Raw genomic sequence first — 121,896 nt, forward strand, 5'->3', positions numbered from 1 at the left:
GAATATCGAAGATGATGAGCGGATAGCTTCAAGGAAGCCGCTAGAGATGCTTTCATTACGAGATTGGTTGGTAGCTATGCAAGCAGAGATGGAATCTCTTGATAAAAATCACACATGGGACCTAGTTTTATTACCAAAGGGCAAAAGGACTATCGGCAGTAAATGGGTGTTCAGAAAGAAAGAGGTCCTTCCCCGAGTCGGAGCGTACGGGGTACAAGGCAAGAGTGGTAGCAAATGGTTTTCCACGAAGGAAGGAGTTGACTACAATGAGGTATTTTCCCGGTGGTCAAACATAACGTCCATTAGTGTGTGTTATTAAGTTTAGTTGCTCACTTCAACTTGGAGTTAGAGCAACTTGATGTAAAACCGCTTTCTTGCATGGGGACTTGGAAGAAGAGATCTATATGAGACAACCCGCGGGTTTGTCGTTCTTGAAAAAGATTATGTATGCAAATTGAATCGGTCAACGTATGCGGGTTAAAGCAATCGCCCGGGCAATGGTACAAAGCTTTGACACATTCATTATGCAACATGAGTACACCCGGCGTAAGTATGACCGGCCGTGTGTCTATTTTAGAAGGCTTAGTGGTAATGACTTCATCTATCTCCCCGCTTTATGTGGATGACATGCTTATTGCTTCCAAAAGCATGGTGGAGATAGACAAGTTGAAATCTCAACTTAGCTCGAAGTTTGAGATGAAAGACTTAGGTGGAGCCAAGAAGATCTTTGGGCATGGAGATTGACCGAGATAGGAAGAAGCGGCGGATAGTTGTATCTCGGAAGAAATACATTCCGAAAAGTAATTTCTCGATTTGGTATGGAGAATGCAAAGTCGGTTTCTACACCTTTAGTTGGGCATTTTAGGCTTTCGGCTAAGTTCTCTCCTAGTTCGATTGGAGGAACAAAAGCATATGGCAAATGTTCCTTATGCAAGTGCCGGTGGGCGGTTTGATGTATGCTATGGTGTGCACACGCCCGGACATTTCCGCAGGCGATTAGTGTTGTCGCTTAGGTATATGGCAAATCACGGAAGCGATTGGGAGGCGATGAAATGGGTACTAAGGTACTTGAAGGGTACCTTGGATGTGGATTAGCTTATGGTGGAGGCACTTGTTATGTCGGTGGGTTTGTGGATTACGATTATGCGGTGATCTAGATAGACGGCGATCGACTCACGGTTATGTGTTTATGATGCATGGTGCACCGGTTAGTTGGAGGTCTATGCTACAGCTGATTGCTCTATCTACTTCTTGGGCGAGTATATGGCGATGGCGAGGCGCGAAAAGAGGCACTATGGCTTCGAGGTCTTCTAGATGATTTGGGTATTGAAAGCGAGAACCGTGTTGCTTTGTATTGTGATAGTCGAGTGCTATTCATTTGACGAAGAACCAAGTTCATCATGCTCCGGACCAAGCATATTGATGTCCGTTATCACTTTATACGGGATGTCGTTGAGGATGGTGATGTAGCACTTGAGAAAGTAGACACCCATGACAATCCTGGCGATATCTTGTGAAAAGTTGTCACGGAGTTAAGTTCCAACACTTGTTTGGACTTGCTCCAAATCTACATGTTTGAAAGAGCCCTCGTGGGGGCATAGCCCTTCGAGGCCCGATTTCGCGAAGTCTTCCTTCTTTGAGGTGTTCCCTCTTTTGGATGTGATCTTCTTTGGATGTGTTCGGCTTGGTTTTATGTGTTAAAACCTCACCAAGGTGGAGAATGTAGAGAAAAAAATGGATTTTTTACGCTTTTCATGTTGAGAGCGCTTCCGAGTGAGAGCGACCACCAGCTCGAAGAAGCGCCAGCGCCAGTCATTTTTTTTTGTGGGCTTCGCTACAGTAACCGCGATTTTGGTTTTTTGGTATAAAAACAAAATCAATTTTTTGGAAATCCTAACTTTTCCAAAACCAAGAAAGAGAGAGATTATAAGAGAGCAATTCTTTGTGAGTTGAGTATTCATTCTTTGTGAGTGAATTGAGAGACTTGTAATCTGTTACTCCGGACATCTAGTAAAGCTTGGAACTTGCAGTGTGGAAGTAGGCAAATTGTCGAACCACGATATATCTCGTATTGTGGTTTGTTCTTCTTTTATATTAATTGTTTTAATTTATATACTTGTTATTTGATATTGAGAAGTGTTGGGATATTGCTTGGAGGGTGTTGAAGTCTTGTCTATTGAGAAGGATCGATCCTTGTGTTGGATTGATCCGTTTGTTCATAATTAACGTTGTTTCCGCAAATCATATATTTACAAATGAAACAAAAAGGAACGTCCATCATGCTTAAATTTTTATGTATAGATTGAGTGCAAAGGCCCATCATGCTTAAATTAAACAAAAGGGAACGCTGCGGTAAATTTTTATGTGAGAAGGCTCCATAAACCTTGGCTTGGCGATGTCTGTGAAGCATAGATGACTCTCCTTGCAATTGGAATGATTCGACCACCACCTCGTTGCACCAAGACAACATGGAGCAACAACAAAGACACACTTCAAAGCAAATACCCTTATGTTCTCATGAGAGTTATTTGTTTTGAGGTGTGTGGTGTTATGCATGCTTGATACTGATTAACAGAGGTGGAAGTCGAGATCAAGACCATCCTCCAACGGGCAGGCTTCCATATACAAACGGTTGTGCTTATTTGGGGACTTCTTTGTGGTGATCAGATCAAGACCATCCTCCAACGGACAGGCTTCCATATACAAACGGTTGTGCTTATTTGGAGACTTGCTCATCACAGTACGGACAGACTTCTCAAGCAGTCTCACAAAAGGAAACTACAGGGTCAGATTTAATGATTTCGGCCCCACCAATGAAATCGTCAACCAAGTCTTTCAAACAAATCTCAAGATGAAGCTCTCCTGCACCAGCTATAATGTGCTCCCTGGACTCTTCAATTGTACACACAGCCATAGGGTCTGACTTGCATCTAATCTGCTTGTGAGCCAAATAGACGTGGCAAGTAATTTAATTTTGGCTTTTATAAAATAATAAAACATGGGTTTATACTTTATATAGCCTTTTATATGGTGCTCCTAATTTGTAATGGAAGTGGATGGACTCGGTGTTCAGTTAGAAACTGCCTCGATAAATACACTAGCTTCTATACCTTCTTGAGACTTTTGAATCACGCATGCATATATAGTTCCATATACTACACTTCTCATTTTAATGATTAGGAAAGCTCTAATTAAAACTACTTCCTAGTAAGGAAAATAACTTGCTTTGTTGCCTGACCACCGTACAACATTATTCTTTAGCTTCAAAGGACCTTCATCACGACATCTAGTTGAGCCGTTGAGGTGCATATTTTTTTTGTTTTTGGTTTACTTCATGCATTTTTCTCTGTACTTCATGTCAGAGGGCATTAACTAAAAAAGGCAAGAAGGAACGCGTCCGCAAGTTGGGGAATGTGAAAGAAAATGATAGACTCTCATCTTCCAGATCGAACACATGCACACTACCTTTGTCCTTCAAAATAGTGAAATATAAGCAATTTCCTTTCCATTCTGCATAACTGCATTGGTTGCAGACAAAGAAGACAGTGCCAGATCCTGATAAAAAGAACACCCTATCGCCTATAGATTCCACTTTCAACCAAAGTTCGCTCGAAAGATCCATCATAAAAATCTCAGCATGGCTGATTGCCTTGCCAAAGTTCAAACCTAAGATGTACATACGCACGAGATAAATTTGCCCACACGACTCCACCAAGTAACTATAAAAGGTAAATACTTCGTTATTAACCTCAGGCTTCTCAAAGTTTAGCAACCTTACGTACATATTGCCGCAAGTTTTCCTATCAATAATTGCAACATTACATTGCAAGGTAAGTGAATATATGCGTCCATCTGTATGCCCAATGACTTTATTAATGCATTCATCATTGTTTTTGTACTCGTATTTAGTCCATTCTTCATCTCCTAACATATCAGAGGGTGACCTTGATGTCAGATTGGAAGGAGATTTCTTCAAAACACTGTATTTAAGAGAGGGCAAACTTCTTGGCCGGGGCTTTTTTCTCAGGGTGTAGTATAACTACAACCCAAAATTCTAAATCTAAACAGAGCAAGGAGAGGTACAAAACAACATCAATACAGCAACCTATCTCATAGGTATTATCACCTAAACAGTAACATGCTTGTCCAAAGATAAAAACCCAGACAAGAGCACTAAATAATTAACAGAAAACAAAACCCTAGTGTAAGAGATCACACCAGACCAAACAGCATCATAAATTAAATCGCTGGAAAACCACCTCATTGGTAGAGTTACAGTAGCAACTGATCAATGAGTTCAATAACCTCACATATAAACTACATTACCACGAGATTCTTAAAATGAGAGTTAAGAGCAATATGAAGTAAAACCAAAATCAACAAAAACAAGAACAAAGATTATTCTTAGAACGTACTTCATCGTACACCAAGAAAATATGTCGGCACAAACTAAACTAAACAAGCTAAGCAGAACCGAAAGTTTATTAACTGAATGCAGTAACTAGTACAATCCACTTCGACACAAAGGTCCAATGCTCCAAAAATGCTGACGATCAACCATTGAGTTTTGAAATAATCCAAACAGGAGGTGAAAAGGGAGAATCAGAGGTAGTGTTGGTGGAAAAAGTTCGAACTTTTTTGTCTTCCAAATTAAAAACTACACTGTCAAAAGAAATTTCAGTGTCGAGATTTCCTCCATAATACTGCATACGATGGTCTTCAACAAAATAGATGCAATTCCTCTTGAATATTGTATCGACAGCCAATACAGAAACCGAAGTATTAATACCCAAGAACAAAGCATGTTGTCCTAAACTTTTCACGGGACGCCATTTATTATTAGCAAAATCAAGTTTCAAAACAGCAAATGAAGTAGTGCATAACTTTTTTATTCCTCCTACCTCTTTTGGAGATTCACGTTGAATAACTTGTAGCAACTCCCCTGAGCATTCTACCAAGTAGCGAGTTACACCTCTAAAAACACATCCATGAAGAATTAATGAATAGGACACATTCACTTCACTTGCCTTTGGAGGATCACTCTTGATATCAAAAATGTAAAACTTCCTATTAGCACAAATTCCATACAATTGCTGCTTAAAGTATATAACGTCCATAACAAAGGGGATGTTTTGTATTGTTGTCCATGTTTTGTCTCCTGGTCTAGCAATTGCTATCTTCTTGGAAAGAGATACCGCAATGCAATCTTCAGATGGATTCTTAGGATAGGTTAAAACCACTTTACTTACCATAAGATCGCGAAGTTGAGTTCGAGTTTTTGTTGGATCCTCAAACGGCCAGGTATCGATTGTGGAGTGCGGTGGGAGATCCATATGAACTTTGGAGAATAGATTGAAAATATGCGTATCAAGTTCCATATCAACTGTAACAATCCAATTACCTGCGGCTCCAACGCACCTATGCTGATGGATCTCGGGTAAATCAAGCTCGTATACTTTCGTCTTATCCAATTCTTCTCCACCTCTGGTAAGACCAAGAAAAGAACGACGAGATGTTGATGAAGTGTTTTCTTGGGGTAGCATGAGCAGAGGAAGCTGTGGCATTGGATAGTTGTAAGAAACGCATCTCCATGACTTGCAAACCACTTTAAACTGGGTTAAACCTTGTTTGTGTTGGATTAGGAAAATCAGAAAGCAATTAGAGTACTTAACCAATTACTACATCAAAACGGGCCGGGTACAGTCAGACTTTCCTATGGTATGGGATCGTGCCAGGGCCGGCCCAGAACTTTGAGGGGCCAAGGCGAGTCTTTATCTTTATCTCTATATATATATTATAGCTCTCCCCTCATCAATTGAGGGAGAGTTTTGAGAGTGTCCACGTGGGCAAAACTAATTACGATAAAATAGGGAGAGACTTTTTTTTTGTTCCCGAATCTAACCCCAAACTCTAAAATACATAATTCTCCGACAATATGGGTGGTTGGGCTATAGCGGTGCATGGTAGCGCAGGGGTCGACCCAAATCTCCCAACACACCGCCAAGAAGAAGCCAAAAAAATCATGCTTCTCAATCCAAGTTCCACAACCCCAAAACTTTTGCCTTTTAATTCTTTGATTGCTGGCTACTCGAGGTTGCATGGAGCAAAAGAAATTGATATTGAGAAATCAAACCATACTGATTAGTTACCCATACTGATTTATCTCTCGGCCTTTTATTCCTTGAACTTTGGCTGATGTGAGGTAAGAAGGGTACTACTTTAGTCATGCATCAAGAATTTGCTACATGGACTTCTAATTTGCTCATTTCCTACTATTTTACTGGTTGCAGGAAAAGTGGGGATCAAACCAAAGCAATCTCAGATTGGCATGGATAAAGAAGCAAGTAAACCTAATACCAGTACTCCTCAAGCCCTTCTTAGTAAGTACTCATACTCTCTTCTATTATTTTTTTGTCAAAGATTGTGTTAGAATTATATTTTGAGTTTAGGAAATCTTCAAATCGAGTTTTCTTGCTAACCGCTAGATATATGCTAATTTATTCTACATAGTGGTTACCGAATTTTTGAGCAAATGGGAGCGAGATATTCAATAACAATGCCTTAAGACTTCGTGCTAATTAAGTCAAGATTTGATGAGTCTATGATGAAGTTCACAGCTAATGATGAGAGAAGAAAACACAAAGAAAACGAAAAGAGTGGAGACATAGAGATGCAAAAATCAGATTCGTTGTTGAGTTGGGTCTAAGTTTTGGTAATTGAAATTGATTGTGGAGAGATGGGTGGAGAAGATGGAGAAATGGGTCGGGTTGGACCCCTTTTCAGATTTGGTTAAAATGGGATTTGTTGGATCTTTGTTGGGCCTCTTTGCCATGTGTTGTAGGAGTCTATTCGAAAAGAAATTGTGGGTGCCTTAGTCGGGTGATGCCGATTTGAGATTTGAGATGCCGAAGTGGAGAAGTAGGAGTGTCATCATGCTTCTTGCTTATCTGAATTTGGTACCGGTTGGATATATGGGTCTATCACGTAAGACATTCTAACTGTTTCAAGATGCATTCGTCCCCTGGCGTGTTGGGATTTAGATTAGTTGTTTTCATTTGGAAAGACTATCGGAAGAGGAGCTTCTTTGGATTGAAGGAGATGCTTAAAGTAATGAACTCGATAATGATGGTACAATCACATTGTTGAAACTTGAAAAAAAGAGATGGCATCAAGAAGAGAGAGAGTCGAACTTAGAGATGTGAATAAGCAAAGAGAATATGAAGAGTCGGGGAAGAGGGAATATGACGACAAAGGAACAACACCATGATGAACATCAAAGTTCGTGGTGGTACTCTTGGGATTTTATCACCGGGAATATTTTGAAGAATGTTAAAGAAGTTGTTATCTTGGAAGAGGACTTGAAGACGATGATGAGAGGAATCATGATTGAGAAGGTGGTGATTATGGGATTATAATCGGTAGTAAAAACTGAAGAAGGAAAAGAGAAGGTGGGCGGCGAGTATGAGAACTCTATCGGCTGAGAAAGCACGAGAAGCCCGAAAAGAAAGAGCGGAACATAAAGTGGATGAATGAGGCAAAGGATATCGCGGCTCAGAAGGCTGAAGAGGCAAAGCAGAAGGTTGCTGAATATAAGGACTATGTTGCACAAAAGGCGAAAAAGGCCAAAGACACTTCTGCACAGAAAGCTGGAGAGACAACAGAGACAGTTAAGAATAAGGCCAGTGAGTACACCGACTCTGCTGCCCAAAAGGCGAAAGAAGCAAAGGACACAACTGCACAAAAGGCAGGGGATGAGTACAAAGACTACACTGCTGAGAAAGCGAAAGAAACAAAGCACATCACTGCTGAGAAAGCAAGCGAGACGAAAGATACTACTACATGAACACGAAAAATGTGGGTACTAGAAACAGAGTTAATGATAAGTTTGTTGGAAATTTTGGTTGGTGCACAAATAAAAAAGCCAATAAATCCGAACCGTTGCTTAGGTTGACCGGGGTCGAAGAAAATGATAAGTTTAAGAAGAGGGAAAATCCTACTATGGGGACTAAGAGTATAGTGGATGTAGCAAAGGTGAAATATGGACTGAAATACGTCTATGTGTGGCATGCAATTATCGGTTACTGGGGTGGGATACAACCAGGTTTGGAGGAATATGAGTCATCAATGAAATTTCCAACGGTGTCAAAGGGAGTGCTGATGAATGAACCAAATTGGAAGATGGATCCAATCGGCAAGCACGAGGGATTGGGCTTGGTGAGTCTAAAGAAGGTTTACAAATTTTACAATCCGGTTACATGAGTACTTGGCTTCACCGGTGTGGATGGAGTTAAAGTGGATATGCAAAGGTGTTTTTAGAAACTCACGGGTGAAAATTTAGGTGGGAGGGTTCAAATTAACTAGACAAGATCACCAAGCTCTTGATGCATCCGTTTGCTAAGAATTTTCCTGATAATGGTATCATTGCTTGCAAGAGCCATAATATTGATTCAGTCTACTACTCAAAACAGACGGCAATTGTGAGGACATTAGATGACTTTTATCCACGTGATCCTGTATCACACATCCATCCAGTGGCAGAGTGTCATGCTTCAGCAAGGGCGATCAGCGGTGGGAATGTTTATGTCAATGATGCACCTGGGAAGCATAACTTTGAGATACCACCTGCTAACATACACCATTTTTTTTTTCTTAGTGAGAGTTATTTAACAGGTTGCTTTAAGTTTTTAACATTCCTTAAACAATGGAGAATTTTCTTTGAGGTGAATTTATATGTAGGGATGAGATAGTGGTTGGATTTGAGTTAACGTGATTTTCGAATTTGACTAGAACTCATGAGATTTTATCACTTTGGAGAGGTTTAAAAAAAACAAAAGAAAATTAGACTACTCATAAATGACACTAGATGTGGTTTCTTAAAAGGGACAAGTCTTAAGAAGAGACTCGCTCCTAAACTAGCCATCATCGTGATTTATCTCCATGTAAATCCCCCGGTATATCTGCTATCGGCATACCAACATATACACATACTAATTAGGTCCGTTTCTATTTTTTTGTGTTTCAATTACTTATTTAGTCGCGGCAAAACTTTGTCGGTGGCAAGGGGCCATTGTTGGGAGGATCTTCCCGAGTATCTTGTCATTGGATGCAATAACCTTATAGGACACCATGCAAAGTTGGTTGGAGCTAGGTGCCAAGATTTGAAGTACAAGGTAAAATCTTCTTGAATCTAGATGTTATCATATGATTTTATAAACTTCTTCCTTTTCTCCTTAGATATAGCTTGGGTTTATACAAGGGAGGCTTAGCGATGATGTTGTCGAAAGGTGGCTTTTCTTGGAACAAAATAACAACTTCGTATGTTTATGATTTGTTTGCTTTGGGGTTTTAGGCAGGAGATGAGTGTTTCCTCAATATTGGTGACAACAATGATATCGGGGAGTTTACATCTATCCATCGATCGTCAAATTCAAGTGATATAACGGTATGGAGGTAGCTCGAAAAATTATGTTATTCAACACCGTAGCGCGTCATTCTCTGTTGTGTTTGTGTGCTGATGTACTTCTCTTTTTCTACATGATCCACTTCAACTTAGGTTATCGGTGACAACAATCTTCTCATGGGGTCCCGCCACATTGCCCATGACTGCAAAGTAGGTCATAACAACATATTTGCTAACAAGATTCTTTTTCTTTGGACATGTTGTCGCCAAGTAACTTTATTGCCCTGTTTTCAGATCCTACTCAATGATGGTGTTAGTTTATCAAGAAGATATGGAACATGAACAAGTACACCGGGGTCATTGGCGTTTACAAGCGCCAAGGCGCAAGATGGAGCAATGTAGAAAGAAGAATATGTTCCATGAAACCCAAACCGAGGCCCTACGAGTCTTTGTGAGGGGCAAAGACGTTCACCTCATTTCTGAAGCTGCAACTGAACCTGATTGGAAAGGGGGGGCTGGAACGATTGGATTTTGTAATGTTAAGGTTTTGGTGTTTAATGGGACCAGGGGTTCTCTAGATTGTTACATTGCATCGGAATTTCAGTGGAGGAAATTGTCGGGTGGTTGGAGTAAAGGGAAAGAAAGGGAGTTTGGAAAAATAAGATGAGAGCTAATGTAACATGAGCAATGGGGGATCTGAGCAACTACTAATATTCTTCTCATAAAGTTTCAAATTTGGTTCTTGATTAAAAACTGATGGCGTGGAAGTATTCTTGGTTAAATCTTTGTCAATATCATAAACCCTTGAAAATTGATCACTATTGTTTTGCTCCTCTGCCATTGAATCAAGAAACGATCAAGATTTTGAAGTGTGAGTAACATCCACATAATCAATTTAGTTTGAAAGGAACTGCGTGGGAAAAAGAGGTACCAATTCAAATTTGAATTGATACAGTACCCGCTTAAAACATAAGTTATAATTTGTTGGGCCAGGCCCAACAGTAATAGTATACTTATAGGTTTCTAAACCCGATAGCTTCTACCTAATTGAAAAAAAAAAAAATCTAATTTAAAATAAGGTGATTTAGTTTTAGGTCGTCCCAATAATATGGGTATTTGCATTGGACCCAAAGTTTTACGTTTCTTAGCTTTAGGTAACCCTATCGTTAGTTAACTATTCATTTACCAAGTTTGACCATCTATTGTGGTGTGTATGGTGTTATGCCCTTTCAAAATGCAACAACAACCCCTCACACGTTTTGCACGTGCCCACACTATAAAACTCAAAATCCAAATTTCAAAATACCCGACGTGTCATAATCCATGAAACTGATAGAGTGGAGGTTGCAAAAAAGGAGAAGTCCACTGTTCCAAAATATCAAAATTTAACAGATATACAAAACTAAAAACCTACGAAAATTGAACTTCCAATCACTTAGTAAAACATAATCTATTAACCTAAAAAAAACAATTTAACTACACATATCGAAAAACCAGGTAGCCTATTTTATTCCTCTTCTCTATTATTTACAATTATTTATTGACTTCATTTTATTATGTATATTGCAGATAATGACGTATGAAAATTACAGCTTATGTAAAAAAAAAAAATGCTAAACAACACAGAATTAGAGAGCGGACGATTCAAAAGCACTGTGACATTAAAGTTACCAAAAGACTTATTCTTTAACAGTGAAGACGTCATAGTTAAAGAAATTGATGGAAGCCCAACATATTCTGTTACAAAAGCAGAGGATTCAGCAGCTTTTCACACAATACAGTTTATAAAGGATGAACGTGATATAGAAATTGAAGACTTCAATTTCAAAGAACTTATGAAGAAAAGAATAGAAGTTGAAGAGAAACAGAATCAACTCGACATCCTCAAAAATATTATGCTAGATTGTTTGGTTGATGATAAACACAACAAAGATAAAATATATTATCTCGAAGAAAAAATTAAATGAATGAAGGGAATGGAGAGTTCCATAATAAAGAAAAGAAAACCATGAGGATTAGTACTTTAATACCAAAACTTTATTATGTTGGTCACATAGTATTTTTTTAATGGCCGAGATTTAACGCTTCTTATTTATGAAAGTTTGTCACTATAGAGTCGGGTTAATTTTTAGTTTAAATTTATAATATAAGCACGCCACTTTTACAATTCTACTACTTCAAGTTATATTGTGTTCGATATCGAAAAAATATAAGTCATTTTTGTCACCTTTGGAGTAGGTATTCAGATTATCATAGCATTGTTTCGTTTTGTATTGACATTCTAAAAGAAGTGAGTAATTGTAAATAAGTGGATGCCCTGAACATTCAACAATATAAAAACTGGAAAGTGTCTTCCAAATATTAATGAGATAGTGGCACAATCGATTATGAAAATGGTGAAATCTAATGTTATCCCTCAACAATCTCTCTCCTCATAATCAGAAATGCACCACACATCACAGTGTGGAAATCCTCACACACTTTGAGGTTCTTTACAATCCTAACGGGGATTCAAGTAGTCGTAATAAATAGTCCAAATGATGTGCAGAAAAGATCATCCAATGCTTCCTTCATCTCTTTTTGACTTTGGGTGCGTAATGTTACAAGCAAATAACTCATGTATAATCCAATCCTCTGCTTCCATCAAGCTGCAGCCAGGGTTCTTTCTGACTCCTTTTTCTCTAATCAGGATTTCAATGGATCCGATTAACACTAAAGAGTGCTCCACACATGCCTCAATAGGTATCATCGCTACAAGGTTTAAGGCTTCTTCCAAGTGTCCAGCACAACCAAGAAGATCTACCAGTACTACGTCAAAAAAAACACCAATAAAATTAATATCTAGATTTTGGGCATATTTAGATTTTGGGAATATTTAGATTTTGGGCACTGCCTAGCCACATGACTCATTCGGAAGTCACTACCCATGTGGTCAGGCTCACAACAATTCCAGCACAATGACTTGGTAGAACACTCAGCTGCAATGTGACTAAAAATTGAATTAATATAAATACATTGAATTAATCTCAAAGAATAATTAACAATAAATCGAAAAATTGGATGAAAATGCGTTGAACTAACCTCAAAGAATAATTAATCAGAAATTGGATGCAAATGCATTGAATTAACCTCAAAAAGAATAATTAATGGAAAATCGAAAATTGTATGCAAATGCATTGAATTAAGCTAAAAAAAAATTAATTAACAAGAAATCGAAAACCATGTAAATTCATTTGATATAACCTTAAAGTATAATATTTGGATATGTAGTCGGAATGCCTCGACAAGTATAGTTTTGCATTTAAAATATTGTGTGTCATATTTATTTTCGTATGATTGGGAATGCTTTGCTATTCCAATACCTTGAATTTGATCTTCGCCTCATCGGGCATTCTCACAAAACTCCAATCAAAATTTTATTGTTGAACAACAAAATAAAGTAGAAGGGTTTTATTATTAAATATGGTTTATTTATTTATTTATTTATTTATTATTTTATTAAGAGTGAGTTTTTCATGTTACAAGAAATTTGGATGAGTGATCAATATAATATTCGATCATATCTCATAGTTATATATAGTTGCAAATAATTTTCATAACAACTTAATATAAAAGCACATATATATAGACAAGCGTTTGAGCTGATAGACAACTACGAGTATATAATTTGTCTTTTCGCTATCACTAAGTTATTGAAAATAAAATAGATTTTAGTATGATCTCTGATTTATCATAAGTAAAAGTTAATAGATAAATATAATATTAATATCTTTTTTTTACTCATACATTAAAGCAAAAATAAAAATATATGTTTTTTTCAAATCATAAGAAAAAAAACATTTTCATATAACGGCACCCGTTCGTAGGACGGGTTCAAAAACTAGTATATATATAATAGCAGTCCCTTTTTGTGGCCTATGAGGGTGTCCACGTACGCAAATTTTAAGTACCCTGTTTACTCACGAGAAATCAGGATGGATTAAGAAAAAAAAAACGGAGAAAAAACTGGTGAACACATTAAAAAGTCAGCAAAACCCACCGAATCTTTGTTTCGGCTCATTTTCCGGATGAAATCCAAATGAACAGAAAAATAGGATTTTAATATGAAAAATACAACTCTCTCTCCCCTCAATTGAGGAAACTAATTACTATAAATCAGCATACTAAAGCCCTTCGTCTTCTCCGAACCCTTATGTTTGGCTTTGTCCGAAATATCTCTGCCAATCCTTAAAAATGAACCCTACCCTCTTCACTCTTCAATTCACTGAGCCAACTCCAATTACCCACCCCTATTATTCAAAGGAAAAAAAAAAAAAAATCCAACATGCTCTAGCAATCCCTTCGTCAGGTATGAAAAACAGTTATGGTTTTCTGAGTTACATCCTCCGCTAATAAAAAAAATTCGATTGGGCAGTCGAGGAAGAAGACGAGGTTGCCGAACCAATTAAGGCAGTAAACTTGATTTTTCACACTTGAGTGAGTGAATGGGAGATGTATGAAACCAGACACGGAGCTAATGCCAATACTGGCTTTCCATACCGGAAGTACAAACACCACAAGGCCAAAGATTACCAAACCCATTATCCAAGTGAGATTTTCGAACAAATATCAACGTTAATGATTTGTCTAAGTTTCTGAGTCCAATTGGATCACCAACAAAGCGAGTGTTGATTATTGAAAAAGTATTTTGCATAAAATATTATTTCGGATTCTAACCCTTTTGTGCACTGCACAACAATGGAAGTTGGCGCTCAATTTGGAAAATTGAGTTCAAGGATGATTTGTGGCATAGGAGGTCTTGGTACAACCTGAATATACAATCTCCCTTACCCTCTTCATGGCACAGGACCTTTTACTGAAATCATTCAATAGTGTTACTATAAAAGAGTCACCAGCTGAATCAGCAGCTTCTTCAAGAGCCAAGGCGACAGAAGCTGTCAAGGCTCCTATAGAAAGATGGTTTTCAGAAGATCTAACACTGAGCAAAACTAACCTTCAGTGATGCAGACTTATCTCTTCAGAATCCACATCTGAATCCCCGTAGAAGCAGAGGAATCTGGATCTATCCGATTGCTTCATATGAATCATACAAAGCAGCTGAGGCATCCGAAACGGGAGAATAGGATAGTACACTCCTTTTTCCAGGAAGGAAGAACGAGGCCTTTTCAGCCTGACTCGATGAAGAGGGGATTTATATAGTGTCTCAAAAGTAAAAGCTCAGGTAGCTTTCCGACAGCCAGCCATTTGTTAATTAACAGGTAAGGGCTTTCAATCGTATATCAAAGTGAGAATAGTGGTGCAGCCTGCATCCGATGACTGCAATGTTTAAGTGATCCTTGAACCGTGCCTGTGACATTTGATAGGCAAGATGTGAGAAACAAAATTGATTTATAGTTTACTATTTTTGCATTCATTCATATTGCAGGTTTCTCTATCCCATATACCTGCTCATTTGTGTGGCTGCTGCAGCTGTCATTGAGTCTTTTCCTGATTTCTCTCGGGATAAGTATGCTCCAAATTTGACATCCTGACTATGACGGTGAGGTTTTCCTAGATTTTTAAGATATTTCTTTTGAACCCAATATATAGTTGCTTATTGTTTCACTCTTTGTGGAAACAGGCTGCTAAGGTCGTCAGACATGTTGTTCTTGGTCTCATACTAGCTGCCTCCCATTGCCGGACTTTCTCATTGATCCATGATTACTCTGCACCTTTGGAGGCTTACAAGCATTTAGAGCACCATGAAGATGTTGGAGTTGGTTAGTACCCTGTTAGCTATGAAAGTTAAAGCTTTTGCTACCAGATAAAATTTGGAAGTACCAATATTAACTGTTTCCGACCAAATATATGTTTTGCAGCTTCCATGGTATGTGTTGGAAGTGTGTGGCATCGCTTTCCATCAGCTTTTTTCGTTCCGGAGTATGTGGGTGAAGTTCGATGGCTAGATGATGGGTTCAGGGGCTCCTTCCTTTGCCTTTCAATGCTACCTTGGGTGGGTCTGTTGCAGCACCACCTTATTTTAACAATAAGAACATAGCTTCTGATGAGCAATATGTAAACGCTTATCTCAACCAATTCAATTTCTTATAGTATTGTGCTCAAGGTAACATATCATCTATCCTTATTAAACTTTATTCACAGCTTAGGGAGCAAATTTTAAGGTTCTAATCATTTGGATTTATTCAATAAGGTAAATTATTCTATTATTCTATTATTGGTTTCCTTATTTTTTGAATTATGTTTGTTATAAACTCTTTTGAAGCAAATCTGTTATTTTGCTATTGTATTGTGAATTATAATCTAGATTTTGATCTTGGGGTATCTTTGAATTTTTTAGATTTTGACATTTGATTTGATCAAAGGAAGGACTTGCTTGCATTATGCTGTTTAGGGTTTCCATCATAGAAGAGTAAGTGAGTTGTATTGCATAATTTGGTATGTCTAGACTGTTGTGTCATTCTAATAGTCACAATATCGTGCAATTTGCTATTCCTTAAATAATTAACTACGTACTCTGCTTGGTACTTCTAACATTTTTTTTATGTTAAAGTTGGAATACACATTATACAATAATTACATCTTAATAGAGAGCAATATCATCCTGTCACTAAAATAAAGAGTTCAGTCCATCTAATTCACACTCTGTGTACAAATGAATGAACAATCTTTCTCTTCTATTGATTTTTTTTTGTTTTCATCTAAGGCTTCATATTCTTCAAGTTAAAGTTCGAATTATTCATTCAATTTACTTTGGCGTCTACCGCTACTTATTTCAAATTTTGTCTTCTTTGATACCCATTTTTTGAAGTATGCTTTCAAAAGGTCTTGGGATGTAAACGTTGAACTACATACACCGGATTTGTTGATAAAGTTCAAGTTGATTAGTATGTATGTATACCAATAGTGTTAATAACAAAGGAACACTCATCGATTCTAGAAGTGGCGTTTCTTTATGGCCAATAGGACACGGAAAAATTTGCATGAATCCTTTTAACTTAGAATTTCACCAATTTTACCAAATGCAATTAGAAATACTTCTACAAATATTTTTTGATCAATCAAGAAAATTAAGTAAAACCCATCTTCATCAAGAAATAGCGGTCGATCTTGAAGGTTTGAAGAGAAGTTTGAATGTGCATTATGTCACCAAGAGGATCATTTTTTTTGTCTTTCAATTAATTATGTTATATTTATTTGATATTGTTGTAATCACTTGAATTAAAATTTGGAACAAGTAGAGTCTGTAATGCTCTGTCTCATAATATCCTACTTTGATCAAAGTCTTGCTACCAAGAATGGCACTAAACGGTGTGGTTATTTACTATGCAAGTTATTGTAAAGGTTTGAAACCTTCCAACAATCAATATGGATGGTCACCACACTTTTAAGAATGGGATACTGAATTCAAATGCTTTGAATAAACCGTGGGTTTGCCTTATAATACAATTTTTTTTGCATCTCTTTTAGTTTTGCTTAATGTGTGAGAATGCTCTCAGGAGAGCATGACCTTACGTCATCCCATGATGGATTTGTAAAATGTGAGTAATGACTATATTTACAGGCTTTTGTGAATTTTATGCTCAAATTTTTTTTTGAGCCACTTGAGGATAGTTTTTAGCGTTTGGTATTTGGTTTCATCAATGGGCTATATTGAAAGACAATCTAAGTAAATGGAATCTTTACCTTGCAAAAGGTTAGAAGGTACTTTCCCTATGACTATATTTGACTCTCACGGTTTATATATCTGTATTTTGTTGCATTGAATTAAAATCTTAAAATGCATTTATCTATGACCCGAATTATTTAAAATGCTATTTTTCATTACTTGAAACTAATTATATGCACTGATGTCGGAAATCATGTGGAATGATTGTTTTTATTTGTTATTTGGTGGGTCATGGTTTATACTACACCGCGTCGTGAAAATCGGAATGTTTCCTATATATTTTCTTAACCAAAAATGAGGCCCCTATTTGTAAACCCTTTGTTGTCTCCATTAAAGCCTTAATCGCTCTCACTCTCCGGTAATCAATTTATCAGCTAATCTATTGAAAAGCTAAAGATTCATTTACATTTGCTTATGAGGTCAAAGATTTTTTGACTGGAAACTTTGGGATTTTTATTAAACCATATCAAACTCTGCTTTGAAATGTGAAAGTTTACTGAACCAACCAAAATATATAGGAAAATAAAAGACCTTTACACACCTAGATTCTTTTTCTTTTTTTCCTTTCCCTTGACTTTTTTCCAAGTCATCTCCAAAATGCCTCAAAGTAGATTCTGAAGACACGTAAACTTCATGATTTAGGTTTTCATATATAAAATAAAAAATTGTACTTTTCATATATATGTAGTAGATTAAGTTGACATATTCTCTAATTTTCTTTTTGTTGCTTCTGCAGTTATTAGTAGACACACAACTATTCTCTGCTCTATCAGACTCCCGTCTATCCTTCTATGAGCACGAGTAGTTCTAACTTAAACACACCTTATTTATATTGTCTTGGAAAGTTTTAAGGTAAACCTGATTGGTTTTGACTAGAATAACCGAATAAGCTATTTCAAGGTCAGTGTCAGTCGGGTCGTCTAAGATGAGTCAACAAATAATGGGAGGCTGATCATTGACACCGTTGGGATTGAGGAATACGTGTTGTCTCTATACAGTATCAGTAGCAACTATCTCATGAACTACAATTCTGAGGCTGTTGATCGAACAGGGGACGATGTGCATCTGCAGAAGTCCCAAATGGTTTTTGTATCATAAGTAATACAAATGATTAGGCTCCCAACCCTCTGCCTCCTTTATTTTTAGCCTTCATAATTTATATAAATGTACCAAGTTTGTAGCCCCTCCTCTTTTTGGCAGTTGATTACAAGTCTTTTGTTATAAGAAACTATATCTTTTAATTCAGTTATCATACATCATCAAATAAGGACTAATTTATTGCCTTGGAAAAGCACACAAGGCTTATTCAGGATGTGTATTTTGTGCATTGCATACAGATGATCATAATGCTAAATTTATAGACTTCCAACATTTTTGTTTGTTGCAAATGTAACTGCATACCCAGTCCAGGTGTTACATGCCAGTAGATTTGTTCTCAGTTCCCTTGAAAATAAAGTGATCATTTGGTGATGCCAACTTGGTTTCTCCAAATAAATGATGACATCCGTATGGATTTCTGACTTTCGGTACAGCGACACCAGACCAAGGCCTTACCAGCTAGGCACTGGATGTGTGTGGCTCGAGTTACTGGGATCTTAATGTAAATTTGATCAGTAGTTGCTATACAGCAAGAAACCATTATTGAAGGCTTGATCATAATTTATTCATAGTTTAGCCCAGTATCATTCTCATAACTGATTGAAGCAATACTACGTATAACTAGATTGATAACTAGAGCTATTTCGACTTAAAGTTACGTCAGCATCTCTTTCTCCTACCTTATATATTGTCAATTCAATTGTTCTACAATGCTTGATTGGATATTGATAAGGGAATACTAGCCTATTAAACAGAAGACATTAATGTGTACACTAATTAGAAACCTAAAAACTAACCCAAACTAACAGACCAGCAAATTTGAAAGTTGAAGCCAAAATTTGACATCAAGCACAAATATTGGTTTAAGGTGAAAATATTAGTAATTGAAAGAAAACAGTTAGTCACTAATTGGTGTACACTACGAAGTTACAACTTCAAATACGAAGAAAAAACATCCGAATTTATAGGGGAAGCATTCAGTGAAGGTCAACCATACCATCGCGAAATAAACATGTAGAAGATGATATCAACCAAAACTATAAATCATATATAGAAGCAACCATTCATATAATTTCAGACAACCGAAGGTAGCCAGTACATATCTACACAACTGTCATATTTTAATGAAATAACTTAAATTACTACAATTTACTTTATGCTCAGTGCAAGTGATATATATAGTTAAATAGGGAAAAACATATGACTAGGCTATCACATTCCATCTCTCTATTTAGCACTATTTTCCATGAACACAGGGTCAGGTCAGCATTTGAACACCTTGCAGACCATCAACCACAGTATAACAATGACGATAAGGACCAAGACAAAGAACCCATCTTACGCCGAAGTTGCCTGCCCTGCCTCTGGAAGCTATTAGCCTGGAGACCAAGACAGAGAACCCAAAATAATTAAACACATCATATCACCCATGTAAAACTCTCCAATCCTAAGAAATTCTAGGTATGGACAACCAAAAACATAATAGGGTATGACTCACAATTTCAGGAAATAGTTTATTCGGTTAAAAGTATGTCAACTGCTTCAACAATAGAAATAGCTGTGCACTTGGTTGATGGTGAAAACAACAACGGGCATGCAGTGCGAAAGGCTCAGCTTCACATTTGGGAGCGAGCTTGAGTACATGAACAAGGCCAAGACAAAGAACTTCGGTTATACTTAGTGAACAATGCAACATGGAGTCGGTCAATATACTATCTGATCCAGTTCCTCCCACTCATGCAAAGCACATCCTGCCTTTTGACGATGATATTGTTGAAGCCATTGAGATAGTATTGGAGAATTCAAATGAACCTAAATACCTCCCCTTCAGTGTTAACAAACTTAATTACCCGGCTTTTATGCAAAGAAGTCCTTGCATGAATTGTGTCCCTTTGGCAAACTTCGGGGTATTCTTGGAATTATATCTCCTATCTACATCAGTTTTTGGTAGTTCCTGCAGTGGAGGGAATATATCCAGATATCTTAATGCAGCCTCTCCTTTACTATCGCTCAACACCGACACACACGCGACAAATTGGTAAACCACCGTCCTTATCGTCTTTGCTTGATAAGGCTGCTACACTTTTCGATCTTGATGGTTGAGAGCAAACCATCATTAGTAGTAAGTCCATCATCCTCATGTCGTACCTCAACTTCCTTAAGGCTCATATCATCGATTAGATGTGAGTGATATAAAATCTCGAACTTGATTTTCTATAACACTGCTAACATATTTAGTGCTTTCTATGACCGCGAAACAATGTCCCCTCTTGAAAATCGGTAGTAACTTTTAATTAGAGCAATAAAAAATGCTTAAAAGTTAAAACCCCAAATGCATATGATTGAACTTGAAACAAAATAAGATTACCCCGCTTCATGTACAACTCTTTATATCCTATATTATACTATGTTTTCAAGTCAACCAAATCATCGGTTTAAAGGCGATGTCGAGATATCACCTTTTTACGACATGTAATCTCTAAATTTAGCATAATCAAGAGTATATGAACAATTAAATGAAAGAATAAGAAGTAAATGGAAATAACTTACCTTTGAGTTGGTTGGAGAAAATGTTTGAGATAGGTTTCGGTGATCAATGTACTACTCTCTCGATTTACGTCTAAATAACAGGTCTGAAATTGTACACACACAATATGGACTAGAAACTTGGATCAACAAAATAGTGTTACAAAGTCTTTAAATTAACAGATAAAATAAGATCTTGCAACAGCTATTAATTAAATCATTATTTCCTTCTACACAAGGGCATGAAGGAGAGTTAAGGTCTTCTACTACTCTATACTGACTATTGACCATAACCTCCGGAAGAGTGGAAAAGTGGAAGTGTTGCACTATGATTGGATATCAATAAGGGAATACTACCCTATTAAACATAAGACATTAATGTGTACACTAATTAGAAACCTAAAAACCCAAACTAACATACGAGCAAATTTTAAAGTTGAAGCCAGAAAAATGATTAATGCAACAACTTTTTAGTTATTACCTACCATATCTAGGAAAGCTAAGACCTAATAAACTAAGATACTTCTAAGGTAGCTTTACCAATAAAGGAGACTTAGTCGACCACATTCGGTGTAGGTGGTGGCCTAAAATAGGAACTTTTGCCCACGTTCAACGGCTTCACTATTGGAGGTGTCTTAGATACTAGAGGCAGTGTTGCACTATGATTACTCTAGGGATCCCTTAAACTAACATAGTCCAGTCCAAGATTTTAGATTATTCCAGAAGACAACACAACATATGAAGTATGTAACTTGGTCCTGGGCATCTCTAGAAATTATGAATAGGTAGACTAGCCATCTCTTTTTATAACTATCTATATTGGTTATGTAATAAGCCTAAACATACACAACATATGTTGTAGGTTGATAAGGTTAGCGAACTAAGAAGCAAGGATGAAAATTTCATAAATGAATGTCATATGCAATAGGATGAGTATTGTCAGAAGATTGGGTATACTGGAGGATACACCTAAAGTTTGCCCACGTTCGACGGCTTCACTATTTGAAGTGATGTAAAAATACTAGAGGTAGTGGACACAACTTCAATAAAGGATGTTTTGGCACATATATTGTGGCTTCACCATGGGAGGCTTCATGGGCACATGGGGTGGTGTCACTATAGCGTACTTCAATACATGCATGAGGCAACATGACGATGACGATGGGTTGCTTTGGCACATAGAGTTCATGTTAGAATGAAGTGAAAGAGCAACATAAAAAATAAAAACATGATCATATATTAATTAAACGGTAAACAAAGCAAAAAATATATGTGATAAAACAAAATTACCTATCAACAACTTCTTCTTCATCTTTTTTTAGTCTTCACATTCCGACCACTACAACTTCCTTCGTCATAAAATTTTTCAATGCTTTTTGTTTTAAAATGATGAAGTTCTTCCTTCCTAATAACTTCAACCAAAAAATTCACACACTACAGAAAACTGATTCAATCAAAATTCTTATCATAATAATTTTGTATGTTCTCCACTCGAACTTTTTTGGAAAACAACATTATAGCATGAAAGCCAACACAATCACTTTAAGAAAAAAAAAATTAGTAACATTATAACTAAAATTATTCAAATTATAAAATTAGATTAAAAAAAAAATACATACTCATTCAATTGGCTTCTCATACTTAGAACCAACTTTTGAGTTTCACTATTTATATATCGAGACCACGTTTTAATCAAACACATAAATCCTTTATCTGTTATCAAAAACATACTTATTTGCCAGCCAGATATCTTTTGGACAATTAAAAAACATCATAAATTTACAAGCACAATCCCTACAAAACAAAAAAATTGAGACAAATACATTACTAAAAAATAAAAAAAATCAACTTACTCTTCCATTGAGAAAAATATTCCAAGAATACCTATAAAACAATAAAAAAAAAATACATAAAATCAACTTACTCTTCGTTCTATACACATGCATTTATATTAATCAAGCATAACTAGAAAGATAAACTTATTGCCATAACCAATTATACTACTCTATTAAAAATGGAATGATAATTACGTGTATGACTTTCTGTAGTAAAAGTTTAAGCAATTATGATAATTATGTTGTAAAAGTTTAGACTGATTATGAATACTATATTTTAAGCAATTATAGTTCAATACATGCGTAATCCAGGTTAACCCATGGCCAAAAGGACATACATTTGGAATCATGAAGCCAAGTATACGTCTATATGTCTGCTGCTAGAATTAGAAATGAATTTCAGATAACATGCATGCTTAATAAAGAAGAATATCAGTAAGCCCATGTGAGACTAAATGCTTGATATATACACCATAACAATAAGTTAATTAAATTTGCATTTTTAGCTATTTTGGCGCGGTATATCCAAAACAGCGTAGTTTGGTGTCAAATTTTTGATGTCCAAATGAAGTTGTTTGGTAAAAAATTTAGTGTTTTTCAAATCTTACCATTAAAGATGCTCTTAGGCAGGTGTTAAGAATACCATTATGAGATGGAAGAGTTTAAAATTTTAAATAATTGAATCTGAGGTTGAGGGTCCTAAACATAAACAAAAGTACTTCATGGGTTAGTATGATGTTAGAAAAGATTGTTTCCATTGCGACCATAATTTTGTAGTAATTCCCACACAATATAAGGGGAATTGATATTCTTAACAAAGAATAAAGAATATACATATTTTGGAGCTTAATAGGTTACAAGGGGCAATTTAACGCTCCCGACCACATAAGTGGAACTTTTAACATTGATTCGGTTGATTACCATTTAAAATTATATTCGTATGATTGGGAATGCCTAGCTATTCAACTAGGTGCAATATGATCTTCATCTAATTTGGCATTCTCAAAAAAACTTCAATCAAATGCCTATTATTAAAAAAACAAAAAAAAGTTGAAGGGATTTTTTTTTATGGTGAGTGGGGTTTTCACATTGCAAGATCAATATAATATTTATATCTCATAATTCTATATAGTTGCAAATATTTTCTAAAATAATATATAATATATAACGGCACCCGTTCATAGGACGGGTCCGAAAACTAGTATATATATAATAGCAGTCTCTTTTGGAGTGCTGTGAGGGTGTCCACGTAGGCAAATTTTAAGTACCCTCTTTACTCACGAAAAAAACGGAGAAAAAACTGGCGAACAACTTATAAAAAGTGTCCCACTTAAAAGCGTATTAGCAAAAGTCACGAGAACTAAAAAAGAGAAAAAAAGAGTCCCAAAAAACTTGCCAAGAGGATAACTTGAAAGTTGAATGGGAGTGAAGTTCCACGACTCTCGCCCGAACTGATCTCTCTCTCCCACTCTCTCTTCTCTACCACCAAACCTAAATCGCCACACCGACTACCTCTTTCCCATCATTACCAACAACCTTAAAACTATCATTAACTTCATTCCACACTTATATTCCATCCCTAAAATCTTCACTCATTCAATAACAACGTCATCAACCATTTTTCAAACATAAAACCATCTTCTACCCTTTTACATAATATAATTATATGGGTTAAGTGGCGCGTTTTTTTATTGTTATTGTTGGTATAACCGTCTAAGTACTCAAATAACTTGCTGTATTTAACAAAAGGTTTTGTTATTTTTGCAGGAGCTCACACATTTGGACGAGCACAATGTCGAACGTTCAGCAATCGCTTATTCAATTTCAATGGAACAGGAAATCCTGATCAAACATTAGCCTCGTCATACCTAGCTATTCTTCGCCAAATATGTCCTCAAAATGGAAGTGGAAGCACTCTGGTTAATCTAGACCTTACCACGCCAACCAATTTTGACAACTACTATTTCAGCAACCTTCAAAATAATGGAGGCGTCCTCCAATCAGATCAAGAGTTGTTTTCAACCATTGGAGCTGCCACCATTGCCATTGTTAATAACTTTGCCAATGATGGGGCCGCATTTTTTCGGAGCTTTGCACGGTCTATGATTAATATGGGCAACATTAGCCCATTGACAGGAAGCAGTGGAGAAATTAGATTGGACTGTAGGAAAGTTAATTAAAGTTAAATTTGTTATATGGATCAAAGTAATTATTATGCCGCGTTAGAATGTGTAGTTGTATTAGTACTTCGTCCGTTCATTGCTGAGCAATTTACACCGGCAGTTTTAATTTGCATACACCTCTGTGCATTTTCTAAGTTGCGCTTTATAACTATTATTTTTATACAAAGGTATAATTTATTAAGTATCCAATAGAGGGAAAAATACAAAAATAAAGAAAAAGACAAAACGAGCTACAAATTGCACAGCTATTCCTCTTTTTTTTCTGGATGATATCTTCTAAATTTTTTATTAGATTATAATAATTAATCAATTAATTATTTTATTTCATACAAAAGCCTCTGAGTGGTTGTACAAAGTTACACTCGCGTTGGCAAAGAAAATATAAACATAGAGAAGTAGAGAACATTCCATCTGCCAAAATAAAATAAAACTGGAGTGTAGTACTTTATTTCTTTATTTGAATGTCATCACTAGCTGCCTCCTCTTTTACATCATCACATTTTCATATCAAGAGGAGGCACAAAATGCACAATATTTTCATCCAAATTTCTACCTAGTTTCTTAAAATAGGACTATAATATTATTGAGAAAAAAAAAAACAAGTCTTTTACACAAAGGTCGTGGGCCAATGTTTGAGTGGACTGGACTACATATAATTTGACTGGACTGGACAACATTTACATGTGGCCTAATAGGTATAAGATTATACTTGGGGGCCCAAAGTTTGACCAACAAGCTGGGAGTTGGTTAGAGCTGGCACTGGGCCGTGCGAACCTGAATATCGCCATAAGAGTTAACTCCGGCAGGCCATGGCCTAGACGGCTAGACATCTCGTGTGATGACTTGTAGAAACTAGGATGAGTGAGACTGGCCCAAAGTGGATCCCGATAGAAGGATTTGTACGTTCCCATACCATGAAAATTGTTTCTCTGACCTATGAAGAAACTTTCTTTCCTTGGTAACACACTAGAACGTTGAGTGCATTTTTCACTGGGCTTAGTTTATGTTTATGCGCATTTTCTAATTCACAATAGATAGTGTAATCATAACAATCCCATTTCAAGGGCCCCCCATTTCAATATAGATAACATGCACAGATATCAAGTACCTCAGTGTAACTTTATAATTGTTTTCAATACCTTCATACTAAATCAAAACAAAAAATAACACAAAAAATACATAACAAACAAATTTCACACCTAATACCTAGACGGGGAGGGATACACCCACTCCCATTTCGCCCACCTCCAGCCCAGTCCCAATCTCATCCACTCAACTCGCGAGATGATCTCAATATCTTATGGCCGAAATTAAAACAAAATAAAAGAAAAAACAAAAAAACCCTTCGTCTGTCTCTAGCAACCCAGCAAAAACGAAGAACAAACAAACATAACCACTCCAAATACAAACATAACCACTCCAAATCGAAATAACTTAGAAATATTTATTCTTTCCTTCATTTCTTCTTTCTACTCCAAAACATTGTTACAATTAATACAATGATACAGTGAATATGATCCAATACAATGAATTTGTGACAACAAGAAATCTAGCAACTACTAATCTACTGAATGGATAAAAAAAAAATGCATGGATAGCAATGGTTAAGTGATGTAGTTGAAATAACTAAATTTTGGATATACTGTTTCAAGTAAGGGATGGAAATGCAATGGAATTCACAATTCTCTCAGACAATAATAATAGTCGATAGCGCGTCTTTTTATTTTTTTATTTTCTTGTTTTTCCATATTGGTAATTGGTACTGAGCTATGGAGAGAGAGAGTTTGCAATCTCATGAGACATGATGATCAGTCTCTGGCTATATGCTCGTCCACTAAAATCCAAAGATTTTGAATAACCTTTTTAGGGTCTCAATATCTATTGAGAACCCTCTAAACCTGTCACTAGATATAACATCCCTATTTTTATTCTCCTTTTTAATTAAATATATATAAAGTTAAATAATAATAATAATAATAATAATAATAATAAAAGAGGATAAAGATAAAAGAAGAGAGCGAAAATGTGGGGAGAGAGAGAGAGAAGGGGTTTGGTTACAATCGAACCCTCTTTTGCTCCCTCTTTCCTATTCTTGGGGTTTTTCAAAAAAAGAAGATGAAAGGAAAAAGAAAAAGAGGAGACGGGCAAAAATAAAAAATAAAAAATAGCTTACTGCTTGAGAGTGCTTGAGAAAGAAAGATTAAAGAAGAGTCGGAGGAGAAGACAATATCTTAATGCTAATTTTCGAAGTTAAGCGGTTTCAAGTTTGTTATGTAAACAAACGTTTTAAACTTTTCGATTAATTCTGGTGAGTAGTCTAGCTAAACCTTATTTTCTCTCCAAATTTATTGAATGATTATCATAGGAATTATCTTAAATATGTATTTGTTTTATTTATTGGAACATTAGGAACAAAACATATTAATTTGATAAATGTCATATACGTTATATGGTGATATTGTGTGACTCATTCGAAGGTTTTTATCAAGGCGAATAAATTATTATTTCTGTTACCTTGAGTCCATTGTACTGTTTTTGGGTATAGATTATATATTGTCTGACATAAATGGACTTTACATGAGTGCAAAATATGTGTCTGACAAATCGACTTTACATGGGTGCGTTTGTGCAACATTTTATATATTTTATCAAAACAGTTATTAAAATCCAAGTATAAGTTTCGAAAATGTATAAAATATGATACGGCTCGATCTATACACTTTTGGTATATATGAGTTTACCTGGGTGTGTGTGTTGTGTGGACATTGGTGGTCTTCATGACAATCATAGCTATTTGAAGTGTTTAATATATATAGCGAGCTTAATTTGCTTTTCAAAGTAAAAGATCGGTTATAGCTCAGTATGATTTAATTTAATTTGAAGTGTCTTATATAAATGAGAAATCTTGTTTTTTGTGTTACTGACCTTTTGCATAACTTTGGTTGCTTTGAAATGATTTATATGTATGAGAAGTATGGGTGGGTTTTGCTAAGGAAAGGCTAATTTGATTATAGCTACTGGGCCAAGGCTCGCTAGTGATATGTGTATTTATGGAAATATAATTATGGAAGTGGTAAACAGTTAGTTAGTGATTGAATTGAAGTATATGTCAGAGTTTGGTTTATTTTCATTAAGGTTTGGTTATAGCTATTGGTGATATGCATGACCATTGTTTATGTTCAAGCCTAGTTTTTCCCTGACTTTGAGCTAATCTTGTGCGTTGCTCGAGTTTTATTTTGGACCTTATTAAAACATGAAAAACCATGTTCCTAGGTTGAGTATAATTTTTAGAACAAGAAGTCTTTCTTCATTTTTATCGTGAGTGTGAAAAGTTATGACGTCGATAAGTTACACCGTCAGAAATCTGTCTTCTGAAAATCAGGATCTGTGTCTGTTTTGGAATCGAGTTTTCACATAGTTAGGGTCAGATTCAGATTCTTGACAAAACATGAAAAAATGAGTTTTCTGAGTCTTCTTTCCAACCCAATTGGCTTTGTTGCATTCAGAGGTCTATGGAGACATCTATGATGTCTGGAACTTTGGTTGACAGAAAACAGTGCGTCAGAAATCAGTTTCTACGTACTGTGTTCAAGTCCAGTTTTAATTTAGTTAGAGTTTGAACTAGATTTTTATGAAAACATGAAAAAGCAAGATTTGGAAGTCTGCTTTCTATTCCAATTGGCCTCATCGCATTCTGAGGCCTGTGAAATTAATTATGGTGTATGGAAGTTTGACTGGCAGAAAACAGTGCTTCAGAAATCAGTTTCTGCGCACTGTGTTCGAATCTAGTTTTTGTACATTTAGAATAAGATTGAGTATTTTTGTAAAACATAAGAAAGTAAGTTTTGTGTGTCTGATTTTCAACACAAAAAGCCTCGATGCGTTTGGATATCTGTGGAAAGAGTTGTGTCATTCGGAAGATAGTCCATCAGAAATCTAATTTGCTAAAAATTAGGATTTTTACCGTTTTCTACCTAAGTTTTCTTCTAGATGGGCTGAGATTGGGACTTCGAGTTCTACATGAAAAAATATATCTACATACCCTAGTTTCTAAATAATTAAGTTACATGTCATTTGGATGAATGTAGGAAAAATTATAGCATTGACTATGTGGCTAATAAGAACTACGAAGACTTGATTCCAATCTTGAAAGATTTGGATACGTAGGCAGCTTTGAGCAAAAGTGCAACCACTATATTATATATTAGTTATTGTGATAACTATATATGTACAATGTTAGTACTTAATTGTGTACGTGATTGTGGTTGTTTAAAATGTATTCACGAGACATTTAACTAATGCGTTATTCCTGATTGAACCTTTTGATATCTATGATTTATATAATTGATAATGAGGTGAGTTGATTAGTTATTGTGTTTAGAATATTTAGTAATGATTCTATTGTTTGAGACGATGTTTGTTTTGTAATGAAAATATTATAATAAATGAGAACTCTTGAGTGTTAAAATCCGGTGTTGAGAGACAGGAGTTCTTCTGGAATACTAGACCAATCAGCCATTGGAGTAAATAGAATAAGATTGACGAAAACAAAAATAGTATAAGCAAACTGTTGGAAATAAGGCTAGATAAACGCCCACCAGGATAAGGATAAACCACTAAGATAAGGATAACCACCATGTATTAGGATGAGTGTAGGACTCTATCCTATCTGGTATTAGGATGAGTGTAGGACTCTATCCTATCTGATATTAGATGAATATAGGACTCTATCCTATTTGATATTAGATGAGTATAGGACTCTATCCTATCCAATATTGAGGAGGTGAGAGAGCTCTATAAATAGACCCCCACCCCTCACATATTGATCATCCCAAAAACAACAAAGAAAAGCTCTCTCTCCTTTAATGGTGGCCTCCAACATTTTCTAAAGAAGAAGCTAGTAATTTGTGGATATTCTATAGGTGGTAACCTCCCTAGCCATTATCGGTTCTTGGTTCGTGAACAAATGTTGCTTCCCGTTCGTGGTTGGAACTTGACTCCAGCTAAGTTGAGAAGAAGAAGATCTTGAGTGTGCCAAGAACATCATCTTCTCCTGTAGATCAAAGCTTGGAACTTCAAATTGAAAGTTGTGACCAAGGTACGATCTTCTGTTTCCGTTGCGCTATTTTATGCATGTGATATAGTGTAATTATACATATCGTAGGAATCATGCATGAGATATCGGTAAAACCCTACATTGGCATCGAGCCAGGTTTTCCATGGTTTGCATGTTTTTGTTTGTAGTTTTGATCTTGTGATCTACATTTTTTTTGGAAAACTATTTTTTTCAAAATCTTTTAATTAATTTTTAAATAATTAGGTTGTTTAAAATTAATTAGAAATTGCTTAATTTTTTTTGCAAAATAAATTATTTATGGGAAATAATTTGGCTATTTTAGTGGAAATTGTTTTTAGGAAATTTTTTTCCTTAAATTTTTTTATTTTTCCACGATTAAAAATTGACATTAGGATGTTTATTTTTACCATGCAGTAATTATTTAAATCTGAATTTTTACTATTGCATGTAAATAAAATTGTATGTTTTCTATCAACGGTCATATGAAAACTAAGGCACAATGCTTAAGTCGCATAAACCCGAGACTTGTAGGAAAATTGAACCAGATCTTGGGAGACGGGCTTCCAAGAAACGCATGACTGCAAAGCAATATAGGAGAGTTTTGCAGTGTACTGTCTTGAAATCTGATAAGATGAAGACTGAGCCATCATCACCAGAATATACACCAAAGAGCCCCAGTCCTATTCAGGATAGGAATGAGGCTCGACCACTTAAATCTCTCCTACATCGATTATAGGACGATGCTAAGGAGCCAAATCCATATGATGTGTCATCAGGGTTTATTTTCCCACCTCACAGGGAAACAGAGGAAGTGGTTAGTAATTTTCAAATAGCTGATAGTGACTGTGAGGATGAGGATGACTCCCCTGGGCACCCAGGACATTTCTATGTTCATGGTTGACTGGCTCTTTTTAGTTCCACATTGTTTTTGAAAGATAGAAAACTCCTTTGTGTAGAAACAATTTTATTAAATGGAAATTTAAGTAGTAGATTTTTTGCATATTTTATGCTATTGATAGTCAAATGCATTGATTTTATTTAATGGCTAGAATCATGCTAGTATATTATCATGATCATCTCATATATGAAAATGTGGATTACTTAGATTTATTTTAAGAGATGATTCTTATTCGTAGTATCTTATTTTTGGAATTCAAACTTGATAGAATGGCACCCGATGGAAAATCCCAGTTTAGGATGCTACCTGAAAAGGACTTGTTAAACGATAAGAATTACGAACTTTAGTCTAGGAAAGTTAGGCTAATTCTGGCAAATAGGAAGGTCATTGACGTAATAACTGAGACAGTAGCAGAACCTACCACTGAAGGATTAACACAAGCTGCTTATACTGCTACACTTAAAAAGTACAATGAGTATACAAGCAAAGATAATGTTGCCCGAATTGCCATACTTGGCACCATGAGGAATGACTTCATGATGCGGTATGATAGCCTTGGATCGGCTAAAGAGCTATGGGAAGCAGTAAAAGCGGACCTTGGGGGTAATGACTCTTGCCGCAATTTGAGGAGGCTACAAATGAGTTTTGACAAATTTATCAAGATGCCCCATACCTCTATGACACAACATTGCACGGTGATGAGGAACATGGTTACTGAGTTAGCCCAAGCAGGACAGGTCCTGTCAAATGAACAACAAATTCAAGATGTCATTAGGTCTTTACCTAAAACTTGGGAACAATTTTGTCTTATCTTAACGCATGACGACAGTATCACAAACTTTGCACAGGTGCAGAGGAAATGTGAGCTTGAGGAACAAAGGCTTCTCAATGAAAAGCCTGTTGTTCAAACTGAAGCAAATGTTGTCAACTCCAAAAAGAGGAAGGCTCCTTGGAACAAGAAAAGTGGAAAAGGGAAAGGCAAGGAAAAGGCCAAGCCCCGACCCGACAAAGAAAAGAAACCTAGGAACTCGATAGACATGACTAGTGTTGAATGCTTCCGTTGTCATCAAATGGGACACTATGCTAGGGCATGTCCTTCTCCTGAGGTAAGTTTTACTTTATTAAGTACTGTCAATATGATAAGTACTGTCATGCTGTCTGATTCATCACAATATTGGATTGTAGATTCAGCAGCGACAGACCACATAAGCCGGGATAGATCCTTGTTTAAAGATTTCCAAAAACTTCCACAAGGAACTCGGAGAGTCCACATGGGAAACCAAAGTGTAGAGTCTTTGTACCCTCAATTAGGAGAAATCTTTTATCAGTTTTGAAATTACTTTAAGAATCCTATGTGTTTAATTTTTCCCATAACTCGCTTGAGATATCTTTAAATAACAGTTTGATAGGTCATGCTTTTTTAATGAATTCTTTTATGACATTACACTTAGCACAAATTGAAGTTTTTATGTCTAAAATGGTTGGTTGCCAATTGTGGCATGCTAGACTAGGACATATTGGACACAGTAGGATAGACCGCTTAGCAAGGGGAGGGCTGTTAGGTAACTTAACCTCTATTAAAATGGAAACTCATGGAAAGTTGTCTTCTTTGGAAAAGCCACCAAGAAACCTTTTGGGAAAGCCCAAAGGGCAACTTATCCTTTACAACTTATTCACTCGACATCCGTGGACCAATGAATATAACAAAGAAGGCATGGGGCTTTGTATTTCATTACCTTCACAGATGACTATACACGCATGGGACCGTGTACTTGATGTCTCACAAATCGACGCCTTTGACTGTTTTAAAAAGTACAAGAACCTTGTTGAGAATCAACTTAATAGGATAATAAAGGCCTTAAGAACCCCCATGAGGCGTGAGTATCTTTCTGATGAGTTTAAGGAACTCTGTGAAAATAAGGGTATAGCTAGACAGCTAACTATTCTTTATACCCCTTAGCAGAATGGTGTCTCTGAGAGAAGGAATAGAACCCTGTTGGAAATGGTTAGATCTATGATGGCTCAGGCTAACTTGCCCATCTCATTTTGGGGTGATGCATTGTTAACGCACAAGACATACTTAACCTAGTTCCTTCAAAATCATTGACAAAACACCCTATGAACTATGGACTGGTAGACAACCTGTTTTGAACTACCTTAGACCATGGGGGTGTGCAGCCTTTGTCACTTCTCAAAAAGCTTAAATACAGAAATATGCAACGTACTTAGGTCCTATTAACACTTGTATCAACATAGATTTTTTTTTTTTTAAGCGTTTTCATAAACAACTTAAAATGGCTGCCGCCATTTTTTAAGTTGTTTATGTTAAGGTTTTCTTTCAAGATTAGAACTTTGGATATTGAGGTAATTTTAGCCGCATCATCCAACCTTTTGAGAAAGAGAGAAGCTTGAAGGACATCTAGAAGACAAGATCTACCATCCAGGTTAGTCGAATCTTCATTCTTTTTATTGCTTTCTTAGTATAGTTACATCATAATTTAGTTTTATTGATTTCTAGTATAATTGCATTTAGGATCTTTTCAACAATTGAAGTTGTAAGCCAACACAGCGAAAAATCAAACTCTAGTGTTTCTTGTCTGAATCTTGACAAACGGACTATCGTCTGTGGGAAGTGGTACTTAAGCAATCCAAGTGATTCACCATAACCCTAGAAGAGACAGCTTTAGACAACGGGCAAGATACTAGCTGCAAAGCCCAACCCAGTTGAAGGAAAGTAGTTTTTCATATTAATATAATTTAGAATAGTTGCATATTAGTTTAATTGCATTTAAGTATAGTAGGATAGTTTTCATCATCTTCGCATAGCAAGAATACTAGACAGGATTGATACAATGGTCGCCTTACTTGAATGATGGAGGTGTTGTAGACACCAATAATCTTGAAGCTATCCCACCCATGCAAGCCTGATAGAGGAAGAAGTTGAGCAATTTCTATTCGCCAATCATTGAAGACCCACCCAAAGAAGATTGTTTTTCCAGATCTGAGAAGCTAACCAGGTTTGAACTTAGAGCATCGGTAATCTCTATGCTTCCAAAGTTCAATGGTTCAGACAATGTTCAGCCATATGTTCACATGAACAAATTTCTATCAGTCCTCAGAACTTTCAAGAACCAGAATATCAAAGATGAGAGTATCAAGTTGATTCTTTTTCCACTCTCACTAGAAGGTAAAGTATCTGAATGGTTAACTGCACAGCCGATCAATTCAATAGACAACTGGGAGAAGTTGAGAACAAAGTTTATGAACAAGTTCTACCCACCCCAGAAGACAGATGCCATGCAGCAAGCCATCAACAATTTCAAAGGGAAGATGACTGAAGAATATCATCAAAGTTGGGAGAAATTCAATAATCTGCTAGTCTCATGTCCACATCATGGTTATGATAAGAGCACACTGGCTCATTTTTTCTTTCGAGGACTTTCTACTATGAACAAGCAGATGATACAGTCAATGCACAAAGGCAAGTTTACATCAATGGATGGAGAGGAAGCTTACAACTTTCTCGAGAATTTAGCTGAAGAAACACAACAATGGACTACTAGCAACGAGAATGTCGCTAGCATGGAGGGTGAGCCAAAGCAATTTGGTTACCAAGCACATGAACAATCAGATCAAGAACTGAAGTCTATATTGGCCAGCATGGCCACCAGCATTGAAACTTTGAGTAAGAAATTCAATCAGTTCTCCATGAATCCCTCCAAGATCAACAAGTCTCAAGCTAAATCTTTCCCAGTCATGCAAGCTAGCCAATACTGTGAAGTTTGTTCATACACTTCCCATGCAACTCTAGAATGTCCTGGTTACTATCAACATACCTCAGTTGGAGAATACAATATAAACTCATTTCAGAGGCCCAACCAAGGTGGTAATAACTTTCAAGGTAATTATTGGAGACAAAATGCTGGACCCCCAGGTTCTCAAGATCAAAGTTATATTCCACAGACAAGTCAAGTTTCACAGTTGGTCCCTCAACAACAATTATACTCTCAACAAAATTCCAATACAAGTGGAGAGTTAGTGCCTGATCCTAGGAGAAATTATGCCGCACCTGCTAACTTGGAGAATGCAATTACTTTGCTATCACAGAAAAATCAGAAGTTTGAAAGTGTTCTAGAGCTTATTGCACAGTCTGGTTCAAATCTCCAGCAATCTCGTGCAAGTCAATGTTCTAGAATGGAGTCTCTAGAGGCTAAGGTCGACCAACTCACCACTGCTTTGTCTGTAAAGACACAAGCCACTCAACCTAGCTTATTGGAACCAATATTGAAGAGTGAAGATGTATGCCACATTGGGACAACTTCTAGTACTGATCAACTCCATGATCATGATAGCTCAGTTACTACTCTCAGATCAGGATTGAAGATAGACAACAAGGTTGACTTACCTTCTCATGATAACATTGCTACAGAGCAATTGGTCAAGATTTCAAATAAAGTTCAAAAGGAAGTGGGGGAAATCCTTTCCACTCCCATTTGTCAAGATGACCAAGACAAGATATGCAAGAATGCCAAAGAGAAAGAAGAGCAAACACATGTCGATGTGTTTGTACCGGCGCACCTTTTCCTATGTTTTTTTGCTCAAAGCAAAAAGGACAAGCAATTTTAGAGATGAAGGAGGCATTTGAGAAAGATAACATCAATATCCCCTTTCTCAAAGTGATCAAGCAGTTGCCATCATATGCCAAATTCTTGAAGGATGCATGCAACATAAAGAGAAGTACTCATGTTCCAAAGCGAGCATTTCTAGCTGGACAAACAACATCTATTATCCATCGAAAGCTCCAAACAAGCTCAAAGATCCAGGAAGTCCTACAATATCATGCAAGATAGGAGAAAAATTCACGGGTAATGCTCTCTTAGACCTTGGTGCTAGTGTTAATCTCTTGCCATATCATGTGTACCAAGCGTTGGGCCTGGAAAACCTAAAGCCTACACAAGTCAAATTGAAGTTAGCTGACCGCTCTACCAAGATTCCCAGAGGCATAGTTGAGGATGTTCTTGTTCAAGTAGCTGATTTCTACTATCCAGTGGATTTCATTGTAATAGACACCAAGGAGGCCTTTGATAAAATTCCAATTATTCTAGGTCGACCTTTCCTCGCTACCGCAAAAGCTTTGATAAATTGTCACAACGGTGAAATGAAGATCAACTTTGGTAAGATGTCCATGGACATAAATATCTTTCACCTATTGCAGAAGGATTGTGATAATAACGAAGGTGGAGAGGTGTACTTCCTTGATAGCATGATACAAGAATTCGTCCCATTCGAAGATACAATTGAGAGTGCTCAATCTATAGAAAACTGTGATGAACCTGAGAACCCCACCACAGAGGCGTTGCTAGCCATGTTCTTGGAATCTCTGCAGAAAATTCAGGATTTAAGTGAGCATAATGGAAAATTGGTAGAGAGAGTATCATACCTTGAGAAGATGAACTCTACATTTCAGGATGAACAACATACTTCTGCCCAGAAAAATCAGTTACTAGAGAATCAGCTTAAAGAAGTTTTGGAAAAACAACAGAATCTAGAAACTGAAATGAGTCTTCTGAAGCAGAAAGTGAACCATATTGATAAGAAGCATTGCACTATTGAAGCTTCTTCTACACCATTATTGTCTGAACGAGAGAAGTATGTGAACCAGTCTACCGCCCACCTTGAGCGTAGTCAGCCAGACATCCATTATCATTACTGTGGTGGTAAAAGGCACATCAGATACTATTGTCCTGTTAGAAAGAAAGATTTTCGTCAATCTTCTACACAGGGGAACCACAAGGCCTATCACACAATCATCAGACCTGAAATAGTTCAAGGTAGAGAAGCAACTTCACCAAGAATCTTTCCAAAGATATCAAGGAGTATTTTTGATGACCCACAAGGTGAGACCTCCTCGCCCCTCCAAACATTATGCCGATTTGGGTGAGAAAATCTGATCTCCTCACTCCAAATTGATAATGCATGATATAAAGTCTTGAGAATCTGACTTTAAAAGACTCACATTACGTCTTAGGGATCTGACGTAAAAAGACCTAAAAATTCGGCATCAATGGTAACATCTTCCCTTTTTCTCATTCATTTCATTTACTTAATTTCTATACATTGAGGACAATGCATATGTTAAGTTGGGGGAGGGTGTACTTGAGAAATGAATTTCGAAAATTAGTTTTCACAAACAAAAATATTTTTGTTTCTATATCAGTAACATGAGAAAAATGAAATTTAATGATGAGTCTGGGATATAGATTCTATACTGCTTAGTGTTGAGTTTGATAGATAGTTGATATTATTGATTTCATTACCGCTTAGACTATTTATTATGCTTTCGGACCGCGCTTCTTGTTGATAGAATTCTTTATCAAGGCACCACCATAGTACTTGGTCAGTTTTGTGTACTTTTGCTAGAAGAGAGATTTGAACCCCTAGTAAACTGGAAGTAGAATTTTTAGACTTAGCTTGTGAGACTTGAGCTTTATACCCATTTTTTGGAGAGTTCTTACGAGAAAAATCCGAGTCTTAGTAACTCAACATCTTTCAGTTCTTTATGTCGTTGTAATATAGTCTCATTATTTGTTGATTTGGTTAATCACGAAGTTTCATCAACTGGGGAGATAGCCATTAGGTCTTGTAGTCTATTCGAAACAGAGTATCATACTGATAAGTCAAGTAGTGAACCCATTCAGCCTTTTATCCCACCTAGTAGGACCATCATGTTAAACCCTTTTGCGCCTTATAATAAGCCATTTTCTTTCATAAAATCCTTTACCCGTCACCCAACTCCAGACAAGGAGTATAGCCAAAATCTTTATCAGCCATACCCATATGTTTCTGAGAATACGAGGGGCACAAGGAGGAAGAAAGACCACAAAAGGAAGATTACAAGGAAATATCAGAGAGATACAATGAAGTCTATCATTCTGTTCAAAGTGAAAGAAGCTAGTGGAAAACAAACATATCCAGTACTAATCAAGGATATACCACTGAGCTTTAAAAAAAAAAAAAAAAAAAAAAAAAAAATGGATGGAAAAAAGCTAAGACAAAGGAAGAATTTTCTCTCAAATACGAATTTGAAGAAATCTTCCAAAGAAAGAAGCAAAACCCTTAGTGTTTTCAGAAACAACCTTAGAATCCTTTTTACCTTTCCTTCATAAACCAATACCCAAGCCAAGTTACAACCCATGACTTATCACTACAGTATGGTACGAAGTCTAGAATAGGTGAGAGGATGCTAAAGTGAAGGACCCGACACTTCATATGTGATTGACATTCTTTCCATGAGACTACTTTTATTCAGAAGTCTGTTTTTCAAGGTAGTATGTGGGATGTTCATATGCATTATTCTTTTCCCCACATACATGAGGTAAAATAGTAGACCATATTCTGAGAGATTCTTTGTTGAGAGTATGACTAGTGAGGATTGAAAGTCGAGATTATCTACCTATAGTAAACTAGGGATTCCGTTTCTTAGATAGGAGAGTATAGGAGATTGACTAAGTACACACATAAGCCTTGATTGAGAATTTTGTCAATTTTTACTATCTCTCATCATAATCTATGAGTCTTCGCAGCAATGGAGATTGTCTATTGGAGTAAGCACTAAGTAGGTAAGGAATTTCTCTCTCTGAAAAATACTATCATTCTTGAACATGCTATTGATTGATTTTGTGGGTATATCACCTGAAAACCCTCACGAGACTATAACTCGTCCTTTTGGGGAACTTAAAGGTTTAAAGCCTTGTTGCATATGGTAAATGCAATCGCGATGCCTGCGAAAGTGAGTTAGGATTTTATTTTACTTTTTAGGATGTAATTTTGATCACTTAACTATTTTTTATCTTATTTGCTAAGAGACTAGCAAAAGGCTAGTTGGGAGTTGTGATAAGTGCTCAAAAAGTGCTATTTAACCCTCGATTATGCCTCTTGTTTAGCCATCTTAGTGGACTAATAGTGTTTATAAGTTGTGTTTTAAGATTCTACAGGAGAAAAAGAGAGTTTCGTAGAATATTAGAGAAAAAAATGGTAAAACGAAGCAATTTGGAGCATTAAGGATCACATGGGAGGCCCGTGGACAATCATGGAGAAGGCCAAGGAATTGGAGCTATTAAAGATGCGACTTGGACCTATTTTAAAGTCTATTTGGAAGCCCAAGGCCAAAGGATTCGTTGCTTGGACCAAAGCCCGCAAAAGAGGATAGAAAGATAGAGCAGAAGAGAGAAAATCGGCTTATGCGTCTGGGACGCATGGATCGAGCATCCAGACGCATTGATTGCATTTGGGACGCATAGATCGAGCGTCCAGACGCATTGATTAAGTCTGGGATGCATGAATAATGCGTCCAGACGCATGAATCGACATTGTAGCCAATTCCTTCTCAGTTTTGAAGACGAAGTCGGACTCTGGAAGAAGTCTATTTGTATTAGGAAACAAATGACGGTTTGGAATGCTTCTAGAGCTCATTGTAACCCCTATAAATAGAGGACCTAAGTGCCTCATGTAATGGGTCAATTCACTTATATTCTTGTCTCCAGAACTTGAGGCAGAGAGAGATTAATAATAAAAGATTGGTTTTAACTAGCTGAGTCTTAATAAATTAGTCTTTCTAGTCTTATGTTCTTCAACTCTTCTTCTTCTCGTTCTTCGTGTTCTTCCTTCTTTATGGAAGGCTAATCTTCTCCTTCAAGGGAGGAGATGAAGCCAGTGCTTAAGGTTTAATGGTTCTTCTGGTTCATGGTATTCTTCAATCAGGTTAGTTCTTTATGTTTTTAGTTATTAGTTCCATTGCCCACACCAGGGGATGGAAGTATAGATTAAGGTTTTTATTTATTATAATTGAATATCATGCTAGTTTAGGGTTTTATTTATTGCAATTGAATATTTGCTAGTAACATGCTTTTATTTATTGCAATTGAATATAATGCTAGAATAGAGTTTTATTTATTGTAATTGAATATTATACTATTATTCTCTACTTTTCTTCTAATTGTGTAGTGTTTTAGAGTAAGGAAGTATTCCTTGTGTTTGCCTTTAGATGGTGATTCATTGAATAGCTGCCCCCAAGCTCACATAAAAGGAAAGAAGATACTAGTAACATGAACATAGGAATAACCTTAAGTAGAGTTAATTGTTTAACGATGTTTCACCCAAAAGGCATCGGCACTTCGATTTGCCGATTGTAGTCTACTTGGAGAACAACATGAAGCAAAAGGTCATTGAATCAAAAGCATTGGTGGATTTGAATCTCTTGAATCTATCTCTCTCATATTCTCTCCCTATTTCCAATTCTTAGTTTTAGTATAAGTTTAGTTAGTTAGTTTAGTTTAGTTTAGTTTAACATTAGAACCTAAAATATCTATAATCATAGTTTTTAATCCATCAAACCCCCTTTCCAGTCCTGTCCTTCATATAAACATACACTTAAAAGTGGAACGATACCCTACTCATCCTTTACTTATTGAGGGATAATTAGGTTTTGATACGCTTCTCTTTTGTTCAACGACCATATACCATCTACATACACAAAAAGAGGTAGTGTCAAAAACACCCTATGAACTATGGACTGGTAGACAACCTGTTTTGAACTACCTTAGACCATGGGGGTGTGCAGCCTTTGTCACTTCTCAAAAAGCTTAAATACAGAAATATGCAACGTACTTAGGTCCTATTAACACTTGTATCAACATAGATTTTTTTTTCACAAACGTATCAATGTACTATGCCCATTTTAACAAAAATAGCAATCCGTTAAGTTCCGTCAGTTAAGTGATGATGTGTCATTATTTTTTCAATTTGGTTTTATTTGTATTTTCCACTTGGCATGCCACATCGATTTTTACCAACTCAGCATTTCCACCTCAGCATTGCCAACTCAGCACTGCCAACTCAGCATTTTCGTTTTTTTTAAAGTGACTGAAAAATAAATTAATAATTTTTTTTGAATTAATAAATATATAAAAAAAGAATAAATTAATAATTATATAATAATAATAAAATAATTATATAAAAAATAAAGAAATATATAAATAATATATTATTTTATTTATTATATATATTTGAAAATTATAATAAAAACTATAAATAATATAAAATATATTATAATATAAAATATATATTATTTTATAAATAAAATAAAATAAAATATATTATTTTATTTATTATATATATTTGAAAATTATAAATTATAAAAAAATATTATAATATAAAAAAAAAGTAAAAAATATATATATATAAAAAAATAAATATTTATAAATAATATATTACTTTATTTATTATATATATTTGAAAATTATAAAAAAAAAACAAAAAACTATAAATAATAAAAAAAAAAATAATATAAAAAAGAAGTGTGTGCCAAGAACATCATCTTCTCCTGTAGATCAAAACTTGGAACTTCAAATTGAAAGCTGTGACCAAGGTACGATCTTCTGTTTCCGCTGCGCTATTTTATGTATGTGATATAGTGTAATTATACATATCGTAGGAATCATGCATGAGATATCGGTAAAATCCTACACAAACTTTGAATTGTAATGGGATGCTGTAGACGTCAATGAAAAGACTCTAGAACAATAATATTGCGGGAGAAATTGGATCTTCTCGGTTTTCCAATTTTTTCTATTTTTGTTCTTTTTGGACTCTAGGGGTTAGGTTTAGAGATGTGTCTTGTTCTTGGTTGGGTACTTGACTTATAGCGGTGGGAGAAAGACACAAAGTGCCGATTATTATGTCACGATATCGATATGTACTGGGTTAAATTAATGAGGAGAACATGCCCATACTTTTATACTGGGTTAAACCTTGTTTGTGTTGGATTAGGAAAGTCGGAGTGAAAAAGGTTATAATAGAAGTTTCCAATTTAAATCGGAAAGCAATTAGAGTACATTGAGTACTTAACCAATCTAGCCGATTACACACGAGAGACAGGAGTTGTTCAGGGATACGGATATTGATATGTATTGTAAATGTGTATATTAGTTATACATTACATACAAGACTGGGAGGAGAAAGGGATTGAATATGGATAAGACCGAGTTCGTTGTTGAGCGAACTGCCTACGTACCTATCTCTTGATTCTGGGGGGAGAGAAGAATCAAGTATGGCGTAGTTCATGTAGGGGGTATTTATAGCTGGTGAACGTGGAGATCTAACCAACACGTGTCCTGGCCAACACAAATGTATGGTTGAGATTGAGAAGGAGTATTGGAATGGTGTTGGTAGGAATTCTGTAATGATGGGGAGTGGTTACAGTGGTTCGTAATTTGCGGTAATGGAATGTGTAGGTACAGCTTTGGCAATGATTGCTTCTAAAAGATAGGTTGTGTCACGAGATAGAACGCTCTGCGTGAGGTTATGTGAGTTGCTTTGTTCTGGAGCGACTTTGTAGCTCGGGTGTGTGAGCTAATGATGTAGGTCGCTCGGAAGGTAGTTCGGGAAGCTAAGTCAGAGGTCGGTGTGGTATTTTCACTGTGCTGGACACGTGCTTGATATTTCTGGATGGGAACATCACTCCCTCACATGTACTAATACTAATATCAATGTACTAATGTCGTTCGGAAATCTGATAGTAGACTTTCTAGGAACCCGTCCCCACCGGTCAAACATAGTCACAAATTGAATGCAAATAAATTGGGCAAGTATGAAAATGTAAAATTCGTACAAATCTTGATATATCAAATTTATCAAATTTGTGTATCATCAGGGTTACTTTGAGCATATATCAAATTCAAAATTTGCTAGTATATATATATAATCTTGATATTATACTAATATATTTGTAATTTAGAATGTGTAAAACCAAAATACATGCATAGAAAGTGTAAACATCATTTGGAGACTTTTACTATTTATTCGTTTAGGAAATAGGTAACCAACTTACCAGTCAATTTCGGAGACATTTTATGTTTTATCAAAAAAATCTATGGTTGGTCGAGTGGGTGAGTATGCTATATTTTTGTTTTCTCTATTTTTAAAATTTTATAACTACCTCCCTCCATTTTCCAATAATTATTTACTCCAATTGTTTCACAAATTTCAAACTCCAAACATCACTATTGGAAAGTTCCCATAAAAAATTGGGAACTCTCAAATTTGATATGCTCGCTCTCTCTCTCCTATCATGATGCCCTCTAATGCATCAGTTTTCGGTGATGACTGATGAGGTATTTGGGATTCTGAAACTATAAGGAGAAAGTTAGTCACTATTATTCTCATGTTTGATATAATGTTAAAATTTGCATATATAGGGTATTGATCAGATCTCAAATATGCGTTTTTATCTCTTTACAATGCTTCAATTTAATTAGTCAAATTATATGATCAATAATATGGAAAACTCATGTTCTTATTGCCTTTTCAGATTACAAGCCTATTCTGGATGAAATATTATAAAAAATAAATTCTAGCGCTAAAAAGAGCTTAAATGGGACATCTTACGAAGACTAAAATTCATTGGAAAATACAGAGATTGGACCGAAGCCCACAATTCCAATTTAATTTCAGATAAAAGACATAGACTTTTGTAATTATGTCAAAAGCCCACCTAGTCAATTTTTTGGTAATATTACAAATTTGTCCCTCACCCCGGCATCTTCTCCAAACATAAATCTAAATAGATCGCAAACTAAAAAACAACCCCTAATTTTCCAAATTGAACCGAAAGTGCAACATCAAAACCTGGAATGAAGAAATTAACGACAATTCAATCGATTTTATGCAATAAAAACCGGGATCTACTCAAAACAAACAACAACCAACTACTAAAAAGGTAAGAAACTAAATGTTAATCTTCATATATATATGTTTAAAATCATTGCCTTTAATTAACATTCAACCCAATGATAATTTCACACTCTACGGTTTCGATTATTGCCACATTGCAACAATGAGATAGTGATGAGAGTGTCGGGTCTAATGCAACATGAGTGTTGCATTGAAATCAACACTGCAAAATGAAAATACATTTGCATTAGTTTAATATGTTGGTTTATGTTTTATTTTGTGCTTTGGTTGAACTTGCTTCTTGCGTAGATGAACATGAGACTTAATTGCTAATGTTTGTTGTTTGATTTTACATATTGTTTTCTACTGCACAACGTCAATTACAATTGCAACAACCACTGTCAACTCTCACTGCAACATGGATGTTGTATTATTGTCAACTTTACTGCAACATGAATGTTACATTGTGAAATACCACTGCAACAGTCATGTTACACTATGTTGTTACATATGGTCTGATAATCATAATAATCCGGTGATGACTAAGCTTGACATATTTATCTCCTATGTGGAATGGGATTCTCATTTTAGTGATGCAAGATTACAAGATTTGCCCAAATTCACTTCTAATCATCATGCTGTTATGATGGATACCAGTAAGATTACAAGGAAGTCTTCTCCTTTTTGCTTTGAGCTGATGTGGTTGGAAGACCAATCCCTTGGCATCAAGATTAAAGAATAATGATGGGACTCTTTTCACTTCGTGGGAAAACCTAGCTACGTTTGGTGGCAAAAACTGAAAGAATTAAAAGTAAATAAGCTTAAAGATTGGAATACGAATGTCTTTGGTAGAGTTGATCGGAAGATAAAAGCCAGTTATGAGCATGCCATAGATAACCTTGACAAGAAAGAGGAGAACGAGCAACTCTCCGAAGATGAATTTCTGGAAAGGGCCAACCTTCGATCAGATCTACAAGATTTACTTAAAATGGAGGAAATCAATTGGAAACAAAAATCTAGAGTGAAAGAACTTCAAGAAGGGCAGTCTAACACGAAGTACTTTCACAGAGTCGCCAACATGAGAAATTGGCACAATAGTCTATCTTGCTTAGCAATAGATGGACAGGTAGTCAGAGATGGTAATGTCATTAGAGAGCATATTTCCAAGTTTTATGCTGAACTGTACAAAGAAAACGTTCTACTCAGGCCGAAACTCAATGGTTTATTGCAATATGATTCTCTTGATCACTCACAACGCGACTTAATAGAATGGGATTTTGATGAAGAGGAAGTTATCAAAGCTTTAAGAGCTCTTGATGGAGATAAGTCACCTGGCCCAGATGGCTTTCCGATGCTTGTTTACAAGTGTTTCTGGCACATTTTCAAAGTTGATGCAATGGCTGTAATCTGAAGAAAAAAAAAAGAAACCACCTACAAATGCTACAAATGCTAGTAGTGCATCACCGTTAGACACATAATCATCAAGTGCTTCCAACCCATCCAAGAATACAATATCTCAGGTTGTCGCAGTTTCGAAAGATGGAGCAACATTAGGAACATAGTCATTTAGTGTTGGCAGCCCTTCCAAGAGTACAAGATCACAAACTGCTGCAGGGAAGAAAAGTTTGTGTGCCATGGCTAACAAGAAAGGATAGACATAACGTTGGATTTATTTCTTATGTTTTGGGGTTTGTTTTGTTTTTTACTTTTATTTTTGGGTATGTTTGCTGGTCTAAGACAATGTATGAACCATATTTGATTAATGCAAAGTGTGTTCTCAGATGGCTGTATAATCTAACAATTATGGTTTCGTGATATGTTTTGTTTTCCTTAAGGTGATACCCCACGAGGCCCGAGGAGGGGGTGATGGAAAGGCCTAGCCCGGTATGGGTGACGGTTTATGCTAGATTTCATGTTCTTGTTTCCCAGATATTTTTCGCCTAGACAATTAAAATGGCGTGGTGTGATCTTACTTCGCTTAAGCGGATGTCCAAAGATCTTAGCTATGAGTAATTCATCCTCCAAATCCTAACATAGAGGCCTTTTCCAAATCGATTGGCTATGGGGTTGGTGAGAACTTCCACAGTTAAGCGTGCTCAGGCAGGAGTAGTTTTCAGGATGGGTGACCTCCTAGGAAGTCCCATCTGGACAAAACCCCACACTGTTGGAGGTCTGTAGTGGCTAAGTGGGGATAATATTGATGTGGTAGAATAGGGTGGGTCGTTACAAAATGGTATCAGAGTCGAGTTAGTGTTGGCGGGTTAGCATTTTGACGCACCATTGTATCACAATTCCCATCGTATTTGGTGTTTTCCCACACCATTAGACTTAGGCTAAGCTAGGCAAATATAAAGTGTTGAGATTGCAATTTTATATGTATACTATTAGTATTTATTTTTATTTATTTTTTGCTAACCAGGTGTCCGGCCAGCTTATGTGCACCTCGACTAGTAGTATGATTCAAACATACAATACTTTCCATCAAATTTTTATTCGTACACATTGAGATATTGGAGGAAACCAAAAAGTTTTATAAGAATCAGGCAGTCAGGCACGATGCGTGCTAAACTTGGAGCAACATATGCAACTAAAATTCAACAAAAATCAGACATATAAAATGAAGCTTTAGCATTTAACATTAGGTATTTATTAATTATTGAACAACACATTAGAACAAGCTTATTTTGAGGAGGTTATTCATGGAGGAGTGCATCTCACAGAGGTCAGGGTGAGGTAACGTAGCAAAAAACATCATAGAAGTTCAATTGAACTTGGAAAAAAAAATACATTTGAGACCAATTGTGTAAATCATTTTTTGGTTCCAATCCATTCGATATATATTATATATATGTAATCTTTATATATTTTAGAAAGTTACTTTTATGTTAGAACTTAAGACACATGATCAAGACCGACACAGTAAATTAAGTTGATCTATGCTCGTGATTATCATGAGTTCGAATTTGTTCACCAGCACTTTTGCTCGTAAAATCCACCAGCGCCACAATTACCCCACGTGTCCATCAAACAGTTACAAATAATAGAGATTCTTTTTTATTTTTTCAATTATTTTTGTTTGTGCTTTAAATATTTATTAAAAACATTTATTTTTATTAAGAAAATTAAAATTGATTTATGGATATTAAATTCCTGGAGAATAAAATTGAATTTGTGGACTTGTAAAAACTAGTCATTTTATGACCATTATATACTTATAAATCTACTAACCCCGTTTTATGGTTGTTGGCCGGGAAGATTTTAAGGAATTAAATCTACTATAATGTCAAATAATTGTGGTGTTATTTGGAGTATAAAAGTCACTCTGAACTTGCCCCCGATAACTAGTTACACCCCTAAACTTTATTTGACAAAAGTCACTCATGACAAAAGTCATATGTTTTTATTTGTTTAAGTGACTGTAATGGAGTTTTAGTCTAAAATGTGGTAATGGAGTGTTGTAAGTGACTGTAATGGTGATGTAGTGGAGTTTCATTAATGAAATGTTTTTGGAATTTGTATTCGAATACTTGCAATGAATGGATGAAATGTTTCTTGAATTTGTAAATAACTTTGTTCAGTTCAGTTTACACATTGTATTGTTCAGAAACGTGGTGCAAAATGATGGTCGATTCGAGTTCTAACATGGTTTGTGAATAACTTGTGAGGATTTCTCCAATACCCAGAATGCATGTCAATCAATAAAGAAAACCAAATAATAATAGGACATACCTGAAGCCATATCGTTGATCAAGCAAGTCCTATAACCAGCAGCGGAACGTTGTTGTCTTCCACTCCAAAATCCTTCTTGTGTTCTCTCATAGTAGATGGAAAACTTATGAGAATCAGAATAGGGTTTGGGGTGGGGACCTCAACTTATATATTATGGGTGTATTTCTATTATAGCCCATCATGATAATAGAAATACGCTTAAGCCCAAAAAAGTATCTGCACATATCGTTAAGCCCATACTCACTTCATACACGTGTCATGACTTGACACGTGTGATTTGAGACATGTAAATGACTCGGTCATGTTACTTTAAGATCACGGTTTAGTGAGTCTTCTCAATGTCACTCGGACGTAGTTCGACAATTAACAATTGTGTAATATGTATGATCTATGTAGGTACACCTTAAAGAGAAAAGTTCTAACAATCTCCCACTTGTACCATATAGGTCATAACCTAATATTAAACAATGTTGACCTTAAGAGCTCTAAAATTATACTGTCGAAATAATGAGTGACGTCTCAAAAATACAATCTGGTCCATTTAAAATAAAAATATAGGATAATCACAGCTGGCCTTTGCCACATTTAGCATGACTAGACCCATCTGTGGTCACAATACTAATATCTCCAACGACATAGATTAAGTATGGATGTGTAGCATGAAAATAACATGTAATGTGATCCCTGAACATGTTCATTTTCAACTGGTCCAACCTTATGATTTATAATGATTTCTTTATTCTACTTAATCAATCACTTTATATACGCAACCATAAATGAATAAGTAGATAACTTTATTTCAAAATAATCATCAATTACTAAAGTGACAAACAAGAGTTACTTAGTAATACAGACTCCCACTGAAATGAAATATCACAAGGACTAATTAACCACTCATTTACAAGCTATAAGCTCTTTTAAGTGCCTTAAGTGGTAAACATTTAGTAAGTGAATCCATATTTTGGAGATCAGTACTAACATACTCAATTGTCAAAAGATAAATGATAATTTTGATCCCTTTCTTCATGTCAAGAAACTTTATATCAGTGTCCTACGGGACGCTAATGAACTCTTGTCATTCTCAAAGGAAAAATTTAGCGGCTTTAGTATCACAATAAATCTTTAACAATTTCTAAATGAAACTTACAACATAATACCAGAATCCGAATATCCAATCAGTTACCAAATGATTGGTTCTTTGGCATGTGAGTGTGAAATCTTTTGTTCTTTGCAAATACCGCATAAATCTTTTATCCGCTTTCATATCCATTTCTGGATTAAGTATTTGCCAAGCATTCCAACTATGTACGCAGTAACTGGAGGCGTACAAATTTGAGCATATATGAGACTCCCTACTGCTAATGCATATGGGATATTTTCGTATAAATCGTTCTTTGAATAGGTAAACAAATTTAACTTATCACCATTACCAAAATGTGCATTACCTGGTAAATTGTTGTGCATGCCAGAACTACTTAGCACCTTTATTGACGTAAGCATTTTGTGAAAGCCAAAAAATATCACGTGATATATCACAGTGATCTTTATGCATATAACAAAATTACTACACCGTATGTCACTTCTTGCTAGTAGAATATCATCAACATATATTACCATAATAAATAAATTTGCTCCCACTGATCTTATAATATAAACATTGATCCACGTTAATTTAACTTAAAATCAAAAGAGGCAATAACGTGATCAAACTTTAAGTACCACTGACGAGATGTCTGCTTTAAGCCATAAATGGATTCTTCAACTTGCAAACCAAATGTTCTGTCTTTGGACTCAAAACCCTGAGGTTGCTACGTATAGAAAGTATCCTGAATGTTGCCATTCAGAAAACCAATCTTAATATCCATCTGGTGTAACTCTAAATCATAATGAGCTACAAGTGCCATAATAAGCCTTCTCTTTATAATAAATATCTTCATTGTGAGTAAAGTCTTTCGAGACAAGATATCTTTTATATCTTTCGATGTTGCCTTTTTGAGTCATGATTGGTTTTGCAATCTCATTAATTAGCAAACCAATTGGTTTGACTCCTTTACGCAATTCGATAAGATCCCAAACGTCATTGTCTTTTACATATACTTAAACTCATTTAACATGGCATTCATCCAATCTAAGGAGTGAGCACTTTGTTTGGCTTGAATGAAAATAATGGGATTATTTTCAGTTCCTATATCAAATTTATGCTATTGGAGATACACTATATAATTTCCTTAAATAGCTAGTCTCCTCCCCTTTATGTGAATTCTTTAATGACACTTCTAATTGAGTTTGTTGAGGTTTTTCTGTAAAAGTAGGAGGCAACTTAAGAATACTTGGTTGATTTTCAACCGCATAATCGTCCAAAAGACAAAATGATCAATCCATTAAAGGAACATCATGTTCTTTCTTCAAATCATTATTCCTAGGTTGTGTACTCCCACTATTATCAACATTCTCAATAAATATGGCATTATCCATCACAAATAAATAGGGTATTTGAACAGGGGAAATAAAACATGAAACCCCTGTACCTTTTCGAATAGCTAATAAAGTAGTAACTAATAGTTCTTGAGTCCAGTTTCCTTTTATTAGGCCTGCAAGGCCTAGCCTTAGCTGGACAACCCCAAATATGTAAATGCTTTATACTAGGTTTCTTTCCAGTCCATAGTTCATCATATGGGGTTTTAGTTACTGCTTTACTAAGTACACGACTAAGGTTGTCTATTGCAGTCTTTAAGGTTTCACCTGTAGAGACTCTGGTTAGAAATATGATTTGTCATTCTAACAACCATGTCTTTTAAGGTCTAATTTCATCTCAAATACACCATTTTGACACGGCGTTCATGACATGATGTACTAAAGAACGATGTCACATTCCATCAAGTATCTTGCAAATAGTCCTGGATGTTGGCCTGATTCATCATACCCACCATAGTATTTACCACTTCGGTCGGTTTGATGGTTTAACTTTATAAGCCTTAAACACATCCAATGACTGATTTTTCAAGAATTAAGCATGGATACCCATAGAAAAATTCATCTATAAAAGTTATACAATACCATTGACCATTCCATGAAACCGTAGGGAAGAACACAAATAGTGGTAGATACGTACCAAATCTATGACGCCTAAAATTCTCTTGTTGGCACCAAACTTCCATATGTTTGTTTGTTTTCCCCTTTTACTCATTCCATACAAACTTTAAAAAATCTGGAAAAAACAAGGGGACCAAGAACTCCATTTTGACACATGCTTTTCAATTCTCAACTTAAAGATATGACCCAAATGCTCGTGTCATAATGTAAAGGAGTTCTTATTTATTAATCTACACTTAATACCATAGTTAATAACATGCAAAGTTTCTTTTGACCTTAAGTGAGAGGCATCCAAGTCTAACTTACATAGATTATCCGTATAGCATGGACTATAAAAAATTTGAATTTTTGCTGAGACTAGAGATTCTTTTTTCCAAAAGAACAAGTATAACTGGATTTGTTCTAAGAGGAAATTGAAGTTACTTAATAATCTCATTAAAATCCAAACAAAAGCCATACTTTTTAATCTAAAGACCATGATGTCCTCAACACAATCTTTATTGTCATTTCCTATGAAAATGAAACCTTTGGGTATCAATGCGCTTTCGGCTCCTTGAGCAACTTTGCATGAAAACACTAATGTGAATAGTTGAAAATATATCTATCCACTATGACTTAGATGGTACTTCAGCTAGATTAAATTTAGAACAAACAAAACTTAAATTCATTACCTTTCTTTGCGAGTCACTTATGATATTTTGGACATTCTTTATAAAATGTGACTTGCATGTTTCTTGCAAAAGCAACAGAAGATAACCTTATCATGTTTATCTTTCACGTACATTTACTTAAGAAGTCACATTATCTGCAATATTTTTCCCCTTATTATTCCATTTTCTTTTCTCAGTGCCTGAGTTGCCATTTCAGAAAGTTGCCAAGTGAGCACTATTAGTCTTATCTTGTTTCAACATTTCTCTTATTGCACATATTGAGCAAAGAACTCACTAAATTCCTTTGAGTATTATACTTCATCTCAATGGGACCAAATTGTGCTAAAAGAGAAACTAGAATGAGGTGCACATAAAGATTATCAGAAACTCCAACTTTAGTGTCCTCAATTTAGCAACAAGATTAGACATTTCTATAACATGCTCTCTAAAATTTCATATTCCAGTATACTGCAAGGTGACAAGTTTACTAAAATGCATACTTGCCTCCATCTTTTCCGATGCAACATCGGTATGCAACTTGGCTTAAGAATTTCTTGGCATTTTCTATCTTATGCATTGCACAAAGAATTCAGAAACATAGTACTTTATTATCATAAGACTAAGACATTATAGCACTCCCACTTTTCCTAGGTAGTCTTTCATCGGCAAAACTAGTACCAGTAAAGCTTAGGAGGCACATCAACATGCATGACATAATCCTAAAACCATACATCCAAAAAACGATTAGAAGATGCATAACACAAAAGATATATCACATTACTATATATATGTCATCTACTATAATGCATTGACAATAATAAACTGGAATATTATCATGCATTCATTAGTCTAAATGAAAATTAATAATCAAGTAGACAAATGACAAGATAGAAAACATTTATAAAACTTTAGTAGTGGCCTTAATGAGAAACATAACACACCATTATAATTCAAGTCATTGGACAAGCATGTAACGTGTAAGTGGTTCTCTCTAAATACATAAAGCTAATCGACATATGTAAAACAAAGTTAGGCTTGCCCAAACAATAAGTCTTCCTTAGGGCCGACTATTGAATGCATAAGTAACTCCTAAAATTATTTTTTGTATATTAATTACTTTATACCGTCTTTAATCCGGCCAAAATAGTAAACTTCCTTTGGGCCGATTATTACTTGTATGGATTAAGACGCAACCATATACAATCCAATAAACTTTGCCATTAAACCCAAATAAATTTTCCATGAAAGAGGCCACTTAGGCAGCGTATCACTTTGAACTTATTCAAGTTTCATGATTTAGATTGCTAATTTTTCAAATGTTTGGAACATGCTATTATTCAATTCTATTAATTAACATGATGATAATAGTAGAAAAGAAAATTCTAATAGCAAAGTTCATAAATCCAAACATGATCAAACTGAAATTTAAGTCCATCTATTTTATTGGGCCGGAAAAACATTTCAATTTGACTATTTATATGCCCAAAACGGACTTAAAACAAAGTATATACAACTGAAATAAGTTAATTGGGCCCAAAAACGAATCAAACTAGATCCAGTCAACTTGAGTCAGACCTGGCATACATGGGTCAGACCCAAGCCCAATCTAGTTTATAGGTCGAGATGGACTTTGGGCTATGGGGCAGACTTTAAGAAAGCACAAATACTTGTTTTAGCGGGCTTTACAAGAAAACAAAAGGCCCAAAAAGGTTTTGTGTTTGGGATCGGTTTAAAACTCAGAATTTTGAACTCTGACTCAAGTGAGTTGACATTGAAACACAAAAGACAGAAGCTTAAAAAACAGACTTGATGGTTTTTCCGACCAAACTGCCCGTTGACTGAACGATACAAAACAAGTTTCGACCGTCAGATATCATCTCTACCATCAAATTTCATAGCTTTTAAAATCGCCAGATTCATATAAAAACGAGTTTTTAACCACTTTTAACATCAGTTAACTACATGAATCTGAGATCGAAAACTACAAGTCACCGTCTGGAAAATCCCAAACCCGAAGGAGATCCAAGAAGATGGAGAGGGTCTTCATGCCCTTCAAAAGAAAAGGGTGGTTGTGGCTCTGGATACCTAGAGCTCAAATGTAGATTGAGAGGGACAAAAAGAATCTACGAAGACCTGTGTATTTTCAGAAACACGGCCCAACACAATTACAGACCCCAAATTGGACAAAATGGGGTCCCCATAATTAAATATAACAACCGATATATTCACAGCATGCCGGAAAACTTTTAACAATGCCATTGCCCCGTAAGTAGTTGTCGGTAAATTATTATCGACAAAAAGTTGGTATTTCAAGTGACAAAAGTCCTCATTGCTCACTTCTGAATTGAGATGACCTCTCTCCCTGCTACAACATCATCCTACCTCTATCAAGGTCAGTCCCGTTTTTATTTTTATTTTTATTTTTTCAACTCTTCAGAATATATTTCCATTATCCATAATATTTGTATATGCAGCAGCAGATGGCTTCTTCCTTTTCCGCAATTCCTCTTTCCAACACTTCCATTACCAGGTTTGTTTTTCCACTTCTACTACTATGTTCCCATTACCCAATTATTGTTTTTTAAGTTTATATCTGATGACTCCTTAATGTACTTGCTCATTCACGAATTCGCAGAAGTTTTCTGTAGTTTCGTTTCCGGCACCAAGGTTGCAAACTAGTGTTGGATTGGATAGTTTTTCACCTAGGAGGGCTGATATACTTCCTTGTGTCAAGTGTACAAAGGAAGATGATCCAGTTGAACGATTACCGGTTGAGCACCCTGACCCTTTATCGATTGAGCAACCTCCTTATTACAGCTATATGGATTCCACCTCTGGCCAGCTTGAACCTGCGTCTGGTGCTCGTGCTAGTATTCCTGGGAAGGAGTATTGGCCAGAAGGCACAGACAGTCGGGTTAGGGCTGCAAGGGCTCCTAAACCGAGTGGTATATCAGAAGGGTCACCGTCGTACGGGAAGAACCCTGGAAGCAGAAGGAAAAAGTTTAAAACACATACAACTGCAGCGGAGTCTTCAGAAGTTAGTGTGGTGCATTCAGATGATGCTTTGGAACTCGAAAGTTCAGATGATGGTATGGATGAGCCCAAAGATATATCAGATGAATTTGTTGCTTATCAGACAGAACACAGGGAAGACGAACTCACTGATTTTGAGCTAGACAAAAAAATGGGGCGCCCTCACCCCTTTATAGATCCAAAGGCGAAGAAGCCAATAGAGGAAACTCTTTCAAGTGAAGAACTATGGTGGAACTGGAAAAAGCCAGACAAGGAACAATGGTCTAGGTGGCAGAGGAGGCGTCCAGACGTTGAAACGGTTAGTGCAATGATGAAACATAATGATTAGCATTGTATTGCATCAACAAAAAGGTCTTGGCATAGTGGTGTTTTGTATGTGCCTGTGTCCTATTCCCTGTTTGTGCTGCTAGTGCCACCGGGCTGTTTGTTTTGTTTCATTACTCTTTTATGTAGGCGCTACAAGAGAAATGACTACTAACTAGTGTTTTCATACCTAGTTGCTACTGAACATGCCATGATAATCTATACTCTGGATGCATGCAGGTTTTTGTCAAAGCTATGGCAGAGACTGGGCAGATAAAGATATATGGAGACCATCCCACACTAACTGAAACTTCTCTTTATAGGGCAAGGCGACATCTATTCAAAGAAGAAAGGTAATCCGACTTTTCTCTTGATCCTTGCTTTTCACTGTTTTGTGTAGGAATTTCAAACGATTGCTCTGTCAAGAACAAACGTCTAGCATAGGTATTAGACGTTGTATATATACAAGGTGCAGATACTTTAGGGAGATTTACTCTTCATTTTCAGATGCAGTTTTGTGTTTACTGGTATTTGATGTAGGAACCAATTTCTTTCAGGACCCAAGCCACTGTCTTCAGCTCATTTCCTTAATTATAAATCATTTTCTTTGTCCATATTAAGTGACAGTAACATCTTTTATTTGGAATGGGGATCTTACAACTGTTATCTTTTCTCTTAAGCGCAGGCTAGAAGCTGAACACGATAGACTGGAAAGAATAGGTCCTTTGGCATACTATTCGGAATGGGTTAAAGCATGGAAGAGAGACACTTCAAAGGAGGCTGTTCAAAAACATTTTGAAGAAACTGGTGAAGACGAAAATACCCAACTTATCCAGATGTTTCAGCATCAAACCGACAGAGAATACCGCGTCATGATGGGCACTGACATCCGTATCCGCCGGGATCCTTTAGCAATGCGAATGCGCGAAGATCAAATAAAAGAAAGTATAGCTTCTTTCTTAGAGTTAGAGTTATGGCTTATGAGTCATTATATCTTTTATAATTTTCTTGATATAACCATTCGAAGGTGTGCCCTCCCCTGTATAATGCTAAATGCGTCGATATCAAATAAAACTAGATTTTACCATGTTTTGGACATGTCACTTCCCTTTGAAGATGGGCCTTTATATTAATCTGGACAGCTAGCGCCTCATTTAGCTAGCCCTCTTTTTGTCTATTCAGCAAAAAACTACTCTCATTGTTCACTCTCTATTTTTCAATTGTGAGCTCTTATCTAATTTTTGTTAATCTTGCAGTATGGGGTGGAGATCCCGTGTACCCAACTGTGAATTACATTCAAGATCCAAACGAAGTGATTGATTACAGGGGTCCAGATTTCCATGAGCCTACACCAAACATGTTGTCTTATCTTTTGGAGGTTCGTACTATGAATGCTAGTTCATACTATTCGTAGAAGTCATATTTTAATGTCAATTCAGTTATTGAAATTATTCTACGTGTTAGTCTTTTGTTTGATCAATCTGCGTGAAGCTTAGATGGTGGTATAATTCAAAATGCTTGCTTTATCCGAAAATAATAAGAAAAGGGAAAAAAACATGAGCTTGTTTTGCTCAAACTCTACCAGATATTAGCTTTAGTAAAGACATCCTAATTGTCCTAGTATGTGCTCATAGTTAAGAAAAACTTGACTAACAGCATCCTAATTGTGCTAGTATGTGTTCATTGTTAAGAAAAACTTGATTCCCAAAACTCATATTTCATATCCCGAAAGTCAGTCTTTGTAATGTATTATTACCTAGAAAAGAGCAGTATAGAGATGCAGATCGTCTGCCAGTTATATCCTCGAGTATCCACATTGATAGTAGGCATCATTTGTCTATGTGGCTATAGGCACAAATTCTATAGACGAATATCCTACAGTAGTGATTTCTGTAGACTTACCAATTGAAAATCAGGAACAGTCACATGACCCTCGGAAGCTTGTGCTGATATTAGACAAATATATATGACTTGTTTGGACTTTTGCGAGTATTCTGAAATAGACCCTATGTTTAAATGTATATGTAACTAAAGATGTCATTGCTCTGCATAGTAATCATATTGATATTTACGCATTTGATTTTCTGTCTAATCTTGTTATTCATAATGATTAATTGATGCCAGCATGGGAAAATGATATCAAGGAAGGATCTTGAAAAAAAGTTGGCTAAAGAGAAGACCGAAGAAGTTGAGGTAATGAAGTTTGAGTGGAATTCAATATAGTATACAGTGCAGTGCGATTCATCTTGTAGGGAATTCTGCAACCACTCAATGCTAGTAATAGTTTTCTTTTTAGGCGACTTTCTAAATTCTTTTTCCTAATTACTTCTTACTTTTGTAATTCTAAAACCAGGTAGCTGACATAGATGAGGCTATGGCTCGAGCTGTTGACATAGGTGAAAATGAGGTATACCCTTTTTGTCTGAATTAGTATCATATAGTGCTTTAGTTTCAGAATATTTGGTATCTATGGTTCTCTTTGTTATCTGGAATGGAATTTTAGAAAAAACTTGTGCAGTTAGCTTGTAACATATCTTCTTTATGCATTTTCTTGGTAAAGGACGAATCAGAGGATAGCGAGGTTGAGGGAGAGGATGAAGCAGATGAAAAACTTTCACGCAATTGGAGTGTTCTTAAAAGTACTCCAGAGCTTCAAAAGTCTAAGGTAAACTAACTATGACACAGTTTTATATTTTTGCAGAATCTGTGGATGCTATTGGCCTGATTTAGATGGATATAACCTGCTAAGAATTCCTACAATCTTAATACCTGTAAGCAGTACATGCTTTATAGACAAGCCCTGAATATTTACGACCCTCTTTCTCGACTCAGATTATTTGACAGAACGAATGTGTTGTATGCAACTAGAACAACTTTGAATCTACCTTAATTATTTTAATGGACTTAATCTCATTTCCTTTCAGGGGAAACCCAATAAAGAAGGTCCCATGTCTCTTGACGATGCCATCGATGATTCTGAGAATTTAACTGATTTCCTGTTGGACTTCAATGAAGACGAGTGATAGTTCTCGGTGTTTTCACATCCAAATTTCTCGTGGTGATCTCAGGAAGTTCTACTCAGATATCTCAGGATGGTCTACTCAGATCTCTCAGGATGGTCTTCTGGAAACTCAGAGGAGAAGAACAGTATTGTTTGGAATGTAGTTAAACTTAAGTGAAGAGATATAGCCAAAAACCATGGCAGTTACCTGAATGATCACAATATTGTGAGCAAATCGTGGTAGCATTACTGATCCTTTTAGAGTCTCGTAGGTGAATATTTTTTAGTTTATCAAAAGAAAATTTTGTAGATCTATGTGAATATTTATGTTGTCTGTAGGCTCATAAAAATAAACCTAGTTTTAACCTTTAACTTTTAACTTTTAAGTACATCTTGGTGGCACTTCATATAATTTGCAGTTCCTTTATCTACTTGAGTCCTTTATAAAGAGATCCTCTACACAGTGTTGCTCGTACTCCGAGATCTATTTTCTGACAAGTTGGGAGATGATTATTGTCCCATCCCCACTATTCAATTTAAATTTTTTTTATAATAGAAATATTTGAAATGATAGACTGATACAAGAAAGGAAGATATGTGGAGAAAAAGAGGGGAAAACAAAACTCAACATGCAGAGTCAAATAGAATATAATAGAATGACCCATAAGTGATCAGTGCAGTCAATGACAAACCTATCATCCCCCATAACCTGTTCCCCTGGGCAAACTGACTTGCAGATGTGGTCGCATTGACTCCATGAAAGTGTTTCTATATTGCTGAGATTTTCCCTAGGACTAGTATGTAGAATCAACCCCAAGACTCCCTAACAATACTAACTACTGCTAACCGCTGTATGGAGTCAAGCCAACAGTAGGTAATGCTCTTTTAAATTTGCCCAATGCATGCATGCTTGTCTAGCTACTCTTAGAGACTGCTGGTCATGAATATTGAATTGCCTATCAAGACCTCGATAATGATACAGGTCCTTCTCAGTTTTCTGCCCTCCAACAGTGGCTCCAGGAGATATTGTCGTAGAACAACATGAAGTTTGATAGGTTTTAAGATAACACGAAATCAGTCACTATTTATGGTGTACTGGGAAGGACTGAAGGAGGTACTATCTATACCCTGCAACACGGAATGGGTAAACTACTAGTTTCTATTTGAGTCGTTGAATCACTCCACCGAGTGAATAAAGGCATAAAGCGAATGGACAAAACTTCCATTCCTACAAATATGCCAGAAATCCGGAATAGTTTATGTAAAAAGTTTTCGATGTCGGTCAAAATGTTGTGCTCTTAGCTTGTCCGAAATTTGAAAATTCCGAAATTTCAACTGGTCTACTAGGTGTCTAGGTGGGAATTTGTTTCTGAGGATTTAATGAGTTGGAGGGGCACCATGCCCACAGAAGTATGCTGGGCCAGTAACCATGTGTTTACAAAAGCTAGTTGGATATTTATCATTATTACATGTTTTTTTTCGGATTTCATTCAAGATCTTCTTTTTTCAGTTAACAACAACAACACATATTGACATATATATATAAGCCATGAATAATAAATGAATTTAGAGAGAAAAAGGGAGAAAGGTCCTTTTCCATCCAATTCTCCTCAAACCTAAAAACCTAATAGTTTGGCTAAACTAATCTCATTAACCATATCAACCATATCTAAAATGATAAAATATAAATGAGCTTTTCTAAACTCAATACCCATAATATATGTACACAAATAATAATGCCAGTACTAGTACTACGCTACTGTTCTCATATTTTGATTGATTGATTGAACATTTTGTAGTAGTAGTAGCAACAGCTAAGCACAGCAGCCAAAAGATAAAATGGGAGTGTTCTCAATAAAAGCAAAAGGGTCCATGACTCCCATGGTCCAGTCAGGACTTTGGGGTGTGTGGGGGAATAGAATTTCAACATTTCAGCTCACCTCCAACTCCAAAATCCCAAAACTATAGGGTGCTAGCCATACTGCCCACACACTACTTAATATACATACACATATATACACATTTTTTTTTTTTTTTTTAATAAAGAGAAAATTGAATGCTTCTCTTTTGCTAAACTATCATTCAACTCAAACTCATCTGGAACTGCAACTTTGAACTGCCTTACATTCAATCAAATCAAATTTATTGAAGTATTATTTGGGTGTGTGTGGTCAGAAGGAGTACCCTTGTTTGTTTAGCAAGATCTTTTGTTAACTTACTATTATTAGCTGAGATCTAACTTATTTGAGCTTAAAAAACAAGTAGCTTATTAGAGTCTTGGGGTGGGTGTTTTTATTTGAAGCTTAAAAATAAGCTGGTATTAAGGGAATGTGAAAGTGGTGGGGTTGGTAAATTGTTGAAAAGACTAAAGCTTTGGAGATAAATTGGATCAGAAAAGAGATGAGGACTACTATGGTTAGTTCATTTAGCTCCACTGGTTTTGGGTGATGGGTGGTTTTTAGTTTAACTGTTGGTGTTGGTAGTGGTGGTGTGCATTTTGAGCTACAAGAATTAAGATAGAGAAAGTTTGAAACTTTATTGGGGTTTCTTCTTGTTGGAGTTGTTGAAATTTAGAGGTGGAAGCAAAAAAAGCTTGTGTTGTTTGTTATTGGGTTTGTGTTTTCATTTGTATCTGTGGACAAAATGAGGCTGGCTTCAGCTGGTTTCAGCAATCAGAACTCTGAAGGTTAGTCATTTATTCAGCTTTTTTTTTTTTTTTTTATGTTGTTTTCGCCATTACGTTGCTTTCGATTACTATTTTGGTGTTCGATTTTAGTTTATAGGATGAATGCGAAAAGAGGGCATTATTTAACTTGAATTTGAGCTAGGATGATTTTAGTTTGCAGTATTGTTAGTTAAAATTTTGGTGTTAAATTTGTAGGGGAGAGGAGATGTTTGAATTCTGAGCTGTGGCACGCTTGTGCTGGCCCTCTCGTTTCTTTACCTGCCCTTGGAAGTCGGGTCGTTTACTTCCCCCAAGGTCACAGTGAGCAAGTAGCTGCTTCAACTAATAAAGAGGTTGATGCTCATTTTCCCAATTATCCAAGCTTACCTCCCCAACTCATTTGCCTTCTTCACAATATAACCATGCATGTAAGTTTTTTTTTTTCCTTCTCTATTCACGATTCCACATTATGTCAGTTATTGTTTGTGCCTGCTGTGTTAAGTCTCATAATGTGTAAAATTTCAGGCAGATGTGGAAACTGATGAAGTATATGCCCAAATGACGTTACAACCACTGAGTCCGGTATTTGCCTTGTTGTGACATTTTCCTTGTTGGTTGTGTAAATTTTGGCCCCTTTTTTAACACGGTCTTTATCTTTATTGTAGCAAGAGCAAAAGGATTCATTCTTACCTGCTGATTTAGGTTCCCCCAGCAAGCAACCAACCAATTATTTCTGTAAAACATTGACTGCAAGTGATACTAGTACACATGGTGGATTCTCTGTTCCTCGACGGGCAGCTGAGAAAGTCTTTCCTCCGTTGGTATGTTACTCTTTAATATCAGGCTCACGCTCGAAATTCCTGAATTGTGAATTACTTTACCGTGGTATCCACTGGATTATCAGTCTAACTTTTTGTGGTTGCTTCTTCAGGACTTTTCTCAGCAACCTCCTGCTCAAGAGTTGATTGCCAGGGATCTTCATGATAATGAATGGAAATTCCGGCATATATTTCGGGGTATGTCTTTTTCTTCCCTCCATTTCCCTAAGAATCCAAATGGATGTGCTTGTAATATGAATACTGAAAACTGGGTTAGATATTGTTGAGGGAGTAAAGATAGCTGTTAGTAACTTAGTGATATTATTATACATTTATACAGTATGGCACATCCTACATACTGAAGCTAAACTGAGATGATGTTCACAGACACATTTTGGATTGTATCTAGAATAAAATTTAAATTAAATGGGCAAAGATGTGTCCTAAAAGTGTGAACAATAAATAATGACAGAAAAGCTGGGCTTCATTTTTTTTGCGTCCCTTTGTAATGCAGGTCAACCTAAAAGGCATCTTCTTACCACGGGGTGGAGTGTTTTTGTAAGTGCAAAAAGGCTTGTTGCTGGTGACTCAGTTCTTTTTATCTGGTATGTCCTTTGCCTTGTATAGTAATGCTTATAACGTTTGCACAAGTTAAGAGTGAGACCTTGGACTGTGTGCATTTCTATGGAAGAAATGTCCAAGACCCTTCCTTCCATAGAAATCAAGACTTTTTGAAAGAACTGTTATAATCGAGCGTGTTCATAATTATCAGGAATGAAAAAAATCAGTTACTTCTAGGGATCCGGCGTGCTAATCGCCCTCAAACCGTGATGCCATCATCAGTTCTTTCAAGTGACAGCATGCACATAGGGCTCCTTGCAGCAGCGGCTCATGCAGCTGCAACAAATAGTCGTTTCACTATATTTTATAACCCAAGGTATTTTGTGCTCCGTTGGAAGAATTTTCAAAGTTTAGTTGTACCAAATTGATTTCTTAGGTTCCTGTTCTTCTACTTAAAATCTAATTTCTAATTAAATAAGAGATTATATTTATCTTCCTTATGTTTGTTTTCTCATTACCATCTTTGTTTGCAGGGCTAGTCCATCAGAGTTCGTCATACCTCTGACAAAGTATGTGAAAGCTGTTTATCACACCCGCGTATCTGTTGGCATGCGCTTCCGTATGCTATTTGAGACAGAAGAGTCAAGTGTTCGTCGGTAGGTCTCTCACCTTGTAAATTAATGTGATTGCTAGAAAATTATGTCGTGCTTGAGATATTAATATACCATTTTGTTGATTCTAATCCGATGATATAACTTTTTGATATTTGCTTTTTTAATATGCTCAGAAGAAAAGTGATGCAAATAGGGTAGAAAGCTGTTTAGACATTTATAATTGTAGGGATTTCTTGTTTGATTTGGCAATTGAAGGAGCACCTAGTGAGCTCTAGGGGTGCTGAACTCATGTATGTGCTAAATCGGTAGGTGTAGATGATGTTGCACAGCTGTTCATATCATGCAAACATATCCCCTTAGTATTAGAGTTGAGTGGTTGGTTCCAAAGTCCCACCTTTTGCTCCATATGCACAAACATGCATTGAATACCTTATCTGAACTTGAATTGTCTTTGATTTAATTTCTTTCTTATCCCAAATAAAGAGAAAAAAACCAATTTATTTATTTATTGCTTTTGTGTTACTTTAAATTCAATAAGTCCTTAACATGACAGTTACAGTCGAATAGGCTCTACCTGGGCACTGAGTTTCCTTTCCCAACTCTTTCTGTTAATTTAATCATTCTTCTGTCCAGATACATGGGGACAATTACTGGCATAAGTGACTTGGATCCTTCTCGTTGGGCAAATTCCCATTGGCGCTCGGTGAAGGTCCGTTATAACATAAAATGGTGTCACAGTTAATCATTATGATGTTACATGTCATGTTTATTTACTTCACTACCGGGAAAAGTCAGAATCAGATTTTGATAAACTTCACCTCAAAATTTTAATGCAGGTAGGTTGGGATGAGTCCACTGCAGGCGAGAGGCAGCCTAGAGTATCACTCTGGGAAATTGAACCGTTAACAACATTCCCAATGTATCCATCCCGTTTCCTCTTAGACTTAAGCGACCATGGCCGCCAGGAGTGCCCTCTTTTCATGGTAATCTTGCTAATCAGAACATTGGCTGGTATCCGAAGTTTCTTGGACTTCTTTCTGATTTCCAGTGCCCATATTTCTTTTTGTGATTCTTTCTTGAAGGAAAAACTAAATAGAGGTATCTTAATATAGTTCCACGTCTGCTTTGCAGTCGGCAACAATGATGACCTAGGCATTAATTCTCCACTCATGTGGCTCCGAGGAGATAGCGGAGACAGGGGAATGAATTTCCAGGGTATCGGAGCTGCACCTTGGATTCAGCCAAGGTTTGATGCTTCCCTTCTTGGTCTGCAACCTGACATGTACCAAGCAATGGCTGCTGCGGCACTTCAGGAAATGAGAACGGTAGATGGTTCTAAGCAGGCACCAACTTCCCTGCAATTTCAGCAAACCCAGGATGTCCCTAACTTGTCCCCTCCTCAAAGTGTCCAGAACCTGTCTGCTTTGGTGCAGAGGCAGATGTTGCCACAGGGTCAATCTCAACAAGCCTTTCTGCAATGCATTCAAGGAAACCAAATCCTTACCCAGGCTCAGTCTCAACTTCTTCAGCAGCAGTTGCAGCACCAGAACCACTATGATCGGCAGCAACAGCAGCAAGAGCACGAGCAGCCTCAACAGTTTTCAAGTCAACAAGCAAACCCAAATGCTGTGCGTCCCCTGTCTCCACTTGCTTCCGCCACGCAGTCTCAATCTCAATCCCAGTCACCATCTCTGCAGCCTATGTCTTCACTACGCCAGCCTCAAAAATTTTCAGATTCAAATGGAAACCTTGTGAACACTCCTTCTGTTTCCCCTTTACACAGTCTTTTGGGCTCATTTTCTCAGGAAGAAACATCTCACCTGCTTAATTTGCAAAGAAACAACTCCGTAGTCCCTTCTGCAGCATGGTTACCAAAGCGAACGGGAGTCGAATCTCTGCTCCCTTCTGGAGCGCCATGTGTTTTACCCCAGCTTGAACAGCTAGGTCCGCCTCAAACTAATGGCTCTCAGCATTCTAGCGGTTTGCCACCTTTTCCTGGTAGAGAATGTTCAGTTGATCAAGATGTTAGTACGGATCCTCAGAACCATCTTCTGTTTGGGGTGAATATAGATTCCTCGTCCCTCCTAATGCAAAATGGAATGCCAGACCTTAGAGGAGTCGGCAGTGAAACCGATTCAACAACTCTGCCATTTGCTGCTTCCAATTTCCTTAGTGGTGGAGGCCCAGATTTCCCACTCAACCAATCTGTAACAACTTCCAGTTGTTTAGATGAATCAGGTTTTCTGCACTCCCCAGACGATGTGGGTCAAGTAAACCCTCCAACCAGAACCTTTGTGAAGGTTAGTAGATTTCTCCTTTTTCATGGCATTATAATGTGTCTGGTTTGGGTTATAAACATAGACATCTGTGTTGGTAACTTGTCTCAGTGGAAAGAAGATTATTGTAATCTGTAAATTTGGTGTTTGTGCACAGTATGATTGCGAGAATATGATATACTCTGTATAAAAAAAAGCTGATTGGACCTATCTATATAATCTAATAAAGCCTGATTAGTTTGTTCACTGCATCTTTTACTATAAAAATATTATCCTAATGTTGATCCTTCTGCCTTCACATGATGTCAGGGCCTTTTATCATCTCTAATTCCTTTGGTACTAATCTGGTTACTGATCCTATTGACAGGTTCACAAGACAGGGTCCTTTGGGCGGTCCCTGGATATCACCAGGTTCAGCAGCTACCATGAGCTGCGCAGTGAGCTTGCTCGCATGTTTGGCCTTGAAGGCCAGTTGGAGGACCCTTTGAGATCAGGCTGGCAGCTTGTATTTGTTGACAGGGAGAACGATGTTCTTCTCCTTGGCGACGATCCGTGGCAGTAAGTTCTTGCACATGAGATGTCTGCTTATTTTCTTCAAGTTACTAAAGATCGCTTGAAACTTGAAATTCTGCCCAAGTATATGAGTTCTATCTAGCGAAGCCTAGAGCATTTCTTTAGAATTTGGTAACACAACGAATTGCCTAAGAGCAAGTCCAATGGCGGTGCTATATGGGCTTGCTAAAGCGAATATAGCGCCCCAAACCACAAAAAGTGTTTCCAACGGGGTTCTATACGAGCCCTAAATTTGGCTGGTGTGATAAACTCTAAATTTTAGGGCTTGTATAGCAGCTTCTATAATTCAAGTGAAGGACGAATGACAGACTCTGTGCCTTAAATTTCCATTTAAGTGTACATACTAATGGATGGACGGCAGAAATTGTGTTGTCCGTATCATTTTAGCACTTCGAAATTAAATCTTGCATTGGAATGGCTTGCGGCGTTAAATATACCAGGGGTGGTATAACTGTATAAGTGCTAAAACATTGATGTGGCACCTAGTTGGCAAGCTATATTGAAACCACCCCATTGGACTTGCTCTAAGGATCCATGCATGGAACTGGATGTATGTACAGGGCACGAGCCCGATTGCTTTAGATATTAGTCTCAGACTTTTTAGTCTTTGTACTTGCTGTGCTGCCACATTATCACTTGATTAGGCACGGATGCATAAGTCATGCAAGTGTGTCCAAACCTGTCTTTTTTAGGATGCACACTGAAACAATGCAAAATGTGTTCAACAGTCTCAGTTTGCTAAAGTTAATTTATTCTTCTTTGTTATTATTTTTTCTATTCTCAAAAATGTCTCTTGTAAGTCATTGAAGTGCGTGTGTGATTTTTCCAGGGAGTTTGTAAACAGTGTGTGGTGTATCAAAATACTTTCACCACAAGAAGTGCAGCAGATGGGTAAACAAGGCCTTGAGCTTCTAAACAATGTTCAGAGGCTTTCTAGTGGCATCTGCGATGACTATGTTGGCAGACAAGACTCAAGAACTATGAGCAATGGTATCACATCTGTTGGGTCCATTGAGTACTGAAAATCCTAGGAAGAAAAAGGAGAAATAGGAAAAAGGCTTATGAGATTACCAGTTAAGGTGCCTTCCATCTTTTTCTTTATCTTTCTTTTCTTTTTCCCTTTTATGTATTAATAGCTATGCTCTTGTCTCCTTATATCCAGTTGGCAGGATAGTTAAGTGCTCAAAGCCTATATATGTAAACTAAATATTGTAATTGTAACCTATGCTTTCCTATGATACTTGACACCAATATACATATAAGTATTTGTTATTGGGCAAATGTTTTGCTATAATGTATTCAAAAATGGACTTTAAAGTTGTAGTAATGATGTAGCAAATTATGCAAAACATGGGTTTGTTAGTTAACTCATGGGTGGCGGTGTGGCACCACGTTTTAAGGTTAAACTCCATAAAATCCCAATGAGCTGTGCCGACAGCAACTGTATTTAGACTTTGGTGGAACAGGTACTGGCCGAATTTATGTGGACAGCAAATCTTTTGGGTTGGATTTTTTTGTTGTGTGGATGGTGAGTTGGGAAGAGTCCAAGCTTCCATGTGATGAACGCGTTTCTTTTGTTAACACGTTAAATGAGAAAGCTGCCTTCTGGTTAGTTAGATTTCTTTGTTTTTGGAGGGACCAGAATTGTACCCCACATTGCGTTTTCCACATCCTTTTGGCCATGCTATTGACTTCTCAGTCAATACCTATCGTCCTATCCCACGTTCTTGGCTTGTTTTTATATTGTTATCTGGAAGATACTTATTGAAAAATAGATTCCTCAAAGATTGGCTGATCATAGAATCATAGTGGGCCATTGACAAAAATCATACCTTTGGATAGGTTCAATTTTCCAAACTGTGTTCCAGGTTGAAAATGCTTTGAAGAACACAGATCAGCTCAATATAATTGCTCCTATGAAATGCGCAAGATTGGCTAGAAGGATGGTATATTGAGTGCTTTGCCTACAAATTTGATGGAGACAGAATAGCTGATCGGTTTCCTGCTCAAAAGTGGCACGACTAATTGAAGCCAATCTTGAGCTATACAAGATCTTGCTTACCGTGCAAAGTTATTTGCACAACTGTGTCGTAGTAATTTTTTTATTTTTATTTTTTGAAAAACAAACAAACAAACATTCAGTTGAGGTAAGATAACATCCATTTTTGTAGTATTGTAACAAGCAGCGTAGAAACATTGAAAGATTATAGCAATTCTCCAACTGTTACAGTGTGGAAAGGTTCTTCTAAAGATAGCCTGCATGTTGATAGCTCCTGAGAAACAAACCCAATCGTGGGCCGAGATTCAGGGTTAGCATTTATGCATGCGAACGCTAGCTTTATAGTCAAGGCAACTTCGTTGCAGATCTCTACAGTGGGTGGTAAGGGACGTTTGTTGAAGATATCCATCAGCAATACATTTCTCCACTTGCTGAAGATGATGTTGTAAGAGGGATATGTATTCACCAGGATGGCTTCCCATGATCACACCGAAGCTATACACATCACGTTTTTCAGCCAACCTCATTGTATACGGCTATATGCGACCTTAATAATAATCAGTTAATGAAGAAGAAGAAGAGTGTATGAAATACATTATTCAATCTGACCGTTACCGAAAAACTTGTTTACCAATCGGACATGAGAAAGAGGAGAGAGAGTCTTACAAGGGGTCTAAATAACCGTATGTTACTGCAATTGCAGTCCAATTGGATGAACTTGTATTTAGAACTCTAGCAATGCCGAAGTCTGCAACACTGGCACCATATTTGGAATTCAACAAAATATTGTTGCTTGAAATATCTCGATGAATTAAAGCTGGTGTCTGGTGAGCATTCATGATGCATATAGGATAAGGCGTCAGCTACATTTCGAATAATCTTTATCCTCTTCTTCCAATCCAGCCAAGTAGCTTCCTCCACATTTCTCAATAGTTTGGCCAAGTTCCCCTTCTCCAGATACTCATATACCAGAAACGAGTGTCGAACATGTGAACAGAATCCATATGGTTTCACAATGTTTCGATGCCTCAATTTCGTCAATGCTTGTATCTCAGCTGCAAACGAGTTTAGATTGAGCGCCTCGCCATCTTGGATTGGGTGAAATTTCTTCACAGCCACTACTTGTCCTGTTGACAACACTGCTTTGTAAACATTTCCATATCCTCCCCCTCCAATGCAATGCTGCTCTTTGAACCCTCTGTTGCTTCGATGATGTCCTCGTATATAATTCTTCCATCATAATTCCAGATGTGAAATAAATCTTCACACGTCTCTCCTATCTTTTGGCTGGATACTCTTTTTTTCTTATGCATAACGCAACAAATTTCGATAAACGCCAACAACACAAAAGAGAGCACTCGAACTAAGGTCTGGCAGTTTTTCAGGCTCTTTGGAATGAGGCCAATGAACTTATTGGAGTTAGCACTGAAATTCTGAAGTACTCCACCATTACATAGTTTTGGCAAACGACCAGATAACTTATTATGAGATATTATAAGCTGTGTCAGCTTCAGTTTTATTATGTTTCGAGGGTGGCGACCAGAAAGATTATTATATACGACAGACAGAGTGGTGAGGTTCTGAATTAAGTAACCTAATCCTTAATTAATTAACCAACTGTCGGGATGTGAGCCCTAGGAACAGAACTAGGAATAATGTGAGCCCTGTCATTTGGCCTATCGTCGATGGTATTTCTCCAGAGAAATAATTGTTGAAAAGAATCATGTGCTGGAGTTGGGAAAGGTTGCCAATATATATGCACGGGAATGGTTGCAAAGAATGCATTGTTACTGAGATCCAAAGTAACAAGATTTGGAGGGAATGAGTAGGGAAAGTGTTGAAGGGTGCCTACCAAACCTATGCTTTATAGGTTAATATCAACAATCATCCCAACTTTGTTGCATGATATTCCAAATCAGTTACTGCAGGTCTGCAGCGCTAGTGGTAAGAAGAATTTGCATGACCTTGACCCTGAGCTGGAGTCCATAAAGATAGAAGAGAATGGTTTCCACCTTGGAGGCTGTTTTTCCATTTGAGAAGCACGTAGGCTTCTTCGTCGCTAGGAATGTTAGAAGCGGCCTTAGCATGGAAGGAAGATGTCATCACCGGGAAAACTATTAATACAAGGAAAGAGTAGAGTATCATATATGAAGTGTGCTGAAGCCATGACCATTTGTTTTTGGTTATTGCAACTAATTCACTGTCTTTGCTATGTAAGGTGAGAAGTGCTGCTGCTTTATTTATGGTTATGTGAGGAAAGAAGACAGTATCTTCAAGACAATATATAGCCGTTCATGCTCTGAGATACCCCCTCTTTGAAGAGGGTCCATATTTTTACCAACCAATTACAGTTCGATGTCTCTGTTAGGTATAAAGGGCCGTATGTCCACAAATTTGCACGCAGATTTGCCGCCCTAATCTCTTCCATTATACTTTTTTTTTTTTTTTTATTTTTTGAAAAGTTTGTTGGGGTTAAAGCAGACCCCCATCTGTTTATTGCACATAGAGAAACATTACATACCCTTCCTAAGAAGGAGGTACATATAACATAAGGCATCAAGCCTAAAACACTTGGGATTTCTCCCTACACGTACAGTCCCGAAGGAACAAACACTGGCAAGAAAACCACAATCAACCCCATCAACCATAGCCTGAGGGACCATCTGCCTTCAATCCACAAGCCCCATGCAAAGACAAAGGGAGCATACAAATACTATAGTAGGCATGAAGCCCTCACACAAATGAGATTAATCATTACACATACCACTAGCAAGTATTCATAGGAATCGTCTCATTTGATCTCCTACTTTTTAGCCTTCAATTGCTTTACTATCTGAGGATGGTCTTTCCTAAGATGAAGTTGCGTTTTCTCATAGTCAAAGAAAAAACACCCGCAAGCACAACACACGTATGTGAGTCCCAAAGTGTCATCCCAAAACTCTTTCGTATAATCCTCAATATACCTCTTTTTGATTTTGGTTAGTGACTTTACCTTCTTCATCATTGCAAGAGTAGACTCAATTTCTCTAGAAGAACGCTCTTGGATTCTTTTGTTTCTTTTTGGCTTTACAGTTGACCAATCCTCTGAAGACGTTTCATGCCTTGACCTATTTTAAGGCAAGTGGTCATTAAATATTTCTTCCTCATAATCTAATAGGTCATCCATATCATCTACCTCCTCATTTTCAGCGCAACTAACCCTTCATACGTATTTCTTTCTCGGTTATTGGGTAGTTGGGGAAGAGAAGTAATCCTATCTTGGTGACTCTGAATAGGTGTAACCATAATGCTCTCCTCAAGATCTCTTTGGTCCCCAATAACACCACCTTGCACCTGTGCAATATCAGTTTCCATATGTGTACATACCACTACACCTGGTGAGATCAAATGAAAGTTACTCTCAATTGCTCTTTGTAAATAGGGAGCAAAGTTCACCCTTATGTTAGATTGTGCTCCACTCAATCTAATTGGTCCATTGTCCTTTGGAGTTCGAGGCTGAGGAGCCAACCCTTCACTCTAAGCAAACCCTGAGAGATTGGGGTTTGAACATGACTATTGTGAATCACTATAGCAGTTGAAACTGTTTCTTCCTCACTCACACGATTTGTCTCTATATCCACTTCCTGACCTACATAGAGAACTAATGCATTATTCTGAACCACATTGTTTTTCTGCTGGCTCATCATATCTTGTGTGTTATCCCCCAAGTTGTTGTTGTTCCTCTGACTCCCATTCTCACCATCATTAGCATCTATGTTCGAGGAACTATTAGTTTCACCCCTCTCGTCGAACATTCCATATGTGCGATGACAGTTCTAACACCACATCTGGTTATAGAATGCCCAAACTTGTTGGATTTCTCGCATGATGAAGGCTTCCATGTATATTCCACACCAACAGCTACCTCCCTCTCCTTCACTTTGAACCTCACTGTTGGTTCATGCTTGTGGTTCACTGGGATCTCCACACAAACCCTTGCAAACGACAGTCTCTTCCTTTTAGCAGTTGCATCATCCATGAACATAGGACCTCCTACTAAGCTTGCAACATATATATGATAACCCATCAAGTGTCTACATTTCTTTTGGAACATCATTAAGCTTCACCCACACTGGAACAGTGGTAAGTTTGTGTCTTTGAGTATCAATACCCACACTCCATGGTTTAAGCACAAAGATCCTTCTAGCAATAAAGATCGGACCTGCTTCTAGAACCATTTGTCTATCCTCTCTGCAGGTAAAACTTATATAGAATAATTCTTTATCAGTTGCATGTTATATCAAAATTCGCCTCAAGTTTCCAAGTTTTTGTCAGGAAATCTTTAACAAAGGAGAATGATAATCTCTTATCAAGGAAGTAACCAACAATGTAGTCTTTCCATTGTTTGATGCCCTGATCTACCAAATCATCTGGGACCAATGCTACCCCATCATTGATCACTGGCGAGAAGCTTTTGAGAGTGGTAAGATTAGTTGACGCAACCAGACCCCTTGAAAAAGGGCACTCCAAGTAGTAGGAGTAGCATTGTCTGTTTCTAGCAGAAGTGTTAGTGGAAATCACCATAGTTTATTTGGGACCAATACTTTATTTTTCTGGGACCAGTACTTTATTTTTCTTATTAACAAACAAATTGAAGTTTACGTTGGAATTGAAAGTTATTAAGAAGTGTAATGGGAAAGCTACGTATATTAGTATATATAACAAGAAATTTCAACAAAGTGGTATTCTTTACGTCTATGTATGAATCTTATGATCAGTTTAACAATTGAACACGGCTTTATAGTCTTGTTTCTAATAATGAAAGGGACTCGGGCAACAATAATAAGCAGGAGAAATAAAAACCTCTAATGTCTGTTGCCGCCCTCAGGATAAATAAAGTTGAATTACCCTATTGTCCTACATAAATTTCCCAATTATTAGAAAATCTGCATAAGAAAAATATGCTTTGCTGAGGGTATAACAAGGAAAGAAAAAACAGTCAGGAATCAGGAATGAGGAAGCAGTAGATATGAAGTACTTCTATATAACTTTTCTTCATCGTATTTTCTTTTTGTTGATCTCATTGTCTCCATTTCATGCAAAATGATCATCCCCATCCAATATAACTATAGGTTCATCTATTTCGAGTGAGACGAATTACTGGCTTTCCCCATCCGGTACCTTTGCTTTTGGCTTCTACCCGCTGCGTATTAATGGCGGTATTGTTGAATACGTTGTTGGGATCTGGAACGAAAAATCTTCTAAAAGAACCCTAGTATGGGTTGCTAACCGTGATGACCCTCCATTCACAAATCCATCGTCCATTGCTTTCACTCAAAATGGTACTCTTGTTCAAGTTTCGGGCAGCAAGGAAGTAGCCTTAGTAGGTAATCTGCCTGAACCAGCTTCATATGCTATGATCCACGATAATGGTAACTTTGTGCTGTACAATTCCAATAATCATGTCATATACTCATATGGGAAAGTTTTGATTATCCGACCGGACACCATTCTTCCAGGGCAAACACTTAAAGTTGGTTCTACTCTCGTTGCTAGCAAGTCTCAAACTGATTATCCGAGTGGGAATTATAGCTTGAGAGTTAGTAGATTTGGTCACATAAATATATTCGACGATAGAAATTCCTCAATCATCAACACAGTATACTCGGATGATTCTGGACCTCGACAAATTGAGATGGTATTCCATTCGAACAGTGATCTCTACATTGTCGAGTGGGATGGTTTAGTCGTCAAGGACATAATGACCATGAAACAAAACAAAGATGGGATTTGGATGGTCCATTCATCAAGGGCAGCTTAATGGCCAAGGAAGAGGGACACAAATTGGGTGGACTCGTAATGTATAGGGCTACATTGGCTTCTGACGGAGTTTTTCACTTTCGTAAGGAGGCAACCTAGTCTAAAACCATCATGGACTATTAGTTATCTGGAGCAGAGTCAATTTATGTTTGTAATTTCTTTTGTGATGATTGTAATTGCTGTACTTGTCGGCGCTAGTTTTCTCGTTCTTATTATTTTGTGCACGTATGCTGGTCACCGTTGGATTCCAGACCCAGTAAATTCAAAGCGCGGAACAACTAAGAAACAGACGCCTGGAGACAGTGGAGTCCCATACATAGTGTGTGTGTGGGGGGGGAAGAATCGATCGGGTGTGATCTCTTAGGTGTGTATGTGACTGTATTCATCATTACATTATTTGATATATAGATCATGATCATAATGTGGCTATCCATGGTTTCAGGTTTGGGAAATTTGACACATGATTGTTAGTGCCCTTAGATTTTTTTGTCAACATGATATGATCTCGCCATATAATCACCCCTCCACCAATTTAACAGTGAAAATTAAATTAATTGATTAAAGTTCTCCAATCTGTTGTCTATAGTCTCTATTATGAAATTTTTTGTTTTTCAGAATTTTCGCTTACAGCCCTTCTCTTCACCTTCTTCTCTTTTTCTTGCTCTCTTTATATATCCAATTAATTCAGAATCTCATCCAAGATAACCATAGTCCTTAAGGTTCATCTATTTATATCCATCCATCATCCATTTGTTTCAGTCGACATTGCATCATTGCGTTACTAGGCAATGTGCTTCATATGCTATGATCGAGCCACAATAATGGTACTAGCCTATGTAGTCACGTCATTTTTCCTGGACAGACTCATTGGCTCATTGTCTCCAACAAGTCATTTTGTACTAATTCTGCTCCCTTTGACAGACTCATTGGCTAATTAAAGATAGGAAATTAGGGTCTCCACCCTTCCAAATACACACAAAAAATAATCAAATTGGGTTGACCGTGTTTCTTTTGTGTGTATTGGGAGGAGAACCTAATTTCCCAACTAGTGGGTGAATGGTAATACTCGTTAACCCTACTTTGAAAGATGTTGAGGGAGGAGTTGACAAGAACAAAGAGAAATGAACTGCAATCTGCCACTGTTCGTGGTAGCGCGTGGCCAATCTTGAAAGGTCTTATGCCTCCTCCAAAACATGATCTTTTAATGTGAAATGAGTTCTAATCGAATTTCTCCACCAAACAAATATACCATTCACCCAACAAAAAAAAAACTTACAAAACTAATAACGACATTGCTAGTTGCAGCAATTCAACAGATTCTAAAATTTTCAAAAACACTACAACCATACAATTGAAGTTTGTCATTTTGAAAATAAGAATAAACGGATAGAAATTAATTAGGGATAAGATCACACAGACTTCTTGTGTTATGTGGAACTTTATCTAACTATATTCCGTGGCTTCAGTAGAAGTATTTATTCCTATTTACTTGTTTCCGTATCTTATAGGTAACTCAGTGGCGGGGGGCTCACATTAAACTATTAAAGCAAGTTAGAGAAATGGTAATGGAGGCCGCCAGACCCTCATCCTAACACCAAATAACAATCATGCAGTAATCATCCATGACGACCATGGACAGCAAAAAACCCAACAACACCAAAAAATAACTAATTGTTTGTTAGTTGCATGCAGAAAGTTTTCCTGTAGTATAGGACACAATTGTCTCGACTGCAGAACTTATCAGCTAATAATACTCAAAGGTGGTCCCGAATTGCAATTGGCAAATGATCGAGGTGTGGTCACTGACTAGAACTAATTGGGCTTGTGGGCATTGAGTTTGAGATGGAGATGCGTCAATGATTCACTAGCCCGAGAGACTATTCAGCATATATCCTATTATCAACTTAAAATGGAGCAAAAATTACTCATGGCGTGAAATACTTTTAGACCTTGCATGCGTTCTGATTGTTATCAACAAGCAAAACAGAGTGGAAAATGAGAACTAGTCTTGTAACATGGTACTTTTCCTCAAAACCAAGCTACGATTGGTCCATGTGACATCCATAAGCCATAAACCTATCTGTTTGGTTAAATTTAGGATTTGAGAGGGAAACCCAACATGGTCTTTCCATTTAAAGTAAGCTTCAGAGTTCATAACTCTGTAGTTCAGGTGCTGATGATAAAGCACCCACCACCCTCACCACCCTCAACTAACTTTCCTTAAACCTCACATGTTCTCACTTACATAGCATATGAACCTCATGTTTGCCACTTCCACGCTTTATCTCCAACTAATCTTTTCTTTCTTCTGATTATTGTTTTTGTTTTACCTGTTCTGTTAAAACAAACTCACTTAAACCTTGTGTCTCTTTATTATTGTCCTAGTTCTGTAGTCCGTCACATTCAAGTCATAAGGTAAACCTCCACTAGTTGTTTCACCAGCTTCTCTATTAATAACCCAATCTCCACACCTTTACCTCAGAAAGGTTTTTACACTCTCCCATACCGTAGTTGTTAAGTTAGCTGCTACCGTCAACCAGTAGTATGTCGTTCTCTTGTGCAAAATCCTTCGTAAAACAGTTCTGTAACGACGAGTTGCCAACAAGAAACAATGACCCAACGTTTCTCGCGGACGATCTCTTGCCATCACTTGGAGCCAGGATTAATCACTCAACCAGACTTAGAAAATACATAATTTCTCCCTTCAATCCTCGTTACAGGTTACTAGCCATATATTGGACTTAGCTTGTTGCTACAATTACTAGTTTGTGAAGAAACAACTCACTTCAACTTTATTTTTTTTACTTCTCCAGGGCGTGGGAGATGTTTCTGATTGTTCTGGTTATTTACTCAGCCTGGATTTGCCCATTCGAATTTGCATTTCTTTCCTACAAGCAAGACACATTGTTTGTTATTGACAACATTGTCAACGGCTTCTTTGCCATTGATATCATCCTAATGTTTTTTGTTGCGTATCTCAACCGCCAATCATACCTTCTGGTTGATGACCCAAAGAGAATTGCAACCAGGTTAGTTAGTCCCTAAGGCAATGCAGCTCAGACGGCTACATGTTTCACTTATTGGTTTTGCATGTATATGATGTTTCAAGTAACTAAAATCCATCAACAGGTACATATCTACCTGGTTCATTTTTGACGTCTGCTCAACAGCACCATTTCAAACTCTCAGCCGCCTCTTCACAGAACATAACAGCGGTCTTGGTTACAGGGCACTTGGTATGCTCCGACTTTGGCGCCTTCACCGTGTCAGCTCCCTGTTCGCAAGGTTCATCACAAAATTCAAATCTCTGCTTTTGGTTTCTAGAAACTGCAAATTGTTCTGGTGGAACAACAAGAATATTCATTTAGCCCATTTACTTTCCTTTTAGACTGGAGAAGGATATCCGGTTTAACTATTTTTGGACTAGGTGCACAAAGCTCATCTCAGTAAATCTCTAATCTCATTTTCCTTTCTCCTATTCATATCTAGCCTATATATTATCTATCACGGGAAAACTTATTTTCATGTCCATTCACAGGTAACTCTGTTTGCAGTTCATTGTGCTGGATGCTTTAACTATCTAATTGCAGACAGATATCCAGATCCCAAAACAACTTGGATTGGAGCAGTAATACCAAACTTCAAAGAAGAAAGTCTCTGGGACAGATATGTAACTGCTATGTACTGGTCCATCACGACACTAACTACAACTGGATATGGGGACTTGCATCCCGAGAACCCAAGGGAGATGTTATTTGATATCTTCTTCATGCTATTTAATTTGGGATTGACTGCTTACCTCATCGGGAACATGACCAACCTTGTCGTGCATGGAACCAGCCGTACCAGAAATTTTGTATGTAATATCACTTTGGGAAAAGCTTGCACTTCGCTCTCATTTAATCTGCACAGAAACAACGGCAACAATAACAGACATATGAGCATGCACTTCGCTCTCATTTCTCCATGTTTTGATTGGAAAGGGAGTCCAGTTCTACTCATTTTGGTCTTAAATTGTTTTTCTTAATTGTAGAGAGATGCTGTCCGATCTGCTTCAGAATTTACAGCACGAAATCAATTGCCCACATACATACAGGATCAAATGTTGTCCCACATATGTCTGAAATTCAAAACAGAAGGACTGAAACAGCAAGAAACCCTGAATGGTCTCCCAAAGGCTATTCGCTCAAGCATAGCTCATTACCTCTTCTTTCCCATTGTTCAGAAAGTCCATCTTTTCCAAGGAGTTTCCAACAACTTCCTTTTCCAACTGGTATTACTCCATGCATCCTATTTCGAACGACTTGTCTTTTTCTCTTTTTTTTTTTTTTTTTCTATTTGTGTTTATTTGTTTGTTTGTTCGTTTTTCCTTCTTTTTTTTTGGATAAAGTCTGATTTGAACTTTTATGATTCTATACACATGGTTGGTGGAGCAAATGACCATAGCACCAGTTGCACAGTAATTTTCTCTTTGTAGTTTGAATTACAGCGGATATTTAAGTCATACTTTTTGCATGAAAAGGTTTCAGAAATGGAGGCCGAGTACTTCCCACCAAAGGAAGATGTGATCCTTCAAAATGAGGCCCCGACAGATCTTTATATATTGGTTTCAGGAGCTGTGGTCAGTGATAATTATTCAGTTTTATAATTCATTTTGATATAGAGCTTATGCAGATCAATACACTGCCAATATAAATCAGTTGAATTTGATCCGTAAACGGTTGTACTTGCAGGATTTGACAGCATCTACACCTGGGCATGGGAAAGTATGGACCTCCTTTGTTAATATATGTTCACTTAGACAGACCAATGCAATTATGGAAATGCCTAGTAACTTAGTAAGTAATAATAACAATACCTGAATATGAACTTCACAGGTTCACAGAAAGGTAACTGCAGGAGAAGCATTTGGGGAAATAGGAGTTTTATGTTGCCGACCACAGCCGTTTAATGCTCGGACTGCAGAGCTTTCCCAAATCCTACGACTGAATAGAAACTCCCTGATTAACATTGTCCAGACAAATATGGAAGATGGAAACATTATGATGAACAACCTGGTTCAGGTACATACTCAGTAGACATGCATCCTTCTATCATGCATATTTAGGCTTAATAGCATTCCACTTTATTTCTCTTTCTTTGAAAATTATAAAAGAAAATGGCATTTCTGCAGAAATTGAAAGACCCTGGAAGTGTGGGTTTTGGAGATGCAGACGCATATTTGGGATTTCTCATTAAAGAATGGTTAGATGAAGGACCTCTACGGGGTATATGTACTCAAGGACATAAAGTATATAATCCACAAGAAGATCCATCAATTCACAAAGGTAGAGACATATACATTTCCATGCATGACTCTGCAGAAAAGGAAGAAACAGACCATATCTATGAACTTATCAAAGGTGGAGCTGACATTAATTTGCCAGACAAATACGGGCAAACTGCTCTTCATGTTGCTGTCCGCAAGGGGCATGTAGAAATGATTAAGCTTCTTCTCGAACAAGGAGCAAATGTGAATAAAGCAGATGCAAGAGGGTGGACACCAAAAACTTTGGCGAAGTTACTAGATCAGAAAAGCATCTATGATCTCTTACAATATTATGAAGGCGGAAACAGAAATTTGGAGGATAGAAAACCAGAACCTATTGAGCCAGAAAAAGGTGAATCTAAGTACTCCCATTGCTTCCAGGTAGCAACAGAATCCCATTCTGGAAGCAGTAGCAGTAGCAGTAGCAGTGCTAGCCAAGTTATGAGCTTGGCCAAAAGGAGAGTCACAATACACAAGAACTTACAAAAAGAAAATCAGCTTGGGAAGTTAATACTTCTACCTGATTCTTTGGAAGAGCTACTTAGAATCGCCGGTAAGTCATTTATTATCACCAAAATAATTATTATACATCTGAAAATCAAAATGCAATAAATTAAACCTTTAAGCTTAAACTAACTAAAGTAAACACAAAAGGGGAGAAGAAATAAGCCTACGCATCCCTAGATAAATCCGTAAATTATGATGACATTTGTTCATGCATTTTGGATATCATACTTGTACCTTGTCAAAGTGCAGGTCACAAATTTGAAGGCTACCATCCTACAAAAGTCATCAACATAGAGAGTGCAGAAATAGATGATATAAGTGTAATCCGCGACGGAGACCATCTGTTTCTCCTTCAATAATCAACTGCAATTAGCAGTGATAGAAAACACATCTTGGAAGGTTATAATGTAGAGTGCAAAATACAAGAGTAGTTATGATGCAGTACATCCTCAATGAGATTATATGTACACGATGTCAGATTTCAAGCATGGTCTGCAAAGCCAGCAGTTCCGTTAGTGCTATTTCATTCTCCTCCAAAGTGATTGAATAATCACATGGATAAGAGGAGCTGATATAACCACTATTTGAACGCTACAAATGTACAATGTAGTCATGCATCATCAATGTAGCTTCAAAGGAATCCTGAAAATAATATTAATAATATAAAGAATAAGGTATCTACTGTTCCATTTAGCTGCCCTTAACATGTTTAACCATTGCAAACGCCAATTTACAAAGACAACTTTCAAGATCTTGTTATATAAATAAAATAGATACAGAATCCAGGCTGCAAAATTTGGTGTAGGACTTTAAGTAATATAAGAATTCATGTGTCCCTGCAGGGGCCTTCAGTTACATTTTGTTGCACTATAATGATATCGGGAAAAAAAAACACTATGGTAGTGATCCAAAGTCACCAATTTATGGAGACATCATTCAATATAGCAGTGGGCTGGCAATCCAATAGTATAGATGTCCAGAGCGTTTGTTTGTTTCTGAAGAGATCAGAGTGTCCCATGCTGAAGGGATATATAAAATCACTGATGCTCTGCAAAAAAAAAAAAAAAAAAAAAAAAAAAAAAAAAAAAAAATAAAAAAAATCTTGTGAGCTTATGAAGAGAACAGCCAGTCGAGCAATAACATGCCTTCTTCATACTCGCTCATTCCGCCACTTCTGACATTGATCACAACACAGACATGTAATCAATTTGTTAAGCCCAAAGAAACCAAAGTGATTCAAATTCCACCAACCCAATTGCATAAATATCGACTTCTCTTTAATAGTTCAATGGAGTGGAAGGGGTGTGCTTCGGTATTGAAAACAAACTTATCCAATGGAAGGACAGTGCTCTCACTAAACAGCAAATATATATACTTCAATGTCTCTCCCAAGAAGAAGGTCTCCATCTTGTCTCTTCTTTCAGGGGGGAGTTTGGTGACGTCATTCAGGGAAGTAAAACCCCCAGAATCAACCTTTGTATATTTTTCAAATGCCTCAAATATCTTCCAACCCCATTCACGATATCTGCAGAAGAAGAGAGTTCTTTAGTTTACAGAATTTGAAATATAACAAACATATTATGACTTGAAAACATATAGACCATACTTTGGGTCTTCTGTGATGCGGTACAAGACAAACAATGATTCCACTGTTTCAGGGCAAAAGATTGTGACGGTCAGCAGGCTTGATAATTATATCATTGACATAATAAGAACTTTTGTTCCCACCATCAAGGCCTTCTTCAGAAAACCCCTGTTTAAAAATAAAGGAAAAGTCAATTCCCTAATTATAGGACGCAGGGAGATCTGACTGTAAACTTGATATTGAAAATTAAAATTGGAAATAAGCCAGTTAAGTGCCTTAACCCATTGACTGTTGCAGTAATTAAATTGATAATTAGTACTGGTTACCGCATGCTACTTTTACTTCAGGCAACTGCATTGCAGTAAATAGATATGCTGCTGGCAACCATAAATTCTTAAGAATGATATACCAATTGGGAATCATGAAAACCCTAATGACAGGATGATCCACATCGATGATATTATCAATCTGATGGAACAGATATGGATGCCAATTCAAATGCCAATAGAGAAATAATGTATGATTGGACGAGGTTGATTGTGGTTTAACAGAGAATTTTGTACCACCTGTTTCAAATGTCATGGACCTCTCCATCACTTTCTTAAGTCTGTAAGTATCAAGACCATTATAAACCAAATTATGTGTACCAACTTTCTCACCTCTACTTTGAAGTAAGCAATTTCTGGAGCAAGGCCTGTGGAAGTGACTGAATACATCTCAAAGCATGTCTTTGTAAGATCTTCAGCTAGTTTCAAATTCTCCAAATCTTCAAAGGATAACAAATTGTCTTTCATTGCCTGTTTCTTTGTAATTCCTTTAGTTGCACCTAAAGCAAGAGTCCCCGGCAGGAAACACACCTGCATATGACATTATTTATGTCAGGGGACACATCTAGACCAATTCTCAATCAACAGATTACTACTGATAATGCTTACCTAAGGCAAAATAAACCATGCAAGTGAATTCTTAAGAAGATGCAGCTAAACTCATTGCTCGAATATGTGCTTCTTACATTACATTACTGTTGAGAAAAAAAAATGCATTCTTGATGGCAGCATGTCATTACACCTCAACTTCATGTTATTGTAACATTGTACATTTGTACTTAACAATTTGATGTAGTTATATGATTATATCTATATTGAAATCTTTCTTCTTCTTCTTCTTTTTATCAAATCATGCGTACTAACACCAACTTGAATATATGTGTGATCTACGAACCCTGCACATGTCCAAGTGTCCAACATTTTCATTATATATGGGTTACGAAATCTTCCATAAGCATATCAATTGACTAAGGCAGAGCTAAGTACTTTACCGGTTACAAGAAAATCTATAAACTAAAAAGTATCACATACCAGGTGATCCATTTTGGGACTTAAAGTACTTTCAGATCCATAAGGCAGCTCTCCAATAAAAACCAATCCATTTGGAACAGATTTTCTCACAAGTAGGTTCCTAACACCCTTCATTGCTTCTTCATACATCTCACGCAGGTAATGAAAATCACTATCTTGACTTCTTCCTCGCTGAAGCCAAACTTTCAGTAAGTACTCATAGTAGCTGTCACCGCGTGATCCAAGTCGAATGTTTTGTCCACTGAACTCACCAGATTGAGGACTACTCCCACAAAAAAATAAAAGTTTACTTTCCCTTTGTAATTATTTTTCCATAACACTAATAGCAGAGCATGTAGCAAGACAATGTAAAGTAAGACCGAAAAGCACAGATAGAGCAATCATCATACAATTAGCAACTAAGAATAACAAAAATATATATATCATTTCAATTACATCAATATAATTAAGTAAAGTGCTGTAAATGCTTTTCACTCTTGGAGATATAGTCTGGCATTAGGGTAACTCTTCGTATATTTCAACTTCTCTCATCCATGGCCAAAAACATAATTAAAAAACATTATCGAAGCTGAAATGTCATTTATCTTAACTATGTTCATAAATTCAGGATATACGTCTTACGCTAAAGTAATCAAGCAGAATTAGCCGAAGTTAGTATATCACGAAGACACAATTGTTGGAAAATTTCACGATGAAACGAGAAAAGAATTAAGTAGGTCACTTCCGTGTCATCAATTAGGTTCATGATCTGAAGATTCAACATCATCAGCAACACATAAGATTTCCTTTCAATTTGATATACTCAAATGCTTACGAATGTAAACAATATTTGGAAGTTGTGTTAAAGAGGCTGGATGATCATGTAAAGCATGCAATGTAATTTCCAAATGCCAGGTTGATGCCTATTAGAAAACTTTATGACGGATCTTTTGTGTGTAAGCATACTATATTAAATGACAGAAAACTGGAAGCATAAGTAGTTTGAGATAGAAGGTCTCATACTTGATGTATATAGGCACCAATCCTTCAACTTTAGGAAGACTTCTTATATGTTCGAAAACCTTCATGGCTTCCACACCATACTTCGAATCATTTGATACACTACTGAGATAGTTGAACTCAAGCTGTACAGAAGAAACCTCAGCAGTACTGCTCAATCCGTCAGGTGCAGGATGTCCTGAACTATCGCGAAGAACAACATCACTGAACGGAATAGAAGTAGGACTAGCAGTAAAGGCAGACAAAAGACGATCCGCCAAGTTCTTTGCAATATCCAGATAGACACTTGGTTTAGGACCATGAACTTTAACACCATCCACCCCATGCTCCCCTCCACTTAAATGATAAGCACTAAGAAGACCACCCAAAACACGTATACTAGTTTCAAATAAATTAACTTGACCTTTCACAGTAATTCTTTCTAACAAGTGCTTTTCAATCCACGTCCCTGCGTCCAAAACAACATCATCAACACCCATTATAATCGCCGTATCAAGAGCATCCACAACCGTAGCACCTAAACCACCTAAACCATCAGTTCCCCTCTGACTCAACGGCATAAGCTCGTCATAACCCATTGCATATTTCTTATAACCAGACCACGCATGAATAAATGCTTGTTTCACCTTATGTTGCCTATCTGTCCATTTTAACTTATATTTTTCTCTATCAAGACTAGAACTATTTTGATTACTAACTGTTTCATCAGGAGATAACCTCGGAGGAAGGCGTGGCGGTTTTCTAAAGAATTTTCGAAATCCTTGGACACCACCACCATAGATTGTTGCTTTATCAGAAGGAAGTGTACTTGTGTGTGTCAACATTAGATATGCTAAACCACCAATCATTAATAATGCTAACAATTTTCCTGTACTACATTTAAAACAGTCGTTTCTGATACTAGTCTTCAACAACAAATGAGTCATCACCTGGATAAACAAAATAATAATAATAATAAGGGGATTGAATTAGAAACAATTAATAAGAAGAAATTTGTCTGATGAGGTGGCAGACCTTGAAGAATGATCGGGGACGGAATTTGGCGTTGTCGTAATCAACATCTTTAATTGAATACGGTAGACCTCCTTTCGACATCTCTCTCTCTCTCTCTTTTATTACAATGATTGATGAAATGAAGTTGGCATTAGAGTTCTGTTATATGTTGAGTGTGGTGGAGTTGTAAGATTTAAGGACAGAGATAGATTGAGATCGGGATGGACAGTGTGAAAGGAAGGTGAAGACTGACAATTGTCTTGCCACGTTCGTACGTTGTTTCCTTTGTTTTATAATTGAAGACCAATTGCTCAGCTGGGGTAACTTAATTAAAGGCGTTGCTTAGAGGCAACACATTACAACAGGCACGTATCTCAGAAAGTCACACAATTTAAGTAAGGAATCCAGAAAGTATATCTACTGGGATTTTGTACTCCTAATGTATATCCACAATTTAAGCATAGTCTCGAAACTGTAAGGCAGTATCTTTGTTTGTCTTTTGATATTGCTAACGTCTGCAGGTTCAGATCCAACGCTAGCCTGTAGAACAGAATTCTTACACATCTTAATGCTCACTTCCACTGTCCCTGCATGATATGAATCGAAGGTTCCATTGTAACTTTTGAGTTCTGGCCCTTCAATGGTCATGGTTACATTCTACATCACACATTCTACCAAGAGTTGCTGTGATATAAATAATTCCCATTAATTTGCCAAGAATTACTAAAACCCTCGCCTACCTCCTCTCTTCTCACGCTGTCTCCAACCGCATGTGAAGGCTATACCTGGAAAAAAAAATTGTGTTGGCAAATCAAATAGAGCAAATTCTTCTGTAAGGGTTCCGACACATACACCACTAACCATGGCACTTCCAGTAAATGAGTTTGTAACAGGAAGATGGGAAACACACTCACCTACTAGATATGTGCTCAGCATGCCTTTAAGCCTCAAGTTGGTCTTTTTGGAGTAATCTTGAGACTGTGAGATCTGGTCCTCCAAAGCCATCCATTACAGCATTAGCTGAAGGAAACTCGGTTCTAGATGTCAAGCTATATTCAAAAAATAATAATAATAAATTTCAAATTACAAATTACAAATTACAAAATCCACCAGTTACATAAGTGATTAGTTGTTTTCAACAAGTAGACCTTAAAGTACGAAAGGAATAAACACTGTGATATGGGTGGCGTAAGCGCATAGCATTAATTATGTGGAATGCACTAGAGGTGCCAATAGAATATGTACTAAAGAACAAAACAAGTTCAACACTTGCTTGGTAGGAATCAAGAATCTCTACAATCTTAACATGGAACAAAAGTTTCCATGAAAAAGCATATCAGTAGGCTTGTAAAAGCACCTACCTGCTCCTAAGTACGACGCATGGCATGCCTATGCGCTCGGCACCAAGCAAACCAGACTTACTTCCTGCAATGAGCACACAGTTTTGTACAGGAACCCCTGTATATTCTGCTCCCGCACGAAGTGTAGCCACAATTCTTTGAAAGCTGAATAAATGAACGAGTCATAGGCTTATTGGTAACTTTGGAAACAGAAAGAATCCACAAACTATATGTATGTATGTATGTGCTCTTCACTCCTCCATACCATATTTAAGTCACAAAATAGAAACCCCTAATTTAGTTTTTTTGAGTATCAACGCAATTATAAGGTAAAACAGTGAAAACAAAAGTAATTTGCTAAATTGGCAAGAATCTAAGCTGGTCGGTACAGGATTATCAATTCGGATACAGTCTTTCATGCCACAGACTTGTTCTTTCCAGATCCACTGACCCATGGATTAGTCCGTCCATTACTTGATCTGATCAATATACCCCCACAAGAAATCAACTTCACTGAAACCATGTAACCATCCGATTTCTTTTCTCATCAAAGATTTGATTCACATAAGAATGTGATTAAATAAAGAAATTTATACAAACAAAAGGTTAAGCCTTAATATAGGAGTAGGTGTACCAAGGGATAACCCAACATTCTGTGTGTGATTGAGAGCAATATACAAGGCATAAACAGGATAGGAATTTCTGTAGTAAGAATTTCTAATTTTGGTCCAGGGCCCACCTGATCCTTTCCCATTTTGGAACCAAAGGCATTAAGAGGACCATTTAATTTCCTAAAGATAAATGCATCTGTAAGTCTTAAGTCTTAACTGATGTAGCAATTAACTTCTGCATCATTTACTGGAATGGTCGTTAAATATGTCTCAACAGCTCCACAATGAACTGAGATTCCGATCTCTACTAATCAATGATACAGTGACAAACAGACTGTCCACAGGAGGTCCTGGATAGTGAAACTAGTTTCATGAGTATAAAGCTTACTAAAATTCCTCAAGTGTTGTTGGAAACAAACACAAAGACATTAAGACAGCATTCTTGGAGCAATATATTTCCTCACAATATTTGCAAATCATTCCTATTTCTGTCTTCTGTGAAAAACTAAAAGCTTGGACTTCTCCAACATAAAATTGACAATTTTTGTAAGAGATGGTAAGATATGGAGATACCTCTCAGTTGTACCGCTACCAATCTCAACGCTCACATTCAGCATTGCCTCAACCTCTTTGGCAATCTTGTGTTTCTCAGCATTAGCTGCACCAGAAAAGTATAAGAAGTCTTTTAATTAAAAAGATCCCCCAAAAAGAAGAAAATATATAATAAACCAGGCCAAAAATCTCAGGATCGAGAATACACCTGCTTTTCTTACTTCCTCTGCCAATTGCTCATCCAACCCAGAAGAAACACTTTTAGAAAGTACAAGCTGACCATACAAACTTCTTTCCACATCCTCCTTCCCAACAATTTTTATCCTTGAAATTCTTTCTTGACCAAGCTTTTCAATGATTGGCCTAACAGTGTTTAACCAGAAAAAGGATATCAGAACGGTGCAATGCCATTGCACCAATATAACACGATGAATGCAGTTTTAGATTGTAGACCGAAATACTAATCTAAAGAATAATATTTTGACCAAACCTTAAATACCAAGTTTTCCTCTTGAAATTATACATTTTTTATTTTTCGAGAAAAAAATTTATAGATAGCTATCTTCAATAGTTAAATCAAAAACAAATTATAGAATCCTTCATTCATTTATTTATTTAATTAGGAATCTCTTTATCACACAGTTTTAAAATAAATTTGGTATGTGTATCATCAAAACAGAAACCTAAAGAACATATTGAAGCTTAAACATCAGTATGAATAATAACCTTGTCATTTTCTCATCGTTTGTACAGTATGCTGTTAGTATGACGACAGGTATACCTCCAACAAGTGCATCATCAAGAAATCTGTCAGAAAATATCCACAACAGGGAAGAAAAACAAAGTCAGATACAGGAGAAAATTAAAATATATATATAAAATAAAGACAGACAACAAAACAAATGAAAGAAGACAAAATATGCTTTACAAACACGAAACTACTCAAATTCACCATAAATAGAGAATGAAATCGTTTACACACACTTCGTAACCCAGCTCCTCTAGATGTTTTTCACTAACCCATATAGTCTATCATGTAACTCAAGATGTTAAAGTTGACATGATCAAAAAAATTGGCTAGGTCAACTTTGCACCAATACATGTGATTTTATACCTTTCTATCATTATTATTTGAATAGCTGTGAGAACCTTATTGAGGATCTGCCTTTTTCCTTGAAAGAACAACAACCAAGGACCAGTTTGAGTCTCAAGTAAAGTAATAAGGTAATAATATAGGCACTACACAGAATACTGTAAGACTTTAGGAAAAGGCCAATCAATTAATGTAAAGCTATCTCACCTGAATAGCTTGATCGAGCGATTACTTCTTAAGATACTAGCATGTGTAGGTGTTACCCGTCACAAAACTACACTAGTGTACAAATTTCATATCATATTTTGTACGAGAACACGCCTACTTAAAACACAACAACCTAATACATGTCAGTCTCATTAAGAGTTACAACGCTGTTTAATTTGACAATTGAACTGGAATACAAAAAGAAACCTAAAGAGTTAAATTTTTTTTAAAGGTGGAGAGAAAAGTAAAATAGGAAAACAGAAATGAGCGGAGAAAGGATGTGGCTTGGTTTTTTGTAGTCTCCTATCTTGCATCATCCTTTATTATTAATACAGAAAGGTGTAAAGTGGCAACTATCCAGTTCCTACGTAATTGACCACAGGGATAATAAGATAAAAGAGCATACGGAATTTACATAAGAACAAAGGCAACAAATAAAAAGTTTCCATAATGAAAAGAAAAGGATTTGCCAGTATCATGGTAATATACACAAAACATTGAAGCCTATGAGAGATTGATAACCCAAGCAGGGTGGACATCATTCCAATAAGAATCCACAACAAAACAAATTAATAGACAAACAACTCACTCTTCTATTCCAGGTCGTAAAGGCAGACTTTTTTGTTATAAATCAACTCATCCAATGCATTCCGCTGCCAGAATACTAAACACAAATTTAATGATTGGCACAGAAATTATGACCATAAAAACAGTTAAACCACGAAAGTAAAATTGTTAAATAAGAACCACGGAGAAGTTTAGGACATAAGAATGGACCAAGAAACTTATTCGGATGAACACCCACTAAAAAAATTTAAAAACAGAAATCGGAAATCTTCAACTTAAACAGGAAACAAATCAAGACTATATTGTGTTTCTTCTCCCACAAATTCAAGCCAACTACTTCAACAGGTAGTAACATATTAATTACATCTACTCTATATGCATTAAGAGTCTTAGAGATGTATGATTAAAGGCTTATGATGCAAACTGAAGATAGATCCTGAATTCTAATTTCATCGAAGACAAGTGTGGCATGGAATTTATTCATTACATGTCAAGATCTAGAAACCATCATTAACTCTACTAATTCAAAGATGTAATGAGTAATGAGCAAAACTTCTGTCAAAGCAAGAGATGTTGATTGAATATAACAATAGAAGGTGTGAAAACAAATCAACTTGAATGGAAGGAACAGCTTTGTTCAGCTCACCTCAGGGCTCAAAGTAGTGGAATAAAATTTCAAAATTGTGACTATTATCAGAATCCTATAACCTGATACATACTAAGGTCTCTGGTCTATAGATATGTTTGCAACAATTTCATTATGCTGAAGACATTATGTCCTATTAGTCTTACTAAAGTTTTCAAGGTATATACAGCTAATGCAAAATCTTAAAACTACCTTTTCCCGCATAACACTTTTCATAAATGATTCCTTCTCATTTGTGGGTAAAGAAGTAGGCCAACCAATCTGCAAAATGAATTGAACATAAAAGGAAATAAATGAAAATGATAAAATACATGAATGAACAAAAACATGGATATTTCAAAGCTTACCCTGTTAAAAAACAGGACCAGCATCCTCTCCTCATCATCAAAGGCTTTCCTACAAAGTAACCGATACAACATTACATACCAAGTCAATAAAACTGGTTATAAGTTAAATATCATGAGTAAGCAGTACAAACCTTACAAGGTCCAAATAAATAGGTTCAGTCCAATTTGCACAGTCAAGGCCAAGTTTTTGAAATGCTGATAAAACAAATAAAACTTGGTATATCAATCATTGCATTTTACAATACAGTATGAAAGTCAGTAAAAAAGTGTGCTACCTAAATTAAAGGCTTGTCGATTGCCCCAGCGATATACATCCATAAGGACTCTACAATGTAGAAAGAAACATTAAAGTAAATGGAATCCAAATAACATTTTAAATTGCAAAAAGAAAGAGAAGTTTTAGACAACAAACCCTTCCACTTCTAGAAGAATAGCAAGGTCCTGAGAAGGTGTGTCATCGTTATCGTTTACCGACAGTGAGCTGGTTGAGTCAGCAGCGGAAAAATGAACAATTCCAATATGCTTCTTTTTTCTTAGAGAAACAGGAGCAGTATAAACAGTAGTACTAGTAGAAGCTGAAAACAAAGGAAGTGTAATGGAGCTGGGCCTGAGTTGAGGAGGAAGTAATGGTTTGGTGGATGAGAAGATCGTTGTTGTATGATGATGATGAAGGCTAGTTTCCATTTTCTGGTTAGTCAAGAGAAAAAAGTAGTGGATGTGTTTGTTTTCACACTTGTTCTCTTCTGTTACTTCACTATTTTGTTACTTGTTGCCGGTTTATATATGTGTGCAAGTGGATCGGTTCGTAGAACCCAAACCCACGGCCCATAAACTACGGGAAGTTCAGAACAGATATTTCGGTCTATCTCGAATTCTCGATATAGTGTGCAATATTTCAGTTTGAGATTTAGGTCAGGGTGTTTTGGTTCAACGCGAATACATAATAATGCCGCAAATAAGAAAGGTTTGAACATTGTGCAAAATTTTGGCTCAATTAGCTTCTGGAAGTTGATCAAAGATAAAAGAATTATAATCACCACTAAAAGCGTTCAAACAATATTGATTTGTAAAGAATATACAACATAGTTCTACACTGGTGTAAGCAGCGATTCCAAAGGAACTGCCGTAAATCCCAAAAATGTGGGTGCACAACAAAATTGTGGATAATAACACTCTACAGAATGATCCAAGTGTGGATTTTACAAGGATTAAAGTGGAAAGACGACTTTTCATTGGTAAAACTGTTGCTGTCATCTAAAGTTGCAGCAATGTGCTCGACCTCTTGCCAGCTTGTCCCACAGACATAACATTTGTCTCGGTGACTGGTAATGTGCAGTATAGTAGTCCTCCATACAGCCATACTGACAGAATTTCCAGTTGTGTGAATACTGCACAGGAGTGGAGCTATTGAACTGCTCAACCCACATTCCCATGCTAACATCCTCCATCTTGAATAACTGAGAAAGTCGAAAGGTTTTAATATTAGGCAGACTAACATTTGTCCATATATAGATTAAATATTGTGCCCATATTAAAAGCAGCATCTGCCCATTGCTGTAGGTGCCTCGGTTCATATATCTAAAATTAAAATATAAACAAGATATAAAGCAAAGCTTCACTTAATTTAAAAGACCATATATGGGGAAGAAAGTGTGCTTTGATGAGTTAGTATACCCTTAAGCTTTGGTTGGCATGTTGAGAGACAATAAATTTGGCAATGTCGATTGAGATGATATACCCTGGTCCATTGGCATAAGGAGGGTATACTTCTTCTGGCCATTCCTACAAAAATAGCGAAACATTAAGCTATCGAAAAATCTCATTTTAGTCTTCACTGTTAAAATAGAAGGCAATAGCTAACAATAATTTGGTTTTGGCTTGTATAATCCTGCAATATGACTTATGATCAGATGTTTTGTAAACTGTTATTCCTAGCTAAATCAAGTAGGTCTTGCCAATACGTTGTACATATAATATGAAAATAAGCCCTCATGCACCATAGGGTTGGCATCAGCAGTGAATCTCTGGGACTGGAGCACCACAATCTCATAAGTCATAACCATGCTATACAGTAAGGGAATGAAGTCCTTATTAAAGTTCAACGATCATTGTATATTAGATACCCTGGGGTTGGAACCATGAATACTCAAATACTGATGGTGTCCTTTGTTCTCGAAGACATGCTAGCAACACATGTTTTTCAGAATATTTCTCGTGGATAGAACTAGGCAAACATACCTCATAAGTAACAGCCCATTTTCCGTTTCTAAGAGGTCGGTGCAAAAGGTTGAGATTTCCCATATAAAGAGACTTCTTTGGAGAAATTCCACTAATTTCTTTCAAAACAGTATCCACTCGTACAAAGGTATCATCGTCGCACTTCATGATGTATGAAGCAGTCAAATTGTGAATCTGCAAAAGGATATGTAAGACATTACGTGAGGATTCAAGAAAGGCCGAAATAAACTGCATTTAAAAAAAAATAGAAAAATCAAAGGTAACATCCGATAAAAGAAGCTGACGGACTAAATGAAAAAGAAAACTGACCCCATACTTGCAGATTGCAATAGTTTTGAGAACCACAAGCTCATACCGATCCATAAAAGGCAAAATTACAACATCACCAAAGTAAGCAGCCTCCTTCTTCAACACTGCATTGACTTCCCTCCTTGGGTTCTACATGGTGAGCTTAAATAAGAATATATCTGATACCAAATGCTATAAACATTAACAGCATAAATAGCACAGAAGCGACAGAAAATCTACCAACATTTTAGATAGATATATATGATATGTCTGTATATGTTATAGAAGATCAGAAAAACTTCCTGAACTGGATTTAGGTTCTAAGATTATTCAGGAATCAGGATACTGACATTTTCCAAAAGTACTGACTGTGAGAGGGGTAATACAATATGCTGATTGCTAATCCACAAATTTCATGCATATGTGTGTCAAGCCGTCTACCCAACTGTATAAGTGAGACTACAAGCAGGTACAATCCCTAAAATACGTTTTTCAAATATGTTTGTCTACGAATATGTGCAAATTCTTATGTACCTCAAAAAAATAACAAGTGCTAACTCACCAATGCAACAAAAAAGCGGGACACAACATTTGAAGATTTGACAGCAGCGGATTGCATCCATGTTTTCCTAACTGCCATGCGTTCTGCAAAGTGATTTGTAGCAGAAAGAACCCCAATAAAAAGTCGAATGGGCCTTTTAGGCAAAGGATTGGCCTTCCAGATATTAGACATTTCCAAGACTCGTTGGAGTGAAAAACTTGGATGTGAGACGGGAAGAGAGGTGGCAAAAACCGATTGCACGTCCACGTCACCTTTAATTGCTAATCCTGTGGCATCTTCAAGTGTGAACCCCTGAAGGAATATTCATACTTCCAGTCAGTAGAGTATACTTCAAGCTATTTGCAGAAGCAGATGTAAATAATCAATTAATAGAGATCCCAAGATTCCAACAACGGGAGCAAGGTTATGAAATCAGAAAACATAATCATGCACTGTAAGCAAAAGCAAAAAGTTGTTGAAGTAGAGAAATGCCAGCTCATGATAGAAATGGACAGGAATATATCATATACCTCTCATATCAAGCCCCGCATTCCACTCTCCCCACCTAGGAGATCTCCGAAGAGAAAAATCGCGAACCATATGTCTGTTTATCAGTTCGTTCTTAAAAGGAGACAGACTACTAGACTAGGTCAACCAGATTACTTAAGATATGGAGCATCCCCAAGAGAGAGGGAGAGCAAGAGAGAGAGGTGAAATAAAAAAAAGTGGAAAAAACATAAAGTGTGAAGCCCTAGCATTATAGTTAATCGTTGCGTGGTCCCCAAATTATTAGTATTCCTTGCAAAAGTGGTTTCATGCTATAATTACCGTTCGATAAGGGAATGAAGTCATATGTCGTCCACCCACACTTATGTGGTATCCTTCTACACCAGCTCTCACAGTGAGAACAAACATTCTACCCTCCACAAAAGCAAACGGCCAGGTCACTTCCGGTTTCTGCTCACGACCTATGAATCTTTTGAACCATGAGGTTGTCTTGGACTCTTTTGACCCCACACTACCACTTCGCATCCACTTTTCACATCTACGAAAGCCATCAACTGCCCAAAAAAAATTTAGAAATATGGGCAAATCAATACAGAGACAGATAATGAGGGGGAAATGAAAACATATTTCAGTATTTCACAGTTCAACACATATTTAAAAGCGTGCCCTTCGCACTATACATGCACATGCATATATATAAACGTCAAGTGCCACTTAAACCAAGTACCAGCATGAATAACTCATAAAAGCAAAGAAAAAAAAAAGTCAGCATATTTGGTAGAAGTGTCTCCAAAATAGTGGTCCAGGACAATGTCATGATTATCCAACCAGACAAGAGAAAAGCACATTGAAAGAAAACCGCTCACTCCGCTCAGGTCATTCTACAGTGGCTTAGAGAAGGACAACATGAAGAATGAAGCTAATTTAGTTCTAATTTGTTTTAGCATCTGTGGGGACAAAGCCTTAATTGTGAATTCCACGGTTTACTGCCTCAAGAAGTAAGCAACCAACAAATACTAGATCTGCTATAACTTTTACTTAACTATATTTTCAAACTAACATCTCCTAATAAATTTTGGACAAATCTCAGAACTATGTTTACAGAAGAAGACAGAGGGAGATCAATGAAAAGTAGTTATTGTAGGAGAAAGAAATATGTGGCTCATGTTGATGAAACATAGACACAAGCCGAGTTATTTATTACATACAAGAACTGGAGTTTTAATAAGAAGCTCCCTTAGATATCCACGTGTAATGAAAACCATGTCCACACTAAACTGAGACAACCACATAAACAAACAAACAATTATTAGATGCTATTAATTCATGATCAAGTACACCACAAAGGCCACTATACATTTTACGAATTTACAGCAACTAGATAATTTCTGATATTCTCACTGAACCCTTAAACCACAGAATAACCTCGCAAACTGATAGAGTAAGGAGTACCTAGACAGGGAGCTAAGCGATTAAGCCCCCATCAATCAAGCTTCCCACAAGAGTAAATGGCCAAGAGATAACTACAATGAATTTCTAAATACCTCCAACAGGGTCCCCAAACCACAGAGTGCACGATAACAAACTCAAGCAGTTAAGCTTGCCAAAATTTCATAGACCCGTTATTAAACCTGAACGCATGCGTATGTATGACTATGAGAAAATTCATATATCGACTTATTCATGCGAGGGGAAAATAACATAGAAAAAAAAAAAAAAAAAAAAAAACAGAAAAACCCAGACAACCAATCACACATAAAGACAAATATACATCCAGTGAGTTGCCATTTTTGAAACATGTATCATTTTGACAATAAGTATATAGAATCCATGGCAACATTCTCCTTCAAAGTCGAAAGATAACAGAACAGTGTTTAAGCCCAAAAGGCTGAAAGACTTGCTGAAGAACCAAACTATCACAATACAACAATTAATATTAGGCACGCTAAGTATCCAACATGCCTATGATTAGACAAGATGGCACCAAATCCAACGTGGGTAACCACATAACAAGAAGGATAACTTAACTAGCACCCTTGAAAAACATAATTACCACATCTTCTTTCTAGAAAATGTTTTAGTTTAAAGAACTAAAAGCTTGGTACGACAAAACATAAAATCCACAGATACACATACATGGGTACAACACGCTCTTTACAAAAAGTAAAAAAGATGTTCTAAAAAACTTTATTCTATCTAAGAAACCAAATTGTGCACTCTATCCCGTATATAACAAACGACACTTTAAAAGCCACACTTCTCAATTATCAAAAGGAATCCCATCAACATGATTTCCAGTTTAAGCCAACTATATATTTTCAATAGCTGGTCAGAAGCAGTAAAAACATATTACTTGTGTGTGACCAAACTCATTCTACCTAACAAACAGTCTTATGGCGCCTTTCATCCTAGGGACTCTCGGACCACGTTGCTCTTACATTTTGCATATCCAAGGATCACTCACAAAAAGGATCTTGCTTTCCTCAGGGCCAAGTCCCATGGATCACCCTACTACGTCTAAACTCAGCTGCCTATACTAAACACATTTTAAATGGTACGTCTAATCACAGTATTAAAAATTCCTTAATGTGGTATTGTAAGCTATAAACTTAAGGAAAGCAACTTATACCTTCAGGTTAAGTAAATGGAAGCTGTTTTGTATTTCCAACTGATATAAGTGCCTACAAACTATTAATCTCTCCACAAACTAATGTGCATAGTTGTTGCTAGCAATTTAAGTTGTTTAGGTTGAAAAATTACCAAGCAGGTCATCATCATTCTTAGATGGCACTCCGTCACACCTTTGCCCCGTCCCCCATTGCATCCTATAACATGTATTATGCTCAATAACTGGCTTGTGGCTCCAATCGCCTCTCAAACGAGGATTCAAATGCAAAATCCTCGGTGGATCCTCCCCGTCGACAGCCTTCAACCCTTGCAATTCAACCATAAACTGTGAAACTAAAACCTTAGAATCCTTACGTCTCAACCTTGCCAAATGAGGTATATTTTCCTCATGAGCATGATGTGGTGTTCCTATAACAGTTATCGATGAACCCGCTGCAAGTCCACATGGAAGAAACAACAAATGCTCGCCGTCACCCTTCTCTAGTTGTTCTCCACTCACTTGTACTGAAGAAGTACACCCTTCTTCTCGCCTCCCTTCAAGTACAGAAGTCTGAGCTTGAGTATTCTCCTCATTAACATTATTCTCCAATTCCTTCAAAGCCTTAGTACCCAGTGTCCATGCCTCATTAGCCATTCTCTCCAACGACGAAACCTGATAATCATCATCCTCAACCCCCGTCGTTTTATTCTCCATCCTTCTCAAAATCTGGCCCGTAATCCGTCCATACTGAATCTGAAGAGGCTTAATCGACTCCCCATCACGACGAGGAGGCAATTTCAATGGTGCATTATTACTACTGCTACTAATTTCATTCTCTTCTTCTAACAACCTATGCAGATCCACATCATTGGGCTCCTCATTTCTAACCAAACTAGCATCATCAACACCACCCAACGTCGTGGCAATCTCTAAAAATTGTGGGAACTTGAAATAAATGAAAATCAGGTACAATGTAGCTAACCCCAACAAGAAATGTGACAATCTAAATTTCCTACCACCATTACCAACATTATTAAAAGGGGTTTCGCTTCTTACCCTTTTCATCTTCTTCCTCAAATTACAGAGAAACCCTCAAAAACTCCTCATTTCTTCTATTTTGCATTTTGCCTTTTTTTTTTGTTTTTTTTTTTAAACCAAACAAGCCCTATAATTTGCACGGAAGAGAGATGGGGTTTTTTTTTTTTTTTAAGGAAAATAATGAGATGGTTTTTACTTTTTAGTACAAGGCTGGAAATTTTTGAGTGCGCGTAATTTTATTTGAATTTATTTTATGGGGAAGGAGGTGGGTTTTTTTGGGGTATCAAAAAAGATATATTGACTAATTTTGCAGTTTTTAATTTTTTTTTAGGGTTATTTAGCTTTTGGCCCCACTTTATATATGGATATTAGCGTTTGGCTCTCCTAAGTTGGTTTATTCGTTTTTGGGCACTCCTAAGTTGGTTTATTCGTTTTTGGCCCCAGTTTCGTTAGTTGACTGGTCAGCTTTAACTGCTCCGTAGTATATTTTCAAAATGGCAATTTTACCCTTCACGTGAGTTGCACGCGAATCTTGTAAATACTAGTTTCGTAAAATTTCGATTTTGAAATTCAATACAAATTTTGAAACATAAAGTTAGTCAAGTGGGGCGGCATGATTTTAATCGGAACATCCAACGCCAACCCCCTCAAAGTTTCCCAGAGCAAATTCTTTGGAATTGGATTGGTGAGATCGCGCGCTTGCAATGATGCATTTCTCATTCTCTCATTTTCCCTCGGTCTAAAGTCTTCTCTCTTCTACATTTTCCCCAAATCTGAAATCCTAGTTACATTCTTACACCCAATCTAATCTAACTCTTCTTCCAAGAGCTATACCCAATCTAATGTCGGTCGTCCACTACTCCCTAGTTTACAGAATCCCCCAACTATACCTTCGTTATCTTTTGCTACATCAAATTACCCATCTTTCAGATGAAATTCTAGAATTGTGCTTAGTAAGGCTTCTTATGATTACTCATGACTGCAAGAAATGGAGATGCTTGACATCCACAGGTAGGTTCGTACGTTTGAGGCGAGAATATCAGACGCCATGTCTGTTCTTCTTTGTTGCTATAAAAGATGGTTACTGTTCTGAACAAATTCATGCATTTGACACATCTCTTGATCAATGGCATAAGATCAACTGTGATATTTTAAAGGGGTTCAGTTCTCTATTGCTACCATTGGGGAAGATGTTTATGTTGTTGGAGGTTGTTCTAGCTTGAAAGCAGTTAAGATGGAAATACAATGGATTTTGCACTATAGCTGAAGTAAACCTTGGTTAACTAGCAGCATGCCAATTCGCGAATAGGATTTGTTCCGTGTTTCGGGAAGCCGCTTTTGAAGGTGAAGGGGACTACTGATGAACTTTGGGAGGGTTGACAAGACCTCTTTTAAAACACACAGATGGGTATTAGTGTTTAATTTAACCCCGTAGCTAGATTATGGCTTAAAGTTGCACCAATGAAGTCAACAAGAATTTCATCTATTCTTGGAGTGCTTGAGATCACTTACTGGGGGTCTCTTTGGCAAGATTTTGAAAAGATTTGGTGAGATTTGAGAGATAAACAAGATTTGGTTCAAGAGTAGCAGTAGCTGTTGGATGGAATTTAAGTGAACGAACAAGATTACACCACTCCTATTTCTTTTAGCCTTTAGTAATTTACTTAATTAATTTACTTAATCAATTCAATATAAAAAAATAAAAGATAAATTAATGAAAAACAAAGTCACGTGTGAGGGGTATTTAGGCCATTTTAAAATTATGATGAGCAAAACACACTGAGCAGTTAAAGTTGACCCAGTCAACTAACAGAACTGGAGCCAAAAACGAATAAACCAACTTAAGAGAGCCAAACGCTAATATCTATATATAAAGTGGGGCCAAAAGCTAAATAACCCTTTTTTTTAAGGGAATAGAACTTCCCTCTGTAAATTTAGAAAATTAAACTACTCACTTGCATAGCACGTGACCTACTGACCCTTTTAACAAAATGAATTTTGGGGATTTTTACGGAAGAGGTCAGATCCTTCTCCTATCATTTTGTCTTAGTATAAAGTTAAAAAGGAAGGAAATTTCTTGAAATTTATCATTTCATAAAATCCCAATGAATAATAGCTTCGGACAAAACCAACCCAAGTTTACTTAGGCTTCCCATATTCCTAACAAAGGATTAGCAAACTGCCCCAGGCTTCCCCTCTCTAGAAATTTGGTTTGAAATGTACCAATCCTAAATACCTAGTTCGAATAGCCCATTTGAAATGTCAAATACCAAATACATGTATCACGTCAATCATGATAATAACAATACATAATTGAATAAATCAATAGTCAATTAATTGAGATTTCTTTCACTTGATACGAGTATTGTAGAGCTTACAAACGATTTTTTAAGTCTCTGTGAAACTGTACATAGTGTTACATGCAATGTGTTGTCAAGATGTGTGATTTAATGGATGGTCAATGCCGGAAGGAGCCAATTAAAGAAGCCGCAATGAGTTTCACCCTTTATTCTCTGAGATGAATACTCCAACAACATATTCCACAGATCCCCAACAGTCCATCCGTGTGATAGAATCCATCTACTTAGCTGCCAAGCCATATATATGAATTCAAATTAAAAATGATTGCTACTAGAAGCCCACACAACAACAACAAAAAAAATAACTATATATATAAATAATAGTAATAATTATAAATAAATTGATTGATGGAACAATTATCATCACTTAACCAGTCCCCAGGTCTGGCCACCAAAACAACATGAGGAAGACCACTAGTTGGCGAGCCATGATGATTGATACTAATGGATGCATGGTCCCGAAATAAGAAAGGACACTTGATATAGCACAACAGAAGAAGGAAAGACTCGTGATATTACAATATTATTGGATGGGTAAATGTGTGAAAATTCTTATATGTAAAATTCCATGGCAAATGTCCAAGATGCTACTTAGATTGGAAAAACTAAATATGGGGGAGGACTCGGTGCATGATAAACACCTACTGCTGTCAAAAACATAGTTTGAGGTTCCTCAGTAGTGAGTAGTGACACAGGTGGTAAAACACACAGTACCAGATGATTCATTTTCATGAAAAATCTAATTAATAGTTGTCAGAGGGATGCTATATATGATGAACTTTTGACAGGATTCACCAGAAAGTACCTGGTCCAAACACGATAATGCTGCCTCTTCAAATGTGTAGTACAGGATGAAAGGTCTCAATGCCTGAGAGAATTCAGACTTGAGTTAAAAGAAAATCAAGTCAACGAACTCAAACCAAAAGATAATGATAAATTCAAAGTAATGATAACAATGTAAGGATAATCCACTCCCATTCGCATAAATAACACGTTTTTAGTACTATAAACAGCATTTGACAAGACATAAGCCTTTTCTTTAAAAAGATCCCTTTGTTTTGATAGAAACTTGCATTCTAATAAAATTATTTTACCTCATAAAACACTTTCCAAGCAACGGTCTTGAAGCAACATCTCCTACACACTTCCTAAAGATTTGTGTCAACTTATACTAGAGTCATGGCATTGAGTATGACAGGATTCATATCTCTTTCCAGGTCCCACGAAATACACTATTCACACCGTCCAGCTATTCAAAAGTGAAATGGCAGTTTAAAAACTGGGTTTTGAGTTTTTAATCAACCAAATTTTGAATTGTTGAGTCTTTCAGCTCCATGAGAACTGGCTAAGCATGTAAAAAGAAATTTCTTTGATCTACAAGAATTTTAAAGCAACCAAGTCATTGAAATGTAAGATCACATCTCTTCCTCCCTTACCAAGGCACTAATTGGAGTATGACAACCCAAACAACCTATATATGCTTTACATGAAGATTATATATTTATATATGACAACGGTATCCCTTATCAAGGCTAAATTTTGTTTTCCATCTAGCTCATGACGTGCAGCATCATTGTCTGCCTTGCAAGATTAAAAAACAAACGCACTGAGGCTTAAGGCTTAAGCATCAAGGCGTAAGCCTTTATATATGTTAACAAAACAAATTGTACACCTTTTTTTTTGTAACTTTTTTTCCATAACTTCTCACAACTTCTTAGAAAGAGTAAAACTCCTATTATGTTATGTTTTGAGCATCAAAACCCCTCACCCATTCTATTAGAAATCACAAACTTCAATCATTAAACCCAAATTTTCCCCATTATCTTTATTTATTTATTTTTTTTATTGAGCTTAAGCCTCAATCCTCACAAAGGCAGAGCACCATGAGGCTTTGGTCCATTTTTTTAAAAACTGCAGAGTGCCTAGATTAATACTTTCATTCCGGAAAGTAAACAAAGATGCAAATAGCTAATAACGGTAAAAATGGGGGAAATTACCTGAGAAGCAGCAAGCCACTGGATTACAGCCTTAAGCTCCACGTCTCCTCCGAAAAGCACCACAGCCCCAATTTCCCGTCCACAACCCCGATAATATTGTTGAAGTCGGTTCTTCCTACTCTCCCCACTGTGAGAATTTACAATCCATTCAGCACGAGCTGCTTCTTCTTCTCGTCCTTCGACTGTGGAAGGGGATTCATGCAACTAGGAGAAAGTACAAGAACGTGAATCAAACAACTAGATGATGTATATATGTTTACATAACAAATTCTACAGCAGGCCTGGTCATGAAGCAGACAAAAACAAATACGCCAGGAAATAAAGGTTTGCATTATAAATATCAATCCACATAAAAGATGGAATAAAAGCGAAAACCTGTTTAACAAGACGATCTTTGCAAAAATCATCATCTTCCAAAAGCTTCTGGTACAATTGATATTTGGATTCGTCAAAAAATCCACAGAATGCCTTGTTAATTTCCCTGTTGAAATCAAAAGTAAGATACATACTAGTCTAGCTGTGTAACTAGAGAATTAACATGTGAACCCCTTTAAGTAGGCCACTGTGAACCAGTGAACCACAGAAAGGGATAAAAAAGAATCACTTGTTGGCTCATAAGAGCAATGCACTGATTTGAGTACACATCTATGCTCATTCGGTTAAAACATTTGGGACTTGCATTAGTTCAAACAAAATTGTTATGACTTGATACTCTCTTCTTTTTTTAGTATTTTTTTTGCGCAGGTAAAAATATGATCTGGTATGTCAGTGAGACAGTGACACTTTAAACAACAGACATTTTAACATTATAAGCACCGTTATGGTAAAAATAGGTAACTAAAATCCAATGCTTTCACTGTACTCTGTAACTCAATTTTCTCTGTCTCTTGTTAATTGGTCATACCGTAGAAGGCAATCAACTCCATATTGTCTCATTTTTGGGCTGCACAATGCATCTATTGCAATGATCCTTGTTCTCCGTCTTCCCATGCAATCCATTGGCTTCCTATCCAGATAGTCACCAGAAAACCGGAACGTTGAAGCATATCTATAACAAAAATGAACATAATAGAATTAAGCCAAGAAATCTGAACATGCTAACCAAATTCTTACGTATTTCACGACGTAAGCAAATAAAAGATAGTCTCACCCAGAATAATTTGAAAATCTCTCTGCGCCAACGATTTCTATTGCCTCATTGTCTGACATGGAAGGCAAGAAAAGCATCCCAACAATTAATTCAGGATTGATCATGAAACGGATCTCTTCCTACATAAAGGATAGCAAACCAACATAGAAGTGAAAAATCCAAAGTTCCTCGATAAAAAACCCTGTCACTATAAAAGGAGCTTCAATAGGGTTGGAAACTCCATAATACTGTCTGAGATAACTGCTAGAAATCATCAGTATACAGTATCAGTCTGGAAAATATACTAGTTTCTCTAAATTGATACAATTTATATTGCTTCTATTGGTTATCTTCAAATCTATTGATTTCGAAGAGCACTTTACCACGCCAACATCTGGTCCTAATGTGGCATTACATATATTTGAGAATACGACAATAATAATTGTCAGCCATCCAACTGATCAATATCACCAAAGCTACATATGATTAGGGTGACAATATCTTCTTCTTCTTCTTGATAAATCGGAATCTGTACCAGAAGTTTAAGAAAGAAACCTGTACACAACCTCTAGAAAGAGCACCGCCTCCGAGATACTTGTTAGCAAAATCAACTTCAAGAGCTTCATTCAGATGATCTTCTATCAAGCCTGAATGACAGACCTAAGTCAGAGAAACACTAACAGTAAATAACAAGTTATATTTAGTGATAATAATGAGATAGACGAGGCAAATATTGAAGGTTAATTTAAATGATCATGGATGTACGCTCACTTGTTACCTCAAAACGGCAAAGAGGGACAGTTGATTTGCTCCAAATATCAGATTTTGGATAAGAAACGCAATTACAATTATCATGCAGTGGAAGAACTTTCCGTTCAAAAGAAACAAAGCCTTTTGGCATGCATAAACATATCCTTTTAAAATAATGTACAAGACACAATATTTTATTTTCTTGGTTCTGGCTGTAACTGGGACAAAGACTCCTGGAAAAAAATTATAACAAAATAAACGAAACAATTTTTCCAGCTGAAGTAAATGATAATGTAGTATAGGTGAAGGTTACTCACGCAAACAAATGATCAAAGTTAATAATTGGAAGATGTTTTCCACGTCTAATTGTTGACGGAAACAAACAAAACAAGGAGCAAGCCAGGAGTGCAGCAATCAACTCCTAAAAGACCAACAAAGTATCAATTGTCACAACTTAATAACAAATCAGATACATTCAACACTTGAAATAACAAAATTTTAGTAATACTGAAATTCTCTCGGTAGACTTGCAATAGATTTCAATTAATTTGATCAACTAATTGCAATAAAAATTAAACTTAAACTGCAATAACTAAAAAGGACAGTACACGGCAAAATGATATTTTACGGTGGCAAAAACCACTTCACAGGGAAAAACCCATGCCACCACCTATCTCAGGTAATGGAAAAAACACAAGAACAAAACTTCAAGTTTTACATGTATAGAATCGAAGATACTCACAGTGAGAAATGCATTATCCCAATCATGAACTCACCATCTTCTTTCCTCAACGGAATGCTCGAAGTCCCCAAGTCTTTCCCCTCTCGCAGGTGAAAGAACAATCCTCCTCTTGCAGGAATCACAAATTGAATTTAAAGTATTGGGAAGAATTCTTCACAATAAATAGACCCCAAGTTCTCGCAACAAGAAGTCGATTTGTAAGAAGTGGAGAAGTATTGCTTTTATCAAACAAACTTGATTCAAAACACAATTCGAAGAGATATGAAAATCAATCAAAATCAATAATGCAAAGATTTTATCAAATATCAAGAGATCCGGAGAACAATTTTTTCAGGAAAAAAAAAGGTCCTTAAAACCACTGTTCACGTTCTCCTTAAAAACTTCCTGAAAACCAAGTTGGTTTTCTCAACTTAACCCACGTCCTGTTTTTCCAAAAAAAAAACACACATTTCGAAAGCCCACTACTATTTTACTGTGAAATTACTTTTAAACCCATGCAACTTTAGAACCAATACAGCAGGACAAATTTTATTTAGAAAAAAAAATCTTTAGGTTCAAGTAAAATAAATACTTCTCCAAAAACCTAAGGTCATCTAAGCCATACGTACCTTAGATGTGATTCAATGAAATTGACACCATCCGCAGGTTCAATGTAACTTCAATCATGATGTCTTCAAGGTGAGTTCATGGAATTAATGCATATTCTCGAACCTATGTGACACGAAATGAGGACAAACCTAAAATGGGCGTTTCAATCTCCCCCTTTTGGCTCATTTCGTGACAAAACCTCACAAAGCATGCAAACAAATAGTATCTCCAGACTTCCCAACCTAAAGACAAATTTGATTACATGGACTTAAAAAAATACAAGTTCCTCAGTACAACTTCATTCATCCTTGACAGAACCGAATTCTGGAAGCAATAAGATCAGTGACCTGCACATAAAACAAACACTCACACAGATACATCTCCCCTTTTTTGTCACGAAAGGACAAAAGGTGAAGGTAAGTACCACACAACAATCAAATGCAACGTGAAAGATAAGCAGCGGAAGCATTATCAAACCGAGCCAACAAAAAATGAACTCCCCCTAAATGACACAAGTAGGGATGCATGTTCAGCTCACAAGAATCAGAACTCCCCCTCACTAATAGAACCATGAACAAACAAAACATGTAGTTGCAGGTGACGAATTCTACAAACTAGTCCATGACCACATCAAACATTTACACAGCAAAAATTATGGAATAAGCATGCTACAGGAAACCACACACTCGGTAGCAGAAAACCATGTTATCAACAAGTGTGTGGGGGGGTGTGGGCAGAAAACTGTGCAGACATGTACACTCAATACCACACAAAAAAAACAGCACAAACCATACTCAATGTCCAATCAAATCGAGATTTGTATTCTTCATTACTAAACCAAGTAGTGATGTGTTCAGACAAAGTGAATGCATTGAAACAAAAAAATGAAAAGTGAGTCAATGCAAGTTCAGTCTACAGATGCATCATATTTGAGAGAGCTATGAAAATAGTAATGGTCATATAACACATTGGGGAATGATCATGCAAACCTTAAATAAAAGAAAATCAAGGAATTATGGATAAGTGTCAAAGCCAGTTAACCCAAACAGGAGATATGATCGACAAAGTTGAAAGTTCAATAAAAAATATTGAAAAGACTATACAAATCACATCATATAGGCGAGATGCAATGTAAAATGGAATCATACAAGACATTGAAGTCTCGATTGCTGATGAACAAAGCAAACAGAAGTTCACACGTAGTGAGAATCATGTAGGTGCACAAAAAATCCTCTATCCACACAAGGTGATGATTGGTGTTAACTAAGAAGTGTTTAGCATACCAACTATGTTTAGAAAATGACATGGACTCTTAACACTTGAGCCATTTGTTCTTTCTGTGCATTTAACCTGCTTCTGTTTTTGAGGTGGCATGGCTTTGCCTGCATCATTTTGCTCTGTCTTTGCAACATGTACTACAACCGGTTTCCTTAGTTGTGTAATTTTTTTTTTCCCCGGCTCAAACTTAACATTATCATCGTGAACCATGCTATATGCTAAACAGAAGATGATAGACAAAACACAATACTTAGTTTAGACCAAGCATCACAAAATGTAGACAAGTGTATTGGGTATGAAACATGGATCCTAACTATGATAGAACTACGCAAGAAACGCCCAGCAGAATCCAAAAATCAATGTATCAGATGATTTTTAATTTAAAAATGAATCCCGCCTATACAGAGCAGATGGTATAAAATCATCAATATAAAGCATTGAAAATAAACTAAGCACAAAAATACCATCATGTCATGGGTACACCAAGCAAATATATATATATATATATATATATATATATATATATATATATATATATATATATATATTTTTCTTTTTATGTTGGTGTTGGTGCAATGGCTAGGCATGATCAATTAACCAGTGTGTCAAATGAACAAAAATATTAACTATAGATCTGGTACACAAAAGATGCCTAACAAAACAAGTGTTGAACATGCTGTGACCAAGAATGAACAGAAGACTGACAAACAATGTAAGGAACATAAACTAGTTCAGAGTTGGAACCATGGAGACAAAAAGAACTATAGGCAACTAGGCATGATTCTGTGAAGAAGGAGTTTCAATCAATGACACAAAGACCAATAGACGTCCTAAGGCATTCAAACCTAAGGGAATCTAAAGGCTTGGTAAACAGATCGGCTAGCTGTTTTTCAGTTTTGACATACTCCACACTAATCTCCTTTTGTTCAACTAACTCACGAACAAAATGATGACGAATGTCTATATGCTTAGTCCTAGAGTGTTGAACAGGGTTCTTGGTTATGTTTATGGCACTAGTGTTATCACAGAAAATTGTCATGGTTTCTTGCTGAATCCCATAGTCATGAAGCATTTGGTTCACCCAAAGAAGTTGAGCACAACAACTTCCAGCTGCTATATACTCAGCTTCGGCTGTGGACAGGGAAATGGAATTCTATTTTTAACTTTGCCACGCAACAAGACTATTCCCAACATAAAACACCCACCTGATGTGCTTTTTCTCTCATCAACATTTCCGCCCAATCTGCATCGGAGTACCCAGCTATCTCAGAATTAGTCTCAATAGGGTACCAAAGACCATAATCCAAAGTCCCAAACACATAACGAATAATGCGTTTTACAGCAACTAAGTGTGACTCTTTAGGTTTAGTCTGATATCGAGCACAAGCACCAAGTCACCAACACTGAAAGCAATGTCAGGACAACTCGCCGTCAGATACAGTAAGCTGCCAATTATGCTTCTATACAACTTCTGGTCTACATCTTTTCCAGAAGAGTCTTTACTCAACTTAGTTGTCGTACTCATAGGAGTGCGAGCAAGCTTTGCCGAGTCAAGACCAAACTTCTTCACTAAGTCTTTAGCATATTTGGATTGAGATATAAAGATCCCTTTATCCATTTGTCTAACCTGGAGACCAAGGAAGTAACTCAACTCACCAACCATGCTCATTTCAAATTCGGAACTCATAATATCAGCAAAAGAAAGAGCACGACTCTCACAAGTGGATCCAAAAACAATGTCATCAACATAAATTTGAGCAATCAACACATCACCCTTGATTTTCTTCACAAACAGAGTCTTATCTACACTTCCTTGGGAAAAGCTTTTTTCCAAAAGAAATGAAGTAAGACGCTCATTTCAAGCTCTAGGAGCTTGTTTCAAGCCATAGAGAGCCTTCTTAAGGCGATACACATGATTAGGACAATGCGGATCCACAAAGCCTTTGGGCTGCTCAACATACACTTCCTCATTAAGAACATCATTAAGAAAAGCACTTTTAACATCCATCTGAAACAACTTAATATGCAAATGACAAGCAATGGCAAGCAAAAGTCTGATGGACTCTAACCTAGCAACAGGGGCAAAGGTCTCATCAAAATCAATACCCTCAACTTGGGTGTACCCCTGAGCAACCAACCTGGCCTTATTTCTGACTATGGTACCAAACTCATCAGTTTTATTTTTTAAAATCCACTTAGTACCAATGACATTAACATCCAAAGGCCTAGGAACCAAGTACCAAACATTGCTACGGACAAACTGACCTAGTTCTTCCTGCATTGCAAGAATCCAATCTTCGTTGTTAAGAGCTTCAGTAACATTTTTGGGTTCTATTAAGGAAACATAGCAAACATAATGAACGGTATATTTTATTTTGTTCCTAGTCTGCAAATCAGCTTTCAAATCACCAAGGACATCACCAACTGAATGGTGTTGTTGGACCCTGGTTGAGGCATGGTCAAAAGAAACCAAAGGGGCAGCAACCCCAACAGGTGTAGCATGTGTAGAACTAGTGGACTTGGGACTAGTGAGCACACTACTGGGAGGAGAATCCAAAATACTAGAGTTCATGTGAGTCTGAGAATCATGACTAGGTGTACTACTACTACATGTGGCAGCAGCAGGCGCACTAGACGGAGGTACAAAGACAGATGTAGACGGACTCATATCAAACACACCATCATCTACAATAGCATCATTACTTATGTGACACAACATATACATGGGTGACATTTTCAGACGTGTAACTACCTGACTAAGAAACACAATGCCAGCTTGCTGAGAATCCAATTGCCTCAAACCCAACTCAACACCACAAAACCCCTCAACTCCGCCATTCCCAATCTCATCAACCTTGGCATAATGCCCCTCCAACAAATCAGGTAACCTCAACAACAAACTCGCCAAACCCGGTACAACCTCATCAAACCACTTGTTCGATTCCACACTAGTCATCAGCTATAAAATTTATCCCAAATAAAAAATCAAGACCCTGGAAAATAAATATATAAATAATTGAATAAGTTAAATAAAAATATACCTCGTCGAAGAAGAGAGAGTAACCTTGTCCAGCATTAGAAGCTAGAGAGTGAGAAGAAAGACCAAGTGAGTTACGAATATCTTCAACTGCAAGAAAGAAGATTTCTCCTGAATCTACGTTGCAGTGAGTGGGACCTTTGGTTAGAGATTTTAAAGCTTTGACTACTTGTGATGGCCAGAATAGTGATGATGATCTAAGAACTAGTGGCAGAAATGGGAGTATTGATTTCAAATCTTTCCGGTTTTCCATTTGTTTCTCTCTTTTCTTTTCTTTTTGGATTCCGGAAATTTTTCTTGTTTTTTTTTGCTTTTTGTAAGTGCGACTGTGCAGGGCAGTAAAAAAAAATAGAAAGCACTCAAAAAAAACATGGTTAACGAGTATTACCGCCACTGTACGAGCCAATTAGGATTTTCCCCCCAATTAGGATTTCCCACAAATAACCTAAAAAATTTGGGGTGACTGTTTTTTTTTTTTTTTTGTATTTGGAGAGAGACCCTAATCTAATAGTTCAGTCTCCTTTTTCTATTTAGTAATTGAAGTGCGAAACAACAATGCAAAAGAAGAATAATTAGTGTTAATTACTACCAAAAAAAAACCGTTTGGATGTATTTTTCTGGTAAAGATTGAGCTCATGAATTGAAACTGCTCATCTTTGTGTGTTTAACTTATCGTTTTAATTGCTAAGATCCAATAACAAAGTAAAGTAATGACATTAGTGAGAACGTATTTCAATTTTTTATTTTTTTACTTGGTAACAAAGAAATGTTAGATTGTAGTTCCAGCTAAGACAGTTTGTGGTAAACTTGATAGGGGACCTCCCATCTATAAATCCGTAGAGGTCTCTAAATAAGTTCTTTAAGAACATGGAGATAATGAAACATCTGTTTTATTAATCATATACGGGATAATTGATTTCGTCCATGAAGTTATATGGATAACTCCTTCAAAACATCTTAAAAACATTTTGTTCGTTCTAGATTTAGGGTTTCTTACTTCGGGAGCCTCTTTTTCTCTCTAAAAAACATCGTGGTTTCTAACCTCTTTTTCCCTCCCTCCCACTTCACTTTTTTTCTCTCGGAAACGAAAAAAAATATGTAGAGAAGAGAGAGTGTAAGTATCTAGATATAAGCTATTTTGTTAAATGTTTCGAAATAATAAAAAACATTGTACGATGTTGTTTAAACTAAACTAAACTAACTAAGCATAACATAAAGTTTATTAACTTAATGCAGTAACTAGTACAATTCACTTCGGCGCAAAGGTTCCATGCCATAAAAATGTTGACGATCAGCCATTGAGTTTTTAAATAATTCATACAGGATGTGAAAATGGAGAAACATGAATTGTGTTGGTGGAAAAAGGTTGAACTTTTTTGTCTTGCAAATTAAAAACTCCCATGTCAAAAGGAATTTCAATATCGAGATTAGTTCCATAATACTTCATACGATAGTATTCAGTGAAATAGATACAATTCCTCTTGAATACTGTCGAGTCAAAAGTCAATACAGAAACCGAGGTATTAAAACCCAATAACAAAGCATGTTGTCCCAAGGTTTCCACAAGATGCCATTTGTTACAAGCAAAATCAAATTTGAAAATATCGAACGTATAAGTAGCATAAGTAGTGCAGAACCTTTTTTAAGATTCTTGTCGAAGAACTTGTAGCAACTGCCCTGACCATTCTGCTAAGTAGTGATTGTCTGCACCTCTTAACAACATGTGCACTTCACTTGTCTTTGGAAGATCACTCTTGATATCACAAATAAATAGCTTATTATTAGCACAAATTCCATATAATTTATCCTTGGAGTATATAATGTTCTTAACACCAGTGAGATTTTGTATTGTCATCCACATTTTGAATATTGCTGAGTCATAAGCCAATATAGAAATCGATGTATTATGTTACACCCCGAATTTCAAGACAATTAGATGGGAATTAACTAATATATAAATATCTCAAACGCCACTCTATTCAATCATTTGAAAAAACATAGATAAAAAAATTCGCTCCTATGCGCTTATGAGCGAAAAATCTCCTAATCACATCTCTAAGCTACCACACATTTGGCCACCATGCTTTCTACTATGGACTAACTCTAGCTAATGAAAAATCTAAATAAAGATTTATCTAATTCTCTATCCAAATAATTTTTTTCCACAAATCTTTTTTTGTTCACACGAAAAAAAAATGTATATGGTGAGACCATGAGATTCCAAATATATTATTCTATCTCTCCTATTTCTTTCTCTCATTTTTCAACTTTGGCAATAAACAAAAAACAAAAAACAAAAAACAAAAAACAAAAAACAAATTTGTTGAAGTCTATAACGCTACGAGCTGAGACTTCCAAGATTAGAACCCAAATGTAGAAATACAATTTGGGGTTTGGGCGCGGTTTTCCATTGTTTGTTTGCAATATTCTTTGCATCAAATTTTCACTTCATTCAGTATAACAAAAATTATACTATGAATGGTAAGCTAAGATATTAAGACATACTCTATCAGTCATTTGGTTGGTTCTTTATGTTCTTGTTTGCATCAAAATTATAGGACAGTCGTGGTAGTAAGTTAACATATCATGACAGTCAAGGTCACAGTCACGGCCATCACTCTTTGGTGCTAAGCTGGTAAGTTGAGGGCATTTTTCATGATTATCGGGAAAAAAATAAAATAAAATAGGGAGTGCATTTTTCATTGCTTATTGGGCTCAGTTTATGTTTATGCCCAATTTCTAATTGGGCCATGAGAAAATTGGGCTTTTTCTCTAGCAGCAAAATGCACTCGTACTAAGAGTCTAAGACTAGTGTCACACTGTCATATTGCGCATTCTTCATTTCTTCCTTCACAACCATACAATGTTCATGGACAAGAGTGGACAACACACCTCTGCAAACCCTCTACCTAGAGTCGCAACTAATTATTAATTTAGAATTGTCAAGGACAAAGTTGGCAACATTTGAGACCATCCTCAGATGAGACATTTATTTGATATTAAATAAAAATAGTGGAATTCCTCTTATACCTTTAGTGTACTGGGCAGGTAGTAGTAGGACCTAATGCAGCTCTAGCTTAGCTTAAGGATAAGATTTTGAATAACATTTTGATTGAATTCTCGCATCAATTCAGCATTACTGATGAGATCAGAGCATTAGATTTAGCAGAAGTGAAGATTTAAATTTTAAGTGTTTTAAAAGTTTTTTTAAGTGTACTTTGATTGGAATGCTAAAAGTCATTAATTAATCAAATATCCGCTTTGCTTTTGTGTGAGTGGTGAACTGGTGATCGAGAAGTACAGTGGACAGTGGGAAATAAATATTCTACTACATGACTGTGTAGGGGTTACAATGTAGATTGAAACATGAATATGCTGGTTATCTATTCTAATCAATTAATGTGTGCTTCACACTTCCAAGCTATATATGACAACTTTGACGCTATGGTCTATATTCTATAATAGGTTTTGAATGCAACATACATCTTTCTTTGTAACAGTTCCGTTTGGGTCGCTGGATTTTTGTTTTTCCAATTGTACTCTTATTGCTATTTCTTATTTACAGACTCTTACGCTGGGTCTAAGATGTAAATTTTGGTATTTAAAAGGAGTATAAATATCATTAAAATGTAATTCTTTCAAGTCACCAATTTCTGCTGGGCTTTATGATGTACACGTATGCTAGTATTTTTGTAGAGCACTTGGCTAATTTGATCTATAAATCTTCCCCCATGCCTACTGTTTTCCAAGTCTAGTCAGCATTCAACAATGGTGATTTTGAAATGGCTCCAACAGACGAAGGAGTGAGGGATGGTCCTGTTTCCATCTCTGATTGGAAATTAAATGGAACAGTCGAGATGGTCTAATCCGGACAGAGGCAAGGAGGACAGAGGCAAGGAGGGATGATCCTTATAGTACCTCAAGGTTTACGTGCAGTGCGTCTTGGCAACAATACAGAGATAAGCCAAGAGCTTAAGCTTGAGAAGGGTTCACTGTACTCCGTCACATTTAGTGCTGCAAGGACGTGTGCACAGTTGGAGTCTCTTAACATATCTGTTCCTCCTGCATCTCAGACCATTGATCTCCAGACCCTTTATGGTATACAGGACTCAGGGCCGGCCCTGAGCAGGTGCCATGTGGGCGGCTGCACAGGGCCCCCAATATATAAAGTCCCAAAAAACTAGTTTTAGTGGAAAAGACTTATTTCGCAAATCAAAAGCCCAAACCGATGAAAAACCCAAAAAACCAAAAATTTCACATTATTAAACAATAGATATAATAGATATTCTCTTTCCTCATTAATTATGTTCATAAAAAAAGAAAATAACAATAGATATAATAGATGAGGAGATCTTCTCATTGACTAGATCTCTCTCTTCCTAATTAATAACGTTTTTTTTTTTAGAAAATCACTCTAATTAGTTGCTTGATTTGCCCTCAATTACTCAAATACAAAAAGAAATAGTAAAAAAAAACCCCCTCATTCACCTTCATCTAGTATCCTCTCATTCTCAATAATTTATTTCTTTACAATTGTGGATTTGTATTAATTTTCATTTCGATCAATCTCAATTACTTATTCACCTAAATTTTGATTATTTTTCAAGTAAATTAGAGATTAAAATCAATTTTTCCTTTTCTTAAATATTTTTTCAATAACTCAATTTAATTCCAAAGTAATCTAGTCTAATATTATTCACCTAACTTGATTTCTTGAAACGACATGATTGTTTCCTAATGCATTCATAGCTTATAGAATTTTGTTGATTGTTCCCATTACTGTCGCGTATGCAGAAAACAGTTTTTTAAAATTAAATTATTGAAATCATACCTTAGATCGACTATGTTACAAGAAAGCCTAAATGGGCTAGCGTTAATATCTATTGAAAATGAATTTTTAAATAAAATTAACTTTGAAAGCTTCATTGATGATTTTGCAGCCAAAAATGCGAGAAAGGAAATATTTCGATGATCCAATTTGTGTTGATAGAAGACTGGAAGAGAGCCACATTTTGGTGTTTGCACAGGACCATTGAAAACTCAGTAACAGCCCTGACAGGACTGGGATACATACGCATGGGACTTCCAGGCTGAATCAGATAGTGGTCATGTACGTACAGTTTCGGAATCCAGGAATGGAACACGATCCAACATGTGGACCTATCTTTGACGACATTGCCATCAAGAAGCTCTTTACTCCTGATAAACCTAAAGATACACACTACTACTTCTACGATGAGGATTTCATTTGGGCTTTAATTACGATGATTATCTCTGTATCAAGAAGATCATCCTCTGTTGAATCAAAATGTTGTGAAATTTATTATCTGGTCAATAGTGGTTGAAGAATCTTCCGAAATAAATTTGGCGATTCAAAAACTTTCGGATTCTTCCAGGCTATGACTTCTATTTGACGAGGTTAGAATTTTGCAATAACTTTAATTCTTGGCATGCTGATTTTCATCACATAGAGACCATTCTCCCTAAAAATGACAGCTTAATAGAACTTGACGTAATTATTGGTTTGGCAAATTTGCGTCAAAACCTCACGGAACATTATAATGACTTATTCATCTAAGCTCTAATCAACTGCACAGGAAATCTAAATTTAATTTTCCAGAAGTAATATTGATTGAGACATGATACTGACTATGGGGCTCCAATTTAGCTAAAAGCATGGCACATGTAAACTGAGTACTCCTACTGTATAAAATGTACAAGGTTCAGACCAAATTATAATTTGAGATTTGCAGACTATGTTGTCCTCAATGGCGATTTCGAAGAAGGACCATGGATGTTCAGAAATGATTCACTTGGTGTTTTGCTTCCCACTAACCTCGACGAAGATATATCATCACTGCCTGGTTGGATTGTCGAATCTAATAGAGCTGTTCGCCACATTGATTCCTATCACTTCTCTGTTCCTCAAGGGTAACGTGCAATCGAGCTGCTTTCCGGGAAAGAGGGTATCATCTCACAGATGGTGGACACCAAACCACAGCAACAATACAATCTGATATTCTCTTTAGGACATGCAGGTGACAAATGCCAGCAGCCACTAGCAATCATGGCCTTTGCAGGGGATCAAGCTAAGAATATTCACTACTTGACGCGAACTGATGACAAGAGCTCCCTGTGTGGGCCTGTTGTGGACGATGTTAGAGTGTGGGGATTGTCCAGATCAGGAAGAAATATGCAGGCTTGGGTTTCAGGCTTATGCTGTTGGTTTTGGCCTTTGTGTTGCTATGGACATGAAATTTGATTTCTAAGGACTCAGGGTAAAAGCTTAATCAGACCCAAAGATAGGCTGCTGTGTGAGTGTGTATCGGATTTTAGGAAAGATGATAGTTAAACAATCTTACTGAATCTGTGTTCTAGTTCCTATGTAGTTTTGGTTCGATGGGCAGTACTGTTTCCTTTTGATAATTAAGTTCCATGAAAGAAACATTGTAGATTCATAGTATCGCGTAAAAACTAATTGATTCGCATGCAATTTGCATAGGCTTAGAACCGTGTAGTGAATGTCAAAAGCATTGTTTCTTTGTTATGGTATATGGATTCTTCAACTCTTCTAACTTTTGAGGATTGGAGAACTTGAGCCTTCTACAGTAGACTGAAGATTTTAATTTTATTTTGCTCCTAAATGCTAAACAGAGACTTGTCTTCTATGCGTCTCACATTGCAAACACAAGTTTGACAGATGCACTTTAGTAGGCACTTTTCTGCCAAGTGCTTAAGAAAATTCACGGGAGTCCTTGAGTGATGGAGAGCAGTTTATGAGACAATTCTCTCCTAGTTCAGAACTAAAGCTCAAAGGAGTGCTTGAAATTAACCAGAACACTTTCCTGTGGTCTGTTTTACCAAGTAGGATATACATAAAACATAACAGCAAAAGAGTTTTCCTTCTCAACATAATACGGTATTTAGTATATAAACTTCTACATGCCTCGTGAAAATGTTTGAAATCAGTGCCATACATCAGTAGGAAACCACTGATTCAGGATGTTTTGACACATGCAATCGAGACACAGCAGTGTCACTTAACTCTCCTCATTCTCAACAAACTCGATGGGCTCGCAGCTAATCCTCCTACAAACAAACAAAAAAAATGTAAACCATTAATTCTGTCCATTTGGCTTGAACATTTTACCCAATTAAAAGGAAAGGCAACATAATGCATTATATGGGTTGACTAAGAAGGGATGAGAGTCACAAGTTGCATGGAGGGAAGCATGTGTTGAATAACAGTATTCTCATTAAATATTTATGAACTACAATTACACTTTATATAGTATTATATTCATTGTCTAACTGAATTCAAAACAGAAAACTAACTAACTAACAGAATGTTTCTTCACTAACAAACTTTCTTCTAGAAACTAGCTGACGTGGACTATTATCTAATATACCCCCTCAAGCAGAAGTAGGTTTAGAAATTACTGATAGCTTGGATTGGAGATAGAGATGACGTTGCTTTGATAAGCCTTTTGTCAGAATGTCTGCTAGTTGATCTTGGCTGTAGACATACTTTATTTGAATTGCTTTGCTTGTGACAAGTTCTCTTACAAAATGGTAATCCACTTCAATATGTTTAGTGCGTGCATGAAACACTGGATTTGAGGCTAATGAGATGGCACTGATGTTATCACACCACAAGAGTGGTTGAGTGTAAATAGGAATGTGTAGATCTCCTCAATAAGTTTTTAAGCCACGAAAGTTCTGCTGCAGTGTGAGCTAATGACCGGGTACTTTCGGACTCGTACTTGATCTTGAGACAAGAGGGTTGCTTCTTTGTCGACCAAGAAATTGGAGTATTTCCATAGAATACTAGGTAACCACTTGTAGATCTTCTTCCGTGCGACAATCGATCCAAATTAAATCGTCCGAAAAGCTTGAATTTGTGAACTTCCTTTTCTTATCATTATTCCATAATCTAAAGTACCTTTGAGATATCTTAAAATCCTTTTCGCTCTGACTAAATGAGTAGTTCTTGGAAATTGCAGGTACTGACAAACTTGATTTACTGAGAAAGAAATATCTGGTCTGCTCCATGTAAGATATTGCAAGGCTCCAACTATTTGTCTGTATTTTGTAGAGTCTTCTAATAAATCTCCAGTGATATTATTAAGTCTTGAATTAGTAGCAGCTGGGGTGGAGACAGGCTTTGCTTCTGACATATCATGCTTTTGAAGAATATCTAAAATATATTTAGTCTGACATAAAAACATATAGTTTTTAGTCCTTGTAATCTGCAAACCTAGAAAGTAACTTATATTCCCCAAGTCTTTCATTGCAAACTGTATATGCTCAACCTCTGAATTATTGTTTCACAATGCGACAATGAATTTCCTGTAAGTAAGATGTCATCAACATACACCAAAATGTAAGTAACTAGGTCTTGATGAATTTGTACAGAGAGTGAGTGATCCGCCGGACGCCCCGAAAACCCAATGCAAGTAAAGATCCATAAGTTCAGAGTACCAGGCACGAGGAGCCTGTTTTAGGCCATACAAAGATTTGTTTAACTTACAAACAAATGATGGCTTGTCCTTGTTGATAAAACCAGCAGGCTGTGCCATGTACACCTCTTCTCTTAAGTGACCATGAAGGAAGGCATTGCTAACATCCAATTGTTTGATGACCCACCATTTTGAACCACAATGGTAAGAACCAATCTTATTGTAGCGAGGCTTTGCTACAGATCATATATTTCACCAAAATCAACTCCAGCCTTTTTGTTGAAACCCTTTAGCCACCAATCTAGCTTTCAACTTGTCTAGTTTACCTTCAGCCAGTTGCTTGATTCGAAATACCCACTTTGTTCTCGCAGACTACATTTTGATTCTTATAAGGAACCAAGTTCCAAGTATTTGTCTTGAGTAATGCATTGTATTCTTCAGCCATGGCTTCTCTCCACTCTTTTTGTTTGAAAGCTTGACTAAAACATGTTGGAAGTGAAGGTAAAAGAGTTGAAGCACTATAACAGCGTGGTAAAGGATGCTTAGTAGAGTGAAGTGCCTTTTTCCTTACAATACCATCCTTTAACCTTGTGTTCATTGTATGAGTATTCACAACAGAGGGGACTGGTCTTCTTCGAATTGTTTTTGATTTTACTAGTTGTGTAGGTTGTGAGGTAGAAGGTTGAGATGATTGAGGTTGAACAGAGGTAGAAGGTTGAGATATTATAGGTGTTGAAGTTGAATTTGCAGGAATATGTGAAATTGGAGGACGGTAAGTGAAATTTGGTGTTTGAGGTGTGGCTGAGTAGCTTGAAGATGAAGGAAGTATATTGTTGGAAGAAGGTAAAAATTGAGAAAAGGGAATGATCAAAGGTATTGTGAAAGTTTCAGATGCATTGTGGTTGGAAGGAAGACTTTTGAATGGAAAATGATTTTCATTGAAGACAACATTTCTTGAAGTAAAAACTTTTCCAGTTGAAACGTCAAGACACTTGTAACCTTGATGATTTAAACTATAACCAAGAAAAACACACTCTTTACTTCTTGCTTGAAACTTATTTGATGTATATGGGCGTAGCCAAGGATAGCATGCACACCCATAACTTTTGAAGAAAAGATATTTTGGTGTTTTATGAAAAAGTTTTTCATAAGGTGAGATGAAGTTAAACCTCTTTACTAGAAGTCTATTTATAAGAAAAATCGACGTTTCAAATACTTCTACCCAGTAATGAAAAGGAATAGTACTTTGAGCAAATAAGGTTCTTCCTAACTCAGAGATATGTCTGTGTTTCCTCTCCACAACACCATTTTGTTGTGGAGTGTGAGGACAGCTGAATTGATGTTTGATTCCTGAATTTGACAGAAAATCTTCAAAAACATTGCTTGTAAACTCACCACCATTGTCTGATCTAAAATTTTTGACTTTGGTGTTTAAGAGATTTTCAACTTGAAGTTTGAAAATTTGAAATACTTTACATAAATCAGATTTGACACATAGTGGAAAAATCCAACAGTAATTTGAGAAATCATCTATTATTGATGCATAGTACTTGAATCCTTTTACAGAGAGTACAGGTGAAGGACCCCATAGGTCTACATGTAAAAGCTGTAAAGGTTTATTACACTTGGAAGTAGACAAAACAAAAGGAAGTCGAGAACTTTGCCAAATTGACATGAAGTGCGAAAAGTATGCTTGCTAGTCGTGTTCAAGGGCAAGTCATACCGATGAACAACTTTATGCAATAGAACTAGCCGGATGTCCTAATCTTTGGTGCCAAGTTTGGAACTTGATCTTTCACCAATGAATGTTGTATGCAAATGTGAGTCTTGACCAGTGGATGATAATGAAATGGGATAGAGGCCATGCTTAGTTTGTCCCCGAAAACGGATCTTCTCAGGTTTTGTTGTCCTTGACAAAGAAATGAGATGATGTAAATATAATAGTGCAGTCATTGTCACTAGTAAATTTGTGTACAGAGAGAAGGTTTTGTGAAATCTTAGGAATATGTAAGATGTTGTTTAACTGGAAAGTAGATTGAGTAGGAGTTTTTAGAAGTGCTTTACCAGTGTTTGCAATGTTAAGATTGAGACCATCTCCAACCTGAACTTGATCTCCACCACAATGAGGTTGATGATAATTCAGATTTCCAACATCAGAAGTCATGTGGTTGGTTGCACCACTATCCATATACCAGCTTGAACTTGTAGTAGGATCATATTGTCCATCATGTTGAGAACTGTATTGAGTGTTTCCATAATCTGATGTTGATGTTTCATTGCTCCTGTGGGCTACCATAGCCTTTAAAGTCTTTGGTGGAATCTTACCTTGAAAGGCAAAATTCATACGGTCATAACAATCAATAGCATAATGACCTAGCTTTCCACAAATTTGGCAAACTGGTCTTGTACCAGGCAGGTCCGTCGAAAACACTTGTTTGTAGTGTTGATTTGGTTATTAGACTCGGCCGTGGAAAACCACCACCATTGTGACCACCAAGATAACCATTTCCACCATTATAAGCAAAGTGTTATTATGTCCTCCTCTATTAATTCTTCCTCTCCCTCTATAATATCCATTGTTACCTCCTCTCAACCCACCAAGATTGCCGCTTATAACCACCTCTATTATTGTTATAACCACCTCTGTTATTGTTATAACCCCCTCTTGAATATTGATTATGATTAACAACCTAAAAAGCTTGATTCACAAGATTATTTTGCATTAAATTGAGATTCCTCAATTCAATATTCAATTCTTCAGTTAGCAATAACCCATGTAATTCATCCAAACTTACTTGTTCAGTTCTCATTCTCAGAGACGTACCAAACGTATCATAATCAGAAGATAATCCATTCAAAACATACATTATCAAATCTTCTTCTTCAACAGCACTCTCAACAGCAGCAAGATTATCATAAATTTCTTTTACTTTCTGTAAAAATTCAGAGATAGTTGAGTTACCTTTCTTCAGGTTTTGAAGCTTTGATTTGAGTTGAAGCTTATGCGAGTGAGAAATTGATGAGAAACGTTTTTCCAGAGTGCTTCATAGAATTCTTGCTGTTGGAGCTCCAACAACATAAGGAAGTAGTGATTCGGAGATAGTAGCATTTAACCAGATAAGTAAGTTTTGATCCTTCTTATTCCATTCAGTAAACTCTGGATTCACAGTATCAACTCTTGATTCTCCAGAACCAGTGACTAAAAACTCCTGTTCCATCAATGAAGCTTGTTAAACCATTGCTTCTTAGAATTGGAAGAAATAAAGACTTCCATAGCAGATAATTGTCTTTGCTTAGCTTGATTGGAACAAAATTAGCAATATTGGTTGAGGTATTCATGATGTTTAGTGAAATCGATGATTGATGTGAAAGAAACCTGAAAAATGAAATCAAGAACTTGATTTCGTGGTTGATTGAGGATAGATCTTAAATTTGAAAAATGAAATCAAAAGCTTGATTTCGTGGTTGATTGAGTAAAGATTGATTCAATCAAAGGTTTGATTCAATCAGAAAACTTGATTAGAGAAATTGATTTTTGAGGATGAGGAAATTTATTGAAAAAGGGATCGAGATCACTATTTGGTTTCTCTGCTTTGATACCATGTTGAATAACAGTATTCTCATTAAATATTTATGAACTACAATTACACTTTATATAGTATTACATTCATTGTTTAACTGAATTCAAAACAGAAAACTAACTAACTAACAGAATACAGTTTCTTCACTAACAAACTTTCTTCTAGAAACTAGCTGACGTGGACTATTGTCTAATAGCATGAACATAGCTTATACCCTTCAGCTTGCCTGCTGATATCTTAACTGACTGTTTTTGCATTGGTGTTTTTAGTATGTTCAATCAGGTTGGAGCCTGTACAATCCACCTACCTACCACAAAAATTCTGAGCAGTTTCTGCTTTGACTATTCTATTGTTCTCTCCTTCCATCCTGTACCTAAAAGTCTCGATAATAGATTATTAACAATAAAGCAACATCCAAGTCACTGCAGACATTGGATTGTGAAGGTAACTAGAAATCTAGCACAAAAGTAATTAGCCATAATGATATTTACCTTGGATTGACAACACTTTCATTTAACAACGCCTTCTCTAACCTTCTTCAAAAGGGGTTGCATGCCAACTTACCTTCTGATCCTATATAAGAAAACCAGTTTTGGTAGATACTATTAGCAACTTTGGAATGAGTAGTTTACAGAAGAAAGTAAGGGCATGCAGTACTAATAATACCTCCTTATATTTGTTAGCTGAGTTGGGGATCCCATTCCCATCCCACCACTTGGGCGAAATTTGAGAAGGTTCATCTTCACTCCAGTATGCTGCAACAGTTCCAATAATAGGCCTGTCCAAGTCAGAAGTTTTACCAGCTTGAGATCCCCCACTAGATGCGCATCAACAATTCTGATCTCCAACATTCCTTGAAGATGACAGTGGCTTCATTCAGCCAGTGAGACAAGCTTGCACCAATAGCCTCTTTGCCAAATGTATTTTCTCTGCCTGTGTTGGAGACATATGAACGCGCAGAAGTGGCAGAACTACCACATTCATTCTGCTTAAGAGATTCACTTTGACTATCAATTACTTCATGTTCATCTTCTTTCAGTGCAAAACAAAATAAACATGGGTCAGCAAATTGAATTTGCTGATATGAGTAAGACTAAAATAAAATATACACTACTACATTCCATCTTCCAAATAAATAAATATAACATTACCAACCATTTCAACTTGGAAGACAAGATAGTTCCGTTTTCCAAAACGGCATGTAGTTTCTTTCCAAATAAGATTTTAATCTCATAAATTAATTTAATTCAAATCTTATCTATAACTGTTTATGTGTTACGGTAGGACAACGTCTCTGCATAAAAAGTTAATAAGTTCTACCCGCCTGCAAAATAAAGTTAGATTTCCCAAACGTAATCCTTAAAAATCTACATTTATTTCACTCTCACTGTAACCATCATGGGTATACATAATCTTGCATAATATATCGCTAATATTAACATTCATGTCACACCACCCTATCCATCATATAACGCTAACCACATTCACGTACATTCCTTCATAAGAAATTATATGCATCCACTCGTCTACTTATGAGAACGAGGAAATCACAACCAGATAGTACATTCATCCCTCGTGAATATCAACTCACACAACCACATATATATTTTGTGTAAGAAATCATATGCATCATAATACATAATTAAATATTCATATACAATAACTCCTTCATACTTAAAATCAATATTTTACTAATTAACCACTTGTCTACTTATGAGAACGAGAAAAATATCACAACTAGGGAGTACATTCATCCCTCTTGAGTATCAACTCACACCAACCACGTATATACTTCTTGTAAGAAATCATGTACATCATAATACATAAATATTCATATGCAATAACTTAGTCATACGTAAAATCAATATTTTTACTTTGCCTATTAATTATCTCGTTGACTTATTTAATAAAAGACACAGCCCAACATTTAGTTCCTACTCTACGATTTGCACTTCACACATTTGCCAAATCACACATATCCGTGTGCCTCACTCATACCGAGTACCACTACAAAACATATGTCCCAAGCGGGGATATCGCCTCAAGGAAACATATTTTCATCTTGTAAACTTGTAACTTGTGAGTCACAGCCATCTCTGGGTTTTCCATACATATA

General features: G+C 36.5%; 9 protein-coding genes, 2 long non-coding RNA genes and 3 pseudogenes across 17 annotated transcripts; 8 read left to right on the forward strand and 6 right to left on the reverse strand.

Moving 5' to 3' along the window:
- Nucleotides 1–4,553: 4,553 nt before the first annotated feature.
- On the reverse strand, nt 4,554–5,564 carry LOC147519200 (F-box protein KIB2-like). The gene has a single exon (XM_086594082.1). It carries the CDS (start codon nt 5,562–5,564, stop codon nt 4,554–4,556), a length of 1,011 nt encoding a protein of 336 aa, XP_086450208.1.
- A 1,961-nt stretch (nt 5,565–7,525) lies between these two features.
- On the forward strand, nt 7,526–8,789 carry LOC147519201 (putative galactinol--sucrose galactosyltransferase 6 pseudogene; annotated as a pseudogene).
- Nucleotides 8,790–13,530: 4,741 nt separating this feature from the next.
- LOC147519202 (uncharacterized) lies at nt 13,531–18,380 on the forward strand. 4 transcript variants are annotated; one of them, XR_015212073.1, is made up of 8 exons: nt 13,531–14,658; nt 14,826–14,939; nt 15,021–15,159; nt 15,259–15,454; nt 15,542–15,590; nt 15,738–15,809; nt 16,998–17,101; nt 17,803–18,380. It is a non-coding gene; the product is annotated as an uncharacterized LOC147519202 (long non-coding RNA). The 4 variants fall into 4 exon arrangements; XR_015212072.1 differs by lacking the exon at nt 16,998–17,101 and having other exon boundaries at nt 17,803–18,311; XR_015212071.1 differs by lacking the exons at nt 16,998–17,101; nt 17,803–18,380 and having other exon boundaries at nt 15,738–15,970.
- A 25,450-nt stretch (nt 18,381–43,830) lies between these two features.
- Nucleotides 43,831–44,823, forward strand: LOC147519203 (uncharacterized). The gene is made up of 2 exons (XM_086594083.1): nt 43,831–44,111; nt 44,265–44,823. The coding sequence occupies exons 1-2, from the start codon at nt 43,831–43,833 to the stop codon at nt 44,821–44,823; spliced, it is 840 nt and encodes a 279-aa protein (XP_086450209.1).
- An 8,320-nt stretch (nt 44,824–53,143) lies between these two features.
- Nucleotides 53,144–57,593, forward strand: PTAC12 (plastid transcriptionally active 12). Of its 3 annotated transcripts, none has more exons than XM_086590877.1 (10): nt 53,144–53,276; nt 53,359–53,414; nt 53,520–54,215; nt 54,461–54,573; nt 54,906–55,165; nt 55,477–55,598; nt 56,345–56,413; nt 56,574–56,627; nt 56,781–56,885; nt 57,145–57,593. In XM_086590877.1, the coding sequence occupies exons 1-10, from the start codon at nt 53,234–53,236 to the stop codon at nt 57,241–57,243; spliced, it is 1,617 nt and encodes a 538-aa protein (XP_086447003.1). In that variant the 5' UTR covers nt 53,144–53,233; the 3' UTR covers nt 57,244–57,593. The 3 variants fall into 3 exon arrangements, with proteins under 3 accessions (XP_086447003.1, XP_086447004.1, XP_086447005.1); XM_086590878.1 differs by having other exon boundaries at nt 53,176–53,276; nt 53,362–53,414; XM_086590879.1 differs by having other exon boundaries at nt 53,190–53,276; nt 53,365–53,414.
- A 1,626-nt stretch (nt 57,594–59,219) lies between these two features.
- LOC147519205 (auxin response factor 6-like) lies at nt 59,220–66,051 on the forward strand. The gene is given in 14 exon segments (XM_086590880.1): nt 59,220–59,907; nt 60,103–60,314; nt 60,412–60,468; nt 60,552–60,707; nt 60,818–60,902; nt 61,219–61,309; nt 61,477–61,641; nt 61,799–61,921; nt 62,513–62,588; nt 62,716–62,803; nt 62,806–62,862; nt 63,011–64,179; nt 64,523–64,713; nt 65,558–66,051. Coding segments are annotated over 14 exon segments (2,706 nt in total). The 5' UTR covers nt 59,220–59,864; the 3' UTR covers nt 65,751–66,051.
- A 5,346-nt stretch (nt 66,052–71,397) lies between these two features.
- LOC147519206 (G-type lectin S-receptor-like serine/threonine-protein kinase RLK1) lies at nt 71,398–72,527 on the forward strand. The gene is made up of 2 exons (XM_086594084.1): nt 71,398–71,410; nt 71,839–72,527. The coding sequence occupies exons 1-2, from the start codon at nt 71,398–71,400 to the stop codon at nt 72,525–72,527; spliced, it is 702 nt and encodes a 233-aa protein (XP_086450210.1).
- Nucleotides 71,412–79,030, forward strand: LOC147519207 (potassium channel KAT3-like). Its single transcript, XM_086590881.1, has 11 exons — nt 71,412–75,246; nt 75,340–75,555; nt 75,656–75,811; nt 75,915–75,972; nt 76,065–76,382; nt 76,560–76,799; nt 77,049–77,147; nt 77,260–77,292; nt 77,404–77,589; nt 77,700–78,387; nt 78,591–79,030. Exons 1-11 carry the CDS (start codon nt 75,071–75,073, stop codon nt 78,698–78,700), a joined length of 2,280 nt encoding a protein of 759 aa, XP_086447007.1. The 5' UTR covers nt 71,412–75,070; the 3' UTR covers nt 78,701–79,030.
- Nucleotides 75,667–77,035, reverse strand: LOC147519208 (uncharacterized). The gene is made up of 3 exons (XR_015212080.1): nt 76,731–77,035; nt 76,326–76,430; nt 75,667–75,800 (listed from the first exon to the last, which is right to left on the reverse strand). It is a non-coding gene; the product is annotated as an uncharacterized LOC147519208 (long non-coding RNA).
- Nucleotides 78,985–83,794, reverse strand: LOC147519209 (mannosyl-oligosaccharide 1,2-alpha-mannosidase MNS3-like). Its single transcript, XM_086590882.1, is given in 7 exon segments — nt 78,985–79,866; nt 79,948–80,001; nt 80,003–80,094; nt 80,586–80,783; nt 81,285–81,546; nt 82,287–83,212; nt 83,298–83,794. Coding segments are annotated over 7 exon segments (1,902 nt in total). The 5' UTR covers nt 83,379–83,794; the 3' UTR covers nt 78,985–79,577.
- A 78-nt stretch (nt 83,795–83,872) lies between these two features.
- On the reverse strand, nt 83,873–89,380 carry LOC147519210 (CBBY-like protein; annotated as a pseudogene). The gene is made up of 12 exons (XR_015212079.1): nt 89,052–89,380; nt 88,915–88,964; nt 88,771–88,834; nt 88,640–88,688; nt 88,485–88,553; nt 87,669–87,732; nt 86,506–86,586; nt 85,988–86,142; nt 85,801–85,885; nt 84,638–84,781; nt 84,191–84,325; nt 83,873–84,061 (listed from the first exon to the last, which is right to left on the reverse strand). The product of XR_015212079.1 is annotated as a CBBY-like protein (transcript).
- Nucleotides 89,381–89,647: 267 nt separating this feature from the next.
- On the reverse strand, nt 89,648–96,024 carry LOC147519211 (hydroxyproline O-galactosyltransferase GALT2-like). Its single transcript, XM_086590884.1, has 7 exons — nt 94,974–96,024; nt 92,535–92,767; nt 91,728–92,018; nt 91,187–91,315; nt 90,878–91,051; nt 90,314–90,421; nt 89,648–90,096 (listed from the first exon to the last, which is right to left on the reverse strand). The coding sequence occupies exons 1-7, from the start codon at nt 95,884–95,886 to the stop codon at nt 89,890–89,892; spliced, it is 2,055 nt and encodes a 684-aa protein (XP_086447010.1). The 5' UTR covers nt 95,887–96,024; the 3' UTR covers nt 89,648–89,889.
- A 2,125-nt stretch (nt 96,025–98,149) lies between these two features.
- Nucleotides 98,150–108,065, reverse strand: LOC147519212 (poly(ADP-ribose) glycohydrolase 1-like). The gene is given in 13 exon segments (XM_086590885.1): nt 98,150–98,447; nt 99,025–99,087; nt 100,217–100,270; nt 100,272–100,309; nt 100,312–100,420; nt 100,592–100,697; nt 101,121–101,264; nt 101,367–101,485; nt 101,901–102,005; nt 102,124–102,328; nt 102,413–102,516; nt 107,456–107,662; nt 107,745–108,065. Coding segments are annotated over 13 exon segments (1,644 nt in total). The 5' UTR covers nt 107,994–108,065; the 3' UTR covers nt 98,150–98,306.
- A 3,041-nt stretch (nt 108,066–111,106) lies between these two features.
- LOC147519213 (protein BIIDXI-like) lies at nt 111,107–114,053 on the forward strand (annotated as a pseudogene).
- Nucleotides 114,054–121,896: the final 7,843 nt, after the last annotated feature.

This window comes from Coptis chinensis, chromosome 2 (assembly GCF_015680905.1).
Source record: "Coptis chinensis isolate HL-2020 chromosome 2, ASM1568090v1, whole genome shotgun sequence".
Classification (NCBI taxonomy): Eukaryota; Viridiplantae; Streptophyta; class Magnoliopsida; order Ranunculales; family Ranunculaceae; genus Coptis; species Coptis chinensis.

What these genes read in the sequence shown, in the direction of transcription:
- LOC147519203 (XM_086594083.1), top strand. Translation starts at nt 43,831, where the DNA reads ATGGATGTTGTATTATTGTCAACTTTACTGCAACATGAATGTTACATT. An exon ending in CCTTTTTGCTTTGAGCTGAT is followed by an intron (nt 44,112 to 44,264) that starts GTGGTTGGAAGA and finishes TGTCTTTGGTAG; the next exon opens with AGTTGATCGGAAGATAAAAG.
- LOC147519207 (XM_086590881.1), top strand. Translation starts at nt 75,071, where the DNA reads ATGTCGTTCTCTTGTGCAAAATCCTTCGTAAAACAGTTCTGTAACGAC. An exon ending in CCAGCCGTACCAGAAATTTT is followed by an intron (nt 76,383 to 76,559) that starts GTATGTAATATC and finishes TCTTAATTGTAG; the next exon opens with AGAGATGCTGTCCGATCTGC. An exon ending in TATTGGTTTCAGGAGCTGTG is followed by an intron (nt 77,148 to 77,259) that starts GTCAGTGATAAT and finishes TTGTACTTGCAG; the next exon opens with GATTTGACAGCATCTACACC.
- LOC147519200 (XM_086594082.1), bottom strand. Translation starts at nt 5,564, where the DNA reads ATGCCACAGCTTCCTCTGCTCATGCTACCCCAAGAAAACACTTCATCA.
- PTAC12 (XM_086590877.1), top strand. Translation starts at nt 53,234, where the DNA reads ATGACCTCTCTCCCTGCTACAACATCATCCTACCTCTATCAAG. An exon ending in CATCTATTCAAAGAAGAAAG is followed by an intron (nt 54,574 to 54,905) that starts GTAATCCGACTT and finishes TCTTAAGCGCAG; the next exon opens with GCTAGAAGCTGAACACGATA. An exon ending in AGAAGACCGAAGAAGTTGAG is followed by an intron (nt 56,414 to 56,573) that starts GTAATGAAGTTT and finishes TTCTAAAACCAG; the next exon opens with GTAGCTGACATAGATGAGGC.
- LOC147519211 (XM_086590884.1), bottom strand. Translation starts at nt 95,886, where the DNA reads ATGAAAAGGGTAAGAAGCGAAACCCCTTTTAATAATGTTGGTAATGGT. An exon ending in CTTCATTCCCTTATCGAACG is followed by an intron (nt 92,019 to 92,534) that starts GTAATTATAGCA and finishes ATATTCCTTCAG; the next exon opens with GGGTTCACACTTGAAGATGC. An exon ending in AATGGGCTGTTACTTATGAG is followed by an intron (nt 90,422 to 90,877) that starts GTATGTTTGCCT and finishes CTATTTTTGTAG; the next exon opens with GAATGGCCAGAAGAAGTATA.